This window comes from Solanum verrucosum, unplaced genomic scaffold (genome assembly GCF_900185275.1).
Source record: "Solanum verrucosum unplaced genomic scaffold, falcon-dt-bn FXZP01000252.1, whole genome shotgun sequence".
Classification (NCBI taxonomy): Eukaryota; Viridiplantae; Streptophyta; class Magnoliopsida; order Solanales; family Solanaceae; genus Solanum; species Solanum verrucosum.
The window spans coordinates 7,355,565-7,499,743 of record NW_026019988.1 but is presented as its reverse complement, the minus strand read 5'-3'; the positions used below and the strand labels follow the sequence as shown (position 1 = coordinate 7,499,743).

The 144,179-nt window shown below is 35.9% G+C and overlaps 8 protein-coding genes across 10 annotated transcripts; 6 read left to right on the top strand and 2 right to left on the bottom strand.

Annotated features, from left to right (window-relative positions):
• Window positions 1–3,926: 3,926 nt before the first annotated feature.
• LOC125818578 (pyruvate dehydrogenase E1 component subunit beta-3, chloroplastic-like) lies at window positions 3,927–8,388 on the top strand. The gene is made up of 4 exons (XM_049498071.1): window positions 3,927–4,229; window positions 4,487–4,599; window positions 5,064–5,107; window positions 7,249–8,388. The coding sequence occupies exons 1-4, from the start codon at window positions 4,124–4,126 to the stop codon at window positions 8,219–8,221; spliced, it is 1,236 nt and encodes a 411-aa protein (XP_049354028.1). The 5' UTR covers window positions 3,927–4,123; the 3' UTR covers window positions 8,222–8,388.
• Window positions 8,389–9,305: 917 nt separating this feature from the next.
• Window positions 9,306–16,282, top strand: LOC125818582 (chromosome segregation in meiosis protein 3). The gene is made up of 5 exons (XM_049498078.1): window positions 9,306–9,764; window positions 11,689–11,811; window positions 13,197–13,293; window positions 14,669–14,778; window positions 15,914–16,282. The coding sequence occupies exons 1-5, from the start codon at window positions 9,423–9,425 to the stop codon at window positions 16,118–16,120; spliced, it is 879 nt and encodes a 292-aa protein (XP_049354035.1). The 5' UTR covers window positions 9,306–9,422; the 3' UTR covers window positions 16,121–16,282.
• A 907-nt stretch (window positions 16,283–17,189) lies between these two features.
• Window positions 17,190–38,375, top strand: LOC125818565 (histone acetyltransferase HAC1-like). Of its 2 annotated transcripts, XM_049498056.1 has the most exons (18): window positions 17,190–17,358; window positions 18,728–19,040; window positions 20,305–20,428; window positions 20,545–20,824; window positions 20,928–21,440; window positions 21,610–22,044; window positions 22,188–23,314; window positions 24,393–24,689; window positions 25,459–25,737; window positions 27,093–27,221; window positions 32,110–32,310; window positions 32,409–32,551; window positions 32,654–32,966; window positions 33,507–33,646; window positions 34,988–35,066; window positions 35,159–35,551; window positions 36,488–36,705; window positions 37,872–38,375. In XM_049498056.1, the coding sequence occupies exons 2-18, from the start codon at window positions 18,850–18,852 to the stop codon at window positions 37,984–37,986; spliced, it is 4,977 nt and encodes a 1,658-aa protein (XP_049354013.1). In that variant the 5' UTR covers window positions 17,190–17,358; window positions 18,728–18,849; the 3' UTR covers window positions 37,987–38,375. The 2 variants fall into 2 exon arrangements, with proteins under 2 accessions (XP_049354013.1, XP_049354012.1); XM_049498055.1 differs by lacking the exons at window positions 17,190–17,358; window positions 18,728–19,040 and having other exon boundaries at window positions 20,330–20,428; window positions 22,194–23,314.
• A 2,248-nt stretch (window positions 38,376–40,623) lies between these two features.
• LOC125818572 (tricalbin-3) lies at window positions 40,624–50,365 on the bottom strand. Its single transcript, XM_049498066.1, has 9 exons — window positions 49,212–50,365; window positions 47,827–48,068; window positions 46,541–46,559; window positions 45,608–45,837; window positions 44,315–44,424; window positions 44,099–44,197; window positions 42,385–42,832; window positions 42,023–42,271; window positions 40,624–41,010 (listed from the first exon to the last, which is right to left on the bottom strand). The coding sequence occupies exons 1-8, from the start codon at window positions 50,030–50,032 to the stop codon at window positions 42,183–42,185; spliced, it is 2,058 nt and encodes a 685-aa protein (XP_049354023.1). The 5' UTR covers window positions 50,033–50,365; the 3' UTR covers window positions 40,624–41,010; window positions 42,023–42,182.
• Window positions 50,366–53,730: 3,365 nt separating this feature from the next.
• Window positions 53,731–62,555, bottom strand: LOC125818569 (autophagy-related protein 9). 2 transcript variants are annotated; one of them, XM_049498063.1, is made up of 10 exons: window positions 61,898–62,555; window positions 58,872–59,518; window positions 58,347–58,667; window positions 57,988–58,210; window positions 57,275–57,454; window positions 56,958–57,164; window positions 55,305–55,382; window positions 55,139–55,206; window positions 54,921–55,031; window positions 53,731–54,835 (listed from the first exon to the last, which is right to left on the bottom strand). In XM_049498063.1, exons 2-10 carry the CDS (start codon window positions 59,447–59,449, stop codon window positions 53,998–54,000), a joined length of 2,604 nt encoding a protein of 867 aa, XP_049354020.1. In that variant the 5' UTR covers window positions 59,450–59,518; window positions 61,898–62,555; the 3' UTR covers window positions 53,731–53,997. The 2 variants fall into 2 exon arrangements, with proteins under 2 accessions (XP_049354020.1, XP_049354019.1); XM_049498062.1 differs by having other exon boundaries at window positions 55,139–55,209; window positions 61,898–62,554.
• A 4,771-nt stretch (window positions 62,556–67,326) lies between these two features.
• LOC125818591 (conserved oligomeric Golgi complex subunit 3-like) lies at window positions 67,327–99,078 on the top strand. The gene is made up of 24 exons (XM_049498088.1): window positions 67,327–67,492; window positions 68,319–68,588; window positions 70,405–70,449; window positions 70,566–70,640; window positions 70,766–70,861; window positions 71,380–71,457; window positions 72,395–72,480; window positions 72,725–72,791; window positions 72,956–73,018; window positions 73,116–73,217; window positions 73,370–73,474; window positions 73,634–73,726; window positions 74,301–74,389; window positions 77,241–77,460; window positions 78,889–78,975; window positions 79,631–79,747; window positions 79,835–79,867; window positions 80,001–80,087; window positions 80,167–80,229; window positions 89,891–90,007; window positions 93,599–93,691; window positions 96,255–96,377; window positions 96,594–96,694; window positions 98,932–99,078. The coding sequence occupies exons 1-24, from the start codon at window positions 67,382–67,384 to the stop codon at window positions 99,062–99,064; spliced, it is 2,454 nt and encodes an 817-aa protein (XP_049354045.1). The 5' UTR covers window positions 67,327–67,381; the 3' UTR covers window positions 99,065–99,078.
• Window positions 99,079–104,852: 5,774 nt separating this feature from the next.
• Window positions 104,853–110,962, top strand: LOC125818573 (inactive leucine-rich repeat receptor-like serine/threonine-protein kinase At1g60630). The gene is made up of 2 exons (XM_049498067.1): window positions 104,853–107,320; window positions 109,983–110,962. The coding sequence occupies exons 1-2, from the start codon at window positions 105,925–105,927 to the stop codon at window positions 110,639–110,641; spliced, it is 2,055 nt and encodes a 684-aa protein (XP_049354024.1). The 5' UTR covers window positions 104,853–105,924; the 3' UTR covers window positions 110,642–110,962.
• Window positions 110,963–116,201: 5,239 nt separating this feature from the next.
• On the top strand, window positions 116,202–143,047 carry LOC125818571 (ADP-ribosylation factor GTPase-activating protein AGD2-like). Its single transcript, XM_049498065.1, has 19 exons — window positions 116,202–116,435; window positions 116,569–116,645; window positions 117,251–117,351; window positions 120,930–121,000; window positions 124,226–124,288; window positions 124,622–124,666; window positions 124,815–124,880; window positions 125,868–125,915; window positions 126,013–126,108; window positions 126,190–126,231; window positions 136,983–137,198; window positions 137,411–137,539; window positions 138,419–138,631; window positions 139,227–139,310; window positions 139,383–139,661; window positions 139,990–140,111; window positions 140,522–140,609; window positions 140,927–141,369; window positions 142,594–143,047. The coding sequence occupies exons 1-19, from the start codon at window positions 116,382–116,384 to the stop codon at window positions 142,706–142,708; spliced, it is 2,352 nt and encodes a 783-aa protein (XP_049354022.1). The 5' UTR covers window positions 116,202–116,381; the 3' UTR covers window positions 142,709–143,047.
• Window positions 143,048–144,179: the final 1,132 nt, after the last annotated feature.

Genomic DNA, 144,179 nt, shown 5'->3' with positions numbered 1-144,179 from the left:
GACAAACTTACGTTTAGTATTTGGGTTCCACTTGCACTTGTGTAGATGCCAAATCCAACATTACTTGATCCACCATTAGTTAGCCTCTTTGGTCCCCCTCTTGCAGAATCTTCTCCAGTTGCAACTCTTCCTCTTTTTTGTCCAGCAGTTTGTCTTGTCTTTGTAGGTAGTTGACTGGTTATTCCTCTTGTAACAGGAATACTTGTATCCACAAATGATGGTGGTTGGCTTGTTTTTGCAGTTTCCCTTGCCCTCTTAACTCTACTGGTATCACCACAAATTGTTGTTGAAGAAGCATGACTGTTTGATGTTGTTGAAGCAGGTTGGTTGAATCTTGTTGGTCCAGGTTAGAAGGAGCTTGTTGGTTCAGGATGGCAACTTCCTTGTGAACTTTGACCAGCAGTAAATTGTGAACTGTGGCTAGCTGGTTGTGAAGTATGGACACCAACCTAAATATCAAACATAAAGTTTGTTCATTACATTCAACAAGAATTTTAAAAAGGCACAAACAAATAATAATTTATTTTACCTTGCAATATTTCTTGTTGTGGCCTTGTTGTTTACACCTGGAACAAGTAATTTTCAACCCTTGTTTGGATATCTTTCCATACTTCTTTCTTGGTTCATCTTTACTCTTTCTTCTATTTCTTGGAGGTCTACTAGGCATTTGCTTAAGTTCAGGAGGCTCAATCCTTGGATTGTTTGTTTCAGGCCACATCTTCATATTTGAAATTGGTTGAATAAAATGACTATAAGCCTTTAAGAATGTATCCTTCCTATACCAATGCTCCACAAGTGGTTCAGGTTCCTGTTCTATGTGATACAAAGCAGAAATAACATGTTGGCATGGAATACCTCTCAATTGCCAAGTTCTACAGCTACAAACTCTATTAGTCAAGTTGACTGTATGCCTATACTGCCCTTCTCCAATCTCAAACCCAACATCAGCATTCCACAACACCTTGCATGCCCTAGACTTTTCCTTATTCTCCTCCAACACAAGTCTAGCCATAGGTGCAATATCACATATCCATGTGTCAGCAAACTTAACCATATCCACAGTTCTAGTCATTAATTTTCTCCTAATTTCCTCCAACATGGTTATTATAGATTTGTGTCTACATAATAAGATCCATGAGTTAAAGGTTTCACACATGTCATTTTCAACTGCATCACATTTGGAATGCTCTTGAAAGAATGCTCTAACCCATGACACTTGTGGATAATGCAATAAATCATCATTAATTTCATTACCAAGTCTGCTCATTTTGTAAAGCTCCTCACTGTACTTCACTTCAAAAGTTGCCTTCGAACATCTCCAGAATAGTTTTCCCCTTTCCTCTCCCTTCCATCTTTTACTCCAATTAGACCAGATGTGTCTAGCACACATTCTAACTTCAGCATTTGGCAGCAGTTCACCAACAGCTGCTTGAAGACCCTACAATAAAATAGAATTCAATATAATTCAAGAAAGAAAATACATTTCTATATACCTACAATTATCAAAGTAATAGACAATTACCTTCTGCATATCTGACATTACAGTAAGACCCTGTCCAGTACCCAACTGCAGGTCCTCTTTAAAGTAGTTGATAAAGAAACTCCAGCTATGTTTAGTCTCCTTGTCCACAACTGCCCAGGCTATAGGAAACATCTGATTGTTTCCATTTCTTCCAATTGCTACAAGAAGTTCACCCTTACAAGCACCCTTTAAGAAACATCCATCAAATCCTATTATTCTTCTACATCCTTCCTTCCACCTTTTCTTCAATGCATCCAAGCATACATAGAAGTACACAAACAAATTCTTTCCTGGTACAGTTTCTCTATCCATCCTTACCCACAGAACTACCAGGATTGGTTTGTTTTATGACTTCAGCATAATCACATAACCTTGCAAATTCCATATTCCAGTCACCCATGTTTTCTCTAAGAATCATCATCTTTGCTTTGTAACAAATTGTTCTACCCACTTTTAGTCCTAACTCCTCCCTGCACAACTCTTGTATTTCCCAAATCCTCAAAGATGGTTGTTTAGTTATTTCATCCTTGAATCTACTTGCTAGGAACTTAGTTGTACATATTTTGTTCTTATTTGATGGTAAACACTTGTGTATAAGATAATAATTCTTAATCATAAAGTTACCAGAATCCCTATCAATAGCACCATAGCACAACCATTTGCATTTTTCTTTGAATTTACATTTAGCTCTCACTCTATGAGCTTCATTAGGCCTTAACTTAATCTGATAATTTTTTTCAACAGCATATTTTGCCAAAGCCTTTCTAAATTCCTTAGCATTCTCAAAAATCATTCCAAGTTCAAAAATAGCAACAGTACATTGATCATCATACCTGACCTTTTTGCTCTTTTTTCTGCCTGGTAGATCAACACCTCCAACAGCTTCTGCATCTAGTATATCAGTGCTATCATCACTGTCACATTTTGAGCTATCAATATACTTCTCATCTCCTCCCAATCTGCCAACATATCTATCCTTCTTATTTATTCCAATATCTTCAAAACCTCTATCCACACCAGCCTCACCTATTGGTACCTCATTAGTTATTTTTTTCTTCTCCTTATCTCTTTTCTTCCTAAGATTAGGATTTCTTTTGTTTTTCCTTTCAGCCCTAAGGGATCTCAATTCTTCATCAACATCTGAATCATCTTTATCTGGAATAACATCTATATATGTGTCACTACTAGGCAGATCTGATTCAGCTTCATTATGATTTGTATCACCTCTAGGCAGTTCTGTATCAACTCCATTCAAATCAGAATCATTCTCCACAGTTCCTTCAGTATTTATACCCACAGATTCATCAACAGTATCAGACCATGGTAAAAGACCAGTTGGAGCAGGCAATTCTTCCAATTCATCAACTTCATGGACCACATACACATGAAACTCATCACCATCTACCAAGTCTTTCACAAATTCTAACAATTGAGTATCAGAAGTAACTTGAACTAATTCATTGTTATCTTCACAGTAAAATCCCTTCACATTTGTATACCCAAGGTCTTTAGTGTAGGAAAGAAACTCGACAAGACTAAAATGGTCTTTATCTATGCCAACACCAAATACATCTACTTCTCGTTGGTAAGGTTTCCAACAACACACCCCTATGATGAAAACAAGTTAAAATATAGTTGTCCATATCTCGAAAAGAAGACCCCAATAAAAGGAAATACCCAAAAAGCCCCTTACTTTACCAGCCAAAACCTATATTAAAACTGAAAATAAAAAAAGCGGAATCAACAACAATATACACCTTCAACAACAATATACACCTTCTTGAAGAAAACAAAAACAAAATACACCATTACCTTTAATTTCTTCAATTTCTCCAATGTCGCACAGCCCGATACCTCGTCAATACAACCTTAAACCTGAAAAATGGCGACATAAAATACAACAATGGTTATTACTACCAACGAATTGAAGAAAAAACAAAGAAATACATGTGAGGAGAAAGGAGATTTACCTAGGGTTTTCATCGGAGAAGAGAGAGAATCGTAAGAAGGAAGTTGAAAAATCACAAAAATGGTTCCATTTTTCTTTTAGTTTGAAAAAAAACGACGTGTAAAGAGGTTTAAGAGTTGGCATCATATAATTGGTCAGTTAATCCACGTAGAACGGTTGTCTTGCACGCGCTTATGGTCAACAGATGTCTGTGCAAAAAGTGTTAAAGTAACACATAGGAACCCTACGTTAGGTGTTTAAAATGAAAATCCTTCAGTTGAGGTGTCTAAGTGAAAGATCGTGCCAAGTTTAGGGGGCCACCGATGGGTTTGGCCTTTATAAAAATATGATATATATGATACATGATTATATAGTACTATATTAAATATTTTTTTTGGGCCTTAAATATTTTGGGGTGGGGTGGGGTGGGGTGGGGTGGGCGTGAGGGGGGTGGGATTCACTTAGTTCTTGCCAAATACCATCTGCACTTTGTTCTCTCCGCCCGAATTCGTTTTTTCTTTATTATAACAAACCAACTTTTCACCTATTATGTGTGCATATATATTTGATTCCTCATCTTCCTCATAATTATACTGCATTTTCTCTTCATTTGTTTGAATCAAGAATCCATTTTTCTTCGTGGGGTTTTCTAGATGGCTGCTATTATACAAGGAATTGGTGCTGCTACTGCACTAACCTCAGCCAATTCTTTGGACACCAAGAAGTCATTTTTCTCCAATCCTCGCAGATCTTTCTCAGGTTTGTTGCAAAGTTTGAATCTTTAGCTAGTATTTGAAATGGGGTTTTGTTAGTATTGCTTAATTTTATGTCTTTGTTCATCTTGGTTCTGTTTTCTGATTCTGGGTTTATCAGATCTTTGTGTCTTTTGGGTTGTTTTTGATCTGTTTCAAGTATTATTTGGTCCATTGAAAGAATTTTGTATATTCCATTTAGTCATAATTTCAATCATTTGATGGAATTTTATGGTTTGGTTTTGATGCATGTTGTTTGTGTAGTTGGTGCTGAGAGGAAAGGAAGGACTTTTGTGGTTAGATCTAATGGGCGTTTGAGCTATGGTTTGAATGGACGTGGAGGAAGAGCTGAACAATTAATTACTAATGCTGTTGCTGTTAGTATTCTTTTACTCTCTAATTATGATTGTGCGTTTATGTTTGCATATAATCATTTAAGTGCAGAAATTAGTACTCCATCCATTTCAACTTGTTTGTTTGGTTTTGACTTGCACGAAGTATTAAAAAGTAAAGAATACTTTTGATTATTGTGTCCTTAAACTAAAGATATGTAGAATGTATGAAAATGCCTTTTAATTTTTTTGGTCTTAAACATGACATGTGGAAAGTTAAATTGAAGAGTTGCTAAAAAAAGGGAAGATCTATTCTTTTTGAAACGAACTTTTCAAAAAAGTAAAGTAACACAAACAAATTGAGTAAATGTTATTGTTTTGGACTTTGAGATTTGGTGTTGTATGGCTGAATATTTTATGTATTGTGAAGGACACACTTCAATCATTTATGATGATCTCTCCAAACAAGCGCAAGCTTATTGCCAAATGTCTCTTTAATTCTTTTACAGGCTAAAGAAGATACTGCTGCAGCTTCTACTTCATCCAAGCCAGGGTATATTTACTTCTCTTCTGAGTTGTACATACATACAATGCATACATATCTTTACAGTTCAAATTGCTTCCTTGTAGTCACTTGTTTTGTGAAACTTCATATCCAAAGTGTAGTTTGTCAGCAGATTAGATTAGTTCTTTTTTTTAAAAAAGAAGATAATCTTGGCTGACTAGGGAAATGTTTGACAATCTTGGCTTGAAAAAGAGCTTGGTTGGTAGGATTATGATATAGTGGAAGCTGATAATCTCGACGGTGTTGTTAAAGGGAATAGAAAAAATAATAGCATTTGCTGTTTTGCTTCAGATGATGTCAGTTCATCCTGTGATGAACATGTCTAATTTTCCTCTTTGTTCCGCATTGTGATAGCGGAAACAAAGGAGAATGATGGTGGGAGTGATATGATTTTTGTATTTGGATTAGTACGGGGGGATATAAAAAAATAAAGGGAGGACTACATGATGAATAAAAGCTCAACCTCTGTTTCCAACCAAAAGCAGGCATACATAGAGAGGAAAATCATACATTTGAGTGAATCTTCTGTTTCAGCCAAGCGAGTCTCCCATGGACTTTTAAGAAAAGAGTTACTAAGGGTATTAGTCATGTCTATCTCTCTTTTTTTCTTGTGGTACTTCTATTTTTTCATCTACTATTTGCTCCAAATTTATAAGGTTTTTATTTGTCGTGAAATTTTTTGCAAGTATTTTATTGAAGTTATTTCCATCTCTAAGAGATTGAATATCAAAAAGAAAAAAAAAATCTGTTGCTGAAACTATACAACTATTACGAAGATCAATTTGTATTTCTAGATTGTAAGGAAGTGATGAAATCTTAGATTGTGTCCTTATTAGATAAATTTGTATTTCGTATACGCCAAAAATTTGCCAAAGAGGCACACAACTGTATTGAATTCTCAGAATGCATTCTACCTTGCACTCCATTTTACTGCTTTCTGCTTGGAACTTGTCATGTGACTCACAAACAAAAAGAAGAGAAGAGTACCACTATAGGATCCCAAAGAGAAACTGTAGAGATCAGCATGAAATGTGTCTCTCTTTTGAGATCTCATCATCTCCTATTTGTTATTGATAGACAAATTCTCTTCAACTTTATATCGGTTCACTGGGGCCCTTGCGAATAGTGTTTGTCAACCTAGTTTAGTTTTAAACCTTACAAAGAAATCATAACTTCACCTTTAAATCTTGGCAGTTAATATAGCACAATCATGTGATAGTGTAGAGAACTAAAATTCAGTTTTATGGAGAACGAGTTGAACCAAAGGTTTGTATTTGTAAATCTATAACTTTAGTTAGAATTCCGTAAGTGTATAACAGAGGAGATGTTATCGGTTATCCAAAGTGGATGCACTTATTGTTATCAATTCTTTTGCTTGCACTACCACCTCTGAGAAACTCGTGATCTAAGTTTTCATGATAACTGGTTAAGCATTCTTTTATTTAACATTAGCGATCCCTCTGAAAATTGTCATCTTGTCTTTACTACTATTGCTTTTGCCTTTTAACATCCGTGTACTCTTGTCAAGCTGTCTAGGAGTTGTTCAAAAGGAAGGTTACATCTTTTGTAGGAAATTTGGCTTCCTTTCCTACTTCAAACTTTTTGAGAGTTTGATTTTGTTTTCTGCTCTGTTGGGTTCTGAGGTTCTAATTACGTGAAATGTTAGGGCCACTAGAAGCTAGTAAAGAGGCCCCTTATTCATTCTCTCTTCCTAATGCATAAGATTCACGCTGTGGGATTCGAGGTGTTTCTGTTACTTAAGGACTATAGAGCTCGTGAAGTTTTGGTGGTGGTCACAAGACTCATAACCAACATTATCTATGATGTATTTGAGTTATCTGGTACTTCCTTGATGGGGTATTTCCTAATTATTGGGGATTAGATTATATCCATGGTTTAAAAATAATTCTGTAATGGTGCTTGCTTAATCAGTAAGCATACACCATTTAATAGGTCTCTGTTGGTTGGTTGGTTGGATATGCACTACTTTCTCTTCTCTTTTTTTTAATTGTCTATCATTGTGTGAACCATATCAATTACTTCCCAATTGCTTGTTTACCTGATTGTTGTTTATCCGGATTTCTTGTTATTTATTCACATCACTTATGTGTTTGAATGTACATCTTTAGGCATGAACTATTGCTCTTTGAGGCCCTCCGTGAAGGTCTTGAAGAAGAGATGGACCGAGATCCCGCTGTTTGTGTAATGGGTGAAGATGTTGGTCATTATGGAGGTTCGTACAAGGTGACTAAAGGCCTTGCCCCAAAATATGGTGATCTCAGGGTTCTTGACACTCCCATTGCTGAGAACTCTTTCACTGGTATGGGCATTGGAGCTGCAATGACCGGTTTGCGTCCAGTTATTGAGGGAATGAACATGGGATTTCTTCTTCTAGCCTTTAATCAGATATCTAACAACTGTGGTATGCTCCACTACACATCTGGTGGCCAGTTTAAGATACCAGTTGTCATCCGAGGTCCTGGTGGAGTTGGTCGACAGCTTGGAGCAGAGCACTCTCAACGCCTTGAGTCATATTTCCAGTCAATTCCTGGAATCCAGATGGTTGCCTGTTCAACCCCCTACAACGCCAAGGGCTTGATGAAGGCCGCTATAAGAAGTGATAACCCTGTGATTCTGTTTGAGCATGTTTTGCTCTACAACCTCAAAGAGAGAATTCCAGACGAAGAGTATGTGTTGAATCTTGAAGAAGCAGAGATGGTACGACCTGGTGAGCATGTTACCATTCTAACTTATTCCAGGATGAGGTATCATGTAATGCAAGCTGCTAAGACACTTGTGAACAAGGGTTATGATCCCGAGGTCATTGATATCAGGTCACTGAAACCATTTGACCTTCACACCATCGGGAATTCAGTGAAGAAGACTCATCGCGTCCTCATTGTCGAGGAATGTATGCGTACAGGAGGTATTGGTGCCAGCTTGACAGCTGCTATAACCGAGAACTTCCATGACTATCTCGATTCCCCAATCATATGTCTGTCCTCACAGGATGTGCCAACGCCATATGCTGGGACGTTAGAGAACTGGACCGTTGTCCAACCTGCCCAGATTGTTACTGCAGTAGAACAGCTCTGCCAGTGATTGTTACTAGACATTTTAGTTTTTGGTACTTACAAGTTCAAGTTAAGGTGGGATGATTGGTCCATTGTTGTCTACCTGCACCAAAATAGTATTTGGATTTTTAATGTTTTGTTAAGGTAACAAGACTTCATGGGAACATTATCATTGTTTTGTCTCATTAAAGTTTAGCTCTATTTGATAAATTAAAGCTGGAGTTGTCTTACATTTAAATATCATATGACAGGATGTGGTTTTCCAGTTTTGTTTTGGTTGTGATTTAAGACTCTAATTGATGAGTCTGACTTCGATATCATGATAAGAAATGAACATTTATATCACTGATGGTGAAAAAGTTGTATTTTTTAAAATTCTTGAGATGACCTCATAAGTATGTTGATATGTTCTTCAAGATGGGTCCATGCCTTGCAAAGTTCATCCAAATCAAATCAAAGAAATTGACATAGATATAAAAAAAACTCCATATTTATATATACTTAAGTGAGATATCTCAATCCTTTATTATACACATAGAATATATTAATACTTTCTTCTATCTACTTAATTAATTTAAAAAGCGATCCGCCGCACTGAGCTATAAGGTAAGATAAAGTTCTTGTACTACTTGATTGACGGGTAAGAAGGAGCTTCCGTAAGAACTGGAAGACTCTTGTATGTATGATAACCCTCTCTTCCACTCCTAGTGGTCTGTTGCTTAGAAAGAGCGACATAAGCAACCTTTCTTAGCGCGCTTAGCTTCTGCTAGTGGCGGGGCGGCAGTGCCATGTTGTTCCGTTGAAAGCCTAAGCCAAGAAGGTATCATAGAATTTGCGCTTAATTTTGATATTTTTTGTATTAGTTTTAGCATGTTTATTTTTGTAAAAATAAGTTCATACTTTAGATTACAAGTTTTGTTTTCATGTGCAAAACACAATTTTTAAAAAATATATATTTATCACTAATTTAGTTTTAGTAAATAAGCAAATGAATTTTAGTATTTTTCTTAATTATTTCTTACTCATGTAATCTAGATTTTTTAATTTTTTTTTACTAATCTAAAAATAGTTAATTCATATTTTATTTTTGTAATTTTTTTTTTCAGAAAAATAAAATAAATTCCCACCAGCCATCCCTTTACTTTATCTCAAAGTTTCCCTCCTTTATTTCCCGCCAAACACCAGAAAAACCTTCTAAATCTCGACGAGAGAGAGCAAAAAACCAGAAAATGGAGAAATCCGGCGGCGGCGGCGGTGGCGGTTCAGCGCCTACCGGGTGCTACAAGTGCGGTCGTCCAGGTCACTGGTCAAGAGATTGTCCGTCCAATCCAAGCAGTTCAGACAAATCTAATCATAATACGACGAAGTATGCTTCAAAGACCGGATCTGACGCTGGCGATGGCTCTGTTGCCGGTGCTGGTGCCGTTGCTGGAGCTTCTGCTTCTAAGCCGAAGAAAGTCCCGAGGTCAGTGCCTAAGCTAACACCGGATATCCTTCTCTCTGATAAAGGACTTGGATACGTTCTCCGTCATTTTCCTCGTGGTTTCAAATATCGTGGTCGCGGTCATGAGGTACTTTGTGCTTTCAAATAAGTTACTGCATCCGCTGTCTCTGAGACTAGATCTTTTGATTCACTGAAGTACAAATTTTGTTTGCTGTATATATATATACACTTCCTATAATTTTGTTCCTTTTTGTTGTATTTATTTTGCATTTGTATAGTTAAACTGCAAGTAGATGATATTCCTTTTTATGACTGATAATGAATCCATGTTCTTCAACTTAATTCTGCAAGTCTTGTATCAGAGTGTCCATTCTCTCTTGATGCATTTGGTGAGTAGTCGAGAGTCTGTTTTCACCCATCCTCTGTTGTAGCCTCTGCTAACACACCATTTGAATCCATAGAGTAAAGCTTGTGCTGCAGCCATGTTACTAGTGCCTTGACCCAAGTTCATTGAGTAAGCAAAAATAATTGTGCCTTGGCTGTCTCTGATTATTCCTCCACCGCCACATCTTCCCCAAATGCTACTTCCATCACTGTTAAGCTTTATAGATATCTCAGGAGGATGAGCCATTTGACCATGATAGTAGCTCTTTCGTGGATATCTGTATCAAACACCTGACATATCCTTGCTTTACCAATTTCTTCCTTGCTATTCCAGTTTTCACCTATCCTTGCTTTACCAAATTTCTTCCATGTAACCTGCAAGATTGTATGTTAGTTTTGGTTCTGTACATTGAATGCCTTTCACCTCAAATTTGTTGTTGCACGTTGCTCTCCATAGTTCCCAACAAATTATAAACTTTAGTTATAAAAGCTGCAACGAGATTTTTAGTCTTCAAGTTCCACCAGTTGAGCAATAGCATTTTAAGAGAGTTGTGTCTGTGTCCAATTCCCAGAGGTCATGCAAAAACATTCCCGATTTTCTTAGCAGGCTGAACTGGTGCTGAATTTCCCGGTAGAAGTTTCAGTCCAGATAGCAAGATCATCCTTGTTACTGTTAAGATTGATAGTCAAGCTGCTGATCCTATTCTTATATTCTGTGGAGTGTGGACAGTTGATATTACAGAGCTTCCCAGTGCCAAACTGCATTCTTAAACACTGAATTGAGCTTTATTTGACTTTGTTCACTACCACTAGGGAGCAGATGATATAAGAGGCTCCAAGCTAGACCAATTATCAAACCAGAATGTCACATCCCCTTTCTCTAGTTTCCAATAAATAAATTTCTCAGTATTGTGTTTGATCCCACAAAGATATTTCCAGTGTTGGGAGTTTCCTTTAATCCATTGGACATCAAGAGGATGTTGATTATTCCAGTAATTTGCTTTCATGAAATCACTCCAAAGAGATTTAGAGGTCTGAGCTTCCACCACTGTTCAAATTTAAAAAAACAATGCAATTGTCTTCAATCCAATGGTGCTTGTTACCAGTTTCTTGGACAGACCAAAAAAACCTAGCTAAATGTTTTTCAATAAATTCCAAAGTCAATTTTGGAGCGTAAACAACACTGAGAAGATGAGTAGGTAGAGCTTAGAGGACATGTCTGATAAAGATTGCTCTACCACCAGGTGATAAAAGTTTAGAGTGCCGACCTCTAATTCTACTAGTGATGTTTTTGACAATGTCATTGTAGTAAGCCACTTTGTTTTCCTCTGAGTAACCAAGGGACAACCAAGGTAGAATTAATTCTATTTTCCTTGAAACATTTTGTGGCAGTAAGTAAGCTTGTTTTCTCTGTATTACTTGTTAAGTTGAAAAGAGAAGTACACAATCATTCATCTTGTGCCTCTGTAAGATGGTAAGTTTGATTGCTTGCATGAAGATGGTGATTGTTATGATGCTTAAGTCCATCAATTTGGTTAAGGATACACAGTCCTTTTAGTTATACTCTTGCACTATAATATGAACAATTTTGGAAGCGTATGTACTTATACTAGTGGTACTCTAGCATCAGAGTGATTTGTTTATAGTGCAATCTTACCTGGGTGCAGGTTGCTGATTTGGGTCACCTACTTGGCTTATATGCTGAATGGCATGCGGGTTTGCTTCCTTATTACTCATTTGATCAATTCATACACAAGGTGGAAAAGCTTGGCGGCTCAAAGAGAGTCAAGGTAACTGCTTTCACTTCCCCAGCTTTGATATTCAATTATGTTAGGTATACTTGTCATGAAATGTGTGCTATCTTTCAATTTGAAAATATTATTTCTTTGCTTTCACTAGAGCTAAGTTCCAGCATGATTAAATGGAATACATGGAGGAGAAGTTTCTAAGAAAATGGAGACCCTTTAAACATGTATAAATAAAATACTCGGTCTTGAAAATAAAATACCGACAATGCTCTTCAACCCTAAGTCAACGAGATGCTAGATCTATTTTGCTATACTTTTATGATGTTTTGAGAAGTAGAATATCTGCATCTTGTAAACTTGACAACATCTGTGGTCAAGAAGTCATCCAATTTTTTTATATTCTCTTGATTGTTGATTGTGTTAGTTTGATTTTTGTGAATAGATAGCTCATTACTTAATCATCAGCATCTTCTCTGTCATATAAGAACTAAGAGGTAATTGTTGTTTTAGGTGGACAATCCTACAAATAACTGCTAATTTTTTATTTTGTTTTGTAGTTTTGTGCATATGCACACTTCAATTTCTTAACTTGAATCTCTTTGGTATAATTTACAAAATATCTCATTATAGTAAATTTGAGCCACAAGGCCATCAGGTAAGACTCAATTTTTCCTGCTTGGCAACTCTCTTACGTGCTTAATGCTTAATGGTGGTAAATTTGTTATCATGACACTTTATAGGATGTTCATCTCCTTTGTGCTAGTGTCTTCTCCTGCCATATACTATTTGTTTTGGTATCAAACCATGAAAAAGATGATATATCAACAACATTTTTGAAGTAACAATTGGATAATGTGCAATGCCATCCTTCAATCCCTGAAAAATTACTTCATATCACTTAAAAGTCCTCCGATGTTTATGGTCTCGTGTTATTCTTGCAAGGCTTCCTTGAGACACACTCATGCCATTTTGGGGTATATCTGGCTTAGCAAATCATTCAGCTGCATCCTACAGCCTGTAAGAAAAAATAGAACATTATAACCCTTTCGACACTATGTAAGAATAAAAGCAGAATAAATAAGGGCCACAACTTCACATATGTTTATGATTACGTGCAAAATCATCCTTTAGGATTTCATCGCAAATTTGATAGCCATAAGAACTTAACCAAGTCATTTCATTTGTCGCTACATAGCATTCTGTTATGGAAAGCCTGTTACATGAGCTTAATATTCAATCAACACAGATTACATAGCTGACTTTTAACCAGATATGTCTCTCTCCATTTGCTGCAACAGGACATCTTCCCCAATATATGATGATTGGAAGATAATTTTTTGTATGACCTTCACTGAACACATGATATGAGTGTTAAAGATTTTATGTTTAATTATCAAGCTTACTAGGGTTTCTTTTTCTTTGAACAGTTATGCACGAAAGGACTGCGAGACAGGGTTGCCGATGGGGTGGATCCTGCAAAGCTGTATGAGCCGCAAGTACAAGAACAAGAAATAAATCAACAGGGTACATCTCCATCAGTTCCTATTCTTCAAGTATTCTTATTTCTAATCTCAAATTACTTCCAGCCTGAGAAAGCAGCAATATATGACGACTTCAGTATTTTAGACACCTCCATTGAAATTTTTTGTATCACTCTCTTTGCTTTTGTATCACAAAGCGTATATAAAGTTTGAAAGTATGACGACTTCAGTATTTTAGATACTTAACTTTAATATTTTAAATACTGTTTAAGTTTTAGAATAATGGTTTGAGGACTTTTTCAAGTGAAATAATGGTTTCTATTCTCAAACATTTTTAGAAGGATTTTTTTTTTGGGGAAGGTTTCTTTTCTCAAACTTTCAACTTTTACAAACATTATCCAAGTCAAGTTATGTCCAAACACAACCTCAACTTCTAAGTACTCTTTTCCAACTTCAACTTCCGAATACTCTTATTCAACTTCATCCAAAATTCTAAATATTGTCAAAATGGCTACCTACTTAAATCAGGAAGAGGAAATATAGCTGTCTGGTAATTTTAAGAGATATTAAACTAACATATATCAAATGTGAATTTTGATTCTTTCATTGCAGAGTGCTTCATTTTACTTTAACTCTCTGAAGTTTCAATTGTAGTAGTTCTATGTATTAATCCTCAACTATTACACGACATAATTCCACTTCTCTGTTGTTTTCCTGGGGCCTGGGGAAAAGGCCTTTTTAAAATCTTACCGGCTTGTACTTTATTCTTCAGTTGTCTACCATGACATGTGTCTATGATCTGTTAATTATGTAAGATTGCATACTATTTGGGATCGAAACATTTAGGCTAAAAGTTAAACTTGATAATTAAGAGCTGTCTTGTTACAAATTGTTTTTTTTTTGGGTACACAGTTTTAAGGCCAACTTGACATTCTAGTGTTCAATGTATAATGTACACAGATATTATCCCTTTCCTTCTCTTCAAACCTATGTTGCTCGTACTCTTCAAAGATATCGACGGGTGCATGTCGGATCCTCCAAAAGTAGTTCATTTTTGAAGGATCCGACACGGGTGTGGGCGTGTGGCAGTATATTTAGAGAGTCCGAGCAACATAGCTTTAAACATTGAAGAACTGCTTTGATGAACAAGTAACTTCATTGAATCCTGTAGAGTTCGAGAAGATACATATGTTTGTCTTCAAAACTAAGTATTATTTTTTCTACAGAATGTGACATGCCTATTTATGCTGGTAGTCATTTGCAATCATGACGGTCACTTTCAAGTGCACTTTTTGTTGATTCTGTGAAGAGCAAAGAAGAAATCATGATATGTGTTATCCATAAATAAATTTGCTCTTCTACTTATGAATGCTTGGATTTGAAATCAGAAATTGCATCTCTGCTATATTTGTATGCAGAATTCAAGGACTCAGAACCAACTGATTATCCAGAAGATGCTACACAAAATCCAAATCCTAAAGATGATCAAGAAATCATGCTTAATGATATGTGGGAGAAGGCAATTGAGGTAACCATAATGAAACTTCCAACAGATTTATATGTCAGTGTTTGTCTTATTTCCAAAAATAACTATTAAGTGTTTACTTTGTCTGGCATACTTAACCCCAATTCTTACATCTAATCAGTGATCATTATTCCCTACTAGGAAGCATACAATAGTAGTATACACTAATGCTTTGGAAGTGATGCCAAAGTAATGCGGTCAGATTTCTATGATCCCGAAACTTCTACCAGGTTCATATCAATGCCCTTGGTATATGGGATAAAATTGCCATCTTAACACCCAAAATAAGACCCAGCAGCCCCTTTTATTGAATCACCCCTGGTCTAATAAACTAACCCTATTTCTTTTCTATTTAGTTTCCTTGTTATGAAATTATATGCAGTTGGATACAACGTACACTTCCACAATAGTACACCTGGAAAGTGAGTTGCGTAGGTTGAGACCAAAAATCAACCCAGCCCTTGAAACAATTTGCCTACCCTAGTTAGCCTCTCCATGTGCCATCAGAGGAATTGCCATATAGACCGTTAAAGGTAGTGCAACAGATAGGGGATTCAATCAATTCATTCTAGTGATTTCTTATGTATACCTATATCAAATTATCTGAACACCAGAAAGTAGATTATGGTTATTCCTGTAGCTAGAGCTTAAGGAAAATATCAAGCTTGATTTGCAGAAACCAGGAAATCACTTGCTCTTCAGGGTGTATCCAAGGGAGTGCTCCTCGAATTTGAAGTTTTTACTCGTTGAAGCTTGAGGAGAATACCTCTTGGACATAATTCTTGGAGAAGTTTGTTAGAGATGTTTAATATAACATTTCTTGAAAACAATTTTTGTTTGGTTTATTGCTATTTCAGAAACATTTTTGAAACACTTATTGTGTTTGAACTAATTATTTAAGAACAGAAAAAATGTTAAAGAACTTCCAATCATACTATCATATGAAGAGAACTTGCTTGATCACTGGATCCCATAGTTACTTATCTGGCAAGTGACTACTATCTTTGCATAAGTTTTAGTCTCGCGTGCCACACTGGTAGGATTCGACACAAACTTCGGTTACAACCTATTACTACTCGCTAGCATCCTTAACTTGCCTACTGCAGCAGATAACCATATTATGTTGTGTATTTGGCAGGAGCCATCTCAACCATCCAATCAAAAAATTGTTGCTGCTGATACATCTTCTGGAGGGAACGATACAGTAAATCAGGCTCCAGATAATGTAGCAAAAAGTTCTGGGGTTATTAACATCTCGGAAGAACAAAGAGCTCGGATGGAGGCTAATAAGTTGAAGGCATTGCAGAGAGCTGCTGCTCGAACTACTCATATCAAGTCTACATAGTTTTTACGTAGAGCTCCATAGAAGTTCCTAACTTATTACTATATCCTTATTGTAAATTGTTCATGAGGTTTTTTTCCTTCATTAAATGACTGAAAATTGCCTTTATCTTGAATGTTAATACTCAAGAGATTGGTCTAAATTCTAAATCATTATTTTGCTCTTGATGTTATGTTATGTTATGTTTTGTTATGCTTTACATATTATGTGCAATGACTTAGTTGCTCTGTCCTATTTATGTGGTATTTGCCTTTTCAACTGTTATGTTATGTGCTACTTGAATCAAGGGTCTTTCAACAATCTCATTGTGTCGGTGAGGCAGGAATAAGTTTACAGTCATAGGCAGACACGTTACAAGGGTTAACACGAACAATAGACACTCAAAGCCAAGTGATATACAAACATATAACAGACCTTAAGTGAGCACATGAATTAAACAAAACATAAAACTCATGTTAGGAATATGCCAGCCATTCAAGGTTGATAACATGAAATGAACAACTTGAATACTAACTTTCATATCATTAGGAAAATACTCAAACAAGGAGGGTTTCGCTTTAGACACATGTCTCTGAGATAAGATAAGGTTGATTTTTAGTTAAGTGACGTTGTGAGTGTACGTATTATTTGGGCGTCATTTCCTATAAAGAAGTCGACCACGTGACTCGACAAAGTCTCGTGCTATTTGAATGTCGTTTTCTAGCTCTGTTTCCTATGAATTGTTTTATAGCGGTATGGTTACGATGCTTGCTCCGAATAGAAGCCAGACAACTTTTCTTTCAGATATCGAAATCGACACATGACTCGACAATACAAAAATAGTAATTCTATAATGACATACCAAATTATAACTTATGTCATCAATTATATACTCCTTTTGGTTTGACAAAAAAGATTTTGTTAAATTAAGTTATAACTAAATTTACTTTTTTTTTATAATTTATTTTAATTTTCATATTTTAATAGTATCCTATAAAACATTATTTTTTTTTGGTAATTTTTTTAAAACATCTATTTCCCAAAACTAATTCCAACATTTATATTAGTACTAAATTCAACCAATGAGACATGCAACTAAAATTACAATCTACCAATAGTCTTCCAAACCTCAACTTTTCGCCATCCCCGTAAAGTCCCTCTTTGTTCTGTATATCGTCTCGCTGTCTCTCACCGTCGCCGTAATAATCATCGTCGCCACCGCCGCCGGCGTAGCTCTATCATCCACCCACTCGATATCGAAGGTTCGACGGTTAACCCTATCTTCGTCTCCCAAAAATCTACTTGAATTTTCGTTGATTCTTCACAACTTCTGCAATTTCTGTCGGTACTGAAATTAGGGGAATTCCAGTGATTTTTGCAGGAATTTTGAAATTCAAAATGTAATGGAATGTTTTATATAGGGGTTTGGATTAAGCTTTCTTCAGTTCCTCTCTATGGAAGTGGCTTTTTCTTCCTATGTTCAAAATTGATTTTTAAAAAAAAAATTAATTAGGGCTTTTTATGCCCTCATTGAATTTGATTAAGAAAGCTATGTTTTTGTTGTGTTTTTAAGTTCATTTAGGGGTAAGGTTTGCCTGCACACTACTCTGCTCAGACCCACTTGGGTGATTATAGGTTCATGTATTAAGTCTGATAATTTTTTCATCTTTCATTTGGTTATTATAATAGTTTTAATTAGCTGAGCTTGTTTTTGCTTGTACCTTTTTTCCGCTCTGGCTCAAGAATTTCCCTGTTTTTCTTTGGATATATTGTTGTTGTAAGGTCGTGATCAGAGGATTGATCATTGACTATTTCTACTCTAGCTGTTGACTTGCCACAATATTCATAGTTTACCTGGATTTTGGAACGGCTGTACTTGGAAGCTCACATTGGCTGAGTTGTTTAAATTAGTTGAACAGTTGTGTCCAGCTTGAAACTTGAGGTGATATTGGGGCATGATCAAGCTTCTGCACCAATGTTTGGGCTTTACTGAAGCTCGGCTTTAGAGAGTTCCTTAGGGGCCTCTTTCTTGAGTATACACCTGTCGATTAAGTGATTATACCATCTTACTTCTTGGATTTGGTGAATGTAAATGATCATCAATTATGGTTAATGTAATCGTTGTTCAAACATGGCATCAGTTCCTTGGACTGTGTTTTGAACTGCATAAATAATATATTTTATTTTATATCCATGTCATACACAGTGATCTAAATTTAATTTGGTTACATCTCCTGTATCTCTCTTTTCCAGCTCCGGAATGGGCAACATGATCACTCACTGTCTTTTATTTGGAGTCAAGTGTAGTATTAATTGGTATTTTTTTTGTTCTTGTTCAATTTATGCAATGTTGTCGCTCTTTTGAATTATGTGTAGAGTCTGTTTGTTTAGTGATGAAGTTAGTTGGCGTCCTGGTCACTGGGAATGTATTGCTGTTCATGTCCTTACCCTGTTGTTCAGATACACGAGAATTGGTTTTTGTTATTCTTTTTGCTTATCAGTTGCATCATGTTGTAGCTACTGTTTTTGCGAATTTCCTCCTTCAGATTGCAATTTCTCCTGGAATCTTTTAGATAATGTGATAAACTAGACAGACTCCCTTTTAAATCTTTGGTATTATTTCAACTGTAGGTTTTACAACATTCTCGAATTTGATTGAAAAGCTAATGATGTGTGGGATTCTCAATCATTTGAATGGGTACTGATAGTCCACTTATGAAGTATACCTTATCCAGAAAGATACAAGAAAAAAAATGAATTTTCAGCAAATGTCGGGGCAGATTTCAGGGCAGGTTCCAAATCAAAGTGGCACTTCTTTGCCTGGGCCACCCCAGCAGAATGGAAATCCTTCTCCTACACAGATGCAAAATCCAAGTGTTCATCGTACTATACCCAATATGGAGTCTGAGCTCGTGAGAGTTCGCAGATCTATTTCACGAAAGATGTAAGATATTATATTTCTTGTCTTTCTTCTTTTGATCTTAAAATCAACAAAGGAAGATTTTTTTTTTTTGAACTTGATCAACAAAGGAAGATATCATTTTTCCTTCTAAATAAAAAGGAAGATGTCTTATATATCTAGGCGTCCATTAGTATTTTCTTAAGGCAATTTATTTCTTCCTCAATCCTATTAGGGGGGGATGTGTGGAGTTGGATGGTGTAGACTCAGGCTGAGGTGAAGAGCTACTAATGACCAACTTTGTTTGCATTATTTTAACACATTTTTCTTTGATAACTAAGTCTACTTCAATGCTGAAAGAATTGTTGGTGGAGGTCATATGTGAAACTCAGAGGTTGGATACACATATTTTGCTCTTTAAGTTACTCCAGTACGATTATATGAAAAGCCAAGTCTTCTGCGCATTGATTTTTTAGGGAGGCAAAACGGACTGTTAAATTTTCGTTTGCTGGGTCCCTTGCCATTCTCTAGCTCATGTAAAGCACCGACTCTCTTGAAAGCTGCTTCAACAAGCTATTGTTCTGTTTTGATTGGGAAAGCTTATAAAAGTATTTTTAGTTAGGAATTTTAGAAAGGACTTCAACTTTGAAATACTAGAGTACGTAGTTGATAAATAGACACAACAATAGAATATGATGAACGAGAGTAGTTTGAGGTGTTTAGCTATTGCAAAATCTTGTGGTGGGGTTTGTAATCTGCTCTTTTATTACCAAACACTGATTGATTTTGGGAGGTTGTAACCCCTTAAGAGCTTAAGAAGTAAATCAATATTGACCTTACTTATTGTGGGGTAAGCCAACTTGGTGCATGAGATCTTCTGGTTTCTGCGGAATACATACCTTTGATCCCTCTATTTCTTTTGCAAACCATCTGAAAATGTATTTCTAGCAAGTAATAAATGTCCGGCATGGTATTTTAAGAACTTGAAACTGTCCTGCACATGAGAATAAACACTTTATGAATGCACAGGGATATGGTGTGTGAACGTATAAAGCTTCTTGGGTGCTTTTGACAACTTGAATTATGTTGTTTAATGAGCTTATTGGTTCATTATTTTCAGGTTCTCCATAATGTACTCTCTGTTCAATTGGTCCAAAAAGATGCTCTTGTTTTTGCATTGTTCATGATTCTTCTTCCAAACTTCCCAATTATTTGTTAAATCTCTTTTTCATGGAATTGATTCTTCCGCATTGCTTCTGAGTTAACTGATGATAGCTGATGCGAACCTTACAACTTTTCTATTGTCCAGCTATGATTATCTCATTCGGCGGCAGCAGCAGCAGCAGCAGCAAATCCAGGAGATGCAACATCAGAGGATTGTGGATCTAGTTAAACGCCTGGAGGAAAGCTTGTTTAAGAGTGCTTCGACAAAGGTTTACTGCTGTTCCATTTTTGTTTATTATTTAGTACGATGTAAAAAATTGTGCTATCATGGAAAGTCATTTATATTCATTTTGTGAATGATGCTTCATCTTTTTCATGCTTTTAGGAGGAGTATATGGATCTATCGACTCTGGAGAACCGATTACTTTCTGTGATTAAACGCCTTCCTCGGAATAATCATAGCCAACAATTCTCCCACATAAATTCATCTGCCTCCATTGGTACAATGATACCAACTCCAGGCATGCCTCGAAGTTTGAATGCGTCCCTTATTGGGACATCATCTGTCGACAGTTCTGTGACTGCCGGAAGTACTATTACATCCTCTGCAGTTAACTCTGGAAACTTTGTGCGGACAACCAATTTCCCCTCTGGCAGTATGCATGGTGTTTCATTTATTTATGCTGATGATATTACTTTTAGGCATTATTTCTTTCCAAATAATAAGATATTTACTTCACTCTGGTGTAACAGAACTCATCCTTGCAGGCCCCTTGGCAAATGGATATCAGCAGTCTACATCCAATTTCTCAATCAATTCTGGTGGGAACAACCTGGTACCATCCATGGGTGGACAAAGAATAACAAGCCAAATGATTCCCACTCCTGGGTTTAGTAATAGTGATAAGTCCAATAATAATACCAGTGCACAGTCTCACATCAATTTGGAATCATCTAATGGTGGTGCTGCCTTTTCTGGGGTTGATTCCACAACCGTGTCGCAGACACTACAACAAAAGCAAAATGTTTCTGGTCAAAACAGCCGTATACTGCATACACTTGGCAGCCATATGGGTGGTGGAATCAGGTCAGGATTGCAGAATAGATCCTATGTACAGTCAACTGCGCCTCTGAATGAGGGGCTTGGAATGATTGGGAACAATTTGCAGCATTTGAATGGTCCTGCAACCTCTGAGGGTTATACATCCGCTACCATGCATGGAGACTCCCCAAAGTCGCTACCTCAACATTTTGATGAACATCAGCGACCAGAAATGCAAGGTGACTCCTCAGCACAACACATACCTTTAAGCTAATTCCTGCAATACGCTACTTCCCATATTTTGATATGTTAGAAGTATTTCATTGTTTTGATAACAGGTGATAAATATGGTATTAGCAAACTGAAACTTAAGTGTCTGAAACTTGTATACTCCTGTGTCTTCTGCAGGCACAGTCATCAGTAGTCAGAGCTTGAGTGCTGTAGCCTTACAGTCCATGTCAAAAACAAACTCCCCTTTGATGAGCAATACGTCAAACTTGACTGCCTCTCTGCAGATGCCAAATGCAAAGGTTCAACCTGTCGTTCAATCGGAGAAGATGAACTTTCAGTCCCAGCATTATCTGGGAGATGCCCATTTATCTTCTCATCAGCCTCAACAATATCAACAGCAGCCTCAACAATTTCAGCATCAACATAAGTTTGCTCAACATTTATCCCAACAGAAGCTACAAAGTCAGCAGCAACAACTTGTGTTAAGGAGCAGTGCTGTTGGAGCTCAGCTGCCATCTAATCCTGGTACTCAAGTAAAATCGGAGCCTGAAAATCATGATGAAGCCTTGCAAAATCAGTTTCAACAGAAAACCTTTGGAGAGCAATCTAAAGGTAATCAATTGCTTCTCTAATTTAGCCAGCATCCATCTGTTCATTACTTTCTCAGTCTTCAGATCCAATGCAACAATGTTGCGTCCAAACTAGCTTATTGCTGATTCTTGGTTTAAGCCATCTCTCTAACAGCGTTTATGCAGGTGCAGTATTGCAGGGTGAACGGTATCCGAAATCTCAAGATGGGTCTCAGATACCAGGTAGCTTCTTTGAACCGAATGCTCAAGAGGAATTGCGTCAGAGAACTTCCACGCAAGAGGAAGCTCAGCCCAATAATTTATCTACAGGGGGATCTTTGGCCAGTCAATCTGTTGCTAATAGAATAGTTGAAACCAATAATTCGAGCAGTGCCATGCGCAGATCTGGTAATGTTCCTCGTGAACGGCAGTATGTTAATCAGCAGAGGTGGCTGTTGTTTTTGATTCATGCACGTCGATGTTCTGCTCCTGAAGGAAAATGCCCTGAAACCAATTGCATACATGCACAAAAACTATTGAGGCATATGGAAAGATGCAGTAAATTTGATTGCCGGTATCTTCGGTGCCCTGAAACAAAGGTTTTAATTAATCATTATAGGCAGTGCAAGAATGTAAACTGTCCCGTTTGCATTCCAGTCAAGAAATTTATGCAGACACAACATAAAGTTTTTGGTCGTCCTGGCTATATTTCTGATTTGACAAATTCCCTCAATGGTATTTGTAGAACCTATGATGCTGTTGAAACTGCTTCTAAGTTGACTGGCAACCCAAGTCCAGTGGCAGTTAAAACTCCAGAAGATTTGCAGCCTTCTCTTAAACGCATGAAGATAGAGCCATCTTCTCAACCTCATATCTTGGAAATTGAAAATTTTGTGCCTGTTTCGGCCTGTGAGTCTAATGTTTTGCAAGATACTCAGTTTGTTGAACAGAATGATGCTGTGGTAATGAAGGCTGAAGTCACTGAAGTACAGATGGAAGCTTTTGCAAATGCTGTGCAAGTTGGTCCTGGTAGTACTGATATAGCAAAGAATAATTTGGATGATAAATACACCCAAAGGCTTGCTTGTGATTCTCTTGCATCAAGTACTCCAGGTTGTCTTGTGAAGGAGGAAAATGGTAATACTGAGAAGGACATAGATCAGCCTAAACAGGAAAATACATCAGCGCCCTCTGAAAGTACAAGTGGATCCAAATCTGGGAAGCCTAAAATAAAGGGTGTCTCGATGATGGAGCTTTTTACCCCAGAGCAGGTCCGGGAACACATTAAAGGTCTGAGACAATGGATAGGCCAGGTCAGTCAAATATATTTCGGGCACACTACATTTTGGATATGTGCAGTTTGGTTGTTCAAGAAATTGTCATTTAAACGAGTGATTTTACTTTCTTTTCTTTATCTAGATAAGAACTTGATAACCAGTTAGTTAAAAATCCGATGTTCGGTAACCTTCCCTATGAAGAAGTGGCCTGAGTTGCTTAAAAGATTAAATAGAGAACATGTTTTCAGAAATTCTTTGTTCTTTTAGCATTTCTACACCTTGACCAAGTATTCTAAAGGTATGAGGCATACTGTGAAGTGAAATTTATATTTCTTTGATCTGAAATGATTCTTTCAATGTCAAGAGCATGCGGTTGCTTTCCTAACTGCTGGTCAGATCATTCATAATTTGTTGAAAGCACTCAAGGGTGTCGCCTAGTGGTCAATGAATCTGGAATAGACCATGGAAGACCAGGGTTCAAATCCTAGCAGAAGCCAAAAAATGCTTTCTTTATTTCTCTCTAAGCCTGACGAAGTTATGTGGTACTTGTACTGGTTGGAGATAGCAGGTGCCCGGTAGGTTAGTCGAGGAGCAGGCGCCAGGCAAGCTCCTCCATAACACCATTGTTATAAATATATATATTTTAAAATTAATAGTTTGTTTTCCTCTAGCTGAACTGCTGAAGTTGGAAGAAGAACAATGGGTAATTCGGGTAGTTATGTGTCTAATTATCTTTCTAGTCAGTAAGTGGCTAATAAGATCTGTCAGACCTTAGTAGTTGTCAAATGTCAAGTACTATTTCAAAGTTACCTGTTTCAAAAAAAAATGTCAAGTACTATAAGGCTTAACTAAGAGTTGCTGATGATAATGAAGTGCTATGCTATTTACAGGAAATGCACTATTTTAACTTCTTTCATGTAATCCTTCTACCATGTCGTGTAGACTCAATAAAACTGTTTACCGCTCATTTCTTTTTCTATTGATCCTCAGTGCATGTAGTTTGACAAGCGGCTGATTTGTTGCTATATATGGTCTTCATTTTGGTGACATGTTTGGTTTTATTTCTAATCTGTATGAGTAAACTTGTTCCTTTTTGTTCTGTTCTGCTTGACAGAGCAAAGCAAAAGCAGAAAAAAATCAAGCAATGGAGCATTCTATGAGTGAAAACTCTTGTCAGTTATGTGCAGTTGAGAAACTAAATTTTGAACCTCCACCCATATATTGTAGTCCATGTGGTGCTCGTATTAAACGTAATGCGATGTATTATACCATTGGAGCCGGTGATACACGACACTACTTTTGCATTCCATGTTATAATGAGGCCCGTGGAGACACCATTGTTGTTGATGGAACCAGCGTTCCAAAGGCGAGGATGGAGAAAAAGAGGAATGATGAGGAGACTGAAGAATGGGTATCTTTCTATACTCTTTGCATTTTATTTGACAAATATAGTATCTTATTTTCTTTTTATATAAGAGAGAGTTGAGGCTGAAGAAGACAGCAATCCGTCGACGTGCCTGCTTCAACAAGGGTATTTTTGGAAGAAGAAAAAAAAACAACTTTTTTGTTTCACTTAATTTTAAATATGTACAACTTTTCCAAAATTGCGGGACCTACTTTAGCTACACCCTTTAGTTTTAAATTCATGTCCTGTAGTTTTGAATGTTATTGATATTTGTTAAAATTTTGTAACTACTTCGAGTAAAAAATTGACGGTCGATGAAGGACATCCCAATGGCTTCCTTCACTTTAGGTTTGCGAGAAAAAAGAATGAGATGACTTACTACCACACACACACACACACACACACACATATAAAATTATTTTAGAGCAAAAATTTCAAATTATTTAATCAACACCACTTAAAATTTACCAATATTAGTAATTTTCTCGGTATTCATTTTACACTAAATATGATGATTTACTACCACACATATATACATATATATAGCTTATTTGAGATGGAAAATTTTAAATCATTTAACTAAAACCACTTAAAAATGTAAGTTTGTGAACAAATATTGGGCCTGTGCACAACACAGTTTTTCCTCAGTAGTTTACTGTAGAAATGGGGGTTTGGAAACTTGTATGGTCGATGCTTTTTGTCAATAACATCTTTCTTTTCTTCTAGTTTTAATTTTTATTGGTCCCGTTACATAAGTGGTTACTGCTTTGCGCAGTGGGTGCAATGTGATAAATGTGAAGCTTGGCAACATCAGATTTGTGCTTTATTTAATGGTAGAAGGAATGATGGCGGGCAAGCTGAATATACCTGTCCCAATTGCTACATAGCAGAAGTTGAAAGAGGTGAGCGCAAACCCTTACCACAAAGTGCTGTTCTTGTAGCAAAAGATCTGCCTCAAACAACTCTCAGCGATCACATTGAGAAACGATTAGCTAATAGTTTGAAGGAGGAACGGGAAAAAAGAGCAAAGCGTGAAGGAAAAGGTTATGATGAGGTAAGTCAATTGGCTTGACTTGTTAATGTTTTGCAGGATAAATGATTAATGCATTGAGACTTGATTCCTCTGATAAGTAAACAACAACATCAACTACTACTGCACTCAGTTCCAAACAAGTTGGGGTTGATTATGTGAATTCCGACCGACCATGTTTGTCCATTTAAATTAATCTCAGTCCAAAATTGCATTAATTAAATAAATAAAAAAGTTCTAGAAGTTCTCTCTATTTATAATGACATAAATTCTATGTTGGGGCTAAAACAGTTCTAGATAGCATGCCTAAACGTTCAATAAAACCTTATCACTTTATTTTTTGATTTGGTAAATAATTTTATTAGAAATTGGGGGAAACCCCAGTATACTTTATCACTTTATAACAAATGACTCCTAGAAAGCATAGGATCTAAAGTACACATACTTACATGGTTAAAACACATACCCAGCTAATTGATATCATTTATAGATCTTTTTGTTCCATTATGCTCTATCCTTAACGAAGTTTGCGTGGATTCCAAGGAATTGGAGGCCCTTTGAGGCTACTTTTCCATGTGATTTTAGGTCTTGCTTGTCCTTCTAAACACCTTCACCCACCACAGTTTCCGACTTACTGATTGGTGCATTTGAAGGTTGATGCCTTCACCAAATTATCTCAAGCAATTGTCTCATTTCATCCTTGATAGGTGCTAATAAGTATTTCCTACACTTTCTAACGAATGTGATCACTTTTAGTCTTTTTATAATCTTGTATGGTCATACATCCATCTTAGTATTTGGAATACAGTTTTTGTGGATGTGTTGAATTTAACAATTTTAACATTCAATCCATATAACATTACTGTGCTTATCACTGTTCGATAGAACTTACCTTTTACTTTGGTAAGCATCCTTATCACATAACATTCAGTTAAACCTCTCCATTTCAACCATGGAGGGTAGTCGTATTATATAAAAATTAATAGGCCCAGACATCCACAATCAAGGTCTGATTCTTTCTGTGGATGCTGCTTTTGTCACTTTAACCTGTATTGTTGTTATAGTCCAGTTGATTAGGGCCAGTCTTCTAGAGGGAGAAATTAGAAATTAAAGTTCTAGGGTGCTGATCTGCAGCTACAAGTGTCGGAGATGTTTGTAAGTGAATTTGCATCTCCTCTGTAGCTCATGGAGTTTGAGCTATTATTAGTGAACAAGTCAACTGTTGTCAGCCTTTTCTCCATCAATGCTTCTTTCTCATTGGGAAAAAATATCATCTTTAGCTTTTTCTAACTTCTGTTTCTGCATTTAGTATTTGGCAGTGGTGTTAACAAGTTCACTTGTGCCTCCCTAATTTTGCTCCTACTTATATTTGTTTGCAGGTTCCTGGAGCAGAAGGACTTGTTGTAAGAATTGTGTCATCAGTGGACAAAAAGTTAGAAGTCAAACCACGGTTTCTTGAGATATTTCAGGAAGAGAACTATCCGCTGGAGTTCCCGTATAAATCAAAGGTACCTTCAACCAGAACTGAATCATGCTCATGAATGTCAATTCGGGTTTAATGATTTGAATGAATGTCACATATCTTTATCTGGCACTATGATACTGAGAATTAGTTGCAGGAGTATCTCGATAACTTTTATTCTGAAAAGGTAAGATGATTTTAAAGAAAATAAGCAACAAAGGATGTGCTGTAGCAGCCGGTACACTATTTACAGAAGAAAAAACAGCAAATCATGCCTGTTTTTATTTAATTTCCTAGTCTTTTAGGGATTGTATCACCTGCATAACTGATTCAACATTATTCACATGTTCCAATCTACACCATGAGCGAAACAAATAAATACACATTTAAACTTCATGTTTACTATAGAATCAGCAGAATCGTTGAAACATCCACTGTTTCTCTGTCCAAATAGTTCACCAAATGATGCTGGGCCCTTGATCCTATGCCTATGCTTGTTCTTCCTTTGACCATTTCTGTTCCAGAATCTCAGCAACTCACTTGTTGAACTAGGCATGACTCAATGCTGACCAGTAATATTCCGAAAAAATCTGTCACAGTTGGGTGGTAAGTTTGCAGTGCAATCCATATAGGAGGCATTTATTGCATTGAGCTAGAGGTTTTTTTTGTATATTGTCATTAGTAAGATAAGCTTCTTTGCTCACAATTCAAGTGAACAAGTTACCTTGAGAGGAGCTTTATAATTCCAGATTTGCTTCCAAGGCCAAGGCTTTTCTAGATTCACTTCTCCTGTGAGATCTCTGTAGCAAGAAGACACTGTAAACATTCCTTTGCTGTTGAGCAACCATCTGATGGCATCTTCCGCGTCACTGAGATTTGATTGGTTGAAAAGTTCAACAGCACTGTTAGCCTCATTGCTCGTTGAGATTCCTTCTGGAGCTGATATTCCTTCCTATTCTCTTATTGTCTGCCAAAGAAGCTGAATTATTTGCTGCCAGTAAAAAATGAACAAATCAGGGAACTGGCTCTTCAGTTGCTCAGTTCCATTTGACTTATCCTTCCAGAAGGAGATCTTCACTTCATTGTCCACCTTGAACCCTATTTTAGACTTAAAACAGGGTCAATGGGTTCTAATGTCTTCCTAAATTAAAACACCTAAGGCAGCTTTAACTCTCTAGTACGCCATTGCTCCTCTGCTCCATATTTGTTCTTAATCGCACCAACCCAATGGGCATCTACTTCTGAGTACATCTCCTTAACCACTTCCTCCACAGGCTTTTATTCTGAAGTCTGAGATTTTTTTTTTTTTTTAAGAGAGGCATGATTCCCTCGTAAGAACATTCGATTTTACGAAAGTAAATGTCCTTGTTCAGTTGTCCTTATATTATGGTCAAGAAGAATTTCCTCATTATCTTGTCAATTCTTTTCTTGAGCTTATCAGGTTTACAAAATAAAGGCATCACAGATGTCTGAAGTGAATCTAGCACACTGTTGACTAGTACCAGTCTCCCTCCCAATGATAGTTACTGCTTCTTTCAACTTGCTAACCTTCTTTCACATTTATGTAAAAACCCTTCCCATAGACTATCGGCTCTATGCTTGGCCCCTAAAGGTAATCCAAAATAGAAGCTTTTTCTCCCGTTAATAACAAGATGCCTAAGTTGATCAACCTTTGCATCACACAATTACCAATGTATCATCTGCATACAATAATGTGAAACATCCAATAGATTCTGACTGCTATGGTTGACTTTGAAATCTCTTATCCTGCCAATTTACATATGCAACAATCAACATTCTACTATAACCTTCCATCACCAATAGGAATAAGAAAGGAGAAATAGGATCTCCTTGTTGCAATCCTCTTAGAGCTGCAAAAGAATCTACTGATGTCCCATTAACAAGAACAGAATAACTGACTGTGCTGATGTCAAAGAAAATCCACTTGATCTCCATTTTACCCCAAATCCTTGTGCATGTTGATTAGGCGTTCCCTCTACTTCCATCAATCTCTCTGTATTTGGCGTTATCTCTACTTCCATCAGTAAATTAGCTCTGACCAACAAGTCTTCTTCCTGAATATTATCATTTTCCACTGCATTATCCAATTGTGCACCTTGTGGAAGGAGTTTGTTTCCTATTTCCCAGACTTCCATAGTTGCTTTTGTTCCATTCCCTCAGTCTTCCTTGCAGAAGGTTAGATGTTTTAGGGTCCATCTAGAGCTTGGTTTAGCACTGGAAACACCATAACCTCTTTATTCTTTTTGGTAAGTATGGCTTTTCAGTACTACCTAAGTACCGACTGAAATACAAATGTTACTAGTGTCAAAAAAAGTTGTAATTTTTTCGACAAGATATAGTCTGTTGTTCCGTTATACAAAGGAATCCACCAAACATTAATAAACAAATCCCTCAACTTCCAACATCAAATTTTCAAACTTGAAGTAGGTTCTGCTCCTTACTAGTCACGTCATAGAAGTTGTATAGGAGCATGTCCTTGTTTCCTAATAGAATTACAAGAAAACGATTTTCTATATATGGAAAAGGCTCAAAAATACCCCAGAACTATTGAAAATTAGATGACTTATACCCTTTGTTAAGTTTTGGGATCAATTTTACCCATGTTGTCTATTTTTGGGACCACATCTACCCTTATGTCTAGCAACGAAACAATTCAGAGCTCTCAGTGCTTGAGTTATTGTCTAATTCTATTTTTGGTCCTTGTGTTAATGAGCTGATCATATAACCTTTAATTAAATAAAATGTGCAATTTTAGTCCTTCAACCTCATTTGATGTTAACACCGTTAACTTCTTATTCTGTCTATATCCCCTTCAATGGAGACTACTTTCGTAGTTGTGAAAGAGATGCAGCATACTACTTAAGAGTCTCAGAGTTTACGCTTCATAAATTCCTTGTAGTTAACTTAGCTATGACAATATAATCAGTCAAGTCAAAGAATAAGGAAGAATTGTAATGTGCGAATAACTTTTGTGCCAAGTTCCACTGGACAGTAGCATAATTAATAACAACATTCTTAAAACAAGACTAGTTTTTACTATTACCAGTAGTTCAACTTATGTGATTTTATTTACAATCTTACTTTAACGTTGATTTTCTTTCTTTTAGTACTAAATAGTTAAGCAGATGGTGCATCATCTGAAATAGATCTGTGTTGCAACTTACAATCTTCGGTTACTGGTTTTTACTGTTGAGAAAGACAGCTACTAATGTGATTAGTTTTGAGATAATTAGGTCTGCTTAACTGTTTTGTTCTCCATGATTTCATGTCTTCGATGCAAGAAAGACGAAACTGCAAATGAGGATAAACTCTAATTAGCCTACCGCTAAATGTGTTCCACTGAAGTGGTTAACAAAAGAATTTAAAAGTTGACGTGTTAGCTTCAAGTTAGGTTAAAGGACTAAAACTACACACTTTATTTAATGAAAGGTTAAATGTGCTATATCAATTGAAATAGTAGATGCCAAAAATCGGAATTAGGCAATAACTCAGGGACTAAAACTACATCTTCCTATTTAATAATAAAAATAGTATCTAATAGTTATTTCTCTTTTAAAACATTTCACTCCATTGGTAAGTACTATATCAATTGAAATATATTACTCAGTAGATGCCAAAACGAAGGACCCGTTTGGCCATAGATTTCCCAAGTAAACTTTGGCAAAAAATTTGGCAAATAGTGTTTGTCCATACAATTTGTCATTATTTGGCAAATAATCCTAATTCCCAAATACTAGAAAAAACTAGTATTTGGGCCAAATCTCATTATTTGGGATACACCGAACTTTTATCTTTTACAAAAACACCCTCTATAGTAGTTGTTTGCGCTGTATTACATAATTTTTTACGTGAACACCAAAGTAGTGATGAAATATTCAATGAATATGAAAGTGATGATATGGTTGTTGATGAAAATGATGAACAATCGGCTCTGTCTACTTCACGATATATGGAATGATGCTTGTTGCACTCTCTCTAAACTACCACATTGCTCCAGTGTCATTGACAGTACTTGTTATTTCTTGCAACGAAGATCCAATTGACTTGTAATACAAACTTATGGTTAGTTTTGATAGTTCTTTAAATTTATGGGTATAAATCATATTTTTTCTAAAAAAGTGAAATATATTTCCCAAATACTATGGCCATACACGCGGTGAAATTTCAACCAAATTTTCACCCAAATAATATTTGCCAAAAATATTTGGAAATCTATGGCCAAATGCAAGCGAAATGATTTCAGAAAACAAAACTAAATTTTGTGATGACTTTTAACCGCAAAACCCTTTTGTGGCGATCCAATGACCACTAAAAGAGAGGGATGTTTTTGGCTGTTAGACATTAGGGTAGATCTGGTGCCCAAAATAGACGGCAGGGGTTAAATTGACCCCAAAACTTAACAAAGGGTAAAAGTGGTCTATTTTCAATAGTTCATGGGTATGTTTGACCCTTTACCGTTCTATATATAGAGATTAGGGCTGGTGTGCCATTAGAGAAAAGATGTTTCACATGCAAAAGTGATACCTTCATGGTCGTACATATTCATTTGCTTCATCTTCCATGACCCGAAATATTGTCTGAAAATTCCCTCCTGATCTTGAATAGCCTTCAATTTTTTTAATTTCCTCCATTTCCATCATGAAGAAGGTGTTCTTTGGGGGGACGTTTGATATCCTAGAAAGTATGGATCATAATTTGAGCATAGGAGGCCAAGTTTCAAAGCTTGTTTCTGAAATACGACTATTTACTGATTAATGACATGCCAAAAGGTAATGTTCAGACAATCTTATGTCTCAATATGTTTAAATCGTGGCATTATCTTCAGATAGGAGTCTTGTCTTTTATGTTCCACTTGCAATTTGGCGATAATTATTTGAGTTCTGGAATATGGACTGAAAAGTTGCTTTCTTCAGGTGTTATTGTTATTTCAGAGAATTGAAGGTGTGGAGGTGTGCCTCTTTGGCATGTATGTTCAAGAATTTGGATCTGAATGCGCACAGCCAAATCATCGCCGGGTTTATCTCTCGTATCTAGATTCTGTTAAATATTTCAGGCCAGAGATCAAAACAGTGTCTGGAGAGGCTCTCCGCACATTTGTGTACCATGAAATTTTGGTAATCTTTGTTCCCATCTTCCAATTGCTGATTCTAGATATTTTCTATTGGTTTGTATATTAATATATATATATATATGTATATATGTTTCCACTCAGATTGGATATCTAGAATATTGCAAAAAGCGTGGTTTCACGAGTTGTTATATTTGGGCTTGTCCTCCACTTAAGGGTGAAGATTATATATTATATTGCCATCCTGAAATTCAGAAGACCCCAAAATCTGACAAACTCAGAGAGTGGTGAGCTTAATAATGTTTTTTTTATATAGATTACCTACTGCTGTATGTAGGTGTATTTTCTCATATTTGTTATTAATTACACTAGTGTTTTTCATATTCCAGGTATTTATCAATGTTAAGAAAAGCTAAGGAGCAAAATATAGTTGTCGAGCTCACTAATTTATACAACCATTTCTTCATATCCACGGGCGAATGTAAAGCTAAAGTAACTGCAGCTCGTCTGCCTTATTTTGATGGTGACTATTGGCCTGGTGCTGCAGAGGATATGATTTATCAACTTCAGCAGGAAGAGGATGGGAGAAAGCAGCATAAAAAAGGAACTATAAGGAAGACCATAACAAAAAGAGCTCTGAAACAATCTGGTCAATTTGATCTTTCTGGGAATACATCTAAGGATCTGCTTCTAATGCAAAAAGTAATTTTGATTGCTAAACATCTCTGTCTACTCATTGTCCTTCTAGTTCCTATATATTGGCTAGTTGGTTGATTGATTTGCTGTTAATATGGGAGTTGTGGCTTGCAACTTCCGAGAAATTAAACTATGATTTAGTATTGTGCTCTAGAGTGAACTTTCTCTCCTTATTTCACCCAAAGGTTTGGCCATTAATGCAGTGGCTGAAAACCATGGGAGACCAGGATTCAAACCCTAGCAGTGACAAAAAGCTTGGTGATTTCTTCCTATCTGCATCTATGCCTTGGTGGGTAGAGTTACTCAAACCTGTACTGGTGCGAGGTCGCTGGCACTCGATGGAATAGTCGAGTGTGCGCAAAAGTTGGCATGGACACTATTATTTTAAAAAAAATTGTTGCACTCGTTTGTTATCTTAGTGTGTAGTGTTTTGTTTCTGTTTTGCTTTATTTTCCATTCTTCTTTATAAAAGCTGATGATCATACTGCCTGTCTCCATTAATCTGCACTTTTAACTCTGTCCATTTTCTTTTTAAACTTGCCACAGCTCGGTGAAACGATTTCTCCAATGAAGGAGGATTTTATTATGGTTCATTTACAGCATGCATGTACCCATTGTTGCGGTCTAATGGTTTCTGGAAATCGTTGGGAGTGCAAGCAATGCGAGAATTTTCAGCTTTGTGACAAGTATGGATCTCATCTCTCTATATGCTTAGAGTTGTAAAAATTTCCTGGTTGTTATAGAATCATGCTTTGTTGCAACATTGTATGTGGATCGGTAAAAATTTCATTTGTAGAAAATGAACTGTTTTTGTTTTTCCTCCACTCATGAAGAATGAATATAAGTCTTAGTTTAATGCCAAGTCCTTTAAAGGGATATATATCAGAGCTAGTACCAGCAACTCCAACTGTTTGTTTATGAATTTATTTATTTTATGAGATCTCAGAGGCAGCCAGAGTGTTCATATGAAGAAAGGTATACGAGGCTAGAAAAGACGCAGTACAACGTTCAAAGCGGGAAAGAGTATATAAACAAAGACAGGAATTAAATTTTTTAAAGCAACTAGCTTTGCCTGTCATTTGGTCATTCCTCTTTAGGCATTCGCAGAGCATATACGTCTTCTCATTTATGAGGCTTGGACTTCTACTCTTTGCAGTACAAGTCCTCATTAAATGAAACACCTCCACTTTCTCATCATTGGTGTGTTTCACCAGGACATATGAGTTAGAATATGTGGTTTTATTTGGTGGTTGTAGTGTCATTTGCCTCTTTTTGAGCATGTTGTCTTTTGCAATCTAGAAGCCAACCGATTGTTCATTGTATTGAACTGATTGCCCATTTCCGGATTCAAACAGAATGCCACAGAAAATATATTTTAGCAGATCCATTGAAGGAATTGAATAGATCCCCTTCTCAACAATCCATCTCTTGGCAGAGAATAAAAAAAAACCCCTTGCTGGTGTTGGGGTGAGGGTGGGGGTGCTGTCTAGCTAGCAGAACTTCACGGACCAATTTTTGGTTGTGGTGTTGAGACACTATCCTTCCCCCCTCTCTCAACCACCTTCCTTTTCCCCTTCCGGTGAAAGATAGTGTATAATTAATATATTTACTGATTGAAGTGGAAAATTTTGATGCTGAGAAGGTAGAGAATATAGAATAAAATCTTTTCCAACAGAGCATCTATAAAGACCCAATATACCGATTTGTCCCATAAAAAGTATGTTATGCGAAGAAGCTTAGTATTTTGCTGCGCCGTCCCCGTGGTAGATTTAGTTCATATGGTTTCCGAGTCTTTATATTGTGTGTTTTTTGATGTAGCTATTAGAGAGATGGCATATTGATCAATAAATTAACCTGGGGAATTTTTAGGATCCCAAAGAAAGAACAGAAAGGATGCATTGCATTTTGTTTTTGTTATACTCTTTTTGGTGTATGAAAATATTCGTAAGAGATACCATTTGAGAGAGAGTTTCTTATTCCCTAGTGTTTTTCCTTATAACATTTGGCCTTTATTGGTACTGTTTCAGGTGTTATGAAATTGAGCAAAAACTTGAAGATAGAGAAAGACATCCTATTAATCAAAAGGACAAGCACACTCTTTATCAAGTAACTATTTCTCTTCCCTCCCCCCTTCCCCGCCCAAAGTTGGAACTTGTATTGTGTTTCCATGATTAAGATATTTCAATGAAATTTTCCAGTGTGAAATCAAGGAGGTACCTCATGACACGAAGGATGAAGATGAAATTCTCGAGAGTGAGTTTTTTGATACAAGACAGGCATTTTTGAGCCTTTGTCAGGGAAATCATTACCAATATGATACCCTCAGGCGTGCTAAACATTCCTCGATGATGGTCCTTTACCATCTTCATAATCCCACAGCACCAGCATTCGTGACAACTTGCAACATTTGTTACCTTGATATAGAAGCTGGTCAAGGCTGGCGATGTGAAGTTTGCGCAGATTATGATGTTTGCAATGCTTGTTACCAGAAAGATGGTGGGATTGATCATCCTCATAAGTTGACTAAGCATCCGTCCTTGGCTGAGCGTGATGCACAGAATAAAGAAGCTAGGCAACTACGAGTTTCACAGGTGCATTCTCGGCCCTTAATGTAATTTGTGGTTTTGTGCCTGCTTCCTACGTTTAGTCTTTGAAGTCCTCTATACAACTTTTCGGTCAGTTCTAGATCCCTTGCACCTCACTGTGTTCTTTGGGAGTTTTTTCATCCTCTTTGAATCACCATATGTTAGTTGTAGTCCACTGCAGCTTCTAAATGCTACACCTTTTCTTTCTCAGAAAAATTCCTATGACCATTCTCCACAAAATATTTTTTCTGGATGAATAAATATTATTTTCATAGTTGACGCACCAAGATGGTATCAAAAGTAAGAACATTGTAGTGATGTTGCTTGATGACTGATGAGCATAACCTGTCAATTTATCCCAATTATGTCATCAAAAGGGATTTAACTTCTTTCATTAAAAGTTGTAATGTAAAAATAAAAGTGATCTTGTATTCTTATGTATATCTTGACATTATGTAATATTATTCTATTTCCACAAAATAGCCCCAAAAGAGTCTAATTGTTCAATTCTCCAAGTAGCTCTTTTGATAAGTAAATATAATTTTATTCGATATGATAAGAAATGGATCTTGGGCTTTTATCAATCCAAAAGCTAGCTCCTACATTGTGAAATGCCAATAATCATATAAGGAAATCAATCCCTTCTAAGTTATATTTGACAACTTCTATTCTTTTCCAAAATCTCCTTGGAAGTTTTTTGATTGAACATCTTAAAATTCATATGAAATAGAAAAGTATTAGATGCTGTTCTCTATCCTAATGGAAAAGATAAAGAGAACAATGATTTAATGATACCTTGCAGTTCAACTATCATCTGTGGTATAGATGGTTCTGTTTATATATAAATGAAAATTCTTTTTACTCGATTATGTTTTCTTTCATTTTATTAAAAATATATACTAGATGTGAGATCTGACATGATTTCTCCCCTCAACTCTACAGCTTAAGAAGATGCTTGAGCTTCTGGTGCATGCTTCTCAGTGTCGCTTTCCTCATTGTCCATATGTGAACTGTCGCAAAGTTAAGGGGCTTTTCCGCCATGGTATACAGTGTAAAATACGAGTTTCTGGAGGTTGTGTTCTCTGTAAGAAGATGTGGTATCTCCTTCAATTGCATGCTCGTGCATGCAAGGTATCTGAATGTCATGTTCCGCGATGCAGGTTTGTTGGCTAATGCTTCCTTAGATATCTGTGATCTGTTAGAATATTAATGTATATAGTCTCACGTGGAAAAGGATTATTATGAATAACTATAATATAGATACACATCCTAATAATGTCTCGTGTCTTTACTTCTCACATGGTAGAAGAGCCTTGGTGAGAGAATATCATTGTGCAAAAATACCAGCCTCTTCCTAGAAAGAAAATTAGTCACCACAATTTTCTGGTGACCCAAGTGGTTGTCCGCATTAATGCAACTTACTAACTTGCGAAAAATAATACTACTATTACGATGCTTTGAAAGCTCTGACAGCAAAGCCCAGTTAGCTCCTCCAACACCAGACACCTCTCGCTCTCTGGCCCTGGCAACAACAGTTTCCGGCGGCGCTTCTGATCCACGTACTGAGCACGTGATGAGTTCTCCGCCAACTTTAGCTTCTGATTCTTGGGGTGCGCTTGGTGATTTCGACCTAAACCCATCTTTTCTCAAGCAGTTCTGACAACCAGATTTACAGACCTTCCCCTTTTTTGTGCAGTTTCGGGCAACAACCTTCCCAGTAATATTTTGCGATTATTTGCTTAGTACTCTCTTCAATCCAATCATGTCTCTTAGATTCGATACTTCTAGTTCCAAAAATATGGGAGTTGGAAATTGAAGTGTTATGATTACTTCAGATTTCTTAATGGCATGTTCAAACTATTTAACTTGGGCTTCCTCGGATGAGTTGTAGTGCAAGGGTCGAGGTATTCAAGATTACTTAACCAAGAAGACTAGTGAGGTAGATGAAAAGGCCCGACCACAATAGGAGAAGGTTGACACTCAATTATGTAATCTCTTGTGGTGATCTATGGATTCCAAGTTGAATGCCCTTGGTTATTCCATTCCCAGACATGTTCAGTTTAAGAAAAGGCTTGCACTTTATACATTAATGAAATATCTCATTTTTATGATATCTCAGATGAGAAACTTACAATAAACAAGATATCTCTGAGGTCTTACCTAAATCTATTCTTGAGGAATCTATCGTTATTTCTACATCTCTAGTAACAATGCCACCACTCCTGACTTGTAATGAATCATGTTCTGCACCTATTGCATTGGCAGTTCTTACTTTTGAATATCAACTATCGATGTAAAGTTTGCTATCTTTTTACCCTTTATACAGAGATTTGAAAGAACATTTGCGGAGGATGCAGCAGCAGGCTGATTCTCGGCGGAGAGCTGCTGTCATGGAGATGATGAGGCAGCGTGCAGCAGAAGTTGCAGGTGGTTCTGGTTGAAGATATTGTACATACTTCAATAGGCATGGTGCTGAAGTGTTATTGGAGGTAGGACTATGGAAGCGTGGAATCATTGAACACACAAAATCTGCTTCATGCATACAGGGCGTATTCATCCATAAAAATATGCTCTCCCATGGGAAAAGAAATTGATCAGGTCTGGTTTATCATCACTCTAATGATTCCTTCAGTGGCACAGCTTTGGATTACTTCTATAATGATGGTTATAGAACCTAGCTGCTCTTGACAACCATTCCGTGGTAGTATAGAATGCCAACGAGCACCGCCTGCACGTGGCACATAGGTGATTCTTTGATTTCATTCTACCATAAGTAGCCATCATTTGATGGCAGATGTAATATAGCTTTCCTTATTTAACTTGAGCTTGCAGTGGGAAGGGAGGGAGAACTAGCCTTTTTGTTAAGTAAAAATTGTTTAGCTCCCTTCTACTCCATGAGTTCTCAAACTGGATTTTGATTCTGTGGATGTTTCTCTTATATTTATAATCTATATAATATGATAAATATATTTAAAGATGATAAGAGTTACAAGTAGCTAATATATATTGCTTCTGTTTTGCAAGCAGAAAATGTCTACTACATGTGTAACTATTTACTTATGTTTTTCCTTTTAAGAAACAACCATAATTCCTCCTCAGCTTGACCAACAAAATTGTATTTATATTAGTGTACAGCCACTAGACTTGAAATGAGTGTCTTATGAAGTTCTACTCATGTTCCTCTTAAACAAGCAAAAAATGAAATGTTCAAATACTCCACTCTATGTGAATGTGCAATATTGACAGTATTTACTTACTATTATCACTCGCAACCGCATCTACCCTTTCCATCATTATAACTATATTCATTTCCATCATTATAATTATATTCACTAAAGCTGCAATCGCTATCACTGCCTCCCACCTCCACTATCTCTGTCAATTACTACCATTACTATGGTATACCAGCATTACAACTAGCATCACAACCAACTGTCTCAAATATATCCTCAACCACTATTATTAATATTGTCAACTACCAATATTAATCAACTTTATCGGTACAATCATAACCATCACTATCAACTCTCACCATTACGCTAATCACTACGACATCAACCATCTCCATCATCATGACTATTACCACCATCAATACTAGTCACTAACACCAATCATTACCACTATCACTATTATAAACCATCTCATAATCACTAGCATAGTTTTATTATGTTTTAATCAAATGCTAATAATTTTATTTTTTAAAATTTATATTTGTTAATATTCAATTACTTTTTAATTTGAATTGTATATTTATATGTACAAATAAATAAATTATGCATATTTAGGTGTTGAAATCAAGTAGTCGTAAAGAGAACATCTTAAATATTCAGTGTTCAGATCTAAAGACAATATCTTAATCATTGAGATTCAAACATCTTACTCTTCATCATTAAAATAAATGAGGCCTAAATGTTATTCTTTCTGTTTCAATTTATGTGGCGCCGTTTGACTTGACAAAAGTAAAAAAAAGAAGTAAAACTTTCGAAAATGTGTGGTCTAAAACATTACTTGACCATTGGTGTGGGCATAACTTATCCCACTAAGAACAAAACATTAATTTTGAAGTAAGATTGTTTCTAACTATAGAAAGATGACATTCTTTTTTACAAACTAAAAAGAAAAATAGTGTCAAGGTAGGACTATGGACATGAGGAAGTGTTTTGACAGACAAACATGTTATGGTTGTGCTTCAAAGATACAAAATTCTATGGAAAGTGGTTTTCAGTCAGAAATATAGTAATGAAAGAAAACTTATTTCATAAGTGACATTTCATACCAAGCGTTTCCTTTTTCCTTTCACATGCACCCCAAAACCCCACTTCACCACCCTCAATCCCTATGTTGTTTGCCTAGATTATTAACAGTGTTTTTAGAATAATAATTTTTATTTATTTATCAAACACAAGTAAATAAATATAAAATTTACTTATTTTTTAGAATATATTTTCCTCCATACCAAACTCAAATGAACAATCCTATGTATTTCTACAAAATAAGATTTGGGAAAAATAACGTGTACAGAGAGATAGCGGAGTTGTTCTCGATAAATTGTACCAAATTCACATTTCACCATATGAGTAATTATTTTTCTCTTTGTTTCCCTTTTCCTCCTTAGCTCCTACAAAATTTGATTTCGATGGGTATAAAGCAAAGAAGCTTTATAGCACGGATTGCTCCATATTTATGATCTAATTTCAGTCAAGCATAAGTTTAGAGAATTGTTGCCTTTATACAGCGTAAGTATCATGAAAATTAAGTTATCAGGTATAAGTTATGCAGTGTTTTATTCACTCGACATAAATTTTATAGGAATAACTAGTGTCTCGTATGACATTACTTGTGGTTCTCAACTGAACTTTAACCATGATCCAGCATAAATTCTATAGGAATTATGCAGCATAACTTGTAGTATTATATTATGATACGAAAATATGAACTTAGGTTCAAGTACTTTCACAAGTATAGAAAGTAACAAGCAATAATGGGATGTTGAAATAATCTACAGCTACGTAAATACGCGACACTGACAGTATCGTCTTTTAGTAATGCCAGCGCCCTTTCACTTACCACTTCAACAATGAAGAAAAAGAAAGGTCTATTTCACTAGTTTCAACGGCTTAGTACACCCTCGCGATTGAATGTCAAAAACCTCATTGTGCTGCTATAGCTACGACAGCTGGCATACACGCGCACACACATACACACACGGAGAGAGAGACTTAGAATTCACGGGATGTAACAAATACCAAGAGAACAAGGATGGCCAAAATCTGCCGCCAATATATACATACCTCATTGTAACATTTTTTTTGTTGTTCTCTTCTCTTTTTTGTGTCTGGGGATTCCTATCATTTGCTATTGGCGTTGTGGGGTAGGGGAGGGGGGAGGGTTTGAGTTGTTGATCTGGTTAAAATGTTAAAGAGTGTACAATAGTTTACAGATAATGGAGGAAGCAGTTGCCCAGCCTGCCAACAAACAAGAGAAAAGCAAATTTTAGTTCAGTGCTCAAGGAATTACAGAATCACAACTTTAAGATGACAAATGTGAAGTGTGCGATGCTAAAATGAAATAAACACTGATTCCCTTATGTTAGAATCCTTATTTTCCTAGAGAAAAAACCTCCGCGGATCTGATATGTGGAGATCATCATTCAGACCAGACTTTGTGTTATCCACCAATTGTCAAGTCATATCATATTCTTCAAGGAGTTGGTAATTGAAACATTAAAACAAAACAATGGACATCTGCTAATTTATACAAGGAAACTGGAAATATGTTGCTAGCTTTCACTCTGAAAGTAGATCAAATAGTTGGCTCATAATTGCCATTAAATACTACTGTTGTTTTCTGCTATCACCATTACCGATAGAATATGGAACGTACTCAAAAGATAATACAACAGGAAACCCTCAAAAAAGAAACAAAAGGGTTCTGTTTTACTTTGTTTTTGTGTTTCAAGATGAAATTGGCATTTGATTCGTTGGTTTCTTTACTCGGTATATAGAGGCTAATTTTTCCAGACTGGGTAGAGTTGATCATAATATAATGTGGACGAGCTCCCTTCTCCCTCATATCTAATTTGGGAATAGAGGGTCACTCATGTGTTAATGTTTCCTTTCTTAAGTTTAAACATTTATTTCTCTTCTCCTTGATATTGATAACACAATTGTTTTATCAGACTGTAGGTAAAAATAAGCATTGCAGAAGACTATTGAATCAGCAAAACAATGCTTATGATGAGAGGAAAATCCAAAAAAGAACAAAGAATGTCTGCATATTTGAAGAATGTACAGCCATGCACTTAAGGAATGAAAAGCAAATTCAGCAAGAAGCAGAAGAACTGATAAGAACAGATACCATAGTTGATCTTAGCTAAAAGGCTGACAAAGGTAGACAGCAAGAAGTAGAAAAATGAGTTTCGATGACAAATGCATGTGGAAAAGTGAGCTAAGGTATAGAACCAGAGGAACAACGCACCTCGAATGGAAGACCGGCAGAAGGTAAGTACTTTGATAAGGTTTCCGTTCGGGCAATCTCAGAGTGGTGACAACTATGTGTGGTTTGACAGAATAATTCCAGCAGGAACTCTATATTGTGTTCTTTACCAGGAGCTATCAATCTTATTTTGTTTCATTATTCATGGATTGAAAATGCTAGAACCACTGACGTTGAGAGCAATTAGAACTGAGATACTTGTAATAATAGCTAGCCAAAACAGGGGTGATTCTGCAAATAAGAGATGTTAATTAGACATGCAAGAAATGGGAAGAACTCTATGCATTTCCTGGGAAAAACAAACTGGGATTTGAATTATTATAGATCAATTCAATGTACTTTACCTCCAAAGTTTTCAGGAACAGTATCAGAAGTTTGCTGTACAGACCTAGAAGGAGTACGTTGTCTTGATGTTGACACTCTAGTTTTAAAATCATCTACATATTTAGTATTGCCTGTTTCAGATGCCACAATCCCTTGGAATTCCTCGCTGACAATTAATGCTGCTAATAAATCCATAAATGATTCTTTATCTGTTCCACTTGACACACTCTTTCCACGCTGCTCATACACAGCAGTATCTCGTTCATCCAAGTCAGATGATTCATCATCTGAAGCATCCAAATACTTGGATCTTGCTTCAATCCTTTCGTCCTCCTCATCTTCGACGTAAGCTTTATATGTCAGTCGCAGTAAAATTTCTCCTACAGGCCTTGGTCCCAGTAGTCCCCAACCTCGGAGGATCACAATTTTGTCTGTCGGTACAGTATCTTCGAGAGATACCAGATCAACCTAGAAGTAGTAGTCATTAGCAGGATACCTTTTTATACAAATCCTATCCAACAAGCTATGCAAATATCACCTTGATGATCATTAATAAATAATGTCCCATAGAAAAAAATAAAACGACTTAACCCTCAGGGGTTGGCCTGCTGGCAATTGACTTGAGCCTTGGGGTTTGCTCCCTTTCAAGGTCTCAAGTTCGAAACCCACTAGGTGCAAACAATTTCTGAGGGCCATCGGACTGGGTAAAACCTGAATTAACCGTGGTGCACTTGCGGGAAACTCCTTGCCGAGGGCCTGTGCACCCCCGGGATTAGTCGGGGCTCAAAGAGACTCGGACACCCGGTGCAAAATCAAAAAAAAAAAAAAAAAAAAACGACAAAAGCATCTTTTTTCATGTTTGCAAAATACAATACTAAATTCATTTGCATCATTAGAGGCTGAGCCTTGCATCGACGGTAGAGTTGCTCTCTGTGACCTGTAGGTCACTGGTTCGAGGCATGGAAACAGCCTCTTTGCAGAAATGCATGTGATGGGATACCGTATAGTTACAGTCGGGGGAAGATTTAGGAAGGCTCAAGATGTGTCACGTGACACTGCTTTGTCGGAAAAAAATAAAAAATATAGTGAAAAGGGAAAAGCAGATAGAATGGATATATAATTAAGGTGACACTTCTTAAACAAAAGCTGAGCGTAGTTCAATTGGTTTAGTGCTGGAATTCCACAGCTTAGGTTGTGTGTTCAAACCTACTTACATAGCCTCATTTTTTCTGTTTTTATTTCATTGATTTATGAAATCAATGAATAAAATTGTTTAGTGATCATTTGGTGCTTTAGATAGAAACATATTTAATACTATTATTTTTAATGAGGTTTTTTCTTAATACATTTTTAAAAAAAAGAAAACTCATTGAGAAAAAGTAATAATATTTATTTTATTTTATTCTTAAAAAAAGGTATAGTACTATACGTGAATTGGGTTTTATTTATATTTTGTTCCTTTTTTTTAATATGGTGTTATAATGTTTATTTATTGTTTCTAATTTTAAAAGGTGACATCGCTGACGAAAAATGGTACTTACACCACTGGCTACAGTATACCAGTCTCTCCCACCTTTGCACTAGTTGGGAGTATTTCGTGCACTGAATATGGACTTTATTCATTTGCATTTCCCATTTTGTGTAAAGACACATATTATAAAACCAACAAATAAGATGGATCGCCTCTAAGAAACAAAGACAATAGATAATATTTGCATGTACAGGAGGATTTACCTCCCCTGAGCCAATAGTCAAATCTGTAAAACCAAAGGAATCCTTTACTTCTATATATAGCTTTTGTCCCCTGGGGTTTGTGACAAACATGTGAAAATCCTGCCAAAGGGCAAAGAAACATTGCAAACGATGTATAAGTTACAGTAAAAGATATAGCAAGCCGCCACAAATAAATCATACCGGCATATCAGGCCAACAGATTTATATTTAAATCACCTGATTCCATATAGGCTCTCCAGGAGGTCCAATTACAGTAGTTTGACTGTTTCTTTTGCTGCGTATTACTTGATCTCCAAGTCTTAGATTAACATATGGATCAGTTTTTCCTAGACAATAGAGGCCAGGGAAATTTAACAAAGACAGACATGGGCAAACAAAAGAGGAAATTACATGTACAGAAAAGCAGTAGTATCTATCATTCATAAAACTGAGCAATGAGGGCGAAAAACTTCCATCTAAAAATTGAACTTGCAGCTTAACTGGAGAATCATGCCACCTAAACATACTGTATCATGTATACATGAACTGGAGGCGTAGCAGCAGAAATTTTTGGGACCCGTCCTCATTTTTGCTTTACATTTTTTTTCATAGGTTACTTTTTCCTTCCCTTTTTTTTTAAAACTTTTATTAACTATGACATTTACGACACACACAAACTAAAAAGAAAAAACAAGATCCTTGTACCATGAAGTTTTCTTTTCCCAATTCCTGTTTGATGTGATAACCTGATCTAAACATCTTTAATGTGTATTTAGTAATTGTGTAATCTCTTATTCTTCAATGTGTTTTCTTTATTCTGTTGCTTCATTTTACTTTGTATCTTGATATTTTGCTGTCATTTTCTTCTGGCACCCCTTCTCCGAATAACTTCTCTTTTGAGCCGAGGGTCTATCTGAAACAACCTCTCTACCCCACAAACGTAGGGGGAAGGTGTGTGTACATCTTACTCTCCCCAGACCCCACTTCTGGTTTTACACTGAGTATGTTGTTGTATTCGTTAGTAAGCATAGTCGAAAGTCTTTGCATTTCCTCCTTTATAATGTGATTTCGTTTGGTACTGTTTTCCTATATCTGTGATTTGATTCGGTAATCTTAGGGTGCGTCCCTTCCCTGAACCCTATTAATGCAGAACGCTTTGTGCACCGGGCTGACCCAGTGATTTCATCAAGTAATTATTCTATTTCACATAAGGATGATAGATTATATTTAAACTGGTTCACAGTGATTACTGGACCAATATATATGGATTTTATATTCGCTTATAGTTGCTCATGCAATGGAAAGCACATTCTTTTGGAGCTTCAACTGATTTTCAAGTAAATACCTCCGACCTTTTTCTTTCACAAACTAGAATATGCTACAGAATAGTTTTAACTTTTAAATAATATGAAGAGACGAACTCATTTAATAGTTCATAGTGCATGACAAGTTTCTAGTGTTACTAAAAAGCAAAATATCAAACCTAAGAAAAAGATTGATGCCACTGATGAAAGATGAACAAATTCATACCATAGATGATATAAGAGAGTTTCCTTGCATCAACAAGAGTCACTGATAGTTCTCCAGCAAAGTCCTTATTTCCTTCTTGCATTTCCCCAGCCTTAGGTTGTTCACTTTGACCAGACTTAGGATCACTTGGAATAGGACCGACTGTTTTCCCTTTCTGAAAATCCAACACAATTTTTTTCGGACGGACAAAGAGACGAGGTAAATCCTCAGTAAGAAGTTTCTTCAAAAACCTGAAACATCCGTAGAGGACATTAAAACTCAAACCCACCACTGCAGTGGAAAAATGAGATAGTTCCATAGAGTACTGCAAATTGAAAACGCGTCAGGGAAGAAATTCAGAATTAATATGATGCTAGAAAGATCTAGGCCTATAATTAACTTTAAAGATGATACGTGCTAAAACACCAAATGCAGCCATTATTGTAGAGCATTTAAATGACACTAACTTGAGCTGAAAATAAAAGACTTGACACAAGACAAGAGATTTCCAAAATTAGGGAAGAAAATGGGCAGAGAGAGAGAGAGAGTGAACATCCTCGGAATACATAACAAGAGTTGCCTAACTAGAAGCAACTTCAGAAATCCAGAATAAGGTGAATAAGGAAGATTCTCAAGAAAAATCATACATGATTGATGACAATTGAGCATGACCATATCTATCGAAAAGCAAAAGGGGCTTTAAAAATTATCAAACTGAAAAAAGCAAATTTGACTGCATAAGCTAGGAGTGAAAGTGGCCTGGTGAAAGCATTACTCAGTGATCAGTTACACTTCACCCCGCAACCCACCCATAGGAAAAAACAAGAAAAAGGACTCTTCAATGAGATGCTAATTAAATAGCAAAAAGAAATTGGATATACCAATAATGGGGGATAACAAACAGAAGCAGAAAGCACATAGGTATTAAGAACAGCAGATAAAAATAGTACTTACATTGATAGAACAGGAATTGCTAGTGTTTCCCAAATACATGCAAGAAAAAGAAAAGAACATGTCAAGATCCTCATATTGGGCACATCAATAATATCACTCATTAGTTTATTCGTTAAACTTTAGGTATCACTATCCCATTTTAGAAAGTGTAAATAGAAAACAAACAGCAGTCATTCAAATGATGACAACTCAGCATCAGTACGTAATCAACAATTGGTAACTATGCACTGGAAAGATCTCACTTCACAGCAACTCAACTAGAACAGAAGAATGCTAGTCTTGGAAGCTGATTCCACGGAGAAGATTGCTCAGAGCAACAAAGAAAACAAGATAAAGAAGAAAGCAAATATGTTTCATAGTCTTCACAGTACACCAAGTAGTTGCTAACGACTTGAATTAGGTTCCTAAAATTACATTTAAGTACCCGATAAGAATAAACTCCATGAAGTTCATTCTCGAAAAGAATAAACTCTATGGAGTCATTCCACTGTCTTACAGAATATGTTCCAATGATCAGAATTTGACGACCCATATTTAACAGGGTGTTTGGATTGGTTTAAAAGTTGGTCAAACCTACTTTTAAATCTTTGACAAATATAAAATAACTTAAAATAAGTTAGGAAGTGTTTGGCAAGGTTAAAAATAACTTAAAATAAGTTAGAAATGACATAAAATAAGTTAAAAACCAAAGTAGGTCTCCCCCTACTTTTTTTTCGAGTAAAATTTAATAAGTTTGACTTTTTATTTTTGACTTGAAAGCTACTTTTTTTAAGCCAATCCAAATGGGCTCTTACTCTTTTCTAAGAATTGAGCACTCAACAGAATCAAAAGCTATTTTGTTCCAGAAGAAACAAATTAAACACAAAAGTTGGGTGTGAACAGATATATAATCTTGAATAAATCAGCTTTGAAACAGTCTCTTATCAAAAGAAAACAGCTTTAAAACAGTGTTTAGTATCTGAATCAGCTGGGCACTCAACAACTAATCTGACTCAATCCCAAGCAAGTTATATGCATTCACACTATCCATATTGTTCTTTTAAGCTCATCTTAGTCCAATATCTTTAAAAAAAAAATCACAAGAAGTTCTCTAAATTTTCTACTAGCATATGAATATTTGAGGGGACTAAGAGACTCATAAAAAAATATTGGGCTTCAAGTAACATACTAATATGACTATAATTTACTTCTCATGTATTTGGTATTGCCTATATAAAACTTAAAGCATGCAAGATTCTGACACGATTCATCTCATAGATAAAAGTCCTAAGTCGAAATTCACATACCCATTAGGTTGAACAAACGGAATGGTGACAAGTCAAGCTTTATCTTGGGAAGGGAAACAAAAGCCCAAGAAACAGCTCCAATCCAAGGCTCTGTTTGTATTAATCGTAACTTGACCCAGAGTTCACCATCAATGTCAAAGTTCCGAACACCGACTGGCACAGAAATGGGGATGACTCCAAATTTTAGTGACAGCATTAACAGCATGCGAGCACCACCAGTGTATCGGAGACCTATCTGATACCTAGATAGAATTAAAGAATGCACAAATCAGTTGATACATTCCATGAAACAATGAACTTTCACATAACAACAACAACATGCCCAGTGAAATCTCACGAGTGAGGTCCAGGGAGGATAGAGTGTACGGAGACCATACCACTACCTCTGGATGTAGTGAGGTTATTTTCAAAAGACTCTCAGCTTTAAGTGCCGCAAATCCAAGTACACAGAAAAAGAAAACAATGGTGAAAACTGAAAACTTAGCAACTAACAAGGGAAGCAGTGCAAAGCCTGAACTTTCACATAACAAGAAAAGATAAGGAGTTGTGCTTTTATCATGTCAATTTGATCGGAACTAGAGAACTTTGTAGCATAGGATATAGTAGATGTAGAAATAATCGTAGCAGTATATACACGTTACAATTTCAAATAATGAACCGAAGTTGAATAATAATAAGTAAAATGAGGAAGAGATAGAGCCTCTGTAGAAAGCTAAAATTTGGTTCAAAATGTCCCAAAAATGTACTTTCCTGGTCCAGAAAGAAGATTTTCTGGGTAACGAGGGTGTTGAAGCATATTGATAAGCAAACAATTTTCTATGAAATTTCAGAACACTATCCTTCAAATTGTAAATCCATCTAAAACTACCTTGGCACAAAGGTGTAACGGATGTGTATCTCCACATCAAACTTCATCAAGGAAAAGATTGGCTGTAATTATCTGGTTCAAGTTTATCAAGGAGCTAGCTTAATCTGTTTTACTGTCTTGATCAGTCTCAAGGAACTAGTTTAATTGTTTCCCACAAGGCAAAAACACCATATCTCTATATCGAGAGAAAATACTTTCCTCCTAATCAAATGTTGTATGTGTATTTTCCTTCTATTCTAGACGACAACTGAAATAATGAGCCAAGGAGAAAATATCAGCTCGACTGCTTTACCAAGAAATTTGCACAAAGAGTATTTCTCTAAAATGTGTATGTATATTTCCCTTTTGATTCTGGACCTCAGTTCAACTAAGAAGTATAGGTTAAGGAGAATATACCAACTCAAAGACTTTCAACCAAGAAAATAAAACAAGAGCTTTTCTATTTTTAACTTCAAAAAATTTCTTTTTTCACTTAGAAAAGGGGTAATGTGGGATAATTGTAAGAAGTGTTACTCACTGCAAATCATTGACTCGACGAGAAGTTTTCCGCTCCACACTCCTGACAGAGAGAGGCTCATCCCCCAGTGAGAATTGCTTTATCTCAACTCTCTGCACATAATCAGGCTTTTTGAGATTATCAATGACAGGCTGAAGCAAACCAATGATCCAATTCTCAATCCTAGGTTTATAGACCTTCCACAACTTCCCTAACACCATGTTTACCCACTCCACTGACTCTTTCCTTTGCAAATCCTTCTCCAACAATGAAGAAAGGTTTGCTGGGACCTGTGACCATATCCCGGAGTTTCCTCCATTGTTTGACTTAGCATTACTCTTTCTAGATGTCCAAACCTTATCAAAAACAATACCAACAAAGAAAAACAATGCAAAAAGACCGAAAATATTTCGATTTATTGGAGGTGAAGGTAATGGATGCATCACCCCCAATTGAGTCCTTAGCTTATCTACAAAAGGGTCTTCTTGAAAACTAGCAAAATTGTTACTGGAACGACTAGAAGCTTCTAATTCCTCAGAGACTCTTCCATAAGCATCCAATTCATCAGCAAATCTCTTAATTACAATATCTCTAGCTCCTCTTCTAGCACTATTCGTAATCTGCATGTCAAAATTATGGTGGTCTCCACCATTCACACAAGCTCGAATTGCCCATTTCGCACGAATCCTATACCTCCAACTCGAATCCAAACCCAATTTCCCCCTACTACTCCTCCTCGTCACCAACGAATTGCCATTAGTTTTACATGGACAAGGAGATGGGTTTACCCAAAATACGTTAGGGAAATCAGGGGTAATAGCAGAAACTGAATCAAAAACCATTAATATCAAAAACCCAGATGCCTTTTAAGCTATAACTAACAGTTCTTGAACTTGAAGTATACAATGAAGTACCAATAAACATGAATCCAAACCCAAAACCCAAATTGCTCAAAGCTTTATCTTTTTCAAAGAGAACTGAAAACAACATTACAAGCTATGAAATTCCCAGTTTTTTCAGCACACATGGATGCATGTACAAAAGACTCTGTGTGTGTTAGAGAGAGAAACAAAGATAGAGAGAGAAAGTGAAAAGGCTAAAAGGAAAGTACAAATATGGAATCAGGAATTTGATCCTTATATGATTACAGGGAATCACAGAGGAAGTTTAAAGGCCGCAAAAATTTGCAGCAATTTTGGCAAAGGGAAAACACACCACCTCTATGTGTGAAAGCACCACCCACCCCGCCTCACTAACTTATTCTGGTTCGATATTTTATATTAAAGTCTGATTAATCAAAATAGACGTCATTTGAAAGAAACGCTTCCTATTAAAAAATCATATCTAAAGGTCGAAATTGTAAGTCTCATCCGTTGCACTACATCTTTGGTGGTACTTCACTAGATTCTTTTTGTTTTTTTGATTTCTCATTTAGTGTTCGATATTATATTGAAGTTTGACTAATTGAGATGATCGTCGTTTACAAGTTATTTCGAAGAAATGCTCCTTATTTTAAAAAAATCATATCCAAAATTCGTAATTGAAGTCTCATCGATTGCACATCTTTGGTGGTACCTCACTAGCTTCTTCTTGTTTTTTTAATTTCTCATTTAGTGTTCGATATTATATTGGAGTTTGACTAATTGAAATGAACGTTATTTGAAAGTCATTCTGGAGAAATGTTCCCTATTTAAAAAATCATATCCAAAGTTCGAAATCGAAAGTCTCATATGTATGACCACTTTTTTGGTGGTACTTCACTGTCTTCTTCTTGTTTTTTTAAATTTCTCGTTTAATGTTCGATATTTATATTAGAGTTTGACTAATTGAAATAAACGTCATTTGAGAGAAACACTCTATTAAAAAAAATCATATGTAAAGCTCGATATTGAAAGTCATATATATTGCTCGACATCTTTAATGGTACCTCACTAATTTCTTGTTTTTTTTTTTTCAATTTCTCATTAGTGTTCAATACCTATATTATAATCTTATTAATTTGAATTTGCAGGTGTTTCATGTTATTTGGGAAAAACACTCCCTTTTTAAAAAAAAATCTTATCTAAAATTTAAAATTAAAACATCTTATTAAGAAAATAACATCATCTATTATATATATTTTGACCGTCTATTAGATCCGCCCTAATATATTCATTTCGTTTTAAAATGTTTGACTTGAAATGTTTTTTAGGAAAAAAAAAAACATGAAAGAAAGTGATGACACCAACATGGGTTATGGTGTATTGGTGAGAGTGTTTTACCCTTAATCAGAGGTCTCGAATTCAAGCCCTGAGTATGGAGAAAATCATGTTGGGAACGCCACCCCCGAATATGCCTTGCAATGCGCGATCCAAATTTAGTCGGAGCTCCAATGTGAGCTACGGACACCCAATGAGAAAAAAAAATATGCATTAAGTAGTAGTAGTCACAAGTTGTTCAAGTACCAAACTATTTGTGTGCCTATGGTCAACATACCAATTTCCAAGCAAATAAAACGACAAACACGTTAGTAAAAAGGGATCTTTATATCGGCGAATTTAAGATTTTAAGTTCGTGATTATTAAATATATAATAATAATTTAAAGTTATTATAAAATATTTATAAAGTTTTAAATATAAGTTAAATTACTATTAATAAGAATTATGATGAGTTTTAAATTGGATATGCAATTGTCGATGTTATAAAAAGCTTTATTTTGAATGTGAAATTTTTTGACGCAAATTCTTTAATTAAGACGGTTGGAAAATTAAAAAATTAAAGTAAAACTAATATTCTCTTAAACTTTATACTCCCTCTGTCCACTTTTATTTGTCATGTTGCGCTTTTCGAAAGTCAACTTGACTAATTTTTAAAGTTAAATTAGATTACGTTAATTCGATATTTTAAAAAAAAAATTAGATATTCAAAAACTATACGAAAAGTACTATAAGTTGCAATTTTTTGCATATCAATATGATGAAAATATACATCATAAAATGTTGGTCAAAGTTCCTATTGTTTGACTCTAAAAAAGGAAACCATGTCAATTAATTGTGGACAGAGGGAGTATGAAATAAAATGTCACAAGTGCATGTCATCACTTTCAATCAAAATATTTGGGGATTTTGAGTCATCATGACAATTCACTATTGATTACTACAACTATTATTCCTTTACCAGCTAGTGAGGTGAGGATCATATACCGATTCACTCGAACTCCTTTAATGAAATTTTAAAATACGGGAGTTCAAAATTCACATTATGATTCCAAATTTAGAAGTACATAAATTACTTTTTATTTTTCAAAATTCTCTTAATAACCAGAGCAAGATGACGATGCTCGAATAGTAAACACTCTTCTGCACTTTTAATTATAAAATTGTTGAATTGAGTTATCGAATTGAGAAAATTGAATAGAGAAAATTATTTAACTATTCCCTTTATATAACTTTATGTGGAATAGTCAAAATTAAAATAAAAAGATAATGACATTATTATATTTAAAAGAATCTTTAAGAAATGATTTCTTTTAGCATAAAAATAAAATAATTTTTCCAATTTCTTTTTTTCTAATTCATCAAATAAAATAAAAATGCAAATAAGTTACACATGGGTCGGAGCCGACGCAGTATTTAGACTTTTTGACTTGACTTTCTTACACGGCTTGTTAGGTGGCTGACCAGTCATTTTTAAGTTTGGGCCATGTTTGTGTCAAAAGGCCCATTTGAAAATTGAAAGAAATAAAAAAATATCTTTTTGACATTTAAAAAGTTATATTATTTGGAGTCCGATTACATCCGCAAAGACGATTGAGTTGGTATAACAAGGTTATTTCATAAAGGGGATAAGAGATCGGATATCATCAGATTCTTTCTCAGTCAACTCAGTTGGTATAGCGAACATGATATTTTTAAAGGATGTCAGGGATCTTTCATAGCTGGTCTAAAGTGACTGCTTAATGTGATTTATATCTCTTGTTTGATTTGCAAGAAATTGCACATGAGCAAGTTTATCCAGTGTGTACTTGAAGGATAGTGGATATATATTGCAAATATATTTTTATTGTAATTTTTTTTTATCATGGTATATCAATATATGATTTTTTGTTAGTAATAAATTTTTGACATTAAAAAGGAAGTTTTGTTATGAATATATATCAATTTATGTGAATGTCTACTGCAAAAATGTAATTCTCCACTACTCTTTATCATTTATGTTGTACTTCCTTCATTATCTCAAATACTTAGTGTCATGTCTTGCGGCTCTACCTTTTGTACGTCTATATATAACACTATAAATGCAAACATAAAAATTCATATTATATACACTTGATTACATCGGAAGAAAAAAGAATAACTCTCCTCTCTTGCTTTTTGCATTTTCCATGTTTGTTACTTTTAGATTCATTTTACAACAAAGTTATATTATTTGGTGTCCTAACATATATACATTTCTCTTTTAAAGCAAAATATTCATACATTTATATTATTTCTCGCGATATACACGTGTAACACACGTATCCAAAGCTAGTAGTAATAACCAAATGTCAAAGGATCAAGTAAGGAAACACTAGCTAAATTGCATTATGTACAGAGAATGTCTTCCATTGTTAGCAGCAGCTCTAGTGGTGCTTACATTTTTAAAAGGATCAATGATGACATTCAAATCCAATCAATTTCTAGAAAAAAACTGACCTTTTTTCCAGAATTCTAACCTCACAATCAACTATGCACAATAAAGAATGTAAAATATGAACAATTTTCTTGAAGGAAAACAACTTGAGACCCAGAAATTCACAACATTTCCTAGTGTAGTTAGAGATTGAAATCAAACAAGATCTGAAGGATCTAATTTTCTTGTGGGGTTTCCTGAGGGCAATCTGTAAATATCATCAAAAGGAAGGTTGAAGTCTCCAACCGAATCGTCCATGAAGAAGGTATTGGCCAACCTATTAGAATTCCTCAAGTCAACGTGTGTGTGCTCGTGCTCTTGCTCTTGCTCATCTAGACTTCTATCAGAGAAATTATCATAATAATCATGAAGGTTGCTGTTGAAATTCGGAGGTTCAAGGAAGCTTGTCTGAGGATTTGTGACTTGTGGTCGACTTCTAGTCCACCACTGGCTCCTCATAGATTGTGCAATCCTACTTGAATCATCCTGATGTAGGATGCTCTCCCTCAAAACAGGAGCTGATGTGGTGGCTCCAAGATGACTTTGTGCTCGGTCCTCAAATAAGTGACCCCAGTTGTCGTCAACTGTATCCTTGCTTTGCACAAAATGAGGTGGCATCCAAGGATCTTTAAGGTGTTCGCTGTTATCAGTATGAAGAGGCCTGGATTCAATGCCTCTTGAATCACTACTCGTATTGTGAGGATGCGAGGTATAATACCAATCAAGAATGTAAGGATAATTCCTCTGTCCACCATCTATTAACCACATTGAGCCAAATCCAGCTCCCAAGTTGTTGAGAGGCATTTCCCTGGAGAACAAATTGTTTCGATTGCTTAAGACTCTAAAGTCGGGATTCCAGTGCTGTAGCTCTGAAGGTCGATATGCAGGTCCTATTTCATGCAACTGCAGCTTTTGCTCTCTAAACGTTTTAAGTGTTGATATGAACTGTTTTCCATGATCATCAGGTTGCCAGGAAGGATAGCTAGTTTGAAAGCTGAAACCATTTGACATGTACTGTTATTCGAAAGCTCATAATCCAACAATAATTCAAAACAGGCTCAAGTAGTTATAAGACCAACCTCAGGAATGATTTCTCCATTTTCCCTTGAGAACTTCTTTGCAAGCGGGGAGAACTAAATGGCGATCCATATTTGCTATTGCCATGATTCTGAAAATCAAACACGCTCAAGCTGCCCAGAGAAACATTGTATCAGTGATTGAAGATTGAAATGTGTGAGCTCCGTCAATGGGAGCCACCAACATGTGAAGATATAAGCAAGCTGATATAATTACTAACCTGCACACATGACCAACACCCTCAACGTGAACAGTGAAGTCCGCAATGAAGCGCAAAATATCATCTACCTTCTGTTACAAAAAAAATCCAAATGTCAGCGACCATCGTCTCAAGAATTCTCAAGCTAGGTAAGATGAGGAAATTAGCCTGAAAAAATGAAGATCACCTTTGGGACAACAAATAGCAGTAGATATGGTGTAAGAAAAATTGAGGTCATCTCCTCAAGTAACATCATTCCAGTATACTGCACGATGAGTTAATAAGAAGTCAATAACAATCTCACAGTAAAATGAAGTACTACACAATTTAGACATTGACAGTGAGACACTTTCATAAAACAACAGCAACAACAATTGGGGGTCTAGGGAGAGTCAGATGTGCGGCAGACCTTACCTCAACCTCTGTGGGGTAGAGAGGTTGTTTCCAACAAATCCTCAGCTCAAAAGAAATGTAACCAACGCAGGAAAGTAAGAAAGAAAAGGAGACAACAAAATAGCAATGTGAAAAACAAGTGTAGCAATGCCTTTGGAGAAAAAAGAAACTATGTGATACCTAAAACATACTACTAGAAGTACAACAAAATTCAACTACCTAATAACCTTCTACCTTAATCCTTGACCTCCATACTTTCCTATCTAAGGTCAAGTCCTCAGTCAGTTGAAATTGTGTCATGTCCAGTCTAATCAACTCCCCCAATTCATTTGGCCTACCTCTACCTATCCTAACTCATGCTACAAGCCTTCAACCAACCTCACACACCTCCTCACTGACGCATCCTCAGTCTTCCTCTTCACATGTATGAACAATCTCAGCCTCACTTTCCTCATCTAGTCCACCATGGAGGTCACTCCCACCTTGTCCCGTATAACTTTGTTCTTAAGCATATCTCTCCTAGTATACCCACACATCCAAGTGAGCGTCCTCATCTCCGCTACCTTCATCTTCTGACCATGGGCATTCTTGACTAGTCGGCACTCTACCTTATACAATTAGTGTTGGTCTAATAACCACTATGTAGAACTTACCTTTAAGCCTTGATGACACATTTTTATCACACAGTACCCAGAGGCAAGTCTCCATTCCACCCACCCCACTCCAATACGATGTGTGACATCATCGTCAATCGACCTGTCTCCTTGAATTATGGACCCAAGATACTTGAACCTCTCTCTCTTGCATAAGAAGAAGTCCATAACAATCTCACAGGTAAAATGAAGTACTACACAATCTATCCATCGACAGTAAAACTCTTGCATAACCTGGCTATATACCAAGGAAATTCTTCTCTAAAAAATAAAAAAATTAAATTCCAGAGAAGAATACAGTAAATGTATTGAAAAAGCCTACAGCTGGAGCTACTTCATGAAAAAAACTTGTGATAAATTACAAAAAATTTAAAAAGGAAATTAAAATATGGAAGGCTATGCAGCAGAGTCAAACCTCGAATCTAATAAATAAAAGGCAACCCACCCTCAATCGAAGAAACATAAAAAGAACTAAGAAGGATAAACTGCCAAAAAAACGGAATGAAGGAAAAATCATGACAATGGTCTGCCTTGTCTGGATTCACTCTGTATGATTACACTCTATTGAAGCAAAATATTACATTAGCTCTACAATTAATTGTTTAACAAATCAACTACTTACTGTGGTATTTGATTAGTTTAATTTTATATAAATTATAAATGACTTTCCTGGAAAAACTAATAATATGCTCTAAATGAAAATATGAAATCCTTAAACCAAGACATCAGTTACTTCAATAAAGTGTTTGTTTTCACATTTATCTGCTTATAGGAAACCATAAGGCAAAAAGCACCTGGAATAAAGTTTCAAATTCTGTCCGTACGGCCTCAGTATTTTCTTTCCCTCGCCATCTCTTTGGCATAAAGTGTGTATGTTGGACAACAAGTGACATTGCTCCCTGTGGGTCAAGGACAAGAAGCTCATCTGTTATTGCAGCCCGGCTTATAGCTGTTATAGTTCCAAATACAGCAGCATACCAGAATAAGTTGCGACCAAATATCTGCAAGATTTGAAGCAAAATATAAGATGCAGTACCAGATTGCTATAAAAGCAAAAAAGAGCAGCTTTGCAAATAAGCATTTGCTGGTTGTGGAAGTTTAAGTATTTTACATGGCCTTCCAGCAGAGATTCTTCTAGAAATGCAATGATAATAAGAACAGCAGCAAATCCACCGGAAACAAAAGAAATGAACTTTGCGACGATAGATAAAATAGGCGATGGAAATTGCTTTAGATAATCAGAAGCATGTATGGCACTGCTGTTGATGCGATGCTTAAACAAATGGTCAACCTGAAGACATAGAAGATGCACATAAGTATAAATGCAAAAACCGTTACACTTAAAAATGAAGATAGGAAGTACCTACCAAATTGTGGAGAAAAAAGAGATTAAAAAAACCATAATCTCACATTCTCACTAGAATGTTAGCTCACGATATATACACACAAAACCAGTCAAAATTACGCCTCAAACCCAAACTAGTAGGGTTGGCTGTATGAATCTGTCGGAGTCATTCAGCTCAACCCATTTCATTTAGCTGAAAAATATCTGTTACATAAATATGTTATAAAATGTGTATCATGCAACAGAGCGACTATGGAAAATATAGAGGCAAAGTACGGCTGAAAGGCTACAAGCTTGATGAGTTATAGTGACATTACCATTTTGTACCCACACAAGTAACCTGAAAGCAGGAGAGAAAAACACAGTACACTAAACACCTTTGCCCTCCCCATTCCCAAAACAATTAGGGACCAAAGAGATCCATAAACAACAACTTCCATGTTTTTCAACCTATCAAGTTCATACCAGAGAAATGATACCTCGTTGAATTCCCTAAACATCCACTTGGAAAGATTTGACCATCTTCGAGACGATGCCGTACTTGGATGGTTGTAGAACTGTTCAGCATGCCTCAAGAAGAGATACACCAGCATGAATATAACAAGAAATGGAGATAAGAGAAGCATTAAAACTCCAACAATCATAAGCCTTTTCTTTAATGTTTTAGGATCAGAAATGAAGTCCCTGCGTATACAAAAATTTCTGCAGAAACAAAACACCAGATCAAATAGTAAAGTGGAGAACAAATTAGCAAAGATATATAGGAATAAAAACTTCAATTACTTAAATTACTAAGCACCGCATGGACATTTGACTTCAACATAGGGTATTCATTTACCTGTCAAACATGCTCTGCAGTATGCACCAATTTAAGGTCCATTCAAGGGTTTTTGGCAGTATAAGACGACTGCGCACATCATTGGGGCCACAACTGATAGTTGGACCAGCGCCAGGTACCCAGTGAGAAATAGGAAAAGAAAGGAGCCCTTTGTTAAGCATTCCTATCAAATAATTTTCCTTCCGCATTAATCGCATAACCACATCATGAATGGAAAGATTCTTGACTACACAAAGTTGTTGCAATTCTTGTAACTGAACAATCCTTTCAAGAATGGATGCCCATGGAATGGTTTGTATCTCCTTGTCTGTCACATGAAGACTGCACAGAAATGTGACACCATTGTGATTAGGTAGAGGAATGACAAAAGAAGTATTGGCGATGAGCTAATAACAAGCAACACAGAAAAGACAACACTCAGTCAACATCTTGAGTTTCCAGTAATCATAACTAAGCAAGAAAAAGAAATGAACGATATTCCAGAAAAGTTGACTTTCAGAAAATATTTAAAGATATTCAGCGCACCTTCTGTAGTAGAACTGACGGACTGCCAGGGTTTCTCTTAGCTGTGCGAAAAACCTTAAGAAGCAAAATATCCAGTAGACAGAAAATATCCCCAGGTAACCCAACACAGTGCCTTTAAAGAGCGTAAGAGGTTTCAATGGGTGCAGATGAAGAGCTTCATTGGCCAGATCACAAGGCTTAATTCCAGATTCCACAGCATCCATTCCACATTTGGCATTGCGGAGCCCATTCCAATCAACGTACAACAAAAAAAATCCAGAAAAGAATATGGTGAAAGCTAGGCTCAGAAGCTCAAATATCCACTTTATAATAATGCACCATAATCCTTTCTCGCAATAATAGTTGTAGAGCCTCTCAAAGAACAAGTCCAGATCAGAAATTGGTTCAACACTAACGCTCTCACCATTAAGAAGCCCAGATGGGCTTTCACTACCTGGACTTGGTGCTCTGCGATAGTCTGACAGTTCGATTTCAGGATGCACATCATCAAGCAATCCTGTTCTCAATGATGATTCGCCATGCCTTCTCCATTTGAATATGTTAAGGCCATTAGCGCCTTTTTGTCCACTGAACATCATTCATGTACGCTGACGATATGCAAACACACCCTGACAATTCCCCATGGACCAAGCAATTAAAATATAGCACTGAAAAGAAAAAAGAGAAAACACCAAGTCATTCTTCAGGTTGTCTTCAAAGTATAAATAAGTATACCCCTACCCCCACCTTGTGGGATTATACTAAGTGTCTGGGTATGTTGTTGTTGTTGTTGTTGTTGTTGTTGTTGTTGTTTGTAAGTGGTAAAATCGATCTCGGATGCATAACAAACCATCAATAATTGTTTTATCTAAAGTTTTTCTTTTTTCTTCATATCACTTACCACCTCTTATTGGAAATACCAAGATTATAATATGTGAGAGTCCCACAGAGCTCCAGCCAAGTTCCAAATATTAAAAAACCAAAGGGGAGCAAAATTACTACTTAAGCCTTGAGCACTATGTCTATCCTAGTTCTGCAAGACTCAGTTACCAGAGAAACTCAAAGCATGAACCAAACAAGACATGAAAACAAAGGTCATAACTCATAAGAACGGCAGATTCAATATTTTGCAAGAACTTAGTTAAGGAAATACACTTGCAAGTCAAACTTCCAGTTCTAAGCTGATGGATCTTTTACATACACAAGTACCTAAGCACATTTTAGTAATTTTGACACGTTTTAAAAAGTTTTCAGCAGATTGGAGCTGGTTCATGGATCTCGGATTTTTACATATTGAGTTGCATGTCTCCTCTCAATCATAGCAGAGGAGTAAGTCTTAAAGGTTACTTTCCTCCTAGTACTTTCAAGGGAAAAAATCAATGGGGGTTGGCGTGTTAATTGGCATGTTTGGGGTTTGAGGAGGAGGCATTGAATCTTTAAAGGAGTGAATCAAGGAGAAAGAACTAAAACTGCAGACAGACCCAAATACTAGGAAGTAGGAACACAAGGAGGTGGGAGTAGAAGAAGCATGAATGCTTGCACAATCATTGCGAGAAGGGGGGGAGGGGAGGGAGTAATGCAAGGTAGGGGAACTAATCGAAGTATTTTGTCCATGAAACAGAAAAAATTCATGGAGGGTATGGAATCTAAATGACCTAAATAGATGGCAATAAAGGGGCCTCATCGAAAAAAAGGAGGAGGATGAAGAGTGCCATTAAGAGTTGGCTTTTTTGCAAAAGATGTACGCTATTACTTCAAGAGTTCCATTTCAGAAGTACATAGAACGTAGATCCAACAACGAATTATTACAGGAGTCACTGGAAGTAAGGAGGACAAGAATTTTCAAATTTCATTAACTAAATCGGCAAATTAACTAACTAGTATCAGGAGCATAGTGTATAAGAACCAATGAAATATGTGCTTCAACATTCACAAAATTGTGCATATATGCTGAATTGGAAGTGAGCTAATGTATTACCCAAAACCATGGGGAGGCAGGTATCTGATCTTGAACTGATAATGCTCGATTGCAGACAAATATGATAGCGGTCCAACACGTTTTATATTTGAGTAAATAACCACAACATGAGGACCTTAAGGACGAAGAAAGCATATTGGGACAATTATCCACTTATAAAAGACCAATAAAAAAAGGCCAAACAAATTGAAGACACTAAAGGAGGAGTTGAGGAGTTGAGCCAGGAAGTATCAAAAGAGTAGAAACAATTATCACAAATTGGAGTCATCTATCAGAAAAATAAGCTTATCTAATTCAAGTGAAAAACGAGCTAGCAGGGACATTGTTGGAGGAGGAGAAGCTACAAGGGGAGTAGTTAAAAGGGTAAGTTGGAAGATCATAGTAGCACGGAAGGTGAGCTGTAGAAAAAACGAGGATGATGAGGTTAAGGAAGAAGAAGCAATACTAAAAGTTCTCTCTTAAATGCACATGGAAATAAAACTCTACCAGGAAAGATTGATCATCGCAAACTTTAGGGGAAAAAGAAATCTGTGAGGGGGGAGTACAAATTTATCAACATTTATACAAAGCACGGGTAGATGCCGGTTTTAAATGGAGTGTGACATGGAGCATCAATTGTCCTGCTTTCTCTTTGGTTATTTCTATTGTGTAATTAACATGATCATCTACACACATAGTAGAGAAAGGTTCCCCAAAAAAAGATAATGCAGCTAATTGTTACAGTAGTCAATGTAGCAGTCAATTGGTTTCTAAAGAAAATTGATGATTCATACAACCAATTCCACCTAAATTGGAATGAAGATGGCCGTTGATTGATATCTTACTGGTTAACAAAATATTCCAAAAGCTATAACTTTCTAATTACCAGTCCGGATTATCTTTGTATCCATCATGACACTCTACAAAATACCCCTGACCCAATATTAAGAGGTCACATATACATATTCACATTAAGACAATTTACCCTAGAATTGAAAACTATATCCACACTAAGCATGCATTGTCCTGAATCCTAACCGAAACAATTCACAATACAAGATACATATTACAAGAGAACAATACAATTTACCTGAACTTAGATTCACTGTTCCCACCAATACCCAGCTGATATTCTCAATATACCAATAAAATAAACAATTTGTTGAAACGATTCTAAGCAATTCCAAGAAAACCCAGTTGAGGAAACTGAATTTTCTTTCCTTTGATGATGGTGATGCTCCGACCAGCTTGCTCAGATTCTCAACAATTCAAAAAACCCAGTTGGAAAAAAGTGATCTTTTTGTGTTCCCTTTGATGATCTTAGTGTCCGGACCACCTTTCCCTACCTCCTCCAATGTCCAAAAACGCACAATAGCCACATAAACCTCCCCACCAAAGCTAAATAATATATGGGCTTACACTAAAAACCTCAATTTTTTCTAGGTTTTTCTCCTTACAATTAAATTGAATATATAAACTATAACTTTCCGTCAGCCCCACATAGACGATGAAATCTACCCCAAAAAGGGTGAGGCAAAAACGACGAGATACTTCTGATGAAGGACTGCCGCCGGTCACCGGTCACCGCCGTGCTAGGGTGGAAGAATTGGGGTTGCGTGGAGAATGAAAGGGGGAATTACGGTTAAGTTTCGTGTGCAATTGTAGATTGTTTTCTTCTTCTTTCTTCTTCTGTAAGTCCAAAGGTTTTTGTTAAATTAATTAAGGAGACGTGAAGATGGCTACTTTTGCCTTCTTCTATTTTACTTAGGTAATAACTCCATTAGTGCAATGGGCTTTTTTTCTTCTTAATTAATGATACTAGATAGCTAACATTAGGGTTTAATTTAATAATATAGGGTTTGCAAAATAGTTGAAATATTTTTATTTTATTTTTTATGACCGTGATGTCTATTTTCGCACACTTTGATTAATTTTACAAGATAACCTCTCAATTCACATCACAGAGGCCAAATACCTTGATTAATTTTACGAGATATATGTTATCTCTCAATTCCCATTACAACAACCAAATATCTCGAACTCGACTAATTTCACGGGATATATGTCATCTTCCAATTTCCATCATAATAGCCAACAGATATCAAGTAATTCTGTCCACCAAGACTAAGACATGAAAGAATCACCGAGTTTTTTTGTATTGAACTTGAGACCTTTATTGACTACTAGGTCACACCTTCGAATTGAATACAAAATATAATTGAAATAAGAATTATAGTAAATAAAGAATTAAAATTTAAAGAAACAAATTTATAAGTTTTTATTAATTGTATTTACGATTATAATTTTAAAATGCTTAAATAGATCAAGTATATATTCGGCTCCATTGTTGTTAATACATCTCTGAAATATGAAACATAATTTGAAATAGCAACTTCTTGTTTTTTAATGTCTAGAAAATTTAAGACTTTAACACTCTTCACTAGGAATAATGTCCAATTGAAATTATTTTTTGGTTCGTCTTTAAGTTGTACATATTCAAAGTTAGTATATAATATAATATTATTTATCAAAAAAAATGAAAAAGAACATTTGATTTTGCATTTATTCTTTCATTGCAATCAATAAAGGTTTTGAATTTGAATTATATTGGAGTCATCAAATTCATATTGTATCATACTAACAAATATGTTTTTTTTATCATTGTAAATCTTTAGTACTTACATTCAAATAAATTATTTGTTTCAAATAATATATTTTGAATAATGAATTATTATGACTAAAATTTAATTGAGATAGATAGACTTAGCACATTATCTAAAACTTTGAATTGAGAAGTTTCTTCAATGTATTGAACTAAAGCCTCAATCACCAAGACAACAAGCTGCTCTATACATACATAAGAAGATAAAATTAAAATCATGGTTTAAGTCATCGATCGCCCCTTAAAGTTGTCCGCATAATTCACTTAGACACCTCAATTAACACTTGTACCTATTGAACACCTAAATTGTTCAAAACATGTACCTATTAAACACAAAACGCTGATATGGCAAAAAATGTGTTTTGCACTTTCCTGAAGCGCGTGAAAAGATTCAAAATAGTGTTTTTTTTTTTTTTTTACTTTTTTTCTTCTTTTATTGACACTTGACATTATAATTAACTTAAAAACATTTTTCTTCTTTCATTTACACTTTTTTCAAAAAAGAAAATGACCCCACTCCCTACCTATCATTTTCTTCATACTTCAGTTTGCAAAACTTTCTTCATTTTAACTCCAGCATTGTTTTTCTTTATTTTTTATTAAAAAAAAAGAATATTATTTCTTCCAAATATGAAGACAAATGAAAATCAACTATGAAAATTCAGATTTGAAAGTTCGTATGATTTATTTCAAATCTCATAAAAATAAGGAACAAATATGAAGAAGAAGAAAGAAGATAAATGATTTTTCCGTATAAAAAAAGTTAGCCGATATTTGTTTATTACAATTTTCGAACAAAGATTTTTACTGAAATTCATATATACACATTAAATTTATCAAAAATGATATTCAAAAATTTGAAAGAATTAATTTTTGAGCAATCAATTTCATTTTGTCATCGATGTAGAAATGAATAACCGCCAGCAAAATTTTCTTTCTTCTTCACTCTTAGTATGAAAATGTATATATGTTTTTTTTTAAGTTAATCTTCAAGTTATTTGAAAAGAATTAGGTTTTGTGATTTGAGAAAGAATGTGTTTTGGGAAGAAGATGAGGATGAAAAGGGGTTGGGTAGGGGTGGGGTTGGGTAGAATAGGTTGACATTTTCATTTTTTTCTTTTTCTTTTTAAAAAATTAGATATAAAAAGTGTTTGAAATAATTTTAAACAAAATTATTTTTTTTTATAATTTTCAGAGCCCAGTGCCACATGTTATTTTTTAATTAGTTGTTTTGTCATGTCACTGCAAGTGTATCACACACTCTTCATATATTTTGCTGATTATCAAAAAATGCCTAATAGGAACAATTTTTGAATTGGTAAAAGTGTTCAATAGGTATTAGTCTTAGTTGAGGTAACTAAGTGAATTATGCGGACAATTTTAAGGGACAACTGATGACTTAAGCCTAAAATCATTAAACATGTAAGTGAAACAGTTAAACTGTTGTTTCTTATAAAAGACTAGATACAAAAACCTGCGTTAACATTGGTCTAATATATGTTATTTTTGTAACTTAATTTATACGACATAGATAAAAAGACAATCAAATTTTTATGAGTTATATATATTTCAAGTTATTAATTATTGTAATTGATACTATTCGTTATAATTTATGTAGCACTAATAAAAATTTAATAGTCAATAATAATATTTTATATGTTTTAAATTTTAATTTACTTCATATGCATATAAATTAAATATTTCATGTTACATGACCTCCGACACATAAGGTGCTTTCACCACCAAGCCACCCATATAGCTATCCAAATAAGATGACAGAATTGGAATCATGGGTGTGCCTTTTTATATAAGAGAACATAGATATACTCTCTCTTTTCTATTTATATATCATTATTTTTATTTTATGTGTATTAAAGAATTAAGTAAGTTTATTATTTTATTTTTATTTAAATTTTTTTGAAGTCAATTTTTCAATCAATGTATATGAATTAATTTCTTTGATTAATTGATTTGACCAATAAACATGAATTTTTCACTTAGTTTTTATGTGTTAGTCACATGTATATTTTCAAGAATAATTCACAAGGGTAAAATAGGAAGAATATTATAATTTATGCATTGATTTTAGAGAAGTATTGAAAACATCATTAAACTATGTGTAAGTTATTATTTTCATCCACAAACTATTGACAGCTTTAAAAACGTCCCGCTACTTGACTAACTAAACTTAAATACACCACTATCTTATAACATGAGTGAAATATGCCCCTAAATTTTCACCAAGTTTAGAAGTGTTTTCTTTTGGTTTTTATTAAGAGTTACATGTCATACAAGTGAGACCACTTGTTATGTCTTGTGGCAAATCGGGGGTGTATTTAAGTTTAGTTAGTCAAGTAGAGGGGTGTTTTTAATGTTATCAATAGTTCGGGGATGAAATTAATATTTTGCGTCAAGTTTAGAGGTATTTTCAACATTTTTCTCTTGATTTTATGAAATGACAAGTATTATGACCCAACTATTTATGATAATAATGACATATAAAAAGGAACAGATGGAGTAATATATAATTTCTCTCTCAATTAATGTGATATGAATAGAATTTAAAGAGTCAACTAATTCTTTTAATAAGATTTTGTGGTGGTTTATTATTGTGATTTGTATTTTTTAACATAATTTCAAATAATATAGATTACTTTCTCTATTTCAATTTATGCGGCATCGATGAAATTTGAAAGTCAATCAATTTTTTTTATTATACATGATTGTTGTTATGATTTATTACGTTACTTGCTCGGTTCATTTCATATTACACTTACAAAATTTTGAGAGCTAAATCATTTTTTTTTTATATTTTATATATGTAACAGAAGTTATTAAAAAAAATAATTAAAATATTACATGTCATTATTTTCCTTTTTATATTTTATATTTTCTTTTCAATTTGGTTGTCTTTCCTTTAATGAAGAGTTGCGATTTTAATGAAGAGTTGCGACTTTTATGAAAAATTGTGACATTTATGAAAGGTTGTGACATTTTCGAAGGGTTGCAACTTTTCCAAATAGTTGTAATATTTCTAATAAGCCACAATAAACAATTGTTCACACTACCCTTTGTTGTCTATAAATAGAGGGATTTCCTCTTTTTTTAACACAACGAAAATTCAAAACCTCCTCCTCCTCTTCTTTTTCTTCTTCTTCACAATTAAATATTTGCAAACTTTGCTCATGTTGAGTGGTTCACTGAAACTATTTCTTATGTTACAAATCTGGTATGTATTTTTACAATTATTAATTTATAATTTATGCTTATGTTATTAAGGCTAAATGATAAGATATAATAATTTTCATTTTTCTTTACATTATTAATAGTTGTTACTACGTAATATTGTATGTAAGATAATATAATGTTTTAGTTTTAATGTCAGATAGATTTTAAGTATTATTTTATAATTTCGTGATATTAAATTTCCACGCGAAGTAATTTTACTAGTGACGTAAAAAAGGAACTGATGGAGTAATATATAATTTCTCTCTCAATTAATGTGATAAGAATAGAATTTAAAGATTCAACTAATTCTTTTAATAAGATTTTGTAGTTGTTTATTATTGTGATTTGTATTTTTTAACATAATTTTCAAATAATATAGATTACTTTCTCTATTTCAATTTATGCGACATCGATAAAAATTCGAAAGTCAATCAATTTTTTTTATTATATATGATTGTTGTTATGATTTATTACGTTACTTGCTCGGTTCATTTTATATTACACTTACAAAATTTTGAGAGCTAAATCATTTTTTTTAAATATTTTATATAAGTAACAGAAGTTATTAATTAAAATATTACATGCCATTATTTTCCTTTTTATATTTTTTTATTTTCTTTTCATTTTGATTTTCCAAAACCAGAAACAGTTGTGGAAGTCGAAGAAGACAGTATTGATAAACCCATGGCGACGGCGACGGCGAAGGCGACAGCGACGGCGACGGCGACAAGGCCTGGTGTTCCAAAGTCGGCAGCTATTTCCAAAGGCTATAATTTCGCTTCTACTTGGGAACAGGTTCATTCTCTATTTTCCTTTTTCCCATTTTCTACAGTGATCACATTTTCTCCAGATTTACTAGATTTTTGTGAATGCATAACCAAAATTATGTACATAACAAATTTGATGACTGCAATGCACTGATCGCTGCGGAAATTAATGAATACAGTGAAGTGCTGTTTGGAGAAGGGGATCAAAATATTTGCTTCTGACATTGATGTATTGCTGGAGTTGTTGGATTCCTTGCAGATTAAGGAAATACTTTCCAGTAAATATATTGGTACTGAGTTTCATAAATAAAATTTATCAACTTTTGACTGACAAAAAAAAAAAAAGAGAAAGAAAAGGGTATCAAAATTGTTTCTTTGTGTGATGTGATGAAGTTCTCTCATTTAATTTCAAACCTGTGTTTGTTTGTTGCCTCTTTACAATGACAAGATTTAGCAGCTGGTAATTGTGTAGCATATTCTCAATTAAACTATCTTTTCATGTTTTATTCTCATTGTAATGTGACATTGCTTCTCTTTTTCCTCGTTGGCTAACTAGCTGTTTTCTTATCTACTGACACTAATAGTTTTAGATCATTCTTGCAATTGCTACTGGAAAATCACCATATCAGTAATCACCTCCATCATGGATTTGATCTTTTATTTTTGCGTTTGTTGGCCCTCAACATGTCAAAGTATATTGTTTGTACTGATAGAAAAGAATTGTTTGTATGTATGTACTACATGTGTCTATTTCATGTCTATTGAAAGCTTTTCCTTTCGATTGACTAAATCAGCATTAGTGGCTATCTTGATGTTTATATCTTCAACGACTTGAGCTAGTTTTCTTCTTACAGAATGCTCCGTTAACAGAGCAACAACAAGCAGCCATACTAGCACTTTCCCATGCAGTTGCTGAGAGGCCTTTCCCGTCCAATTTGGTGAATTTTTCCTTCTTGGTTGGTTTCAGAATACAACTATCTCAAACTCAATTACCTGAAATATGTTTATATTTCACTTTCCAGGATCAAGTTTCTGGACACGATAACAGTCTCTCTGTCTCAACAAAGCTCAGTTCTATGGAGGATTCAGGGGCCATTGAAGCAGTCCTTGTGAATACAAATCAGGTGAGTTACTTTTGAGAGTGTGGAGTCGAGTTTCTCCTATTTGGTGAGTAGTCTCCGTTCCCTTATTTTCTTTTGGTGCACACAGAGAGTACTTTTGTTGTATAGATGATTGGGTGGAGTTTGTAGACAATTATATCTTGTTGTAGATGCTTTATTGTTTGGCATAGCCCTTGTCTACGGCCAATTTGCCCATGATTATGAATGAAAAATTATTTACTTGATTAAAAAAATAATGTTTAGTTGGCACGTCCTTTATTTTTTACATTTCCAGGTTGCAGATCTTAATATTCCATATTTCAAATAAAGGATCATGAATGCTTTATTCCCTTATTAAAAAGGTTGCATGGTCAGCTAAATGTTGGGCAAGGAATCAAAACTAATAAAATTTTGCAACCTATGCTTAAATATAGAGATATATTTGTGCAAGACTAGAAGTTGTAGTGTGTTGTACTCAGTGACTTATCAGCCACACATAACTGCTAAACCAATGAACATTTTTTATGATAAGGTAACTGCTAAATTGATGAGTTGAACAGAAGGCCTGATAATTGCTTGTTAAGAAGCCCCATCCATTGTTTTGGCTTACTAGATAATATGCCTCTCATTTTGGTCCTGATGATTGTCATTAACTAAAGAGGAAACACCTTATGCGGGGCAAAGAATGACTGGAACTCACATTTAGTGAGAAATGATACTGATTGTCAATGTCTTCCAAGGTAGAAATAGCGAAATTGCATAGAATGTGTTCAGGGATGATGACCATAGTGGCTGTTTATGGCCTGGACCCTACCTGCTTGAGTAGAGCAGTATTTGTGTCTATATATCAGAAAGACATGCAAAGCAATTTGTTCTAGAACTTTCCTCCATATTTGAACTTTAGTATGCCTTTCGTGCCATGGAGTATGTTTTTAATTCTTAATTTGCATGCATGTGAAATGATAGAGATAGCCCTAGAAGTTATTTTCTTTTTCTCCTTCCGTTTTATTCTAATGTCTTTTGGTAAAGAGATTTTTCAATCATTATGAAATATATACCTTGTCACCAAACAAAAGTTCTCTGTCAAAGACATCCAACAATTTATACACACAAGAACCTTGTGGGTGCACAAAAAATTAACTATAGGAGGTGATTTCTCAACTGTACGAAATCATTATCCACCCCTTTCAAAAGACCTACTCTCTCCTTCCAAAGAACCACTAGGGCTAATGGAGCTATATCCCGTGCCTACATCTTCTTCTCTTTATTGTAAAGTCCCCCAGCTAGTCACACGATGAAGGTATGATTTTCCATATGTGTCTCTTTCCATTTCCGACGCCTTTTCCTGTTCAGCAGAGTTAAATTTCTTCACGGATCTTGGCAATTTGCATGATTCTCTTTACTTCAAAATGTTAAAAGTTGCTGTCATAACTGTCAGGCTATTGGGCAGTGTAGCTGGAGTTAATTACCATCCTCGGCCTCCATTTCACTCATGTTGCACTTTCTGCATATATTCAGGCATTCTTTGTTGAAGGAATTGCTCTATTAGTATTGCTTCATATGTCACTGTCCAGCAGAAGCAATCCACTTAATAAGAAGCTTTAGTTTTCCAAATTCGTTTCCATGGCAATCTTTTTTTTGATGAAGTAAGATGTTGTATTAGAAAGGCAATCGTTTCCATGACAATCTTTGCGTTGCATTCTTGTATACGCTTGAATACTGAATAAGCTTAGTTTTGTAAATGATGATAGAAATGGCATCTTAAGTTGACCTTTTCTGTAATGCTGCTTGAACTTGATATGAGTTTCCTCTTCCCCTTGGTGCTGTTTTGTTGATACAGTTTTACAAGTGGTTTGCGGATCTTGAAGCAGCCATGAAATCAGAGGTTGGTCTTAGCTTGTTTATATGTTTTGTGTTTCTTCCAAAAGTTATGACTCACATGCTTCCTCTTTTACACTTGCTGATAAAAAAATATAACATATGCTTTCTTTCTGTGCATAGACTGAAGAAAAATATCAGCATTATGTCAACACCTTAACAGAGCAGATTCAGACCTGCGATAGTATACTTCACCAGGTATTCTGAGAAGAAAAACAATGCTCTTATACTCTTCTCTTGAGCCTTTTTGTTGTTGCTGTTCATCTATCTATGCTTACTTTCGAGTCGACATGCCCTTGCCCTTAAAAATGGCTCCATTGCAGGTGGATGAAACACTTGACTTATTCAATGAGCTGCAGTTGCAGCACCAAGCAGTGGCAACAAAGACTAGAACCCTTCATGATGCATGTGATAGACTGGTGTGTCAACCCATTTCTCTTAGCATGTGTGGTTACTTTAGCTATAGATTGTGCTTTTCTCTTTTTATCTGTTCAAAATTTTGAGGAACAGAGGAGCGGAGGAACATGAATTGTATGATAAGAGGATAGGTTTGTAACTAATGGAGTTCAATTTTTTAATGGACATAGTTTTGCCTTGCTCTATGATGTTGAAAGTCTTCATTGCCAATCTACTATATGGATGGATAGTTGCCAAATATCTTCAATTGCCACCTAGTACCAAGCAAATGCATTTCTTCATTTTGCGTTTACTTGTTTTTTCTTCTATCTGAAGTTGCTGTTTGTCTTAAAGCATTATCTAGGTACAATTCATGTCAATATTGCGTATTTATGATGTCCAGTGGGTGGTATTTGAAATTAGGAAGTTAGCTTTCAGTCTCTTATATTAATGAACATGTGATGTACATGTAAAGAGGTAATAATTAGCAACAGGGAGCTGCATTGAATAATCTTCTTGTGTATTTCTTGTTTATTTGCAGCTTTTGGAGAAGCAGAAATTAATTGAGTTTGCAGAATCACTTCACAATAAGCTCAATTACTTTGATGAATTGGAGAATGTAAGGTCCGACTACCATTTATGTTGATAATAATATTCCATTGTTATTCAATTCCTTTTGCACTAGTTTCCACAGTAGTCTATCTATGCCTATGCTGAATTGCGTATGGTTCAACAATCTCCAAGGTTAGCTTTTACCTTCATATCCTCATTTTCCTACCCTTAATTTGGGTATCTCATTTCTGATTAGGGTTAGGTTTAGGATTAGGGGGATGCGGATGGACTGCATCAACTTTATTTTGGGTGCAGAGAGTTAATGCTATCTATATATTTATGCTTTGATACATTGGTGAGGAAATATACCTAACTGAGAGTTTGAACTATGGAAAACAGCTTTAAGAAGTGAGAGCTTTCTGCCTCAAGGGATGTGTTTCTTAATTAGATTTTTTCCACATCCACACACCGGAGGGCGGAGCTTTATTCTTTGTAAATTAAGCTTTGATGTAGATCGTTTTCTTCCTCGTGTTACAAATGAGTCATCCAAAGCTATTCTTTCTTGGCTTTTCCAATCTAGTGCTTTTGGATTATTTTGATGTCTCTTGCTTAGCAAGTTATTTATTTAAGGTGATTTTTAATCTCGTCTTTTGGTCAACTCTTATTTCTCCTATTTATGTGCTAGGTGGATTCTAAAGGAAAACTTTTTCACTTGTGAGATTGAAAATGAGAATTCCTGTTTAAAATTCCCTATAGAGAAATAGCTTTTTCACTCTCCACTCTAGATATTTTTGATTTAGTTACGCCCATTAGCCTAAAATATTCTAATGCCTTTTTGTTTAATTACATCTAATTGGGGCATTGCATCAACTTGATTTATCTTGTGCTAAATTTTCCCTTTAAGTCCTACTCTTCTTCTTGAATTTCTCTAAATGTCAAAATACCCAGTTTTGTGTTTTTTTTTTTTTTAATTCCTCATGGTTGTCTTGCACTCCTGTTTGCAGGTTGCGACCACTTTTTATTCTCCTAGCATGAGCGTTGGTAGTACAAATTTTCTTCCATTGCTTAAAAGACTTGATGAGTGCATATCGTAAGTGACATTTCATTTCATATTACTGCATTGAAATCTGTGAATATTAGAACCACTGCAATGATGTAACATCCATACTTTTCTTTGGTTATTTGTGAAGTTTACCATGTGGACATATCTAGAGTCACAGGTTTCTTGTAGGGATGTAATTCTTTTATCAAGATTAAGTCCTGTTGAATTAAGCTTGTAAATCTATGCATAAGAACACAAATAACCATTATGTTTCTCCTCTGTGTCACTGAAGATATGTTGAGAGTAATCCACAATATGCAGAGTGCAGCATTTATTTGGTCAAGTTTCGACAACTTCAGGTACTTAAGAACTGACATCAACATTATGTAATCTACTATCATATATGAAATCACATTTCTTTATACAGTTGGCATGGTTTTATGACATTCTTGGACGTAAGAATTCTAATCCCATTTCCCGTTCTCTCTCTGTGTCTGTTTTTCCTTTGTCCTCCTGTAACCAGTCTCGAGCTCTGGGAATGATTCGCTCTCATGTTCTTTCCGTTCTTAGAAGTACTTCTTCTCAGGTAAATCTGCTTTATGCTTCACTGCTATATGCACTACAATCTTTGACTTGCAGATGAATGGTTGTATCTCCGGAGATAAGTATACCCATTTCATCAGGTTCAGGCTGCAATACGAAGCAGTGGTGGTAGCAAAACATCTTTTGCCGAGGGTATAGAGTCATCTATAATATATGTACGCTTCAAGGCTGCAGCAAATGAGGTAACATTGGAACATCTCCTTGCTTTTTAGTTTATAGAAACTCTATTAATTCGTTGTATCAGAATGAGTATTTCTAATCTCAAAAAAAAAAAAAAAACTAGGACTAGATTTTACGTGTAATCCATGAACCAAATGATCTTAGTTACCTGCAGCTTAAGCCTATCTTGGAGGAAATTGAAAGCAGAACACCTAGAAAAGAGTATATTCAACTTCTTGAAGAATGCCACAAACTCTATTGTGAACAGCGCCTTTCCTTGGTGAGTAGTAAGCTGCTCCTTTTAGTTCTCTCTCTCTCTCTCTATCTCTCTCTCTCTCTCTCTATATATATATATTACGTCTTTTTTCTTGGTTATTTTTTTCTTCTTCTCCTTGTTTTGTCATTTTAATTAGTACTCCTTCTGTTTCATTTAATTCAGATAAGAGATATAGTGCAACAGCGGATCTCTGAATTTTCCAGGAAAGAAGCACTGTCGTCTTTAACTAGATCTGGATGTGCATATTTAATGCAGGTACATTCAAATGGCTTCAGTACTTTTTACTATATTTTGTACTGGAGAACAATATGATTATTATATCTTGCCTTACAAAATTTGGATGACTGTTCTTTCTATGGTGATGGTGGTGGGTTTTTTTAGTGTTGGTGGGGGTGGGGGTGGGAGTATCAGAAGAAGAAGATGAAAAGACACAATTCAACGTTGACCTCCCAGTCTTGATAGTCATATGAACAATCCACATTCATTTTTCATTTTATTTGACAGGATGAATTCAAAGCAATTATCTCATTCTCAAAAAATCAAAGTAACTAGTTGTAAATAAGTGAGTCACGTCTTACGTTTTCTTTTAGCAGTTGGGTCATCCTAGTGTAGATGAATATTTCCTCTAACTGGATCTAGGATAAATGAGCTAAAACTATAGCAGCCTTGGTTTCTTTGAGGAAGGAATCATATCTATATGTTTTTCTGTGAATCACTATTGCCAAATATATATATGAAGTTGCTTCTAACAAAGTCTTGCTAAAGGCATATTAGTGTAAAATTGTGATATATGTCTCTCCATACTTTACCTTTGACACCGTAAATGCAGGTGTGTCAGCTAGAGCATCAACTCTTCAATCACTTCTTCCCATCATCTTCAGAGGACATTTCGAGTTTGACTCCTCTTGTAGATCCTCTGTGAGTTGCCTAACTTCTTTTGTGGGGTTGTTTCTGCATTTGAACCATTTTGCTTCTTACATATTTCCTTTCCCGTTTTCTCTTTTCTAATTTGCTTCTTTTCCCTTTTTCTTGTCTTGGTTCGTTTGGGTGGGTAGGGGTGGGGGTGGGGAGGTTTGGATTATCTGTATTGTTTTTCATGCACCTTGTAAATAAGGAGCCAACATTGCGATTTTTTTGCGCCTGTAAGACTGTCATTTTGGTAGCTTGTGCCATGCTGAAACTTCCCTACGCCAGAGTTGCTATCAGTGGTAAGTGGGTGTAAACATTTTCAGACATTATTTGAGTGCTAATAAAATCAGTGTGGACTATGAGGCGGCCCAATAGCTTAGTGATTGTCACTTTAGATCTTAGGGCTAGCACAAGATTAGTTCCTGCTTTGGAATTTGAAGCAATCCCGTGGGATCTATGCCTATCTATTCCTTTAAAAGAGCTGCTAAGATTTCCCTCTGGTTTGGATTTGCACCTTGCTTCGACCATCAGTTACGAATATGTGCTATATTTATATATCAAGTTAGTGTGGTCAACATTTGCTCCTGCGAAGCTTCAATTACTTTTATGACTTTAAATTTTTTACTTTGAGATACAAATGTGGAGGTTACAAGCGAAACTTATAGTTACTTCAAGGCAAACAAGGTCCTTTGAGTATACGCCTTAACTTATTCTCCAAAACAGAAGTATAAGCTTTAACCTCAAAGGTGGGTAAACCGTTACTTTTTGAAAAAGGTAGAAGAACAATTATTTTAGTGAAAGGGTAAAGAGTTGGCTCATTATCCATTAAGTTTAAACCGTGTACCAGTTGGCCCTTGGGATTTCTCGGTTAGGTGGGAAAGCAGTCTTCTATGCCCAGAAAAGTAGAATCATGAAGTCTGGTCTTATTTGTTTTCATGAAGATTAAGATGTTTGAATTTGAATACACATCTGAATATTAAGATTTAATGGTGGTGGTGGTGATGGCTAGCGGTGGTGGTTGTGAGTAGTAGCTAGTGTTGGTGGTAGTAGTGGTGGGTGGTGGTAGTGGCGGCTAATAGTGATAGCTATTGGTGGTGTTGAATGATAATGGTGGTTTGACTATATATAGTGGTGATTGTTGGTAGTGATTAGTGTTTGTTGTGGTAATGGTGGTTGGTGCTGATAATTGTAAATGTGGCTAGTGGCGGTGATGATAGTTGGTGATCTAGTATCTAAATACATTTCATGGATCCTTGAAAGCTGTTTTAACATACCTGATTTTGTTATAAAGAGGTAAGGTTCATGTCCCCCTCTTTTTTTTGTACATTATTTTTAATGGACAAAGTAGGGGTCAAGCTAAATCTCCCACTCCTAGTTGAAGTAGACCACTAGAGATGGCTGAAATAAATAAATAAGAAGTGGCAGTATTGGCAGCGGAGGTGGCTGTGGGTGAGGATGGCGGTAGTTGATAATTATGGGCGGTAAGCTGGTAATGGCAGTAGCGGCGAATGGATGAAATTGTTGAACTAGCATCTTTGTAGAATTTAAAAAAAAGATATCTTAATGATATTAAGACTTTAATAATTTAGATCTATTCAGACCCATTAAGTGGTTGTAACATGAAAAAAACAAATGCATTTAAGATTTGAATGACCCAGATCTAAAAAATAATCGGACTTAATGACTGAGATATGAATGGTTAGGATTAAGACCATCATTAAGTGCAAACAAATGAGGCCTAAGGAAACCTAATTGTTGTCAATTACTACGTGTGATGTGCTTCTTTGTGAATTATCTCTTTGCTGACTCCTCTCACTATCTGGGACTTCCACTCACCTCCCCATTGGTGATATATTAAACGAGATGTCCATTGCACCTGTACCTTTCTTTTGGTTCATAAGTTCTCTTTTTTCCTTCTCTGGGTATTTTAACTTACATGTATGTCCTTCCAGATTGTTGGGCAGAGAGACAGAAAGCCTTGCGCTTTTGTCCATCAAAATTTGACCTAGAGTATAAGCTTCATCATTTTTATAGTTTTTCTTGTCAAGTTAATGTGATTAGATGATATCAATGAAGTGAGTTCAGTATCTAAAAACATCAATGGAGTGAGTTATGGTTACTGATAGTTAATCTAATGGCAGATTTTCGATGTTGGTAAGCTTAATCAGTAGTGGAACATGTACCTTTTATATATAAAAAGGTAGTGGAACATGCTATCTGGTTCACTTGATAACATTACTCTTCTCTTTGCTCCATTCTATTAATTGGAGATATGCAATCAGATATTCTCTGCCTGCTGCATTCTCAAGCTATATTTCAACTAGCATCCTTTATTTGTAAATAAGCTTATTTATGTTGTCCATGAGAAGTCATATTTTGAGCTTATGTCCCAGCACAATTACATTTCCTTGTTATCTCTGCATAACATGATATGAATATTCTGTGCATAGCATCTAAATCCACGTGCTCCTGACCCATCTCTCAGTTGGTCCAGTTACAGCAGTTTAATGAAGCATTGACACATTATACTCCCTCTGTCCCATTTTAGGTGATGGTGTTTAAAAAAGAAAGAAAGACTTTTGAAACTTGTGGTCTATAACAGGTCATAGACATATATGTGACTATAAATCATATCATTAAGCATAGAAATGTGAGTTTAAAGTTAAATAGTTTCCAAAAAGGAAAAGGTGTCATTCTTTTTTGGATAGACTAAAAGGAAAATGTGTTGCATAAAATGGGACAGAGGAAGTATTATCTATATGCCCCTGAATCTGCTGGAACTTGAACTTTGTAATTTTGATGATAAGTAACTTGATCATTATATGCCTTAAGGTTACAATTACCTCCCTACCAACTGCAGGTGTACTTTCCTCTATGATACATTGCGTCCTAAACTTATTCACGAAACAAATCTGGATGTTCTTTGTGAACTGGTTGATATCCTTAAAGTTGAAGTTCTAGGAGAACAATTGAGCAGACGGGGGGAGTCATTGGCTGGGCTACGTCCAACGCTGGACAGAATTCTAGCAGACGTACATGAGCGATTAACTTTTCGTGCTCGCACCTATATCCGTGATGAGGTAACATCCCAAGTATTGCTCGGGCATTTCATTTAAATGCTGTTTGGCGGCATATCTGTTACTTGGACATGAGATAATATTATGTGAATCTTTGCTCATATAATTGTGCCACTTACTTTAATCTCTTTAATTTTATTTTCTGCTTTCCTTGATTTTACCCCTTAATTAGCACTCTCATGGATAGATGAATAGTGCCAAAATTAGTTACAGGATAAATAAGGACTTTTTTTCCTGTTGCATAAATTTTGGTTAAAAATGGAATGTTCATTTATACCCAAACATAAGCAGGTAGTATCTCATGGTATATACTATATACTGTTGCTCAATATCTTAACTTTTTCTCTTTATTGTTCTCTTAGCTGCACTATCTTCCATTGCTGTGATATGTAGTACCTTCCAAACAGAATCGCCCATTAGTGAAAATGAAGGATCTTTCATTGGAGTTTGAAGCACTTATCTTTTCAATTCTTTCTTATGATTGGCTTATCATGATAATGTACTCGGAAGTTGACTCTTGCACAGTGGAAGGAATATGCTTTGCGCCAGACTTCTGACAATTGGACATATCCAAGAGGCTCTTGAGTGAATTATACCAATTATGTGATGTTGAGTAACCTTTTGGAATTTGAATCTAGTATGTACTTCATCCCTTTCTGCAATACCTGGTTTCACTTAGTGTTGGACATACAAGGAAAAATGAAAATCTTAAAAGGTTGTACATTATAGTTTTTCTCTTTTTTGATAACTAAGAATAGTTTTATAAAAAGGCACCAAGATTGTGCTACTGAGGTACAGACAGAGCACAAAACATCTAATCTACACTGAAGTATGCAAACCCAAAGCCCCGAAAGGGAAAAGATTCCAGCCAAAGGCCTTACAAGTTACAACTCTCTGTCGCTACTTATTTACAAGTTCATGAAAAAATATTGGCCTATCCATCATGAGGAAATGCTTTCATGTTTACCTTATTTTTGGTATTGTTGATTGATATTTGTTCAATGTTCATTCGGTTCCCGAGCTAATCTTTTCTCCTTCCTGCCATACTTCCCTTTCTACTTTGTGCATCATTTGTTTGGATTAATAATGCAAAGTGGTATGAGCTTCAATGTTGTATAACTTCGCTTGAGATGCGTTTAAATGGGAAACATGGTCAGTGATGATTCATATAGTTGGCCCCAACTAGTTCAGAGTGAGGCGTAGTAGTTGTTGGTAGGAGTTTCAATGGATTTGTATGGAGATCAAAAATGTCGTCTATTAGGGAATATGATAAGTTGGGATTGATAAGAAAAGGAAATTAGACCATATGAGTTGGGGTGACTGGAGTAAAGCACACATGTATGTTTGGTTTCTGTATGCTTGAACTTCCTCAGAAGTAACCAGTGGTCTACAAATAATTTCGTCTGCCTTCTTTCCCTGCTTTGTTTTCAGATTGCAAATTACCTTCCTTCAGACGAGGATCTGGATTACCCTAAAAAGTTGGAGCAATCTGTTTCAGCAGAACTGGATTCACCATCTGTAAGTGCCAAACTCCTTGTCCTGTGACGTGTATTCTGTTGAATTCTGTAACATATATCTTTAGAGGAAGTAAGATCTAGGATGGCTTTTATCTCTTATCTTTTTTTTGGGTCTTTGTAATTTTTTGGTGGAGAAGTTTGCATTCTCTTATGGAGGTTCTGTTAATCAATATCTTGCCTTAATGGTGTGAACTGACTCTTCTTGACCTGTGATTCTAGTTGGATGACATTTATTGCACAGTACGAACTACAAAGCAAGCTATATTAAAGTTAAAGGTGTAAAAATTGGAAATTTAGAGGTCTGATGGAATTTGTATATTAAAATTCTTTTTTCTTTTAAGAAAGAGTTATAGGATTTCTGGTAGTATAGACTATAGAGCTTTTAATTGGTTATTTTATTTTCAATAGGTCAAATTTGCCGCTTTAGCAACCTTCACAAAGACTTGGTGTATATCAATAAAATTGTTTTAGAAGAAAATAAGTTAATTTATGCTGATTTATGTAACTTGAATTTGTTTTTTTGCAGATACTTTTCCTGCCTCTTTGCTGTTAAACATGATTTTCTGTAATTTTGCACCATATTCTGTGTATCAGTTTTTTTTTCTTTTGCTACTTCGCACCATATTCTCTGATTCCTTATTTTAAATTTGGTGCAGACTGAACTAAATCAAGATGTTTCCGGAACCTGGTATCCTCCACTGGAGAAAACCATATCATGTCTATCAAAACTGTACTGTTCTCTAGAAACAGCTGTTTTTACTGGATTGGCTCAGGTAAGCAGTTGCGTGCTATCAGTGTCCCTTTTAATCGTAGCCAGATGTTTACTGGATCCTTATTTCCTCTTCTTTTTTTTTTCTCAGGAAGCTGTAGAGTTCTGCTCCTTATCCATTCAAGTAAGTTTTCTTCTTTAGTTGAAGTTCATGTATTCTATTCTGCTGATTATGCTGTTAAAATTTGTAATCTTGTATTTTTCATATTTTTTGTTCAATATGCTGTTTGTTATTGCTGAACTTCTAATTCCTTCAGAAAGCTAGCAAACTTATTGGAAAAAGATCGTCATCAATGGATGCACAACTTTTCCTAATAAAGCATCTACTCATCTTGAGGGAGCAGGCAGGTTTCTCTTACTTGCTTATGAAATTCCTAGTTTTTGTCATAGCTGCAGGATTTTCTAACTTAAGATGCCTTCCAGATTGCCCCATTCGACATAGAATTTTCAGTCACGCATAAGGAACTTGATTTTTCACATTTGCTGGTGAGTATTGAGTATCTACTATTTATGCTGGTATTTATTTCTTCGTTGTCCACCACTTCTCTGCTGCAGATGTATATTTCTTTGATAATTACATTATCTAACTTGGAGAAGAAGCTCTTTTTGGATATTTTTCTAGTTTGTTATGAAGGCAGAGTTCCACTAGCAATATTAGATGGAAATCATCTCTTATGGAATCAAGAAGAAATGTAAAGTTGACTTCAGTGAATTCACACTAAGTAACCTGTTTGATCTCTGTTGTCAAGTTTGGAACCCTTGTCATTTTCCTTCACAATTTCCCTGATTTAATCCTTATGCTAACTCTGGCTGACACTGCTCATGGATGAATGCTGCATAAGGGCAGTTATGTGTTATTAATTTTTCCCTTGATTGTCAGTAAAATTGAAGTACAAGTCATTTCCAATCAAAATCTTAGTCAATTTGGAGTTAAACTTACGAGTTGCTTCCTTCACTAATTTTGGCCGAGTCAGACGGTGAGAATGCTCAAGTAACAGACTATCTCATGTATACGATTCTGATCCTATCCAGGATCGTGAAGACAGTGGTGTGCTTGTACGTATAGCATATCAGAGCTGTAGACGAATAGTTGTCAGGTACCAAATGCAGGGAAGATTGGGTGGTAGTAGGATAAGGCCAGTCCAAACAGAGGTGCTTCCCAATCTCCCTGAAGATCCTATCACCGAAAAGTTAAAAAATCTCTGAAGTCCAAATGATGCTAGCTGGAATAAAGATCTTTCTCTGGTATGCCAAAAGAATTGTCTATCCTATCTTTGTCAAAAAAAAAAAGAATTGTCTATCCTACCCATAGGCTGGAGATACATTCTTGTCCAATAATATACTCATATTTCCTTCATGCCTAATGCATCTTACAATTCCAAACATTGCTCATCTCCATAAAGTTTTGCTCTTGCTAGAATATTCCAAAACCCAAAATTGATGCAAAGAACAAGCTTAGATGACTTAGTCAGCTGAAGAATATCTTCTCTCTGACACAAATTTTGAGGAATGACGTAAAACTCCCCAAAAAGTCTCTTTCTATACTGCAAAACAACTGTAAATTTTTGGAACATGTTTTTATGTATTCTGGGAGTGTGCTGGGTAATGCCTAAGACCACTAAAGGTTTGCTGATTAGTTGGAAGGAGATTGGGAGAAGAGAAGCAGATGAGGACCGGTGGGAACTGATCCCAACCTGCATTTGGTGGACTTTGTGGAAGGAAAGAAATACAGGATGCTTTGAAGATACGATTAACAACATTCAGAAAATCAAGATGAACTGCCTTAGTTTGCTTTACTTTTGGTGGAAACAGGATATGTGGGGGTGGGGGGGGGGATAGAACTTTTTGTTGATTTTATAGGAAATCGTTTTTTGGATAATAAGGGAAACCACAGCCGCCACCCTTTGGGTGCGGACAGGGTAAAAGCCCCACTCCTATGCAATAGCTCGCAAACCACATTGGAGAGGTAAACCGCACTAGGCAATCCCGGTGCGATGAGCTCAACCCAGAAGGTAAACCCCTTGCTTTTCAGTGGCAATGGGTTTCGAGCTTGAGACCTCCATCATGAAATTCCCAATCCCAAACCACTGGGCCACCTCGAAGGGTGATTTTATAGGAAATCTGTTAAGACTCCTGGATTAGTGTCTATGTTATTTGCCTTACCCAGAAGGGGTTGTAACTGATTCATTCTCATCATTTTTTGGATGATGAGTTCTGCTATTTTTGAATACTAAGTTACCTTTCTCTCAAAAAAAAAACAAAAAAAACAAGCTTAGATGACAACAATATGCATGTTGCACCCAAGATGCTGAATGATCTGCCACGATTCCCAGCAAAAGAACAATGTGAAAATAAACAAGAATGAGTCAAGTGTATAACCCCCATTATTGTGAAACTCATCAAAGGCCTCCATGAGCCCATGTTAAAGTATCCCATTACGTCTGAGAAAATGTCATCATAGCCCAACAACAACAAAGATTGTCTAAAATCCTCGCTTCCAAGGTTTTGATCTAATGGTAGGATGTGTAGTGCGTGATATGTGGGTTAGGCACACACTATTGGTTTGAACCCTGCAACATATGAGGACCTCCTGGATTTAAGTGGAGAAAGGTAAAGGAGCATGCTCATTATCTACTGAGCTTCAAATCGTGCATAACTAACCCTCGGGGATTTCTTGGTTATTAAAAAAATGATAGTCTAATATCATCTTAGAGTAGGAGATTCCACTTCTAAATCTAGGCTTGATAGATTCATGGTGTTCACTGATGGGGAGGAGATGGTTCCAAACATGTTGCAAGTCCCTTTTCTCAGATTGACATCAAATCATTTGCCTATCAGGTTAGATGGTAGTAGGAGGAGCTTGCTTATTCTGTTCAGGTTTGAGAATATGTGGCTTAGAGCACCCGACTTTGTTGATAGAGTTAATGCTTGTTGGAATGGGTGTGAAGTTGTTGGCACACCATCTTTCTGACTTGCTTGCAAGTTAAAATTGTTAAAAAGAGATATAATGAAGTGGAATAAGGAGGTGTTTAGGAGGTGGAAATTAAAATGAGAGAGTTGATTAATGAAGTGGGGGAGATAGAGCATGCGAAAGGGGTGAGGGGGTTAGAAGAGAGAGAGAAAGAGAAAAATTGAAAGGAGGAAGCGAGGGGGGAGATTGCTGCTATAGCAGTTGCTCAAGAGACTAATTGGAGGGAAAAATCAAAGGCGTTATGGTTGAAGGAGAGGGATTCTAATACAAAAAAAATTCACAGAGTTGCAGTAGAAAATAGGAGGAAGAACTTCATTGAGTCTTTTGGTGTGAATGGTGTAGTGTGAGGGGGAGGAGGAAGTGAAAGGGGCCAATGTCGGTTTTTATGATCATTTGTTTAAGCCATAAGGAAGATATCAAGTGGAGACCGAAATTGAGCGGGGTTGGGTGGGTTAGTTTTTAGGTAGATATGAGAGGGAATGAGGGAGTGGGGTTATAGATAAGAAGAGGTGAGGGAGGCAGTGGAGAGTTGTTGGGGGACAAAACTCTGGGACCGAACGGATTCACTTTAGCTTTTTTCCAACAATAGTTGGAGGATAGTTAAAGGTAAGTTGATGGAAACCATTGTGAGGTTCCAAGATACTAGGGAGTTTGAGAAAAGTCTTAATGCGTCTTTTATTACCATTGTGATTTGTGCCAAAGAAGGATGGAGCGACCAATTTACGGATTATAGACCTACTAGTCTGATAGGTGTGAGAAATATAGGAAAAGAATATTATTGAATTGTTGTTGTAATAATTACATAGAGAACCCTATTTATAGACACTATATAATACAATTCCTTACCAAATAGGAGACTATAAACTATTCCTAGTTTGTGTAGGATTGTGTTTTCCTATTCTATTCCAACACTCTCCCTCAAGCTGGTGCATACAAATTATATGTACCTAGCTTGTTACAAATGTAATTAATACGAGGACCGGTCAGTGACTTGGTGAAGATATCTGCAAGTTGATCATTTGACTTCACAAATTTGGTAACAATATCTCCTGAGAGTATCTTTTCTCTTACAAAGTGACAATCAATCTCAATGTGCTTAGTCCTCTCATGAAACACTGGATTTGATGCGATATGAAGGGCCGCTTGATTATCACACACAAGTTCCATATGACCGGTTTCTCCAAACTTCAGTTCTCCAAGCAACTGTTTGATCCAAACTAGCTCACAAGTTGCTACAGCCATTGCTCGATATTCTGCTTCTGCACTGGATCGAGCAACCACACTTTGTTTCTTACTCTTCCATGACACCAAATTACCTCCAACTAAGACACAATATCCGGATGTAGAACGTCTATCAAAGGGTGATCCTGCCCAATCAGCGTCTGTATATCCGGTGATATGCTCATGGCCTTGATCCTCGAAGAGTAGTCCTTTACCAGGAGCTGACTTTATATATCGCAGAATACGAACAACTGCATCCCAATGACTATCACAAGGAGAAGTCATAAACTGACTTACAACACTCACAGGAAAAGAGATGTCCGGTCTAGTCACAGTGAGGTAATTCAACTTTCCAACCAACCGTCTATACCTTTCAGGATTACTAAGTTGCTCCCCCTGTCCTGGAAAGAGTTTAACATTCGGATCCATAGGAGTGTCAATGGGTTTACATCCCATCATTCCTGTCTCCTCAAGAATGTCTAAAGTATACTTGCGTTGAGAAATAACAATACCTGATCTAGACTGAGCAACCTCAATACCAAGAAAATACTTCAATCTGCCAAGGTCTTTAGTTTGGAAATGCTGAAAGAGATACTGCTTCAAATTAGCGATACCAACTTGATCATTGCCGGTGATAACGATATCATCAACGTAAACAACCAAATAAATACACAGATTTGGTGCTGAATGCCGATAAAACACAGAGTGATCAGCGCCACTACGAGTCATGCCAAACTTCTGAATTACTGTGCTGAACTTTCCAAACCAAGCTCGAGGAGACTGTTTTAGACCATATAGTGACCGACGCAATCGACATACAAGGCTTCTAGACTCCCCCTGAGCAACAAAACCAGGTGGTTGCTCCATATAGACTTCTTCCTCAAGATCACCATGCAGAAAAGCATTCTTAATGTCCAACTGATGAAGAGGCCAATGACGAACGGCCGCCATAGATAGAAAAAGACGGACTGATGCTATTTTGGCCACAGGAGCGAAAGTGTCACTATAATCTAGCCCAAATATCTGAGTATACCCTTTAGCAACAAGGCGAGCCTTAAGCCGATCGACTTGACCATCTGGACCAATTTTGACCGCATAAACCCAACGACAACCAACAGTAGACTTACCTGTAGGAAGGGAAACAAGCTCCCAAGTACCACTCGAATGTAAAGCAGACATCTCATCAATCATAGCCTGCCTCCATCCAGAATGGGAAAGTGCTTCTCCTGTAGTCTTAGGGATGGAAATAGAGGACAAAGATGATACAAAGGCATAATGGGGTGAAGATAAACGATGATAACTCAAGAAAGTATAATGGGGATTAGTATTTCGAGTAGATCGTATACCTTTTTGAAGTGCAATCGATTGGCTAGCAGGGGGCAAGGCCACAGTAGGAGCAGGGTCCGGCGCATGACATGAATCATTTGAGACTATTGCTGGACGAGGACGTCGATGATAAGTTAGGAGTGGTGGCACTATAACTGGAGATGGAGAAGATACCGTAGGTCCCTCAAAAGTCGGTACAGGTAAGACCTGAGGTATGGGTAAGACCTCAGAGATATCAAGATGATCAGAAGATGTGTAGTAAGGTTGAGATTCAAAGAATGTTACATCGGCAGACATAAAATATCGGCAGAGATCATGTGAATAGCAACGATACCCTTTTTGAACTCGAGAGTAACCAAGAAAGACACATTTAAGAGCACGAGGGGCAAATTTATCTTTTCCTGGGGCTAAGTTATGAACAAAGCATGTGCTCCCAAATACACGAGGAGGGATAGAATAGAGATGTGACTGTGGATATAGTATGGAATGTGGAACCTGATTCGAAATAGAAGATGAGGGCATTCTATTAATTAAATAGCAAGATGAAAGGACTGCATCACCCCAAAAACGCAACGGAACATGGGATTCAATGAGGAGAGTGCGAGCAGTCTCAATGAGATGCCTATTCTTTCTTTCCGCTACACCATTTTGTTGAGGAGTGTATGGACAAGATGTTTGGTGAATAATTCCTTGGTGAGACATAAACTCCTGAAACTGGGATGATAAGTATTCTAAGGCATTATCACTACGAAAAGTACGAATAGAAACACCAAACTGATTTTTTATTTCAGCAAAGAAACTTTTGAATATAGAAAATAACTCAGAACGATCTTTCATTAAGAAAACCCAAGTACATCTCGAATAATCATCAATGAAACTAACAAAATAACGAAATCCTAAGGTGGAACTGACTCTACTAGGACCCCAAACATCAGAATGAACTAATGAAAAAATAGACTCTGAACGACCCTCAGTACCACGTGAAAATGTGGCACGAGTGTGTTTCCCAAGTTGACACGACTCACAATCTAATTTGGACAAACTAGATAAACTAGGCACCATCTGTTGCAGTTTAGATAGACTCGGATGTCCCAAACGTTTGTGAATGAGGTCCGGAGGATCTGTAACAGAGCATGCTGTGAAGGAATTTGAAGAGGTAAGATAGTAAAGGCCTTGTGATTCATGTCCTGTGCCAATCGTCTGTCCCGTACTGCGGTCCTGCATGAGAAAAAAATCATCAAAAAAGGTTATGCCACAATGTAGGGCACGTGTCAAACGACTAACAGATGCTAGATTAAAGGGGGAACCAGGGACATAAAGAACAGAGTCTAGAGTGACAGAATATAAGGGTGTGGCTTTTCCAACCCCTTTTGGTTTTGTTTGTATCCCATTGGCCAAAGTAATAGCAGGAAGAGATTGTGAATAAACAATATCTGACAGAAGTGATTTGTTACCAGAAACATGATCAGAAGCGCCCGAGTCCATGACCCATGATCCATGAGTATTAGACTGTGAAACACAAGCAAAAGAATTACCCGCAACAACATCATGTTGAACAACCGAAGCTACTTGTGGAGACTTTTGCTTACTTGCTCGATATTGAAGGAACTCATCATATTCTGATTGAGCAATATGAGCATTATGGGATGGTCGATCAGGCGGAGCAACAAATGCTTCTTGTGAAGATGTATGCTTACTTGCACGATTACGAAGGAACTCATTATATTCCTTTAGAGTAGCAGGATCATAACTGGGTGGTGGACCATGCAAATTATGACATATGTCATGAGTGTGTCCAGACTTATGACAATAACTACACTTGGATCGAGGTTTTCCAAGACGACCTCCTCCTCGTCGATTCTCCATAGATTGATATACTCGTTTTTCTATAGTTTGAGATGCGAGAGCAGAGGAATCAAAGGTCGGTGATGAAACTACTTTGTGGCTGGGAGGCACAGCAATACGAAGTAGACGAGAGAATAATTCATCAACTGTAGGAATTGTAGGACTAGCTAAAATCTGATCACGCACTGAATCATGGTCAGTAGAGAGTCCAGCAAGTGTAAGAACTAGAAACAACGTCTGTCTGTGTTCTTGTTGTTTGTCCACATTTTTAGTGATTGGCATCAACGTGTCAAATTCCTCCATGACTAATTGTACCTGACCCAAGTAAGTAGACATATCGGATTCTTGTTTCTTTAAGCTAGTCATTCTAGATATCACATCATAGAATCGAGATATATCATTAGTATATAAAGCACGAGCCTTTTCCCAAACTGAATAACATGTTTGGGATGAGCGAAACAAGGGCATCAACTTGGAATCGATAGATCGCCATAGGAGACTACATAATTGAGCATCAACCTTCTCCCATTGTGCTTTGACGTTATTATCCGTCTCACTAGCCTTTGCCTTTTCATCTACCACACAAGTATTGTTGGTTAAGTGATCATGAACGCCTTGCCCCTTGCACCATAACTCAACCGAGGAAGCCCAAGCTAAATAGTTTGAGCTTCCCATTAATGGTTCTGAAGTGATCATAGCACTTGAACTACCTATATTCTTGGAGCCAAAAATATCAATCCCTAAAGACATATTATGAATTTAGAGAGAGGAAAAAAAAATAAAAAAATAAAAAAAAATAAGGCTGGTCCTGGTCAGAATCTGGAAAAAAAAGGTTGCAGTCGCCGGAAATTAGGTCTGACTGCCCGAAACTGGTCGGAATAAGAAAATAAATATACAGTCTGCCTCGGAATGGAGAGGCGACCGCAATGGAAAAAAAAATTGGTCGAAAAACTGGCCGGAACAGGTCTCACGCGCCGGCGCGTGGATCTGTCAACTCGCCGGAGAAATTCTTCCGGCGGCGCGTGACGGCGCGTGTAGCACTGGTTTCCGGCGGGGATGATTGAGGTTTGCTCGCCGGGAAGTTCCTCAACTAGTGATGGTGTTAGTTTTTTGAAAAACAGTGACGGAAAATATTAAATACCTGGACAGCCACTAGGTTACCGGGAAAAAAAACTGTGCGATTTTTTTTTCTCTCACAATTGCTGTGAGAAATATAGGAAAAGAATATTATTGAATTGTTGTTGTAATAATTACATAGAGAACCCTATTTATAGACACTATATAATACAATTCCTTACCAAATAGGAGACTATAAACTATTCCTAGTTTGTGTAGGATTGTGTTTTCCTATTCTATTCTAACAATAGGAACCACTTACAAGATTATCTCTAAGGTGTTTTCTAATAGACTAAAGAAGGTTTTGTATGTGTACTTCTCAAAATGCTTTTGCGGAAGAAAGACAAATACTGAATGTTGCTCTGGTGGCAAGTGAAGTGGTTGATTCTAGAAAGAAGAAGGTATTTTCTGTAAGTTGGACCTTGAGAAAGCTTAGATCATGCGAATTGGGAATTCTTGGATTCTATTATGTTGAAGATGGGTTCTAGAAACAAGTGGAAGAGTTGGATCCAACGAGTTGAGGGAAGTTTTTCCTTATTTATATTGTGTATCTTGCCAAAGAGAGAAGACAGTCTAACAAATTAGTGGGTCTCACAAGGGGGATATTCATGGGTACTTAAGATTCGGTAGGAACCTACATGATTCAGAGATTGAAGAATTTGACAATCTGATTGAGCTTTTACATAGGCTTACCACACCTAATAATTTATCCGATCTATGGAGCTGGCGAGAGAGTGGAGATGGGTTATTCATTGTTAGCTCTTGTCATAAGAGCTTACTAGTGAGAGGGGAAGATACTTTCCCCACAACTCTATTTAGATTCCTAGAGCTTCAAGGAAGGTGTGTTTCTTTGTAAGGTTGGTGGGAAGGGGTGCGGTCTTAAAAGCGGCAAATTTGAGGAGGAGGAGGATCACCTTTGTTAGTTGGTGCGTTATGGGTAAGTGTGTATGAGAAAAACAACATGGCTAATCGGTCATGGAGGGTGGCCCTCAACTTGTTTAGGATGCAATGGGCGATGTCGGGCATAGTGAAGGACGCATGACAAAGTTGGATGCCGGGCACAATGAAGGAGGATTTACAAAGTTGGACTCATAAGAGGGGGAAGAGAAGCTTTAGGGCATAGAGTGTTGCCCATTTAGCAATCATGTGGGTCATTTGGAAAGAGAGAAATAGGAGGGCATGCAAAGGAGTGGAGCAAGACTTTGTATAATTGCAGAGTAGTGTTTTGTCTCTAGTTTCTTTTTTGGTGTACTTTCGAGGTCCCTATTTGCATAGAGGATTGAATCTCTTATGTTGAGAACCATATTTTGATTTAGGCTCTCTACTTTTGATATATGGCTTGTATACGGGCTATTACCCCCATTTGTTAACAAAGTGATTTACCTTCTTAAAAAGAATAATTCTGTAATTCTATAGTGGAATGGATCATCAGTTTAAGCCTTCAAATCTGAGCTTTGAAACCGTGCGTAACTGATCCTCGGGGATTTCTCGGTTATAATCAAATGATTATCTAATCACATCTCAAAGCCATTGACCATCTCCTATTCTGTAGTGGAATAGACCATCAGTTTAAGCTTTCAGATCTAATGCTACATGTGTCCAATTTCTTAGCTTTAGAATGTTTGATTGACTGTTAGATTGTAAAAACTTACTTTTATAAATTTCCAGGAGCATCTGAGGCGGATTCTAAGGGGTCAGGCATCAATCTTTGACTGGTCGAGATCACCTTCATTAGCTAGAACTTTATCTCCACGAGTTTTGGAAAGTCAAATTGACGCCAAGAAGGTACCTGATCCACTTAGTTTACAGTAGTTTTCACTTGAGTAGCTTTTTGTATCAATGGATGTTGTTATTTTTATTTAACGTTCTCGGCTCATCAAAAAATATTAATCTACATGCATTTTGGTTGACTCTTCTGTATGAACGATTATCACTTAATTGTAGTGTAAAAAAAAAAAAAAATAGTGTAAAAAACAATTATCACTTAATTAATCACTCTACACCTAAATTCCAAACTTGTTATTATCGACAGTCGTCATAATATGACAACTTTTTTACTAACCATTAACCTGCATCACACTCCTGGTGTATCCGTACTTGGGAGCAGTTATGGTTGCTCAAAAGGTTATTTCACATAGGTGAATTTCAGTATAGAGAAGTGTTCATTTCACTTTTTTGTTCTGCAATCTGTTCCACAGTTCTTTGCTTAGTGATCCCATAGATTGGTAAACAACTGGAGGGCATTGAATAGCATACTAATGTCGAATACCATAGTTCATCACTATCCAAATTAAAAAGAAAAAAAGAAGACATCTTGGAAGCATGTATTCTCAAGCTCTGAACAGTGAGGGGCAATACATTGTACACTATAAGTGAGTGTGTCCCTTCTAGAGCTGTGTTGATCCTTGTTTAGCAGTAGCTGACTGATCCATGCTGATAATGATTAATGATGTCTGAGAACTCTTGATTTAAGTTCTTTTTAAATTGCTAGATTGTTATTGGCCATATGCTAAGAAGATTTGTGCTTCCTCGTTGTCATGACCCAACCCACTGTGCCGTGCGGATACCAATTCTAACACCTAGATAGGAGCACCCTTACCCCAAAACTGAAACATGAAATGCGGGAAGTGAACAAATATAGGCTAAACACCTTATTTAAATACATCAATACTCAAACTTAGTTAAAACAAAGTACTTTTGTCGAGAATTAAATTAAGCCCACCCAAGGAACTAGTCTAAACAGGTACAAGGGCTTCTAAAGAGTACAAATTATGAAAGAAATAAGACACAACTCCCACCCTAAGGAAAGAGGAGTGGAAGCTGTTGTCGGAGATCATTATCGTCTTCTCCTATGAAACGTCAACAACTAGACTATGCCAAGTGACATAACAAGAGTAGTATCCATACATACAACACGTACTAGTAGGCATCATCAATCGATCCGAATCCCACATAATATCAATGCAAATAATCGAAGAAACATGAAACTTGGAGATATAATTAGGACTCCGACTCTTCAATCACTACCCTTACTACCAAGCAATACTACCCTGGAACTCATACGTTCTATCCCAAGTCACCCACCTCCTTCCACCGTCAACTCTACCATCTAAGCCCTTTTTGCCTCATATCAGATCATAACCTAACACTTCTATTACATAGAGACTTTCCGAACCACTCATTCTACCAACACCATAATTCCTATACTAAATCCAAGTCCACTACTAACTCTGTTAACTGGTCTACTACTCTCTCTCAAGCTCTCATGCCAACTCCCTGGCCCTTGACCAATTTACTAAGGCACCTGCAAAACTCCCACTAAACCACCTTGACTCAAATCCCTTTTATCAGATATGTCCCAGACCACCCCTTGACAAAACCGTGCAAACTAGTGCATAAACAAAACTCCCCGTTAACATCCTGACTTAACAACCACCCGAGACATGTCCAAAAACATAACAATCAAACATACTTGATTCATCATACCTTCCGAGTAACCCAAACCACCAAGGATCCCTAAGACATCATTCATAGTGTTTAACGTGCAATCCCGATTTAAATTTTTTTGAGTTCATTCGTAAGACGTGTGTGTCTACTTATTCAACTTTAAGTGCTTACTTGTGCACACCCAAAGTCAAACGACATAGATGACAACTAATGCCAAGTTAAAGAGCACATTTATATATTATAACTTTGTTTTTCTTGTTCTTTTCCTGTCAATTTTCTTAGTTATTCATTAGCTCTATCATCTTTTTTTTGATAAATCAAATAAATTATATTAATTTATGCCAAATCAGAGTTCCATAAACATTATTTGTGAAATTCCTTGATGCATCCATTGCAACAAATTTATGCATTTTCAAGATCATACAAAGATCTTAAAATTGGCTTTGGACCGGTATTCTTTCCCAATTGTTCTGTAAATACAGTTTTATTTTCTTCACCATAGTTCTATGGCAAATAAAACACTTATTTGCTAATAATTCTGATGTCCCTTCCTTTTCTTTTGTCATCATAGTTTTTAAAGTTGGAGGTTTGGATATGTCCAGAGTCTAAAGAATTATGGTTAAGCAATCCAAGACTGAATACTTGGAATGCAAGTTCAGTGATGTGACACATGATTTTGACGTAGAAGTGATGCTTGATACACAGGTCATCCAAAAGAGAGGTGTTTCAAGTATCTTGGGTCTATTATCTAGGGGATTTGAGAGATTAATAAGGATGTCACTCACCATATTAATGTTGGGTGGATGAAATGGAGGCTCACATCCAAAGTCTTTTGTGATAAAAAAGTGTCACCTAAACTAAAGGCAAAATCTATAGAGTGGTGGTTAGACCAACTATGTTTTATGGGGTAGAGTGTTGGCCAGTCAAGAATCCTCACATTCAGAAGATGAAAGTGGCGGAGATGAAGATGTCGCGATGGATGTGCGGGTATACTAGGAGAGACGAGATTTAAAAATGAGTATATTCAAGACAAGGTGAGAGTGACTTCGGTGGAAGACAAATGTCTGAAGCAAGGTTGAAATGGTTAGGAAATGTGATGAGGAGATGCATGGATGCCCCATTGTGAAGGTGTGAGAGGTTGGGTATGGATCGATTCAGGAGAGATAGTGGTAGACCGAACAAGTATTGGGGAAAGTGATTAGACAAGACATGGTGCAGTTGCATCTCACGGAGGACATGACCTTAGATAGGAAGGTGTCGAGGACACGAAGTAGGGTAGAAGTTTAGTAGGTCGGAGTACATCCATACTGGTAGGTAGGAGTGCATTGTCTTGTTGCCCTTATCAGTAGTTGTAGTACTACTCTTTTAGTTTCTTGTTCTTTGATTTCTCTTACTATCTATTGTTTCGTGTAGTTCGATTATACTATTATTTTATGGAAGTACTGTTCTGCTACTTTCAGTTGTTTTTGTTACTGTGTATTGTCTCTTGTATGTTTCCATTACGTTTTCTCTAAACTGTTTTTGTCTTGAGTTGAGGGTTTATTGGAAACAACCTCTCTACCTCACATCTGAGGTAGCGCTAAGGTTTGCGTACACTCTACCCTCCTCATACCTCACTTTGTGGGACTACACTAGGTATGCTGTTGTAGTTTTCAAAGTTAGGTATAGGTGGAAGGGTGGTAAAACAGGCTTATGTTCTCCTCATTGTCCGGTTATGCTTGATGATTTGTTATCCTTCCTTTCTTATTTCACCTTTGGCTTGCCTCTTCCTTTTCTTTGAAACAAGGGTATCAACATTAACATTGAAAGATGCGACGTTATCAACCCTCATCCTTGGAAAAAGTTGGGCAGGGTGAAATAGATGGCTATATAAAATGATGAATACAAAATTTTTGATGTTCAATTTGTAAAAAGCTTCTTTGAATGCAGGAATTGGAGAAAAGCCTGAAAACTACTTGCGAGGAGTTCATTATGTCAGTGACTAAGTTAGTTGTGGAACCATTGCTTTCTTTTGTGACAAAGGTTAGTTCTGTTTTCCATTTTCACCGTTTGTCGTTTTCTTTATGTAGGAGCAATCTTTCAACATTTTCAACTTTATTCTTTAAATAATTAACGATTTCTGTCGGGGTACCTTCTCTTCTTTTTGGCTTCTTTACTTGCTATTCTTTTACCTTGAGCCGAAAGTCTATCAGAAACAACTTCTCTACCTCCCAAGGTTTGTGTACACTCTACCCTCCCCAGACCCCACTTGTGGGATGACACTGGGTATGTTGTTGTACCTTTTCTTCTCCTGATGAAGAACATTTTCTCCATCCCACATATCTCATTCGTTACAAGTGTAAATTTGCACTATTTATAAATAAGTAAGTGTAAGCTTCCATCTCCTTGTATACTTTCAACTTCTTTCATACATTTCTATATGATTAATTCACCACCATCTTTTTCTCATCTAATTTTTGTATTGAATCTTACCAGCTGTGTCTATACCTTTGGGCTTTGACATTAGAGTTTGGGACATAATACCTATGTCTCTTGTTTGTCTTATAACTGCCATTTGAAACGGTTGTAGCTTTGTAGTATTATAAGAAAACACAAACATTTTGTCCAATTAACGGATTCCAGGCTGTACAACTGAATTATATAAAAGTGGATTTTCCTGATTGTATCTCCATAACCATTTCATTAGTCAATATCTTAACTTCGGAAGTTCTTGGTGGTTTTATGTGAAGTTGAACGTTCAATGAGACAAGTGTCAAGTGGAGGTGGTGGTGCAGCAAGTGTTGACACAACTTTGAGGAAGAGGAATTAGGTGGTGACAGAGTGGAAGGAAACATAGTGGTGTATGGAAGGAGGAATAGGGAGAGGGGAAAGGAAAAGGAGGGGTAGGAGGTGAAGATAGGGGGAAATAAAAAGATGTGGTCAATGGATATTAGGATAAATAATTGTAATATGAGAGGGATGAGTGACCTGAACGAAACGGTCATCATCAAGATAGGCATAAGAAAATGCGGGTAAATCTACCCCACTTTTAGAAACTGAAATGGAGGTGTTAGATAGTATTGTGAGAAGTATGCGGTGTTAAGGGGGTAGGGAAGAACGTTGGAGGAATGAGAGGAAATTAGAGATTGTGGAGGTTAAGAAAAGTGAGTTTATGTTAGCAGCTCAGTTTAGACACACTGGAAATGGGATGGGATTTCGAGGAGGGGGTTATGGTCTGTGGGAGGGGTCTAAGGAGAATTTTTGGGAAGAACTTTAGCTCTTTACCTGTCTCCTTTATTTTTTAGAAATCTGGTACTCCAAGGAGATGGTTAAAAACCCAAGAGCTGCAAAATATTGGACAAACTGAAACAACAACAACATACCCAATGAAATCCCACAAGTGGGGTCTGGGGAGGGTAGAGTGTACGTAGACCTTATCACTACCTCGTGGAGGTAGAGAGGCTGGTTCTGATAGACCCTCGGCTCAAGTGCAGCAATTTCAGGTATAAAGAAGAAGACAGTGACAAAAATACCACAACTAATAGGAGAAGCAGTGCAAAGCCTACAAGAAAAGAATATGAACAGCCACTGAGTAGTGCAGTAGCCTCAACATAATAAACAGATGAAGATAGATATAAAAAACTAGAACTAACAAGAATAGGGCTAGTACCACGACAAACACCACCAGCCTGAACTCTCAAAAGCAAGGCAACACTCCACTACCTACTAACCTTCTACCCTAATACACGATCTCCACACCCTCCTATCTAAGGCCATGTCCTTGGTAATCTAGAGTTGCGCCATGTCCTGTCTAATCACTCCTCCCCAATGCTTTTTCTGCCTACCTCTACTTCTCCTCGTGCCTGCTACATCCAACACAACCTTTAAAATTCAAGGATGACGGAACCGCCCTCTACCCTTCCCCACCTAAATACTGGACTTAGTTCACTTGGGTTGGGGCTCAAACTTATAATGTAAGACACAAGTCCCTCAACCTTTGAGCTAACCCCTTTGAAATTTTACATAGTCATCACTCATCACTATATCATGTATAACACAAAGACACCAATGTGAAATCTATAATTTAGGTAACTAGCTACTATAACACCTGTTATCTATAATTCAGGTAACTAGCTACAAATACCATCAATTATTTAATAAGATGATGCTGATTCCTTAGTAGACATCATAAAACCCTTGTAAAATGAAATAGGACATACTTTTGCTTGTTTGGAATCTGCAAATATGGCTACTATCATAGCCTTTTTGCTGATTTTCAATATGTGACCCTCTTTTTTACAAAAACAATAAGTGATTTAATTTGCACGATTGTACTTGACATTGCCGGTTTTTGCATTGGGTGGTGGTGGTGGTGGTATGACCCCGCACCGTCTCTATTTTGAGTCAATATCATTGGTATTTGACCTGAGACGTATTACTGATGGACATGGGAAGCAGTAATAGGACTTGTAATCAAGGTCTGAATGCATCGTGAGCTTAAGTGTTAGAGTTGAAATCTGATGTTTTTATGACCTTGCAGATTTGTTCATTTCCTAATGAATCTTCTTTTTTAAGATTTTAACTATTAGGTATGAAATGTCTATAGGTTACGGCTGTTAAAGTTGCTTTATCTGGTAGTCAAAATCAAAAACTGGAGTCTGGGATTGCAAAGCCACTCAAGGATCATGCTTTTGCTTCACCAGAAAAGATTGCTGAGCTCCTTCAGAAGGTAAACAGATAGATAAGCTTAGCTTTTGTTGAAATAAAGAAAAAACCTTTGTGCAACACTGATTTTGTTTTACACAAATTGCTGAATGAACCAAAATTACCAAACCAATCAATTTACTGGTTTTTTAATCAACAAACATCATGCCTGCTGATCATTTGTTATTCAATCAGTTTCTCCCTCTCTTTTGACTTACATGCTGATTCATATTTGGCACAGGTCAACACAGCAATAGATGAAGATTTGCCTAGGGTATTGGTAAAAATGAGGCTGTATCTGCAGAACTCATCGACACGTGCAATACTTTTCAAACCCATTAAGTAAGATCTTTTGTGCAGTTATATCGTAGTAAAACCTGTTTAATTTGTTTATATTTTAAATCTTTATACTTGTGAGAAGTAAAAGCACAGGAACATATTATTGAATTGTGTAAACCACATTATTACAGTGAGCCCATACATTACAATCCTTTTACATGTAAGACAATATACTGAGCTTCTTACAAATGTAACTTATACGTGGACTAGTGAGGGACTAGGTGAAAGTACGTGCAAGCTAATTATTTGATGTCACAAACTTTGTAACATTATCTCCCAACAGCTAAGTTGTTCGGACTCTGTTGTGGCCTGTGGGTGTCCGTTATGGGTGTGGATCAAGATGTCGGATCCTTACATGATTTATATTTTAAGACTTTAGGGGTATGAATCCAATTATGGACACAAGTGCGGGGATTATGCTAAAAATAATTCAAATATCTTTAAGTAGAGTTATGAAAATATGTCTAAATTATGGTGGACTATTTGGAAGGAAAGCAATACACTAACTTTTGAGAGCAAGTTTGAATATGTAATTGTTATTAAGTACAAATGCAACTATATTTTAGGTGTAACATGACTTACTAATCATATACAAACCATTATAGACTTCTTGAGTTCATTGCACATTCAACAATGATATTGACCTGAAAATATCTCTAAAGCACCTTGTGGTTGCAAACTTTTTAATACAAATATCTTTTAATGATAAGAAAGATAAACCTAAATTACGATTTCACCATATCTTTTGTTTTGATTTCAGAAATAATTGTATCTGTATCAAATTTCTCTATCTATTTTGGTGAAAGTATCCAAAATAGATTGATCCTATCCAGTATAGATCCCACACCCACAACCATGTCGTGTCGACATGGGTATGACACCAAATGTGAAGAGTCTGTGCAACTTAGCCTGAGGGTGTTTTTTTTCTCTGATGAAGTGACATTCAATCTAAATGTGTTTAGTTCTCCAGTGGAACGTTGGATTTGGCACAATATTAAAGGCAGTTTGATTATCACACAGGTTCCATCTAATTGATTTCTTCAAATTTCAGTTCTCTGAGCAATTGTTTCATCCATCCAAACTAGATCGAGTAACCACACTTAGGTTCTTACTTTTCCAAGATGTAATTTTACTCAGAATTTATCTAAAGCATACTTCTGTTGTGATATAACTATACTTGATCTAGACAAGAGCGGCCTCAATACTTAGAAAATACTTCAATCTTCCTAAATCCTTAGTTTGGAAGTTCTGAAAGAGATGTTGCTTCAGACTAGTGATACCATCCTGATCATTGCCAGTAATACTGTAATAGCAATACGTTAACATAATCCACCAAATAAATACACTGTTTGAGAGTGATCAGCTTCACTACAAGTCATGCCGAACACCTGAATATCTGTGGTAAGACTGTACAAAAAGAATGACTCAAAACACGTTGGAAAAGTGCGCTGGGTGTGTGGAGCAGATGCACCGCCGTAGACCTTGTTGTTGCCGGCACATGGGCGTCCATGAAGGGTCAGATGCTGGAGGGGCTTGCTGGGGTGTGCTCGCTTGAGTTTTCTGGACCTCGTGGTAGTGTTGGCTTTTTGCACAACACTCACAAAAGAAGAGATGACACAAATTCTTCCCTAACAGTAGCTGGAAATTGAAACAAGGTGACCTGTCTGACTGAGTTCCCTTTCCCGGATGCATCTCACCAATGCTTTGATACCATAAGTCAAGGCATGGGAAAATACTATTGAATTATGTAAACCACATTAATACAATCAGGCCCTGTTTATAGACATTACAATCCTTATCCATTAATATTCTAACAATACTTTGTGTCTGTATGTGTCCTCTGGTGGGTTTAAGTTTCCGAAATTAGATATAAATTCATGCTGTTCAGACATAAAGAAACAACAGTTCTCCTTTCTGATGTCCATTCCCAGCATAATCTTGTTCTTTTCCTAATTATGAGGGACAACTTGTTGAAATTTTTGTCCCGGTTTCCTTTTCATGATGTATTTATGGTCACAAGAAGCTACAGCCTATGCATAGGTAGCGTGCCAGAAAATGTAACTGGTGGCAATGGCTTTCTACAAGAATGACGTAATTATTAAGGAAATACACAAACAACACACTTATATAATTTCTGTGTGTTAAGGTCATGCTTTGTATTGTTGCAAATTCTGTACTTTGTACTTCTTTTATCATTTAAACGATTCTGAGACTCTAAATCCGTTTTCATATTTGTGCAGGACTAATATATTGGAAGCACACATTCAAGTCCTATCCCTTCTGAAAAAAGAATATACACCTGAGGATAGACAAGACCTTGTCAAGATGGTCTCAATGCAGGATTTGGAAGCTAAACTAGATAAGCTTCTATAATGAGCTTCCGTTATCATTCAGTGGTTATCATAAAGCTTCTACGATGAGCTCCCAAAGCGATGCTTTCTTCAACTCCGACTTCTGTAATACCAGAATTTATCGTGGTGGAGGTTCCGGGAACTTTTTGGCATGAAGGAAGGTTTTAACCCCAGTGCAATTCATATACATCGATCCTACAGTAATTATAAATCATACATGTAAAGCTTTGTTGAAGAGTTGACTTCGGGATTTGTCGTTATCAGAAGAATTTCCCATTGATTCCCTCAGGCTGTGAACAGAACTTTGATTGTCATAGTTTGCCTTGATACAAAATCTAATTAAAAAATGAGAACTTTTGGGACATGATCTTAAACATATTATAACATTTGTGGGTGTTATAAACTTTTTGAAACATGTGGTTTTAAATGTATCAATAGTATGTGTAGCTATAAACTAAACTACAATGAGCTGGGTTGTGAAAGTGAAAACCCTACCTTTATTTTATAGTGGGATCAAAGCATTTTATGATGTCGGATAATCAGTAACGAAACAGGATCCTATTTCCCTATTCTTCAATAGTATGGTATCTTCACTTTTCTTGCTCTGCTAAGCTCCGGTAGCAATACTAACTCCTCTGTAATAGTAAGTAGTAGCAGCGAGTACAGAAAAGTTAATAAGCTCTAGTAGCAATACTAGCTCATGTATAATAGTAAGTAGTAACGAGAATAGAAAAGTTAATAAGCTCCGGTAGCAATGCTAGCTCCTGTGTAATAGTAAGTAGTAGCGAGAAAAGAAAAGTTAATAAGATTCAGTAGCAATACTAGCTTCTGTGTAATAGTAAGTAGTAGCGAGAACAAAAAGTTAATAAGCTCCAGTAGCAATTCTAGCTCTCGTGTAATAGTAAGTAGTAGCGAGAACAGAAAAGTTAATAAGCTCCAGTAGCAATACTAGCTCCTGTGTAATAGTAAGTAGTAGCGAGAACAAAAAAGTTAATAAGCTCCAGTAGCAATTCTAGCTCTCGTGTAATAGTAAGTAGTAGCGAGAACATAAAAGTTAATAAGCTCCAGTAGCAATACTAGCTCCTGTGTAATAGTAAGTAGTAGCGAGAACATAAAAGTTAATAAGCTCCGGTAGCAATTCTAGCTCTTGTGTAATAGTAAGTAGTAGCGAGAATATAAAAGTTAATATGCTTCAGTAGCAATACTAGCTCTGGGTAATAGTAAGTAGTAGCGAAAACTAAAAAATAATAAGCTCCAGTAGCAATACTAGTGCATGTGTAATAGTAAGTTGTAGCGAGAACAGAAAACTTAATAAGCTCCAGTACCAATATTAGCTCTTGTGTAATAGTAAGTAGTAGCGAGAACTAAAAAGTTAATAAGCTCCAGTAGCAATACTAGCTCCTATGTAATAGTAAGTAATAGCGAGAACAAAAAAGTTAATAAGCTTCAGTAACAATACTAGCTTCTGTGTAATAGTAAATAATAGCGAGAACAGAAAAAATATAATTGCATCTGGCTTTCTGATCAAGCAAGCGATCAATGATTGCAATCAAACAAGCTTCTTGTTAAGAAAATATATGAATCTCTTCTTCTTCTTTTTCCCCGAGGAAATACTGGGAGGTGGGTATATTTTGTATTTTATAATCATTAAAAAAGTTTTAGTTTTAAATATTATATTTTACATCCTTTTTAGTTTGAGAAAATTATGCAAAATAACAAACATTTAGCTTATATTAGGTACTATAGTTACAGTTTAAAAAATTGTAATTTGCGATTATCGTTTTTTCAATTCTTGCTATTCGTTTGATTTGTATAATTCACCTCATTTGTATAAATCCTGAATTTGTATAATTCAGTTCTTGATTTTATAAATCCAGAATTTTGTATATGCTTACCCTAGCTATTATATATGATTTATAAAAAATTCATAATAAATTTACCCTGTTTGGTGTTCTGAAAAATTCCTAAATATATAAATACAAAATTTGTATATACTTACCCTATTTGTATATTCGCAAGCAAAATATACAAACCACAACCTTCATAGCAAGAAGAACAATTGCTATGAAGCGCAATTATCAAAACTATAGCTATAGAACCTTATAATGTCTATTATGTTTGTTGTAAACTTAATCCCGATTTAAGTGAGGCTTTAATCTTGGCTGGTCAAAGTTGTCACATTTATTAATTTCAAGGCTTGTTTCACACCCTTTAAGATTTTTATAAACATTAAGTTATTTTTATTTTTTTGGAATAAAAAGAACGAGGAAGGTGCAATATATTTGGTGTAATTTTACAAAGTGGGAGTCTGAATTAAGGTAAAATATGTCAATTTTTTTAGTTTCATACTTGAACTATCACCAAAGGTTTATCGAACCACACATCAACTATCAATGGTTCACTTTTTCTATTCAGATAAAAAAAATGAACACCTGATAGTTAAAATGTGTTTCGTTAAACATTTTGTAATAGTTCCTACCAAATAACACACTTCTTGTAATCTAGTGAAAAGAAAACCATGAAACTATATAAATGTGCCAACAAAATCTCATGGAAGGGTTGTTAAATTATCCCTATCAATTAACTTCATTTTCTTACTTTTCCTTTCCGTGTCTTCTAATAAAACCTAAATTTACAAGTTATTACTTAGTAGTTAGTAGTAGTACATATTACGTCCTTACTATTTTTAATTATTTATTTATTTATTTATTATCTGATGTTCGATATTTTGATTGGAATTAAACTAAATCTGAAATCGTGTATTGCAGGATTCATTTCTATGAGTGTGCTTCCAACAAGATTTTTTCATTCTTAGAAACTCAAATCAAGACCGACCTCTAATTAAGCGCAAAAATATCCAAAACCATTCCATCACACGTAATGTTGGTCGTACTTAATACTCTTTTGAGTATTAGTCATAAGTCATAACTACTAATCAATTAAATCACCAAATTAGTTACTTTGAAGAAAAGTTTCCAATTCAATTCAATTCAATTAATGCCAAGACAGTTTCATAATTGATGTTTTTTACAGCTTTAAATTACAATATTATTTTATTTTTGCATCATATATATATAACTAGAATGAATTAATGAATGAAAAAATACTGCAAAAATATTGGACCACATAAATTTATCATTCACTCTACCTTCTTATTAAAGTTGAATAAAAAGAGTATGTATTGATTTATTAAATGACATAGCTGGTTTTGTATGGTCATAAATTGTAAAATGTTTGGAGTATTTGTTTGTCATACAAAGTAAATGTGATTGAATTATTATACCATGCTTTTTTACGTTAGTATACATTAAATGAAAATTGTTAGGTCATTTTATTTTTCAATGAAAAGAGAAAGGCATTTTTTAAGAGTTAAGTCAATTAATTTCATACCACCGATAAGAGTTGTGACGGAGCGGATAGAAAAACCTTTCGTCTTAATTAAATCAGATTTTTTATTCAAATTTTGAATATAAATTGTTTTTGATAGGAAATAGTTCATTTTTAAATGAGACTTTTACCTAGTGTGTGTTAAAAATTAGTTAGGGCCCTCACATAAGTGTGGAAACAAAAAAAATATTCCTATAAAGAGTACTTTTTTACTTATTATTTCTCATTCGATGTCTGATATCTATATTAGAGTTTGATTAAATTCAAATTCGTATTGGGAAGTTCCATATGGGTGGTGAAGTGCTCCCTAACAAAGGTCACTCCATACCGGAAAGACTTGAACCTGAAATCTTTGCTTAAGAATGAAAGAGTACTTGTCGCTCCACTACCATCCTTATCGGTGATTAAGACGATTTATTTTCTTAACATCGATCATAATAAGAAAGTTATTAATAGAGTGTGTATTAATAATTTATTAAATGACATAGCTGGTTTTGCATGGTCATAATGTTGGAGCATCTGTTTGTCACATAAAGTATATTAATGGAATTGAATTATTATATTATACTGTTTATATACCATATGCTCCTTGACATTTTTACATTTAATGAAATTACTATGACTTTTCTAATTTGTTCATTTTATTTTTTTCACAACAAACAAACACATTTCATTAATGCTATGTCAGTTACTACTTTTTTTTTTCTATTCGATGTTTGATATTCATATTAGAGTTTAATTAAATTCGGATTCGCTTCAGAATATTTCATATTAAGGATAAAGCGTTCCTTGACAAAGATAATGGCATATCGGGACGACTATGAACTCAGTATGTGTATGATTATTAAAATATTATCTCTAAATTTAAGTGACTGGAAAATAAGATTGTTTATTTTTCTCAATGTATAAACATGTGTAACTTATTTTTATTATAACTTATAAATATAAAGTTAAAAGTAACTAACTGTATATAAAAGTGTATTGATTTATTAAATGACAGCTGGTTTTGCATGGTCATAGTGTTTGGAACATTATCTTGTCTCTTAAAAGAAATAAAAATAAATGGAGTGAATTATTATTACCATGCATTAAATGAAATTGCTAGGTCATATTAAAATGTTTTCATAATTCATATTTGATAAAACTAGTTCGTTTTCTTTAACGGACCTATCCAATGCGAATATAAATTAATGAACTAATTTCATAATTTATATTTGATATAACTAATACGTTTTCGTTAACAGATCTATCCAATGCGAATATGAATTAGCAAAAAAAATGAATTATACTGCAAATATTTACTATAATTAGTATCTTCTTATATATCACAATAATGTTTTTGTTACATTATTTATTTTCTAATGAGATCTCTTGATCTAAATCCTATTTACTTTTATGTTTTAAGTATTTATGTATCATTTCCATCTTAAAATACTTGCCATATAAGTCTAATAGTAATTATGGTCTTCAAAAAAATTTCAACTTTATTCTTCTAATTAATGTGAGGTTATGCTGCATAAATACTAAATATTTAGTAACGAATCCAGTTTAGTAAGAGATGTAATAGAAAATTCATATTTGGTAATAATCAGTTAGTTTGTCTCATATCTTATATTTATAATATAATTAAAAAATTACTTAGATAAATATTTATTGTGTGATCTCATAAGCAAATTCTAGGAAAGATAAACTATATGCGATCTTGTTCTTACTTCATAGAAATAAAGAGGTTATTTTTAAAAGATCTTCAAGTAACACCATCAGTGTAGTTAATAATATAATAATCTATCAATAATTTTATAAATAAAATTATTATAATTCAAAACTCGTAAACTTAAAATCTTATATTCGTGATCTCTTATAAATATGACTACAACTTTAAGAGAAAATACACATTTGACCAGTCAATTAGAACTATTTATATTTGTTAGTTATAAGTCATTTATATCAACAACAACAACAATAACATATCTATTATGATTCCACAAGTGAAATCTACCTCGTGAAGATAAAGCGAATGTTTTCAATAAACCTTCGACTTAAATAAAATGTATCAAAAAATACATTAATGAAGGAACAATATCAACAATAAATAATACCATAATCACAATTCACAGTAAAGAAAACAATACGTAGAAAACTAGACCACACTCAATTACTAACCTTCTTTTATATTTCACGACCTATTTTTGTATTTTCAAAATTATATCCTCAATAAGCTGAAAACGAATATTTTGACATTATAACTAACCTAAAAACGTTACAAGTAAGGTCAATGTCAAAAAAAATAAAAAGAGAAACTTTTTTGTGAACAAATAAACTGTCCATGTATCTATCACAAACATGAATGCATTAATTACAATCTACCATAGCCTTCAATTTTTTCACCTATTTCTTGAGAGAGACCCCATTTTTATCTCACTAAAAAAATAAAAAAATAAAAACACTTTTTCCCCTCTTTATAAAAGACTGATGACAATGTTGGCATAACATGGTTTTGCAGACCAAATTTCAAGAAAAATAGAAAAAATAAATGAAAATTTTGTTTTTGTTTTTAGAATTGTTTGGTTGGTGGTGGGTATTGGATCCAATGTCACCAAGTAAATGTTTTTAGTTATCCAATGTGTTTTTCTTTTTAAAATTCAGCAAAAAAAAAAGTGTTATTTTATTAGACACACAAATCATTGTTTTTAGAAGCATTTTTGGGTGTCTCTGCAATCTCTGCGGTCTGTCATGTGAAGTTTAGGTGAAAAATAATTCAAGAAACCAAAACCCCAAGTTTTGAAATTCTTTATTTTATTATATGGTATTTTTTTGTAATTTTTTATTTTTGGGTTTTGGGGTTTTATGAAAAGTGAAAGTAGTAGTGAAGAGTGAAAAAAGGGTAGTGATGGTGATGAGGAAGTTCAATAAATTGAGTTTGTTTTGGAGTAGTTGTTGATTTTATAGTTTTGTGGTCAAAGTTTTTGTTTGTCAATTGATGATAATGACACTAATTGGTAGATCTGAAGATTCTTGTGTTGATAGTGATCTTGTTAAAACCTTTGTAGACAGAAAGGAAAATGTCTTTTGGATCTTTTACATTTCAAGATTTAATCATCAAATAAGAAAATACTCTACTTTTGTCCTATGAAAATCCAAATGATAAAAAAAAACTCCATTTTTAATGAACTTTCTTGTTTCCATTCATCAATGGTGACACCCAACCAAATCAAGAATCCATTTTTGCAGACCTCTTTAGTCTCAAAACTCCATTTTTAGCTCTGCACTTTGGACTTTCTTGTTTCCCATTCATCCATGGTGACACCCTACCAAATCAAGAATCCATTTTTGTAGAGACCCCTTTAGCCTCAAGACTCCATTTTTAGCTCTGCATTAGATCCCTTTAGTGTTAAGACTCCATTTTTAGCTCTGTATTGAGCATTTCAGTGCTCAAAATTGTCAAGTTCAATGAAAATCAAGAACCCATTTTTCCTCTAGAGTTGAACAACCTAAATGCTCAATCATTCAACAAAGGAAATGTCAATTTTAATGGAAATCAAGAACCCAGTTTTGTTCTTAAGGTACTGTTCTAGTCACAAATTCTTGTTTTTCATTTTCTCAATATTTTCCATAGTTTTTCCACTTGTAAGATCAGATGATGCTGAAGCACTTTTAGCATTGAAATCCACAATAGACCCCTCAAATTTTCTTGATTGGAAAAAAGGAACTGATTTTTGCCAATGGCAAGGTGTTAAAGAATGCATGAAAGGTAGAGTTACTAAGCTTGTTGTTGAAAATCTCAATTTGAGTGGTTTATTGGACCAAAATGCTCTCAATCAACTAGATCAATTACGAGTTTTAAGCTTCAAAGAAAACTCCATTTCCGGCCAAATCCCAAACCTTGCTGGACTTTCCAATCTGAAATCCCTTTTCCTCAACAACAACAACTTTTCCGGTGAGTTTCCGGCTACCATTACCCTCCTCCACCGTATCAAAGTTGTGGTTCTCGCCGGAAACAAACTCTCCGGTGACATTCCTCCGGCGTTAACAAATTTATCCCGGTTGTATGTTCTTTATCTAGAAGACAATCACTTCACCGGAGAAATCCCACTGTTGAATCAGCTCAGTTTGAGGTTCTTTAATGTGTCAAATAATCAACTTTCCGGTGAAATCCCGAATACTCCGGCGTTATCTCGGTTCAATGAATCATCTTTCGCCGGAAATGTCAATTTGTGTGGAGTACAATTGCATAATAACTGTCCTTCAACTAGTCCATCGTATCCCATCATTCCAGAAAATGTATCTCATCATAAAAAAAGCAAAAAGCTTATCATCATCATTGTCCCTGTGGTCGCCGGAATCTTGATCCTCTGCGTTTTGATGGTGATTTTTATAGCATGTGTTCGAAAACGAAGAAGAAAAACTCAAGATGGAAAGAGTAAAGGAGTTGAAGCCGGTGGAGGCGGGGGAGGGGAAGAAGAGGGGACTAGTCGCGGCGGCAATGGCGGCGGCGGTGGTGGCAGGGATGGTAATAATGGTGGAAAAGAAGGGGCATTTTCATGGGATCAAGGAAGTGGAGGACTAGGGACATTGGTGTTTTGTGGACCAGGTGATCAACAAATGAATTACACCTTGGAGGATTTGTTGAAAGCATCAGCTGAGACATTAGGGAGGGGTATAATAGGAAGTACATATAAAGCCGTGATGGAATCCGGCTACATTGTGACAGTGAAGCGGTTGAGGGATTCGAGGTTTCCGAGGTTAGAGGAATTCCGGAGGCATGTGGAGATTATTGGTAGGCTAAGACATCCTAACTTGGTCCCACTCCGAGCATATTTTCAAGCTAAGGAAGAACGTTTGCTTGTTTATGATTATTTCCCTAATGGCAGCCTCTTCTCCCTCGTTCATGGTACGTATTCCGTCGTTCATTTATTTATTTATATTACATTTTGCTTTTATCAGTTTTTGTGTACTGAACTCTCGTGAGTAGTGAAAGGAGGAAAAAACGGGTATTGTTGAGCTCATGAATACTGAAAGGAAGTTAAAAAGGGTTAGATTTAGCAGGATGAACTTACACTTGAGTGGTATTAGGTGGAATAAGATAAAGGGGAGGTAACTTATTTACGTCTAGTATATGCATCGATTCAATAGATGCATTACATGTGTTTTTTTACTAAATTAGTTATTGAATAGTTTATCCTCTCTCGAGGTTAAACTAGTTTAGTTTTGTGCAAATACCAAGTGGGGACAAATTCTTTTTCATGAGATCACTAGTTTATAACTCAATCTCTCGAAGATTTGTTACCTCTTTATGCTTGGCTGTTTTGTGGGGGAGCATTGGAGGACTTTAGTGTCACTTTATTTTCCTATTTTTTTGTGTTTATATTTGTGTACTTTGCACATTTTCCTTGAATTGTTTATACTTTTTAATATGTTTCTATATCTTCTTCAGTATTCTGTCCCTTCTTAGTTTGTTTTTTTGTTATTTTTGAATAATTTCCATATAATTGGTTTGGTAGTGTATCACTTTCTGGTCTCTCCTGTGGGTTCTGTTTGGTGATGGTGGGGAAGAGAGGGCCAACAAAGGAAGCTTGTAGGAGCCAACAAAGAATTGAGATAGCTGGCCAAGTAGGACAAATATGTAAATTTGTAAAGGAAGTTCCAAACTTGCTTTGGTATACTGATGTGAAGATTATAGAAAAAAATTGTTTTGTTTAAATAATTAAGTTAAAAAAAAATCAATAATCAAATAAGTAAACTCTTCTCATCTTGTTCTCTACGACTACGGATATTATACGAAAAGAGGATAAAGAACAAAAGGGGAGTATAGTTATATATTGGCCTTTTGGAATCTTACGAAGGATGATATTTCATTCAAATGGATTCTGAAAAAGATGTCTATTGTGTTTCGGTTATTGCACTATTTTGTTGTTGTTACAGTTAATTTTATGAATGCTTTGTGCTTTCCTTATTATTTGCCATATTTCTTCAATGCCATTTTTCCTTTCATAACTACTTTGTTTAGCTGCACAAGAGCCTAGGGTCCTTCGGAAACAACCTTTCTATCTCAACGAGGTAAGGTCGCGTATACTCTACCCTCTCTAGATCCCACTTGTGGGATTTCACTTTGTTGTTGTTGGATTGTGAAAAAGATGGCCCTCTGGGAGGAGGAAACTCAAATTAGGAATCAAAACAATGATGTCACCGCTACACTCGCATATTTTGGCCTTGTCATTTATTGCATAGAGCCAAAACAGTTGTCCACCATATATGGAGATAAGGCATGATACTTTGAAATTAGAAAGACAAAACCATAGTTTTCAGTGATAACTTTACTATAAGGTGGATCAGTTCTGAACAATACAAATAAAATGACCCTGCATATTGCTCAAATTTGCTTACGTAAGAGCTTCTTTACCTTCTGCTGATTTCAGGACTTTTATGGTATAATTGTTAAATTGGCCAGTGAGCTTCCAAAGATAACTGAAAAAATCAACATTTTGCTTCTGATTCAAAAAGAACGACAACAACAGCGTACCCAGTGTAGTCCCACAACTAGGGTCTGGGGAGGGTGGTGGTGTGTACGCAGAAAAACTGAATTTTTCTGACACTAGTCACTAGTGATTAGAAGTTCCATCGCTATTTATAAAGTTTCATAATTGTCTGCACTATTTAGCTTTTAACATCTGCTCAACATCTCTTGTTCTCTCCACATTATATCTTGTGATATAGTTTGAGATGTTCTAAAGTTGATTTGTTCCTAGTAAACTGAAGTTGCACCTATATTGTATTCCAGAGTGTGTTCAATATGATATTTACTTTTCTTCTATTTAGAGAAACTAGAATGCAATACACCAGTGACAAGAACAAAAAAGCTAAATATCATATAAACTATTGTCAATCGACGTGTTGAACATCGAGATCCCTACGTGTAGTATAGCAAGTTGGGTAATAATCAAGAATAAGGTAGTCTAGATGCTAGTCTTTTCTTCCAAGTAAAGTAGTGGAAGGCATTGAAAGTGAGTTGCTTTGTGAGGCCATTAGACCATTTCAGGCACTAAGTCACCTATGGCGGAATCACAGAGCTAAAGGCACACCTAAGTTTTTTTTTTTTGAAATAAAGACAACGTGGAAGGTGCTATGCAACAACACCATACCCAGTGTAATCACACAAAGTGGGGTTTGGGCTAGGGTAGAGTATACGTAGACGTTACCCCTACCTTGGAGGTAAAGAGGTAGTTTCGATAGACCCTCGGTTCGAGGAAAAACAATTCAAAGCAGTTCGGATGGAAGGTGCTTTATGCATCTAGCAATTGTACACTCCGCATGCAAGTACCACCTCAAATAGTTTGTTACCTTTCATGCGGTTTTATCTTGTTACTTGTCATTGTAAGACCGCATCTGCTGTTTAATACATGGGGGTGCCAATCGAATATTTGAAGAGACCATATTTAAAGTTAGCCGGGACTCTTCTTATTTTCATGTATCTGGACAACCAATATGTTTTGTTATTCAAAAAATATTTCAGATGATAACTAAGTTATATTTTTACGATTTGCTAACTTTTTCAGGGACAAGAGCTAATAGTGGTTCAAAGCCTCTTCACTGGACTTCCTGTCTCAAAATTGCCGAGGATGTGGCTACTGGATTGCTTCATATCCATCAGAACCCTGGTCTGACTCATGGAAACTTGAAATCATCAAATGTACTCTTGGGGGCCGACTTTGAGTCGTGTCTTACAGATTATGGCCTCATGCCATTTAGGAATCTAGATTCTCCTGAGGAATCAGGTGCTTCTTCCCTCTTCTATAGAGCTCCTGAGTGTCGTGACATTCGAAGGTCACTTACCCATCAGGCCGATGTCTATAGCTTTGGTGTCCTCCTATTGGAGCTCCTCACGGGAAAGACTCCATTTCAAGATCTTGTTCAAGAACACGGATCAGACATACCGAGGTGGGTGAAATCTGTTCGAGAAGAAGAAACTGAATCAGGTGATGAACCTGCTTCCAGTAATGAAGCCTCGGAAGAGAAACTCGGTGCTCTCTTAAACGTAGCTATGGCTTGTGTTTCACTTGTACCCGAGAATCGACCCACAATGAAGGATGTTTTGAAGATGATCCGGGATGCTAGAGCAGAAGCTCAAGGGTCCTCCAATAGCAGTGACCATTCACCAGGAAGATGGTCAGATACTGTCCAAAGCTTGCCAAGAGATGAACATTTGAGCATATGAGTTTGTACTATACTTATGGAGGCCCCGAATAACGTGTCTTGATTCTTTTGGAAGGCAGAAGTTACTTCGTAAGTTAAGCATCATCGATGTATCTGAGTTCTCAGGGATTTGTTGATTCAGTTCTTGTAAAGTCTCAAGGGCTTTCTACTTTTCTTGTTTTTCTAGGTTTAGCTGTTTGTATGTAGGAGATTTGCTTTTATACCACTTGGATTGACATTCACTAGTTGATGATACATTCCTGATTCAAAAGTTGTCATTATGTTTTGTGAGAGATGTAATTGTAATTGAGGTTCCAACACTTCTTTAACATAGTTTCTTGTTCTAGTGGTAAGAGTGTATCGCGTGATGTGTGGATTAGGAGTGCGACAATCGTTTAAATCTTGCCCTACACAAAAATATGATTGCTACTATCTTCACTTGGGGCATCACATTTCGGATAACGTAATAAAAAGTCTTTTTCTGCTGTCATTAGTCTGATTTGCTTTAGAAGTAAGCAAGCATATTTAAGTGGAAAAGAATAAAGAGACGAACTAATTATCCGTCGAGTTTCAAAACACTGGTCCTTGAAAATTTCTCAGTTGGAGTGTCAAGAGCTTCAAATTCCATGCATCTTTTGATTACTACCATCTTATTGAGTCTAACAACAACATATTCACAGTCTAACAAGGTGAGATCTATAGAGGATAGAGTGTATGCAAATCTTATTCATATTGCTTATATTGTTGGTATTAAGGGAGAAACAAGTATATATGAGGCGTCAAACTATCCTAAGCCCACACCGCAGGATAGCGAGACATGCTCGATTAACTATTACCCTTCTACCCTGATTCACAATCTTCGGATATTTAGGATTATGTCCCGATTGAGTTGAAGATGCATCATATTTTGTCTAATCACTTCTCCCCAATTCTTCTTCAACTAACCTCTACCCCTCCTCGAACCTACCATCACCAACCTCTCTCACCTCCTCACTAGGGCCTCTTCACATTCTCCAATCATCTCGACTCGCTTCCTCGTCTTGGTGACCACTTAAGTCACTCTTACCCTTGTCTCGTATGTCTTCATTCCTAATCTAATCACTCCTCTCCTTGTATCTCCACGCAAATTTTGCACCATCATCTTTTAAACAGTAAGTTAATTCTTAACCGACCAACTTTTCAAATTTATTTAACTTATATTATGGACAAACGAGGGTTTGAACGTTGACTTTGCTTATACACTACATTCACATTAATGCTAAGTCATGCCTGGTGTGCTGTCTTATGTAGTTCTTTAATCACTGAGATTAGATTAGTAATCAAATTAAATATTATTTGTGTTCATATGACTTTAGCTCCAGTGAACGAGTAGCACGTGGAAATAAGACAACAAACAATCCAATTGAATATTGATGTTATTATATTCCACGTGTTTCATAATATGAGTAGTTTTCTATTTGTCCTGTTTATAATTGAAAATGTCTAAACTTATCTTCACGCATACCTCAATTAATTTCACGTGAAATACATTATTTCTCATCATTATATATTGTTTATGCTACCTTCACTAGCATATGTATAGATAATTTTATCTAATTAAGACTTTGATTAGTTCTACGAGATACATCTTATCTCTCCGTGCCAAATAACTATATCCACACGTTGATTTATCATATGATCACTTAACTAATAGGAGTAGTTATTATCTTATGAAATCACTTTCATTATTGAAGAAAATTTGAATTAAGGAGAAATGTAATTTTTTTGAGATAAATAATTATTAGCTGAGTAACATTTGAGAAATAAACATCTATGTCAACCATGACTTGGCCAAATCGAAGAAATAGTTACTCTTTCTGTCTCAGTTTATATGACTTACTTTCATTTTCAGTCAGTCCAAAAAAGTATGACATATTTCTATATTAAGCAATAATTTAACTTCAAAATGACAATTTTACCTTTATTGAAGTGATATACAACTACACAAATATTTATCACTTATTTTAGACCACAATTTTCAAAAGTTTTCCTTTCTTTCTTAAACTCCATGTCGAGTCAAAGTAACTCATATAAAATGAAACGAAAAAGATAATATTTCTCTTTTTTTGTCTCTATTAAAATCTAAGACATAATTCTCAATTACTCTATTGACCACGAGATGATACCATATTAAATTTTTTTTTGTTGCTTCTGAGTTTGGTGGCAGTTATTATTTAGTAGTCAAGCACACTACAATGTGTGGAAAAATTGAGCAAGAGAACATGTGGCAGGATTCACATTAAATTCAACATTATAGAGATTTAAATTTAATTTAAATCTAGGAGAAAAGTCTAAATATATCTTTAAATTATTTGAAATGATTCAGTCTTTTTTTGGAAAAATTTCTTTGGCCAGGGATGGTGATGGTGGTGGTGAATATGTGAGACATAAAATAACATCTAAGATAATAAGTAGTATAAATATTTTTTATTTTCGATTCCGTAGGAATGAGTTTTTATTTCTAAACATGATTTTACGTACTTTTTCTTACATAATTTTCTAAAATTAATTTTTTATAATAATAATAATATTGAAATTGTTTTACTAACCTAAGAGTGATATGATAAAAGAAATCAAATTCAGTTATACCTGAATACTTTATATTAGTTATTGCAACTTTAAGTCATCTCAAATTTAAGTTAAGGTCGGTATAATAGTTTGAGAGGAAGCAATAAGTATTTAGTTGAAAAATTAATTTAGATAATTAAACTTTATGTAAAATATGAAACTGACATTATATAAAAATTGTCATTTGAAATAGTCAAATTAATCTCAACCCTTTATAACTAAGAGACTTGTCTCGAACTTTAAATTGAGAACAGAATTGCTCTATTTCCAATACCTCAATGCAAAATTCGACTATTTTTCTTTGTTTTAGAGCAACCGCTAATAAGAAGAATATTATTAAACTGTTTTGATGGATGAAGGACATTTTTTTAGCTAAAAAGATAACGGTGAAAGTACTTTTGAATAAAAAAACATAATTTTGAGAGTAAAATCGATCTACTTTGAATAGTTTAAGAATATATTTCACCCTTTCCGTTAAATCTAACATTATATAAATCTTGCCTAATGTAATTTAGATGACTTAATTAGGTTTTTGGCAAATTAAATTTTTTTAAAGTCCGTATATTCAAAATAAATTTAACTTATTATATGTCGTTTTTAATGTTTGTGAATAATTTACATAGTTGATTTCAATTCTGTTGGAATTAAGCTAGTAACTTAAGCAAGAAACAACTAGTTCAGTTGAATTTGTATAACTTGTTCTGAACAATATTTTTTAATAACACATGCAAATCGAAATGAAAAAGGGTAAAATTGATGGTGTATTTTATGTGAATGAAAGTTTTTCAATTTCCACATATTTGGTTGATCAAATATTTTAGAAAATTAAGTAATTAAGTAAGAATCTAACTTTAAAATGATCATTTTACCCTTAATAAAGTGATTTATAACCACACAAATATCTATCTATTTTAGACCACAAGTTTCAAAAATCTTTCTTTCTTTCTTAAACTCTATATCGAGTCAAAGTAACTCATATAAAATGAAATGGAAAAAATAATATTTTTCTTTTTTTTTTGTCTCTACTGAAATCTAAGATATAATTCTCAACTACTCTATTGACCATGAGACGATACTATATTAATTTTTTTTTGTTGTTGCTTCTGAGTTTGGTGGTAGTTATTACTTAGTAGTCCGGGACACTACAATGTGTGGAAAAAATTGAGCAAGAAAACATGTGGCAGGATTCACATTATAGAGATTTAAATTTAAATATAGGAGAAAAGCCTAAATATATCTTTAAATTATTTGAAATGATTCAGTCTTTTTTTGGAAAAATTTCTTTGGCCAGGGATGGTGATGGTGGTGGGCAGGGGCAGACCTAGGTGGAGCCTAGGGGTTCACCTGAACCCCCTCGTCAAAAAATTACACTATATATATAACGTTAAATTATGATTTTATGTGTATATATTAAAATGAACCCCCTGAAAACTAAGGTCAGATTTGGCTCAGTGGATAAGTGTTTCATGAAATGCTCCAATGTCATGGGTTTCAATCCCATTGGCAACATTTTTTCCCTCTTTAATGCTTTGAAAAATGAAATTTTTGGGCTTAGACCTTCTTCTTTTTTTTCATTATTTTTTTCCTTTTATTCCATTTCTTCTTTTTAATTTGTTTTTGTTTAAACAACATTCTTTTTATTTTTATATTTTATTCTTTTTATATCTATTATTCATTTTGTTTCAACGTAACTCTTTTTTCATATACGTTTTGAATAACTTTTTTAAAAAATCATGAATTATATTTAACTTGAAATTGAGATAGAAATATAATTTATTTGTGAAAAAATGTAATTTAGATGTAATTGAATGAAGAAACTTAAATATCGTCAACATCCTTTTAAAAATATTAATTTAATAGAATTCATGAAATTTCTTTTATATTTTTTTAATAGCTGTTTAGAGAGATAGAAACTAAACTTATTTGATTTATTCGTTATTTGTTTTTTTTTTACAAATTATGACTAATCTAGTAAATTGAACTATATGAACTAAAAAAATTGATGAAGCTATTTATTTATCTTCAGAATATGCACTATAATATTAGTAACTCTATTCTTACACACTTTTAGAGAATCTTGATGATTTTCACAGTAATATTTGATTGAATGGTTACTAATTTAAAAAAAAATTAAAAGTGAAATTTAAAGTAAAACATTACAAAATAAAAGTATAAGAAATTTAAGAATGCTCAATGGAGCATGATAAAAGTAAAAAGAAATGTTTAATACGGTATGATGAAGTGAGTTAAATTTAGCATGATAAGGTAAATCGTAATGAAAAAAGGATAAATTTGATGGTGTATTTGATGTGAATGAAAGTTTTTCAATTTTCACATATTTGGTTGATCAAATATTTTAGAACATATTTATCTTTAAAAAAAAGAGTTTCCTAAAACTGATTCCCCTATTGAAAATAGTGGCAACAAATGTAATACGCTCTCCAATTTCCTCCATGTTTGACTATCAATTTAACGTGTTTACAAATCAAATCGATAACTTGAATCAATTATACAAAAAATCAGACTAAATTGACCAATAACCACCCCTAATCCCCTAGTCACAATTAATATTTCACACTAATTGTCTCATCTTGAACCTTTCAACACACTCATCCAGCCATCCCATAGCCTCTACTCCTATATTAAATTATAATATATAAATAAAACAATATTTTTATTTAATTTCTAAATACTAGAAAAGAAATTTAAAAAATAACTTATTCTCCTACCGAAAGCGCATAAGTACTTATATGACCCATTCAAATTTAGCCCTCTCTAAATCTAAAATCACTCCCCAAGCTATCCTACCATCATATGGCGTAAAAGAACTCGTCTAAACTTTTTTATTCTAACATAACAACAATAGATTATAACAAAATATTATAGTCACCTAACATAGGGGACGAGTTTCGTACCAGATAAAATAGTTACAACTCACAATTATGAAATAAAATATGGTCCTCCAACAGCTCACATATACACATTTTACCCTCAAGAATGAAAAATATACAGAGTGGCTCTACCTATTTGCCACTATGAAGATCTGATTCAAAACTTCTCTTCTTCTTCATTTGGGAAAGTATAGTAAGAATCAGAGAGATATTCATTCTGATTCTAAACAAAAAATAAATTGAGAAAAAAAACAAAAGAGAAATATGTCAATGGCTGCGTTTATTAAGCTGGAGGATTCTCCTATGTTCCAGAAACAAGTATCTTTTCTTCTGATCCCCTTTTCATTTTTATGTTTTTTGAATCTTTTTGAAAAATTGTTTTCTGGGTTTTGGTGTTTGAGGAATTTTGTATCAATTTTTGTTTTTGAAATTAAAATTTGTTGCTTTGTAGGTGAGGGGTCTTGAACAGACTACAGATGACCTTAGAGATCGATGCCAAAAGCTGTATAAAGGATGTAAGAAGTATATGTGAGTACTCAATTTTATCATTTTATTTGGTTTAATAGCTTCTCTTTACTGTAATTACCTCCAATGACTTAAAAAGGTGGAATCTTTAGTGCATTTAACTACATTTCAATCCAAATTAATGTAGTTGGCTATATGAATTCTGCTCTTTTTTTGATAACTGTAATGTTGGATCAATTTGCACGCACCTCGACTAATTTTAGGATAAACCTGCCACCTCCCACCAAGAACGGGCGGGAAGAAATCACCTAGAATTTTTTTTGTTTGGTCTTTGTTGGGGTTTGAAGCTGACCTCATGGATCTCAATCTCACTTCATTGACTACGAGGCCACACCCTTGGGTGCATTCTGCAGTGCTCTCTATAGGTCCATTTTGTTTTAATACTAACTAATTTGTCTTTCATGGCAAATTAGAGGTTCTCTAAAAGCTATAAGTTTATAGTCAATGATCATTCATCTCTCTCTCTCACTGACACGTGACTCGTTCTTCCCCTTTCTATGCTGTTGCCAATTTGTTGTTCTGCAAAATATCTCATTCTCTTGTTCTGGTTTCTTCATCTGAATTTATTGGTTTAGGTAGATGCTATTCTTGATACTTAGTTATTTCAGGGAAGTTCTTGGAGAATCACAGAATGGAGACATCATGTTTGCCGAATCATTAGAGGCATTTGGTGGTGGTCTAGACGATCCCCTTAGTGTGTCCCTAGGAGGTTAGTTGGTTTTACTCATTCAAACTATTACAAAGTTCTCATTTTTGCTAATTTTATTTGCAATTGTCAATAAGTGCATCATGCCTGTTGAAGAAGGTGTTTTTTTTATTCTCTTCAATGTTAATGCTGGATTTTGGAATTCTCATATAAATGATCACCTCGAAGATCACACTAAGTTTGGATTTTTTTTTTTGAAGAAGGTAACAATTGTATTTCTATCAAACAAAACTTAGACACCCCAAAGGTGGCATTAAGTTTGGAATTCTCATATAAATGTTCTTCTTCTCTAAGGTGGCATGTTCCCTAAAGGAATTCACAGCTTTCTTAATTGCTTAATGGATAATCTCTCGGTCTTCTAGGGAGCTGCTGAGTCAATATTGAGGTCAGGCTAGATACTTATAACCTGAAAGTTGTCATCTAGTGCTCTTATATGGATGTTGTTGAGAAGGTAACGTTGAAAGGCAACCTGATTGTTGTCAGCTAGTGCTCTTATATGGATGTTCTTGAGAAGGCGACATTGTAAAGCCTTTCATGTTGTTGAAAATCTCCATAATGTGTCTCTGAGAAGCACACATTTGTTCCTCTTTGTCCCTCTCACTGGTTTATTTTTTGTTGTCCCTCTTTATGGGTGTGGTATGGGATGGAAGTGTTCAAGACGTGCCAAGTTATATAGATGATTGGATGAGGTTTACATGACTTGTATTTCTGTAGACTGCTTGTTGGTATGTCATGGAATGGTAGTTAAACATGTTTTCAAATCATATTAAGCAAGGTCAAACTATTTGACATGTTAGTTAGGGGAAATGAGCAATCGGGGGTTAAGGTCTTCTCTTACCTTAATTAACAAGCTAACCACGTAGCTTCTCAACTCATTATCGTGCTGAACTCCGTTAAATGCCTCCTATCAATATAAAACATATCCATTTGATTCATCTCTCCAAATTGAGTCTTGGGCAAAGTCAAAGTCATCCATTGTGCGGTCAAATTGATGGACCAAATATGTTTTCAGATTACCCATAACTTTCTAAATCCAAATATATAATTAGTTCCCTAATCGAAGTCCTTAAAGTGGATCAAATGCTCAAGTTACTAATTTGAGGTTTTAGGGCTCAATCCATGTATTTCTTAGTTCAAATCCTTCGAATAAATCCAACTCCTGTTGTAATATCATGATCTAAACAAAAATACTTCATTTAAAATCCTAAATATTGATGTCCATATCTAAAATAGTAGTCAAAGAGAACACATAGGTACCTTAAACAAGAGCTAATAGTGAACTGTTGGTGATTCAGGATTCTAAACTAGTAGGAAAATCTCTCCACCAGCCCAAGCCTTATCTCACGTGGCTGTAGCAAAAGCAGACCCATAGGTTTCTCTTCTTTCATATAGTGTAAAGAGCCCAAGCAATTGCTTTTCTGGAATCCTTTCTCATCATCCGTTGACATCAGGGGCGGACCCACGTAGTCAATTTTTGGTGCTCGAGCACCCATTGACTCGGGAAAATTTTTTGTATATATATATATAGAAAATATGATAAATACGTTATTAAATAAAAATAAGCACCCATAGAATACTAGCAGTCGTGGGTGCGCTGGTTAACACTTGGAAAAATAAGGCGCGCGAAGCATGAGGGCGATGGTTCGAATCCCGTCAGCCCCATTCTTTTTAAAAAAAAACTTTTTCCAGCGAATTTTGCACTTTTTTTTTTACTTTTCCTTTTTTTTAATTAAGGGCTTATTTTACTCCGAATTTTGTACTTGTTTTGACTTTTCCTATTCTTAATTAGTTTAGGGTGACTAACTTTTTCTTTCTTTTTTATTTTTAACCTTTTCTATGTTTTAAAACCTTTTTCACTGCCCACTTTTATGGGATTTTTTCTTTTAACAAAAAGAGGAAATCATTATTCTTCTTCTTCTTGTTTCAAAGAGAAAGCAGCCAGCCCAACAACAAACTTCAAGCTTTTTTCTTTTCAAAATCAAAATACAAAAGCAAGGTAATAAGATTTGATGTTTGATTAAAGTTAGATAATGAAAAAAAAGGGTTAGGGAAATTAGGTTTTGAGATTTTCATTAAAGGAAGGTATACATTTACTTTTTTTATTAAAGAGTTTGAGTTAGTATACGCTTGCACTATGTGATTGCTAACATGTTCATGTTAAAGGAAGTGAGCACCCACAACCTTTAAATCTTGGATCCGCCACTGGTTGACATTGCTACATGAATTTTGCTCCACTTTATTATACTCATTCATCACTTTAAATCTCAAAATTTGGCAACCCACTTTAGAGCATAGAATTAGTTTGGTTATTGCTTAAAATTCACAATATACCACATTTTAAAGACCCAATAAGCTGTCGCCTATACCACCTACTTCGAGGCTTGGATTCATAAATGTACTTTAAATCTCAAAAGTTTGCGAGCTATTGCATAGGAGCGGGGGTTTTACCCTGTGCACACCCAAAGGGTAGCGGCTGCGGGTTTCCCTTGTTAGGAAAAAAGTAAAAAATAAAAAAAATAAAAATCACCAAATGCATATTGTCATCAGGGAGGTGCAGCAATGCTGCATTCTAGACACCAAACCAAGTCTTCTTAATAAGCTATTCAAGACGCTAGTCATTCATCACATTAAACTTCTTTTATTTGCTCAATCCGTCATCAAAGTCCATATAGTTTGTTGCCTAAAGTCCAAACTTAACCATTGTGACACGTCATTATAGTAATTCCTTAATATATCACAATTCCAAATTTTCAATTTGTATATCCCATACAATGTTACATGTACATACATATAACTTGTCAAAATAAGAGCGACTACGCTTAAGAAATAATTCATAAGCCAATTCTAAACTTCTTGGGCTAATTCATGGGGTTACATAACATCAAAGTACATCAAGGGTTAACTAAAAAAATTATGTGGTCTAGCCCGAACCCACTATGCAGTGATAGTTCATTCTAATAAATCCCCCATTGCTTGTGTGTCTTACTAAGTTCTGTCTTCAATTGTTTGTATATCATAATTCCATGAAGCCTTGTCCTCTAGCTTTAATGTGGGTCATTTGGAAAGAGAAAAATAGTAGATCTTTTGAAGGAGTGGAGATGAACTTTGCTTAATTGAGGAGTACACTCCGAGCCCTTATTTTCCTTTGGTGCACCCATGTAGTTCCTGAATGTGTAGAGGATTGGGTGGCTTTTGGTGAGGACCATATTTTGTTGGTCTCTCCTTTTTTGGTATACCTCTTGTATACGGCCATGTTGACCTTGTTATTATCAATGAAAACTTCAACTTGATCAATAAAATAATTCCATGAAGCCTTGGTTAAAAAATATCATAAATCGATGAAATTGTAGTTCTATTTGCAAAATATGCATGCTGATGTGAAATTTCAAGCTGTAGTTCTGTTGTCACTTGATGGAGGTGATATGGGCAGTTGGTCTGTTATTTACTGCATTTATATTTCCAAAGTATGGTTGCCTAATGTAATATGCTAATGTTGTCTCCATGCTTACATTGTGAAGCTTATCATTACTTGTATCAAACAATAAGATTATGTATCACTCTTAAATGCATCCGTATGTCAGGTCCAATCATAATGAAGTTTATCTCTGCATTGCGTGAGCTTGCTACATACAAGGAACTTATCCGTTCCCAAGTAAGTGGATGTATTGTAAATCACTATAGTTTACACTTGAGCCTTTTGTTAGAAACTTTGTACTCTTCTATAAAAGCCTATTGCTCTGTGTATGGCACACTGTTCTGTTTTATTTACTTTAATACACCCATAATAGTTATTTTCGATGCACTAAACCTGTGTCAACAACTCATGGAGCGAGATCATGAATGTAGATAAGTCATTGATGGGATGAGTTCCATACTGAAAACAATTCAAGGTGGGTGATAATAGATAAGATTCTGGTAGGATGCATGGCTGAGACGTAGAGTCGTACACCCTTGAGGAATTACCAGGTCTATACAACTTTGTCTCATATCCTGAAGTAACCATATGTCAGTGCAAATCTACTAATAGCTGGAATATTAGATTCATGAGGAATTGTTAGGGACTGGGGGAATAACTGGCCATTATCATAGAACATGGCAAAAAAGAAGTTATAAAGGCCCCTGGAAAGCTACAGTTACCGGTTTAACAAAAAAAAGGCCCCTGGAAAGCTACATGGAAAAGCATGGCACCAACAAAGGTGAAATGTTTTTCATGGTTTGTAGTGAGAAAGGCATGTCTAACTCATGAAGCACTTAAGAAGAGGAAAATCCAAATAGCATCTAAATGCCTCTATGCATGGAGGCTACTGAAACTAACACTCACATATTACTTCACTGAAAGGTAACATCCCAAATTTGGGCAATCTTCATTTCTATGACTAGGGAGAATTGGACAATGCCAGAACACACTGCAAACTTACTGAGCCGCTGGATCAGAAGGGGAGTGAGCATAAGTCAACAAAGTGGTGGAAAATTGTACCAGCATGCATATGGTGGAATATATGGAAAGAGAGATATGAAAGAAGTTTTGAAGGCAGATCAAATGGAATTGTGCTACCTCTCTATGTTTTTGGTGTAAAGAACAATGTATAGATGATGAAGTACAGATAGTGGACTTTTAGGAGTTTTGTAATTAACTTCTTGTAATCATACTTTTGGAGGTGGCCAACATACCCTTAATGGGGAATACATGTTACCAGTTTCAAAGGAAAAAAAAGGTTCTCTGATGAAATGTGATAAAAGAGAAATCTTCACAGCGGAGGCCTTCTATTACACATTCTTGAATATTGGAAAATGCTCAACTCAGTGGTCTTGGAAAATGCCCTAGAAAATCATAGCAGTCCTTAAAGTTGTTCGTTTTGGATGGATTGCAAGCTTGTATCCCTCAGAATAATCTGGAAAATGGCATGTCATTGTAACACGTGTCACAATTGTGAAAGAGAGTTGGAATATGCTAATGGTCTCTTTTTGTATCCATACCATTGAATGGTGGAATAGATTTCTAAATTCATTTGGTGTTCTGGTAATGCCTAAGACCCTATTCTGTTGGAGAGTAAGGAATGCTTGCTCATAAACACCTCAGAAGATATGGAGTCCAAGACATGTGGGATGAAGTTAAGAGTAATGCAAGGATCAAAGTTGTAGATGGAAGCAAGACAATCTTCTGGAAAGATGAGTGGCATGAAAAGGGAAACCTGGAAGTACTTTTCCCTGACGTATACAATATAGTTCTGGGACAACACAATACTATAGCAGAGTTATGGACAAATCAGGGGTGGAGCTTCAATTTTAGAAGACAATTCAATGATTGGGAAATAGCAAGAGTGGCGGAATTTCTCAACACTGTGGAAGCTTTTAATGGGGTACAAACAGGGGAAGATGTTATGTGGTGGAAGGGAAATAGCAGAGGGGAATTCAAAGTTAACTCAGCCTACAAGTTGATGGATCAGACAAACCAACAAACATAAAGTTGGCCATGGAAACAAATATGGAGAAGCAGAATACCTCTTAAAATCTCATGCTTCATATGGTTATTGGCCAAAGAAGCTGCTCAGACTCAAGATAACTTGAAGAAAAGAGGGATAACCTTATTCTCTAGTTGTTTTCTTTGTGGGGAGGCATTAGAGACAATGAACCATTTGTTCCTACACTGCAAGTATACCCAACAACTATGGAGGATTTGTTTGAATCTCAAAGGCATCTCCTGGACCATTCCCAGGAAGGTCTCAGAGGCTTTGAAGAGTTGGGAGGCAACAGAGGTGAATGCAAAGGACAGAAACAAATGGAGAATTATCCCTGCTAGTATATGGTGGACTATTTGGAAAGAAAGGAATTCTAGGTGTTTTGAGAGCATAGAGAATGATGTCCAGAAAGTCAAGTTAAACTGCATTTATTGTTATGTTTTTGGTGTAATCAAGTATACTCCAATGACACTGTATCAGTAATTGATGTTTTAGACTCAATATAGACTGAAACAAGTGGAAAAGGAGACATCTGTATATAATGGTACAACCCATGTCCTGTTTTGTGATATAATACAAAGTTACCTATTTCAAAAACAAAAAAAAGATATGGAGTTCAGCATGAATTTGGCAGGTAATGTGCAGAGATAAATAATAGGTGCTCTGACTGAAGATCCAAGACTCTACACTGGCTGAAGTCCAAGTGATATTTGAGGCTCTTCACTGTCCGAAGTCCAAACGTGTACTCTTTTAAGTATTAACTCTGGTGTAATTTAAAACCTGTGGATGCTATAGATGTTCTGACGGATTGCATTGTCTTCCAACAAAGGAAAAAAGAGGAAATGATCAGTTTTCTTGTTTGCATACATTTAGCACCTACTTGGTTGTGCTTTGTAAGTAATATGCCATCACTTTTTTTTTTTAAAAAAAAAGAAATATGGAAAATGTCAGTAGAATTGTGAGAATTAAAAAAGAAAATCCAATTTTACTTAGAAAAACAAAGTTCTGTAAATCGCTCTCTTCAGCTCCATGGGGATAGCAACTTTGCGCTAAGTGGAACCACAATCATTCTCATCAAACACCAATCTTTCTGTTGTTTTAATTACACCAACCTTATACACGACTAAGTTTTTGTATTATCACAAACTTGTTAACTAACCAAATTGATACTTCTGAGATGTTCATTAATTTTGTTTCATTTAAATGCCGTTGAAGTGGAGACATATAAGTAGAAAACTTGGACTTGCAATTTTAGAACAAGCCATTAGGAGCTTTCGCTGGGATCGCAAAACAAAGTTGTTTCGGTACCTTCTGTAGTTGGATGTGCTAAGCTTGTCTGATTATGTCACTCCATTTTATATCAATGTTTATTCTGATATAATTCTTTGAAAAAGTAAGGCAAGTTATACCTTTTGCAGGTAGAACATGTGCTGGTGGATCGTGTTAGCCAGTTTTTGTCTGTTGATTTGCGGGATGTAAAGGTGATCAAATTTGGCATTATTTCAATATTGTTGTGGAAATCTAGATTAAGCTTTCTCTATGTTTGCATTCATAGAATTAGGGAGCTGTTTTTTTTTTTGATAAGGTAAGCAATTTTATAAATAATGGGAAAACCCAATATACAAGTTGAATACCAAATGGTAGAGAACCTACAACAAAACATAGCTCCCTACAGAACACCAATCCACTATACTTGGTGGCCAGCCTAACTTGAGCTGTAATTCTGTCAAATGGATGCCTCTGAGTGGATTTTGACATACAAGGGTTTGTACTTTGATGTCAATGTGTCTGATGACTCGTCTCTAATTTTGCAGGAATCCCGTCGCCGGTTTGATAAAGCTGCATCCACTTATGACCAGGTAATGGAGATGTCTCAATAGAAACAGGTGGAAAGCTGCTTTTTTAAATGCTAAGCAGATTTCATGTGCAAAATTCTGTTCATTTTGGAAGATAACACTTCCAGTTCTTTTTGTTATTAATTTCACTCCTGAGTTGCTAAACTGCCAGGCACGTGAAAGGTTTTCTTCTCTGAAGAAGAATGCACGGGATGAAGTTGTTACTGAACTTGAAGAAGTAAGCCCTTTCTCTGAAAAAGGTTATCTTTGTGGATTGTTCATCCTCATATGTGTATCTCTCTCTCTCTCTCTCTGCCTAACTTGATGAGGTGTAACCTAACACAAACTGATATATGTTGCAAAAATTACCAACCAAAAGTGATTGGTATCCTGATAATTATGTGTCCAAATAAAATTATGTCCTAAAGAATCTCAAAATCTTGGTTGGCTTTAGGTCTTTTCTTATAGGAACCCTCTGAGGAATCATTTACATTCTTGTTTTCCTTGAGGAAAAAATAAATAGAGGTGAAAGGTGTTGCTTTGGGAGGAACTTGTAAGAGAATTCATCCTCATGAACATATCACAGATAAATACCCTTGTCCAACCACATCTTCCATAGTACTACCATTTTTTAATTTTATAGAAATTGTGTAGGTATAACAAGGGACAGGATGTGAAACTCATTTCTGTCATGCTTTAGGTGAAGAGCATCATCCATATTGCTACCAATAATTTTATAGGGAGGATATTAGATTAGGGAAAGGATAAATAACTCAAGCTCATGCTCTATTTCAAAAAAAAAAAAAGAAACTCAACCTCATGCTTTTGGTAAAACACATCTTCCCTCCTTTTGTGTCTCTGTGTGTTCTCCGGTTGTTGTAAAATGACCTTCACAAAAGAAAGAATGTTGATACATGTTCGGGTGAAGCTCGCCGAGGCCACTTATTGGTAGAGGCTTTTTCCTGAAGCATGTCTCAGAGCTTCTACATATATAGACATTGCTCCCAAGTCCAGGAAACAAATTGTGATGAATTAATGTTGAAGCATTTAACTTATATATCGTTCTGTTTTGATGCTAACAATATCCTATTCAGGTTTTTGTGAAGTATGTCCAACTTTCTGTATTCCCTATGTTTTATATCAGTGCTTATCTGTCAAGGAAAACATTTGAAGTAATTAGGAGTCAAAACTGGGAATTGGAATTTTACAGCTTTTTCTGTGACAGGAGCTTCATAACTCAAAGTCCACTTTTGAGAGAAGCCGTTTCAATCTTGTATGTATAATGGATACAAGAATCTTTTCTACACTTTTTAGCAAGCATTCTTGCCTCGAGGTTCTAATTTATAGCCTTGTCGCCTCAAGGATTTCAGGTAAATGCTATCACAAATGTTGAAGCCAAAAAGAAGTACGAGTTCTTAGAATCCTTTAGTGCTATTATGGATGCACATCTGAGATACTTCAAGCTGGTATGATATTCTTTATCTTCTCTACGATGCAGTTATGTTTCCGTCATTAAACTAACAAATTTAATACTTGTTGAATGTAAGGGTCATGACTTATTGAGCCAGATGGAGCCGTTCATCCATCAGGTACCCATCATGAGTTATTTTTTCCATATATTGTGGTTGACTAGGTACTGACTGGAAAGAGGTAGTATCATCATGCTGCCATTTGTTCATTTTGGGTTTGACAGTATTGAAATGCTAGTTAAAGATAGATTTGTAAAAAATCAGCTAGTTGAAAATACAGTTAGGCTATGCTGATTAGTTAGTTAGCTGAGCTGAATGGATTAAAGTGTAATTTAATTAGTCCAGCTGGCATGATTAATTGTTAGAAAGTAGTTAGTTGGTTAATGCAAAGATACTTCTTGTATATGTATAAATAGAGCTCTGTTGAGCTGAATCAATCAGTTAGACAATTCCACAAAATATCTTCTTCATACCCTCCAATGGCTTCATGAACAAACACACTGTTTGTATGGATTATGACAGACAGACTACTGGTCCTCTCATGCTGTGATTTTATTCTTGTTTCTTACTAGTTACTTCTTTCTTGAGGATCTTTCATTGTTTTCCTGGCTCCTGGTTGGAATGTGTGTAAATTAGATTTAAGGAGATTGATCTTTGCATAAAATAGCTCACTCATAGCTCTTAAGTGCTTCTTGGTTTTGTGCTTGCTTACTATTAAGATACTGCTGCCTCATTATCATGAAATTAATTTCTGGCCTTAACAAATCAATGAAAGTGAAATTAATATCATGGAATGTGAGGGGGATAAATGGGGGTGGTTAGAGGGGCATTGTCAGGAAACTACTACATCACGGGATGCCAATATTTGTATTCTAGTTGAAACAAAACTAGAAGGGTCAATTGATGGAGTGATACAGACTACAGAGTATATGGGATAACAGATGGATGGGAGAATTTCTTAAAGAGGCAATAGGGAGCCGTGGGGGAATTGTAGTCCTCTGGGATGAAAGGGTGTGGACAGGAGAAATGGAGGAGGTTGGTGATCAAAGTATTACTCGGAAGTTCACGGGGGTAAATGAGGATTTCAGGTGGCACATTACTGCAGTCTATGCAGATTGTAATAGAGTGATCAAAAAGACACTATGGGAGGAATTGTTAGCCATTAGAAGCAGGTATGCTGGGCCATGGATAGTGTAGATGACTTTAATGCCACCAGATTTACCTCAGAAAGAACAAACTGTATGAGACTTAGTGGTGCAATTGGAGCTGATTGATCCTCCTTTATTTGGGGAATCATATACTTGTAGGGGAGGGGAAAACCACAAAACTACCTCAAGGATTGATAGGTTCCTACATTGCGCACAATTGGGTGGGGTGGGTGGGGGGGGGGGGGTTCTCAGATCAAGGAAGATGTGCTACTAAAGTTAAACTTCAGATCACAATCATATGCTTTGATATGTGGGGATTGGGAATGGAAGAAATCCGACTTCAAATTTGAATCATGGTGGTTGGAAGTGGAGGGTTCAAAGATAAAGTAAAGGAGTGGTGGAATTCTTTCAGTGTTGAAGGAAGAGGAAGGAAGAGCAGGCTTCATACTAGCTAAAAAGATGAAGTGCTAAAGGCTAAGCTGAAAGAATGGAGCAGGGATCACAAAGGTAACCAGAAACAGAGAAAAGAAGGCATTTTGAACCATATAGCAAGCTGGGAAAGCACATAAGAACACAGAGTTCTCACTGATGCTGAAGTTCTTCAAAAGACAAATCTGGCCATGGAATTTGATGAGGTTGCCAAGAATGAGGAGATAGCTTGGAAAGAAAGGTCCAGGATACAACATGTGGAAAGAGTCATGGTGAAGGACCCTGTCTTGATCAATGAGGCATTTCAGAATTTTTACATGAACTTATACAAAGAGTCTGAACAATGGAGGCCTGATCTTAATATACTGGATGTTACTGTGATTTCTGAGGAAGAACAGACCTGGTTCCAAAGACCTTTTGAAGAGGATGAAATATAGGAAAGTATTAGAATGTGTGCTATGGAGAAGCCACCTGGTCCAGATGGCTTTCCAATGATCTTCTTTCAGACTTTTTGGGAGGTACTGAAGGGAGACATAATCAACACTCTTATCATTTTTCCACTCAAATCAGAACTTTGGAAAGAGTTCCAATGCAACTTTCATACCTCTAATCCCTAAAAAGGTTGGAGCCTCAGAGCTGAAGGATTATAGGCCAATCAGTCTTACAGGATGTGTGTACAGGATCATTGCTAAGCTACTGGCAGAAAGGCTTAAGAAGGTGGTGAGCAAATTAGTTAATAAAAATCAGATGGCCTTTGTAAGCGAGAGACAAATAATGGATGCTGCTTTGATAGCCAGACACAGTTCCCAATGCTCTTTCTCTCTCCTACTTCTTAGGAGAGAGGAACCCATCTTTTCCGGCATCCTCCACCGGAATCAGCCTTTTTTTTAATAGCCAACAATAATCACCCACTGTGATTATTGATAAATCACCCACTAGTAGGATGGAGGAAAATCGAATCTATTTCAATGCTGGTTTCAAGTCTTTTGATATCACCAGATGGGAAACTGAGAAAGCTGAATGGTACGAATAGGTAGAGAGAAGCAGAAGGATGATGCACAGATCGTCCATGAGTAGAAAGGTGTTGGAATGGATCTGTCTCCGTCTAAGAGAAGCATCCAAAGAGAAAAAGAAGGAGACAAGGAGGTGGAAATTAGCTGAGAAAGAGGCAGTGCATTTTTGCACGAGAAAACATAATATACATGGGAGGTTCATAAGCATCATAACAATCTATAGAGGGGGAAGGTCAGGCCTAATTATTCCTGAGTTGGCATCGAATGCGGGGTGGTTGGATGTTGCATTGAAGATTGACAGATTCATTAAATGCAAGAAGGGAAAGGAGAAAATACCCAGTACAAGGGTGGTTGCTGATTATCCATATGCTAATGCTATACGAGATAGTAAATGGCAATCCAGGAACCTACGCAGTGCAGAGGTCAAAAGCATTATGGGTAAGGTGGAAGTTCTAGACAAAATAAGTACCCAGGAGGGTGATCTGTTATCTAGATGCTTAGTTGGGTATTGCAGTGAGAAGCCCAAGGAGAGGACAACTTTAGCAGACATAAGAAGATGGTCATCAACTAATTGGAAGAAAGCCTTTGGAATCAACATTTACGAACTGAATGATGAGAAGTTTTTGTTTGAGTTCCCAAACAGAAACATGGCAGAACAAACCATTAATGAGCAGTGGCGTTGGAAGTCTTGTAATTTTAATCTGGAATGGTGGAAACCAACAACAGGTTGTACTCCTAAATATGCACTTGTTATAGAAACATGGATTAGGGTTGTGGGGATCCCCCTACATCTTTGGTCAAAGAAGGTTTTCCAAGAGATAGGAGAAATCTGTGGAGGCTGGTTGGCTACAGAAGAGGAAACAGAGCTAAAAAATCATATGAAGTGGGCTAGGATCCTGGTAGCTAACGATGGTAGCAGTATCCCAAGAGAGGTGGAGGTGTCGCGCAACGGCACTAAATTTCACCTTCCAATCTGGCCAGAATGCTTGCCAAGATTTGAATCATCGCCGGAAAATAATAAGGGGGAAGATGAAACCTATTATCCAGTTCAGAAGTCTACCCAAGGGATTTTAGAGGAGGTCGTAGGTGATGATGCAAGGAGATCCCATCAAACTAGGGATTTGCTACTCTCTCAGCACGTGACAACGTCAGAGAAAGTTAAATCTAAAGCATGTGAGGGGCACGTGAGTCTTTTAAATGAGATTCTGGAGGTGGATCACCAAGTTGGGCCTAATTCCAAGTTACAGATTGAAGGCCCAGATGTGGCAGGCCTGGTAATTGCTAATAATTTTCAAGAGGACATAACGGTAGTCCAGAGCACCTTTGACTTTATTGAAGACATAACAACTCAAGTGGCCATGAACGACAATTCTCAGTTACCCGAGAAGAGAAGTTCGCACGCGACGGTAGCGGAGAAATCAATTGAGTTAATGGGGGAAAAGGAGTCGCAGATAGTGGGAGAGGAGGCTGATAGTCAACTGGAAAGGAATTTTGATGTGGGTGGGGATGATCGAATCAACAGTGGGGTTACTACTCGAAATTCTGAAACAGAGTTAGTCAACTGGGAGGTTGATGAGGTAGAGCCTCTAATGGTGCAGCAACAACTCATAACTCAGGGCAAGGAAAAAGAAGCATTCAATTGGCAGCAAAATCTCATTAAATTGGGGAAAATTTTTGGGATTGATTTCCATGGTCATGAAGAGGAAGCCACAGAACTTCTGATGCAAATAGACAGTTGCAGACAAGCAAGAAAACTGGAACCGTGCAGTGAAATTAAAAAAACTAAGACTAAAGGTGCACAAGAATTAAAAAACTTGGTATGTTTTGATGTCAAATTTAAAAGTACAGGGAACAGAGAAAAGGGGAGGAGTGCAAGTGCTAGTACTTGATGAATTTTAAACTAGTATCTTGGAATGTTGGGGGACTTAATAATTTAGAGAAGAGGAGGCTAGTAAATAGCATGATATGGGGGTGGAAGGCAGACATCATATGCCTTCAAGAAACAAAACTGGAAGGCAATGTCGTAGATTTAGCCAAGCAGGTCTGGGCAGGAAGGTGGATCAAACAAGCATATCTGGAATCCAGTGGGACAAGAGGGGGGATCTTGATGATGTGGGATGAGAGAGCCTGGAGGGGGGAAATCTTAGAAATAGGGGCATACTCCATCACCTGTAAATTTGAATCTCAACTCCAAGATTTTAAATGCCACATCACAGGAGTGTATGCCCCAAACTGTTACAAGGAAAGAAGAATAGTGTGGGAAGAGGTGAGTGCAGTCAGAGGACTAATGGAAGGACCATGGGCTATTTGTGGTGATTTTAATGTAACAAGATACATATCTGAGAAGAAGAATTGTACAGTAAGAACAAGGGGTATGAAGGAATTCTCTGATTTTATTGAAGACATGAAACTAGTTGACTTGCAACTTGAGGATGTCACATATACTTGGTTCAAAGGGGACCAACAGGAAGCAGCCTCCAGGATTGACAGGATCCTAATTTCAGAGGAATGGGATGACAAGTTCCAAAATTTGAAACAGATTCCACTTCAAAGGTTGATTTTAGATCATATTCCTATAGCCTTACTAGGGGGGTCTTGGGAAAGGAACAAAAGTTACTTCAAATTTGAAAATTGGTGGTTAGAATCTGAGGGCTTCATTGACAGAGTCAGAGAATGGTGGTCTTCTTTCAACTTCACAGGGAAACCTGATTATAGATTGGCTTGCAAACTAAAATCTCTAAAGACTAAACTTAAAGAATGGAGGAATGGGGAAGAAGGAAATTTGGGTATACAGAGGAAGAAATTGCTTGAACAGTTGGCTGATCTAGAAGCTGAGAGGGAAGACAGAATCCTTACTAATGAGGAGTCTGCCAAAAAATCAGAATTGATGCTGAAATATGAAGAGTTGATAAAAAAGGAGGAGATCTCCTGGAGACAAAAATCAAGGGCTCTATGGCTGAAGGAAGGTGATAAGAATACTAAATTCTTTCACAAGATAGCAAATGCACATAGGAGATACAACAACATTGATCAGCTTATGATACATGGAGAACTGAATCAAGAGCCAAGCAGAATTAAAGGGGAAATTGTTGAATATTATAAAAGGTTGTATAAGGAATCATCTCAGTGGAGACCTGAGTACATAAATGTGCAATGTCCTGTCCTAACAGAAGAAGATAATCAAGCTCTACAAAGCAACTTTGAGGAAAGTGAAGTGTTGAGATGTCTGAAGTTATGTGTTGTTGACAAAGCAGCAGGTCCAGATGGTTTTACTATGGGGTTTTTTATTAAATGTTGGGATGTGGTAAAGCAAGACATCATGGACACCTTTCAAAACTTCTATGAACATGAAGTTTTTGAGAAGAGTTTCAATGCAACTTTTATAGCTCTTATACCCAAAAAGAAAGGTGCCAAGGAGTTGCGGGACTTCAGGCCCAATTAGTCTAATTGGTAGCATCTACAAACTTATCTCCAAAGCTCTTACTGAGAGGCTGAAAAGGGTGGTGGACAAGTTGGTAGACTCACAACAAATGGCTTTTGTTAAAGGGAGACAGATAATGGATGCAGTTTTGATTGCAAATGAAGCAGTTGACTCCAGAAATAACCAAAAGAAGCCAGGTGTCCTTTGTAAGTTGGATATAGAGAAAGCTTATGACCATGTTAGCTGGAAATACTTAATGAAGATGTTGAACCTGATAGGTTTTGGGCAGAAATGGTTGAACTGGATAAAATTTTGCATATCAACTGTAAGATTCTCAGTACTCATCAATGGTAACCCTGCAGGTTTCTTTCAAACCCAAAGGGGTCTCAGACAAGGGGATCCCTTGTCACCTTTTTTATTCCTGATCACTATAGAGGGTTTAAACAACATGATAAAAGCTGCTAACTTGAGAGGCTGGATAAGGAGTTTTGATGTGGCCAGAGAAGGTACTGAGAGACTAGAAGTCACACACTTGCAATATGCAGATGATACCTTGATTTTCTGCGATGCTGAGGAAGAACAACTGAAGTATCTAAGGGTGATTCTGGTCTTATTTGAAGGTATTTCTGGTTTGCATATCAATTGGAGGAAGAGTATGATGTATCCTATAAATCAAGTAAACAACATGAGTTGTTTAGCATCAATTCTGGGTGGTTAAATAGGAGTTCTGCCTACTATATACTTGGGAATGCCTTTGGGGGCCAAATCCAAGTCCATAGACATATGGAATAGTGTGATTGAGAAGTGTGAGAAGAAATTGGCCAAGTGGAAGTCTCAGTACTTATCAAAGGGGGGTAGACTGACCCTTATTAACTCAGTACTTGATGCTTTGCCAACCTATATGATGTCCCTGTTTCCTATCCCACCAGGGGTCATTAAGAGGTTGGATCGTATCAGGAGGAATTTTTTGTGGCAAGGCAACAAAGAAAAGAAAAGTTTTCATTTGGTTAAATGGGAAGAAGTCATGAAAAGCAAGGAAAATGGAGGTCTAGGAATAAAGAATTTGAAATTGCAAAGCAAGGCTCTTAGTATGAAGTGGTTGTGGAAGTATGCAAACAACAACCAGATGCTATGGAGGGAAGTAATTGGAGCTAAATATGAAAAAGAGGACAACTGGATAACTAAAGAAGTAACCACTCCTTATGGTGTTAGCCTCTGGAGGTCCATCAGAAGCTTGTGGAATGAAGTTAAAAGTAACTCAAAGGCAAAAGTAATGGATGGGAATAAGACCAGATTTTGGAAGGACATTTGGCATGAGAAAGGCAACATGGAAGATCTCTTTCCAGACATCTACAACCTAATCATGTTTCAACAAAGCACTATAGCAGATCTTTGGTCACCACAAGGATGGAATTTCATTTTCAGAAGAAACCTTAATGATTGGGAAATAGTGAGAGTTGCTGAATTTTTAAACACTGTGAACACTTTCACTGGACTGCAGCCAGGTGAGGATAAATTGTGGTGGACAGGAGATGACAAGGGAGTGTTCAAAGTCAACAAATCCTACAAGTTGATGGATCAGACAGATCAACAGTGCTCAAGTTGGCCTTGGAAGCAAATATGGAAGAGCAGAATCCCTCACAAAGTCTCCTTTTTTGTCTGGTCAATGGCTAAAGAAGCAGTCCTTACACAGGACAATGTTATGAAGAAGGGGAGAACCTTGTGTTCCAGGTGCTTCCTATGTGGTGAAACATCTGAGACTGTTAACCATCTATTTTTACATTGCAAGTACACCCATCATCTGTGGAGAATATTCCTAAGCCTCAAAGGCATCTCCTGGACAATGCCCAGGAAGGTGGCTGAGGCATTACTATGCTGGGAGGAAGCAGGTGTACATGCTAAGGACAAAGGTAGATGGAGAATTATCCCGGGGGCTATCTGGTGGGCTGTTTGGAAAGAAAGGAATTCAAGATGTTTTGAGAGCATAGAGAACAATGTGCAGAAAGTTAAACTAAACTGCATTTTACTTTTAGTCTTTTGGAGTAATCAATTATACTCTAATGACACTGTCTCTATTATTGATGTGTTAGACTCAATTTAGACGTAGAGAAGTGAAATCAGGAGTACACTTGTATATAAGGTTACAGTACTACCCATGTACTGTTTTGTGATATAATACAAAGTTACCAAGTTCAAAAAAAAGCTAGTGAATGTATTCATTGAAGATGGAACTGCAGGTCTACTATGTAAGTTGGACATCCAGAAATCTTAACTAGTCCTTCTTACTAAACATTTTGAAACAAATGGACTTTGGCAGTAAATGGTTGAAATGGATAGAAGTGTGCATCAAGATAGTGAGATTCTCAGTCCTATTAAATGAGAACCAGTTGGTTATTTTCCTTTAGAAAGAGTACCGAGACAAGGGGACCTTCTAGTAATGGAAGGTTTTGATAGTATGATGAGAATAGCTACACAACGTAGATGGATCAGAGGCTTTCATATAGGAGACAATACTAGGGGGTGGGGTGGAAAAGAGATCAGTACCTATTATATGCAGATGATACTTTTATCATGTGTGAACCAGAGGCAAAGCAACTGAACTATATCAGATTGATCTTGATTCTTCCTGAAGCAGTATCAGGCCTAAAGGTCAACTGGGGGAAAAACAGTCTGATTCCGTTCAAAGATGTACGCCAGATTCTAAGACTGGCAAATATCTTGTGGTGCAAAATTGAGGGACCACCAACCACATACTTGGGTATGCCCTCAGGGAGCAAACAGAAAACACTGGAGATATGGGATGGGATCCCGGAGAAAGCAGAAAAGAAGTTGGCTAGATGGTAGATTCTGATTAACACTGTCTTGGATTCCCTCCCTACTTATGTTATGTCTTTTTTCTCAATGCCTTCAGAAGTTGTCAAAAGCTGGACAGACTTACTAGAAACATCCTGTGGCAAGGGGGTAAAGAAGGCAAGGGTAATTACCTGGTGAAATGGAATACTGTAATGTTGAGCAAAGGAAGAAGAGCTCTGGGTAAGGCTGACAATGGACCGGGTTTGGGATCACTGGACCGGGAAATACCAGTCCGGTGGTCCCGTACCCGGTCCGTTGCCAGCCTTAGTCACAAACCCTTATGGATGGGAGTGTGGAGAAGTATCAGAACTTAATGGAAGAAAATCTGATTCTCAAAGTGGGAAATGACAACGAGTTCAAGTTTTGTAGAGATGGTTGGATTTATCAAACTCCTCTGAGTGAATCATTTCCAGATCTCTTCTCAATTCAATTTGTATCAATCCTGACATCAGGGTATGTGAATGCTGGTCTGCACAAGGGTGGGATCTCTTTTACAGAAGGCTACTGAATGATTGAGAAGTGGATAACCTTGACACAAATGCACCAGATAGGGTCATTTGGAAACACAAGGATTGAAAGGTCACAGGTGCATACAAGAGAGTGATACAAGGGGTCTGCAGGTGGGAGAGGTTTGATTCCTACAAAACTGAAATGTTCCACTTGGCTAGTGATCAAAAGAGCGTGCCTAACTCAAGAAGTTCTTCGGAAGAAAGGCATGCCACTAGTTCCTAGATGTTTTCTATGCAACCTGACAGGGGAGACAAATAGCCACATATTTCTACACTGCAAGCTTATAGCACAACTCCGGGAACTTTTTCTTAACATCATCAGCTCTAGTTGGACCATACCAGAACACACATCTGACATGCTCAGCTGCTGGATCAGAAGAGGGGGAAGCAAGATTCAGAAGAGGTGGTGGAAGTTGATTCCATCATGTATATGATGGCCTGTGTGGAAGGGAAGAAATGGAAGATGTTTTGAAGATAGATCCAATTTTTATTTTTTTTGATAGAACGATTGATCCAATTCTATCCACAAAGTAAAATGGAATTGTTTAGTACATTTACTTTTTTGGTGTAAACGATTGTGTATGGTGGATGTAGATTTAATAGGAAATCTGTAATTGTAGTTTTGAAGATGGTCAGCACGTCCTAATGTTGAAGAATAAAAATTTACCAAAAAAAAAAAAAAGAAGATACTACTGCCTCATTTAGAAGTTGTCACCAAAAGATCGGGGAGACGGCAATAGTTATTTTTACTTTAATTTTTTTTTGATAAGGAGGGAGATGTCTATTTTATTTTAGAAAATACATTACCTTCATACTGAGAGAGAGGGAGTTGCTCACGTGCTGATTACTAATGATGTCAATCTTGACCCTTTCTTGGGTGATTAACCTTCCTCGCCAAAGTTGACGAAGTCGAGCTTATGTGAGCATTGGGCTGGTTGGGGATTTGATGTTTATTTGCTGTGCTTTTCTCACTTCTTTTGCCCTTTCTTTTTTCTTCCAATTCAATCACTGCAAAGTTTCTTGAAGGAGAAAATGCATGGTCTCTGGTATAAAAGATACTTTACTAGTACCTCAGTTTAAGGACATAACCTGAGTATATATAGATGACTGTTCAGAAATATGTCTATATTGGTGGAAGCTTATTTAGGTTGAATTTTGAATGAGTTGGGTCATGACTCACAACCGGTTACTCGGCCAATTATGGTCTAAGCCATGGTTAACCAGCATTGGATAGGTTGGCCATGATCCATTTGTCTACCTAACCTTCTTCAATTCACACAAATGTTAGTATGTTACCCAGCTCTCTCATTTTCCACCTTTACTCATAACTTTCAGATCAGTCTCTCTTGCATTACTTTTTTTGCTGCATTTATAAGCATAAAATGGGTGATTTTTGCAGCTTGCTTGATTAATGACATTGATTAGAAATTTGAGTTTGTGTTTGATATCTTTCTTCTTTTTGCATATTTTTGGTGCTAATGTTAACTCCATAAATCAGGTTTTGACATATGCCCAGCAGTCGAAGGAACAGACCAGCATAGAACAAGATAAACTTGCCAAAAGAATCCAAGAGTTCAGGACACAAGCTGAGCTGAATCATTTGCGGGGATCCAGTAACCTTGGTACTTCAACTAGTTCTATAGCCTCAAATGGTGTTGGTATGAATTCAGACAAAAATATAGAAGCAATAATGCAGTCCAGTGCAGAAGGAGCGGTACGCAATATAACAAGCGTTAACATGTTAGAAAAAAGTATTATAACAATGATATTCTGTCTGCTATCTGTCTATCTTGGGGTTGAGATCTCTACAATAGATATAGCACTTGTTTAAATATAGGAACACCTGAAATATCTCCTGATTTCCTTGATAAAATTTTTCCAGATGCTAGATGTTAAAGTATGGATGTTTTTTGTACATACTTCCAGGTTCAAACAATTAAGCAGGGATATCTTTTGAAAAGATCTTCTAGTTTGAGGGCAGATTGGAAGAGACGGTTCTTTGTACTTGACAGTCTTGGCAATTTGTACTATTACAGGATCAAGGGTGCACAGATGGTATGGTTAATTATTTTCACCTTCCTGCATTAGTCATTGTCATGCCTCTATTTTGCTTCAGACTTCTTTTTTTCAATGTTTTCCGCAGACACCTAATGTGAATCAATCCCTGCTTGTTTAATTTAATTTCTGTATGTCTATTTACATGAAAGTCAAGTTTGATTAATTCATCTCAAGTGTAATGATTAGTATAATAAAGTAGATTTGTGAAGTATAATCATTCGAAGTGATGTGGGAGAAAAATCTAAAGGGCAGGCATATGAAGATGAAGTTGTTGATTCTTCGACTTTCTTGGACATCTTCATGAGTAGGTTTACTTCTACATGAACTTCTGATTGTTGCCAACTATATTATGTATTTCAAAAGCTAATGTTTGTGGACAATTGGCAAGTCAACATGAATTTACTTTGATGAGAGAGAACAACTGAAGTATGTCTATATTTGCTGATATAGATGGGTATCATTGGCATGCTACATGACCATCTATAAGGCAACCTTTGCCAGCTCACTCAAGAGAGTATTGTTTGATTTCACCGACATAGCATCATAGCAGGGGAAAGTTGTCTTTTGGAAAAATGGTATTTGAAAAATCTGGCACCTGATATTTTTGTTCTGTAGTTACCTCTCTATTCAAAACTGTGAAGTACTTTACAGCTCTAAACTTGAACTTTTTGAAAGGAAATTTGACACAGTTATACAAACTAAATGTACTTTATGGTACTTCCGAGCACTTTGGAAAGCACTTCTATTTAGTGTAAAAAGTATGCTTTTCTCAACTCTGATGGATTTTGACTTACACAGTGCTAGAGTATTTTAGGGATGAAAGTGTTTCCAGGACACTCTTTTGCTTACTCCAATTATTTTTTATCTTATTGCCAGGGCTCCCCATCATTTCACCCTTCTGGTGTTGATAACCATAGTAGTGTATTTGGCAGATTTCGGACAAAGTACAGGTCGTCATCCACTGGAGAAGAAAATTTAGGTTGTCGTACTGTTGATCTTCATACTTCTACAATAAAACTGGATGCGGAGGACACAGACCTGAGGCTTTGCTTCAGAATTATTTCGCCATTAAAATCTTATACATTGCAGGTAAAGTATAGAATAGTCGATCTTTGTACCCAGTGCTTAAATTGATATATCAAGTCTAGAAGGGAAGAACATCTCAAAGAAGAATGATTTAAGAGTTACCTAATGTTTTGAACTGTTTTAGTGTGATCTTCTTTTCTGTCTACAATAGAAGTTTGAAGTTCTTGGTATACTATTGCTTTGATGCATTGGATCCATTTAAATTTTAATGGAAGGAAGAAATGACATAGTAAGCTAGTATCAAGAAGTGTTTGACTTGATATATTGTTATTGTTTCATTTGGCTACTTCTCTTTTACTCAATTTGTTACAGTTTGTCATTTTCTAAGCTTATGCACCGTATGTTTTATTTTAGACTTCATCTCGCTAATAAAAGTACTGGCAACTGTGTGTTTATCTAGTCTTGTGCTTTGACATTTTGTTAGGAATCAATGTGCTGAACAATAGTCACAATTGGCTTCTTTATTTGCTTCAGCAGAAAGAACCACAAACAGTACAAACTCTTTTGCAGTTGGACTAATGTGTTACCAGATTCAACGACACTTTAGCAAGGGCTGATCCACCATATATAACGATTTCCCTTTATTTTCCACTGGCAGGCTGAAAGTGAAGCTGAACGAGTTGACTGGATGAATAAAATCACCGGAGTAATTGCGTCCCTTCTGAATTCTCATCTACAGAAGGTTGAACCTTGAAATCTAGTTTTCTGTAGAAAATGATTTTAAGTCACCTTGAGCATCGTCTTGTCTTTGCAGTTTGATGCTAGTAAAATTGACATTGATAGTAGCAACAATACCTATGCTGGTTCTTTGAATGTTCAAGGGTCTGTTAATGATGAAAATGCCAATGCCCTAGCTTCCGTAAGAGTCAATCAGCCTGATTCTGTTTCTAAGATTCTCAGAGAAGTTCCTGGAAATGACAAGTGCTCTGACTGTGGTGCTTCAGAGCCTGATTGGGCTTCTCTAAATCTTGGCATCCTAATTTGTATAGAATGCTCGGGCATTCATCGGAACCTTGGTGTTCATATCTCAAAGGTATATCTTTATCCATGTTGAAATTTCTTTGTTCCTCTTGTCTACAAACATCTGCCTTGTTCAAAAAAAAAAGATTAATTCCATTTAGTTCACGGTGTTTGTTCAATTCTGTACTGGTCCACATGCATTTATATTTGAGAATATGAGTATTTTCATTACTTTCATGACAATGCACGATTCGTTCTGGAAGGTTAGTAGCTATTGGATCTTTTTTGGAAATGTATTTTGAAGTATAACTTGTTTTCAGTTGCTGCCCCCAGAAAGTAACAAAATGAAAGATCTATGGGCCTGTTGAGTTGATTGATATTTGAGATACTTATCATTGCAGGTAAGGTCCATAACATTAGATGTCAGGGTTTGGGAGCCTACCATCTTGGATCTATTCCGCACATTGGGTAATTCTTATTGTAACTCGGTGTGGGAGGAGCTGCTTCAACTTCCAAGTGATGGGTATGTACCCTTAGTTGATATATACTAGAAAGTCATTCTTGCATGGGTATAAATTTCTATAGATCTTGTATGTTTATTGATATTTGGGTTCAGATTTAATGTGAAAGGTCCTCCCCCAGCAAAGAAAAGACGAAATGTTGAGAGATATCAAAGATCACAAAATTCCAACTTTACAGTTCCCAGGATTATGTCCACGCTTCTATTTATTCTTCAATTGAACTAGTTAATATACAGTCTATTTTTCCATTATAATTTGACATTCTATCTGGGTCAACTTATCTATCCAGTACACATTGTCGGATAGATAATGTTCCCACGTGCCATGATGATATAACATGCATTTAGCTCAAATATTTTTATAAATTATGTTTTGTTGGTGTTAGCTCATGTTGAATGATTAATTCATTCAGATTAACAAATGTTGATGCTATTCAATCTGCTTCCAAGCCAAGCCCCAAAGATGCCTTTCATGAAAAGGAGAAGTATATTTTGGCAAAGGTATACTTTCTTGCATGTTTTAAGGGCTTTCCTTCTCCATGTTATACATTTTATCCCTTGTGCTAAGCTTGATCATCCATCAACTCGGTCTTCTTGTTTTTCCATGGAATTCTACAAAGAGAATCTCATGATCGTTTGTCTGTTGTTTCATTAGTAATGGAGGTCCAATGGAGAAACAGTGTGTCTTCCCACTTACTGTGAAAGAACTATTTAAAGAAGTTTGGTTTTAAGTTGCTGTGAGGAAATTTCTATGAATTGAGAATACCTGCAAAGCTCGTGTGAATATATGCGATATTAACTTGCTTCATGTTATCCAGTATGTTGAAAAACAGGTTGTGAATAAAGATGCTTTTGCACCTTACAACAATCGTGCCACCCTCATTTGGGAAGCAGTCAGGAGTAATAACGTGAAGGACGTGTACCGAATTATTGTAGTGTCAGATGTGAATATAATCAACACTACCTATGATGAGGTCGAGGGTGCTACAATGTACCATGAAATTCATGAAAATGATTCAAAACTAGGCCTTCAGGATTCCCAAAAGAAACATCAAAACCCAGCAGCCTGTCAGGGAATCAAGCTTTGCCTTCAAGGCTGTTCTTTGTTACATCTAGCCTGCAATGCGGAAACTCCAGTGATGCTTGAACTTCTGCTGCAATTTGGTTCAGATATAAATAGGCGTGATTTTCATGGAAGGACTCCTCTACAACATTGCATTGGCAATGGAAGACACCACTTGGCTAAATTTTTGCTTAGAAGGTGATATATTTAATTCAGAATCAATTTTATGCAGCATGATTTGTAGGCAATTTAATAGTCTGACCGCTCAGCGACATATCTTTCTATTAGTTATCTCAGTATTTAAGCACCCAAGGGTGTGGCCTAGTGGTCAATGAAATGGTTGAGAACCATGAGTTCTCAAGTTCAAATCCCAACAGAGACAAAAAAACACTAGGTGATTTCATCCCATCTGTCCTACCAGCCTTGGTGGATAGAGTCACCTAGTACTTGTTGCTGGTGGAAGGTCGCAAGTATCACCAGGGTCATAAAAAAAAAGGTTTTCCCAGTATTTAATTTGCTTACATTATCTCTGCATTTAGATCTATAGTTCTTTTCTAGGATACGTGTCTGTGTGAATAAAACAACAGATGCAGGTGATAGGATATATACAGCTAATAAGCATGCAAGTTTTAGGTTATACCTATATGTATATAACTTTCTGGCCTCTTGACATAAATAATGAGCATTCCTTTGGTTTTAAGGATGGATACCATTATTTGAAGGTTAGATTAGGCAAAATTCTGGTTGTTAGATTTCCATCTACCCTTGTCTTTCGGTGATAATGCTCAGTTTATGCCAAAGAGAAGGATCACTTCATGGTATTAGACATATTTTCCAGTTTATCATGTACTTGAGGCTTCAAGGTCTAAGCACTCCACTTCAGCAAACCAAATTGGAGTCCCACATGCATATGTTAATTTGTAGGCAAAGATATCCAAGATAGCTTGTTAATATTTACAAGTCCCTTTAGCTTTCATTGGTGATATCATCCCAATAGTTACTTTACATCACAACCAGGAGTTTTCATCCCTTGATACATCCAGTAGTAGCCTCTGGAACAATTCCTCAACAGTCAGCCTTTGATCTCATCCAATAGTTACTTCTTTCTCTTCACAACTAACTACAGTTGGTTGGATTGCGAAACATGATTCAGCTGGTATTGGTGAACTCTTTATTGGCAGGACTGCTTCAAGATTTCTTGTGGGCATCAGTCAGTAGCTGTGAAATAAGCTTTCCTTACATCCATTGCCTAGTTTTCCTCCAAGTTTCTGATTTTACGTTCTCTACTAGCTCTCTTTTGTTACTGAAAGTACTCGTGGCTTCCAATTTCAAAGGGATTCATGTTGAGCCTATGCTTTGTAAACGCAACATCAACTCTTTTTTTTCGAGTCTCTTATGTTTTTCCTCTTTGTATGTGTTCAGAGGTGCTCGTGCATCAATCAAGGATTATGGTGGACTCAGCGCCCTTGATAGGGCCATGGAGATGGGTGCAATCAAAGATGAGGAGTTATTTCTCCTGCTTACTAAGAGTGAGTGAAATGGGGCAGGTGCTTTTAACTGGTAGCTCTATAAGCTTCCATCTTCTTCATTTTGTAAAGCATGCTGTTCTATAATGCTTACCATCTCTCCTGTAACGCGTTGAAACTCAATTCGCCTCTCCCCCTTTCCCTCTCTCCGATTTTCCTTGATGATGTGTGAAGTTCCTGAAAGAATCAAGAATCAGTGCACAGTTCTACAAATATTTGGCATTCATAATTTTTTAATCAACCACTGTAATGTTATGGGTATATTTGTAGAAGTTTTGATGATCAGGTGTAGCAAATCTGCATATTCTGATTTATTGATCAAGAAAGTTATTGGAGTTGTTTCCTAGTAAGTTGTTAACTTGGTCTTTTTGCCTTTCTTGTTTTTATTTCTTTTTATTTTCAAAGGGACAGAATTGGCGCGTGGGGGATCTAAGTTTAGAGTCGATAAAATAATAACTACACCTTAGTCCCAAACAAGTTCAGCAGTTATATGAATTTTCATTCGGCAAGTCTACATATTTTGGTGTTACAAGACTGAGATGCTTGGTTCCTTGAGTTCATCCAAATGTTAGCCATATACACATTTTTATTTTTACTCTCTCACTCGATGTCCAGTATTCACTCTAGAACCTCGACTAATCTGGATTTGTGTCGGGTAAGGAAAAGCTCTCCTATTAGTACCATGATTATTTTCATTCCTAAGGTACGAATATGAGATTTCTAATTAAGGGTGTGTTTGGTACAAAGGAAAAGTTTTTCAGAAAAATAAGTGGGTTTTTTTACTTATTTTTCTTGTGTTTAGCATGTAAACAAAAAAAATTATTTTAAAATATTTATATATGATCTAGACAAATACTATGGAAGTTTGGGGTGATAGTAGGGTGGTGGAGATAGGGGCTACGAGGATGGGTGTGAAGATAAAATGTATTGGAAGGTGGGGAAGACACAATCAATGTGAAGTACTATTTGTAGAACTTGTTTTCCTACTTTTACTAGGAAAGTCATTTTTCTTTTTTAAAAAAGAAATAAAAATTCATAGAGAGCCTTTTTTCAGTTAATAAATAATGGCATGGATGAACCTTTTTTCAAATGGAAATAGCATAGATGAGCTAATTATTAACGAATGATATAAATGAGTTTTTTTTTAAATTCGATGAAATATTTGAGCCTTTGAGCGAACAACTAATAAAGAAATGTACCAAGTTCTTCGTAAACAACAGGCACCTAACTCAATGATATGGAATAAAAGAACTACCAAAGTGTTGAATATATTAATTGAAATAATAATAATAATAATAATTTTAAAATTCCTATTATTCCTATATGAAAATAGGGGACCTAAAAGAAATCATGTATAACTTCATGCCTTTTGCCGCCCAAAATAATATAATTAAGGCCCTCAATTTTGACATTTGACTTTGTGTATTATGAGATTCTAATGTTTTTGTCTCCAATCTTCGTTAAATATCCGCGCGAAGCGCG

Bases quoted from the DNA above. Each gene is read 5' to 3' on its own strand.
- LOC125818578 (XM_049498071.1), top strand. From the start codon at position 4,124: ATGGCTGCTATTATACAAGGAATTGGTGCTGCTACTGCACTAACCTCA. The intron at 4,230-4,486 runs GTTTGTTGCAAA...TTGTTTGTGTAG, and splicing joins TCCTCGCAGATCTTTCTCAG to TTGGTGCTGAGAGGAAAGGA. The intron at 4,600-5,063 runs GTTAGTATTCTT...ATTCTTTTACAG, and splicing joins TAATTACTAATGCTGTTGCT to GCTAAAGAAGATACTGCTGC.
- LOC125818582 (XM_049498078.1), top strand. From the start codon at position 9,423: ATGGAGAAATCCGGCGGCGGCGGCGGTGGCGGTTCAGCGCCTACCGGG. The intron at 11,812-13,196 runs GTAACTGCTTTC...TTCTTTGAACAG, and splicing joins GCGGCTCAAAGAGAGTCAAG to TTATGCACGAAAGGACTGCG. The intron at 14,779-15,913 runs GTAACCATAATG...TGTATTTGGCAG, and splicing joins TGTGGGAGAAGGCAATTGAG to GAGCCATCTCAACCATCCAA.
- LOC125818565 (XM_049498056.1), top strand. From the start codon at position 18,850: ATGAATTTTCAGCAAATGTCGGGGCAGATTTCAGGGCAGGTTCCAAAT. The intron at 32,967-33,506 runs GTAATTTTGATT...AACTTGCCACAG, and splicing joins ATCTGCTTCTAATGCAAAAA to CTCGGTGAAACGATTTCTCC. The intron at 35,067-35,158 runs GTAACTATTTCT...GAAATTTTCCAG, and splicing joins ACAAGCACACTCTTTATCAA to TGTGAAATCAAGGAGGTACC.
- LOC125818572 (XM_049498066.1), bottom strand. From the start codon at position 50,032: ATGGTTTTTGATTCAGTTTCTGCTATTACCCCTGATTTCCCTAACGTA. The intron at 42,833-44,098 runs GTAAATCCTCCT...TACTACTTCTAG, and splicing joins TGACTATTGGCTCAGGGGAG to GTTGATCTGGTATCTCTCGA. The intron at 42,272-42,384 runs GTAAAGTACATT...TCTTATTTGCAG, and splicing joins TGTTCCTGAAAACTTTGGAG to AATCACCCCTGTTTTGGCTA.
- LOC125818569 (XM_049498062.1), bottom strand. From the start codon at position 59,449: ATGATGTTCAGTGGACAAAAAGGCGCTAATGGCCTTAACATATTCAAA. The intron at 58,211-58,346 runs GTAAATGAATAC...TTGTTTCTGCAG, and splicing joins CTGCAGAGCATGTTTGACAG to AAATTTTTGTATACGCAGGG. The intron at 57,165-57,274 runs GTAAAATACTTA...CAAATCTTGCAG, and splicing joins AATCTCTGCTGGAAGGCCAT to ATATTTGGTCGCAACTTATT.
- LOC125818591 (XM_049498088.1), top strand. From the start codon at position 67,382: ATGGCGACGGCGACGGCGAAGGCGACAGCGACGGCGACGGCGACAAGG. The intron at 73,218-73,369 runs GTAACATTGGAA...AGTTACCTGCAG, and splicing joins TCAAGGCTGCAGCAAATGAG to CTTAAGCCTATCTTGGAGGA. The intron at 79,868-80,000 runs GTAAGTTTTCTT...TAATTCCTTCAG, and splicing joins TCTGCTCCTTATCCATTCAA to AAAGCTAGCAAACTTATTGG.
- LOC125818573 (XM_049498067.1), top strand. From the start codon at position 105,925: ATGCTCAATCATTCAACAAAGGAAATGTCAATTTTAATGGAAATCAAG. The intron at 107,321-109,982 runs GTACGTATTCCG...TAACTTTTTCAG, and splicing joins CCTCTTCTCCCTCGTTCATG to GGACAAGAGCTAATAGTGGT.
- LOC125818571 (XM_049498065.1), top strand. From the start codon at position 116,382: ATGTCAATGGCTGCGTTTATTAAGCTGGAGGATTCTCCTATGTTCCAG. The intron at 116,646-117,250 runs GTGAGTACTCAA...TAGTTATTTCAG, and splicing joins AAAGGATGTAAGAAGTATAT to GGAAGTTCTTGGAGAATCAC. The intron at 137,199-137,410 runs GTACGCAATATA...ACATACTTCCAG, and splicing joins AGTCCAGTGCAGAAGGAGCG to GTTCAAACAATTAAGCAGGG.